Here is a 122,861-nt window from a genome sequence, read left to right as displayed (position 1 = left end):
TTAGGGGGAGGAGTCCAAGGTGTCTCAGGGAGAGGTCACTACTCCTAGACTAGAGGTTACTGCTGCCTACTCAGGGATTGACCAGTTTTTCCTGCTCAGGGATTGGTTGGTTTCGTGTCAGCTAGAGGTGGCACTGATTTCAGGGCCAAACTGTGTTTCTTTCTCTGGTCCTTTTTATCTTTTAGGCTCTAATTTTAGGGCCAGGGTGAATTCCTTTAGCAGGTTCTGGTTTTAGGGACAAAGTGTGTTCCTTTGGCTCTGGTTTTGGGGTCAGGGTGTTTTGTTTTCATCTAGCTCGGGGTTCAGGGATAAAGTGTTTTTTTTTCCGCTGTCTCAGGTCCCAGATCCGGGGTGTGTTTCTTTCCCTGGCTCTGGGTTCAGAGTCAGGGTGCTTGGGGATTGTGCTAAGGCTACAGATCTTCCGGGGGTCTGGGTCTCTCATTCACAGCTAAAGTCTGTCTTGTCTCCTGGTCCACAGCCTCCTTCCAGCCCTCATCCCCGGGGCATAACATAGTCCCAGGTATGGAAAAGATTCTGGTTTGGGACGAATGAGGGACGACAGCACGAACACTGTGGCTGTATCGCTCTCAAATAGGAAAGGTGGCCTAAGGCAGCCACGAGTTACCAAGCTATAGGAGGAAAAGGCTTGGGCAACAGGACGGCCATTTTGCAGAGAAATAAAAAGAGAGAAAGTAGCTGACTAAGGCCCAAGGATTTCCTGAGAATGATTCCCAAGCTGATCAGGTCAACACTTCCATTTTACCTGTGTGGAGAGGAAGCCCCAAAGGAAAAATGTGGCCGCCACCCCCGTCCTCCCTTTCCAACCCTTCAGTCCATTAACCTGGAGCACTGAGGCCTTAAGGTCAAATTATACAGACACGTCAGAAAAAGTAGAATTCTGTGTGTTTATTGGCCATAAACTCTCTACTTTCCCCCTCATGTTGAGTGGTCTAATCACACACCCTCCCCTAAGAGCTACAAGGATAGGAAACAAAGGCATGACAAGAGAGCGTAATTCACCAGGCAGTCGCCACAGTCTTCCCTACCGAGGTCAGCTCCTCTGGTGCCTAACAGAGGTCACACTTGCCTCTCATCAAGTCTTCCTCTGCTCCATCCTCGGCTGAGGCAAGTAAACTAGACACTAAGCGCTCGTGTTAGAGTGGGGAGGCTGGAACAGATTTTAGTCCAGCATCCAGCCTGTCACCATCAGGAGCAAGATGGACATCCAGGCTCCTGCAGGAAAGAAAGAAATGATTACGGGGGGCTAGAGAGATGGCTCAGAGGTTAAGAGCATTGCCTGCTCTTCCAAAGGTCCTGAGTTCAATTCCCAGCAACCACATGGTGGCTCACACCCATCTGTAATGACGTCTGGTGCCTTCAGAATATTGTATACATAATAAATAAATAAATAAATATTAAAAAAAAGAAATGATTACAAAATAGACTAAGGGGGGCTGGAGAGGTGGCACAGCAGTTAAGAGCACATAGCTCCTGCAGAGGTCCTCAGCTTGGTTCCCAGCACAGCAGTTAAGAGCACATAGCTCTGCAGAGGTCCTCAGCTTGGTTCCCAGCAGCCACATCAGACAGCTCACAGTAATCTGTAACTTCAGTCCCAGGGCAGTCGGTCACCTCTGACCTCCACGGATGCCAGCACTCACGTGCATATCACACAAGCATGTATACACAGAATTTAAAATAAAAATAAGTATTAAAAGTGGGATTTGAGGAGCTTTCAGAGTTTATGAGCCTTTTTAAATATTTCTTTTTATTCCAGTTATTTACTTATGTGTGCATGTTGTGGTGTACAGGTTGAGGTCAGAGGACATATTCTTGGGTTCCCTCTATCCATACATGGGTCCCAGGGATAGAATTCAGGCCATCAAGCTTAGCATCAAGTACCTGTACTCACAGAGCAGCCTCAGTTAGGAGTGTTATTAAATACACTGCTGTTTTTTCTTTTTCTTTGAGACACATGGTCCAGGCTGGCCTCAAAGTTGCTCTGTAGCCAAGAGTGGGCTTTAAACACCTAACTCTCCTGCTTGCACCTCCTAAGTGCCGGGATTCCAGGGTAAGCCACCACACCTGGCTTTATGTGGAGCAGGGTCTGCTATCTTGAACAGGCTGACTCAAAGCTTCTGGGCTCAGGCATGCTCCACGGTACCCAGGGCACTTGAAATCTTCAACCCTTACTCGGAATCATTTCTGGGTAGTTTCAGATTTTTTGAGACCGGATAAAGCAACAGCCTCACATTAATTCTGCCATATATTATTCCAGCTGAGAGAGGTTAATTGACTTCTTGGCCGCATAGCTCAGGAGAAGAAACAGCATGCAAAATGACCAGCAGCCTGAGCGTGTCACGTGAGAACTTACTTCACTAGAGCGGTCCTCTTGTACTAACCTGCTCTGCTCCTGCTGCTGGAGGCTCTGGGCTCTGCAACCACACGAGAAGAGAGGTTGGGTTCCAAGTGCCCCGGACATGGCCAGCACTCACCCACCATTCCACCGGGATTAGACAAAAAAGGCTGGCAGATTTTGGAAAACTGGGATTCAGAAGGATGAGATATCCTGGAATTCCCAAAAGCGTGGGATTTCCCAGTGAGGACAAAAGGACTCTTACAGACTAGAAAGGAGAGAGAGTACCGGGCCAGGAGTAATGACTAAAGAGAGCCTGGCGTGAAAGACAGCATGAGCAGAGTGGGTTGCTTGGCAGGAAAGGAGATAGAGTGTCTGAGTGTCTGAGTGGCTGGAGTGGTTAAGAGCACTGAATGCTCTCTCAGGGGATGCAGGTTCAATTCCCAGCACCCACAAAGTGACTCACAATTATCTGTGACTCCAATTCCAGAGGATCAAATGCCCTTTTCTGGCCTCGAGGGGACACCAGGCACACAGGTGGTCCACAGGCATACATGTAGACAAAACACTCATACACGTAAAATTTAAAAACATGTTTTAGAGAGACGCTGGAAATGAAGATGGCCCAGACCTGAGAGTGGCATGATGGGTTAGTGTTGCCAACCTGGCAGAATCTAGAGTCACCTGGAAGATGGGTCCCTTGGGCATGCCTGTGTGGAAGTATCTCGATTACATTAGTTGATGTGGGAAGAACCATCTTAATTGTAGTGAAGCCACCAGTTCTCTGGGCAGGGGACCCTGAACTGTTGAAAACGCAGAAAGTGAGTTTGAGCACTAGCGTGTGTTCCTGGCTCTCTGCTTCCTGGCTGCAGATGTGAGGCGAGAAAGCCAGCAATCCTGCTGCCATGATCCCCTGACACACTGCACGGGACCCTTGAACCATGAGCCACAGGAAACTTTAAGCTGCGTCCGTATGTGTGATTTCCCACAGTAACGGGCAGAGAAACTAAGATGAGCGCAAAGAGGCCAGGGTGGTTGCAAGGACTTGTCCAGAGAGAGGGAGAATGTGGGCTCAGAGAGGACTCTGGGTACAGGGCAAGCGTGTGAAGACATGAAGGTGAGGGGCGACTCAGTGGAAGCTCAGGGTCTCAGGACAACACATTAGGAAGGTCTTGGCAGAGGAGCTGGGGACGCCCTCCAAAGGTCCATCCATTGGAGAGGCCCAAATACGATCCACTTGCTACTGCCAGGTTCCAGACGGGTCCCAACTCGAGAGTCCCAGGGTGAATTTCTCCGCAGGGAATTCTTCCCACTACAAGACTGTAGGTGACAAGACAGTGTGGGGACGTTTTCCAGGACCTCAAAGACACGGGTTCCAGTACCCCACAACTCAAATAAGCTTTCCCATTTCCACCTACAAGATCTAGGGCTTCAAATGCTTTAAGTCTTCCCCAGCCCAGGCAGTCCCTGGAAAAGGAGGCCAGCACACAATCACATGACCACCCTGGGTCTAGTCCCGGCTGCATGGCTGGGCTTCAGGAACCCCACTCACCGGCTGGCATGGGCGGGACGCTTGCTTGTCACAGAGGGTCACTTGGGCGTGTAGGTAGAGCGTGTCGCTATTCAAGAATCGCGACAGAGTGAAGGCCAGTGTCACCTGTATGGAGGCTCCATTGTTCAAGTCCTGGAGCAGCCGGTCCCCGACTGGGCAGCTGTGGGGAGAAAGCCCTAGCGCTGATCTTTGGGACCAGGCTTGGGGTCCCAGGTGTCAACACGCAAAGTTTGATTTCGGCCACTTTAACGTGTTCTGTGTAATTGTGGGTGTTCCTGCTGAGAACTAACTTTACATAGATTAATTTCATTCCCACAACCATATTCTGAGGATGACCATACTTTTGACTGCTCCCATTTTTAAGTGTTTATTATCTTATGCCTGCCCATGTCTGTGCAGCAAGGAAGTACAGTACCCACGGAGGTAAGAAGAGGGTGCTGTTCCATAACCTGGAACTGGAGTTACAGATGGTTGTAATGCCATGTGGGTGCTGTGAACCCAACCCAGGTCCTCTGCAAGAGCAGCCAGTGCTTTTTAACTGCTGAGCCAGCTCTCCAGTCCCCTACCCTTCCCTTTCTTTTTTTAAAAAAGGAGGAAACTTAGGTTTGGAGATGTTAGGTAGGTCCTCAAATTTGGGCCAGGGTGTTCTAGCACGATGTTGGCCCCCGGTGGGAACCCCAGAACCTCAGGAATAGAGGAAAAGCTTATTACAGGCTAGAACAAATTCAAGAGTGTGTTTCGGGACCACACTGAGCATGTCCAGCCCTTGGTCACACTCAGCCCTCTGCTCTCATCTGTGCAGCGGAGGAAATAATCCTTCCTGGGATGCTCTGTGTGCTGATGAGCAATCCCTATGCTTCTACGAAAACTATTGTCAATATTATTGAAATTTGATATGGAAGTAAGACATTCTCTCTCTCTCTCTCTCTCTCTCTCTCTCTCTCTCTCTCTTTCTCTTCTCATTGTGAGTCAGGATATCAGGTATGCACAAGCTGTCCTGGCTCTATGTAGCTGAAGGCAGCTTTTACTTCTCAATCACCCTACATCTCCCTTCTTATCTCCCTTCTTATTGCTTAGGTTACAGGCATGCACCATCATACCCAGTTTTTATTTTATTTTATAATTATGTTTTTTAAAAAGGTCTTGCCATGCCAGGCAGTGATGGTGCACGCCTTTACTCCCAGCACCCAGGAGGCAGAGACAGGCAGATCTCTGTGAGTTTGAGGCCAGCCTAGTCTACAAGAGCTAATTTCAGGACAGGCTCCAAAGCTACAGAGAAACCATGTCTTGAAAATAAAACAAAATAGAACAAAGCAAAAAAATAGGGTCTTGCTGTCTTACTTGTCTAACCTGATATTCTAAGTAATTCCTCTGTCTCAGCCTCCCAAGTACTTGGATTTGGGGCATAAACCAGCACACCCGACTAAGAGGCTCAACTCTGACCCGACTGTGCTCAACACTGAACACCGTCACCTCCCATGCACCTGAACTGAGTCTTAGCTTCTCGTGTAAGATGCTAATCAAAATAGAACTATGTCACAGTGTGTGGTAAGATTTAAATTAATTGATAAGGGTGATGTGACTCAAACTACATCCAGCATGACATAAATATTATTTGTAAATAACTAAATTATTAGCTGTCATTAGCTATTCCATGTAGACTACTTCAATAACAACATAGCATATGGCACTCTGGCATGGTAATGCGATATTTCTAAATCTCATCATAGGTCCTCAATAACTGTCTGGGTGAACAAATAGAAGAAATGAATCTCACCTTTTGACTGTGAGATCTTGAGCAGGTTTTAATCTCCCTGGGCCTCAGTTTACTCATCTGTAAAATGCGGCTGAATGCATTCACTCAACCAGCATTTCCCAATCCCTTCCTTCCTCCCCCATTTTGTTTGCCAGAGATACTGAAAAGAATGGGGGGGAGGGTCTGTGCTCATGGGAACAAAGTACCTGCCTAAGTCACAGACCAAGAGCTGGAGCCTGATTGGTCCTTACCTCTCATTCACAAAATGATAGGTGGCCTTAGCCACTGTGTTGGAGAGATTGTCACTGGCAAAGACCTAATTAGCCACCAGCGCAAACCGGTCAGGATCACTGCTGGTGGATTTGAGGACCACGTAGAGGGGCATGCCCACGGGAGCTGCACGGTCCTGGAGTGGTTTGTGGAGTTGAAGGTCTGTGAAGACACTCAGGGTGATGACAGTCTCTCCAGTGCCAGGAATATGGATAATGCTGTATCCAAAGAGAAACAAGAGTGAGCCCTCAGAGGGAAGGGAGTGGGTAAAAGCGCCCTATTGTACAGCCCGAGGATCTGAGATCAAGCCCAGGCATAATGGCGTGCTTGTGAACTTACCACTAGAGAGACAGGCAGACCCACAGGGCTTGCTGGTCAACCAGGCTAGCCCTGCTTGATGAGTATGAGACCAATGGGAGATCCTGCCTTAAAGAATAAGGGAGGGAACTCTGCAAGGCAGCTTCCATGAGGTCACCATCTGCGGTGGGATGTTTGGGGGTCTCCAATAAATATAAAAGGAAGAAGCCGGGCGGTGGTGGCGCACGCCTTTAATCCCAGCACTCGGGAGGCAGAGGCAGGCGGATCTCTGTGAGTTCGAGACCAGCCTGGTCTACAAGAGCTAGTTCCAGGACAGGCTCCAAAACCACAGAGAAACCCTGTCTCAAAAAACCAAAAAACAAACAATTATATATATATTTATATTTATATATATATATATAAAGAAGAAAAGATGGCCAGGGAGGAGCAAACCTGGTCACCTTCCTCATGGACCACATAAACTATGAAGTGTCACATCATAGGTCCCCAGACCTTGGCAGGTATCTAACTTCATGGTAATTTATGTAAACAATCCATAACGCATCTCTTCCCAGAAGCATCCTGTTTCTCGGTCCATGTAAGAGATGCTTACATATGGTGGGTGAGTGTGGGGGCCGATTTCTCGAGAGTGTTGAGGCTTTGGCTAGATTCAAGGTAGCAGTGAGAACCTGGGGGTGGCCTAGCTGCAGAGACAGCTGGTGGGACGCAACTCACGGAATGGAGGCCTCCTGGTAGGAGACGAGCTTGCTGACGTTCACCACCAGGGGGTACGTACAGCTGAGGTGGAGCACTCTGGAGCCAGAGCCAAGGCGAGCCTGTTCAAGGTGCACATTCACAGAGTGCAGGGCATGGCTGACGTTGGTCTAGAAAAGACAGGTAGGTGAGCAGACACTACCCACAAGTCCCTGGGGTCAACACCTCCTATCCTCTCTGGCAACAAGGTGTTTATTTCAATAAAAGCTGTAGCCGAAGTTCTTTGAGCCTGGTTCTCTGGCTTGAACACAGCTCTCCTTTATTGGCCCCATTTTATAAAAGAGTAAAAGAAGGCTCAGAAAGGTTAAAAGATGTCCCCAGCAAGTGACAGCTTAAATCCAACAGCACTCTGACTCCAGGAACCATCACTTTATCCCCCGAGCCATGGTTCTAAGTTTCTTCTCTTGAGATGGGGTCTCATGTAGACCAGGCTGGTCTTTGTGACTATGTAGCTGAGGAAGGTCTTGAACTCCTGACATGTCTGGTTCCACCTCCCAAGTACCAGGATTAACAGTTTATGTCACAATGCCCAATGTCTATGGTGCTGGGAATTGAACTCAGAGTTGCCAATGGAGGTTCTTACTCCATGGTCCTAAAATGTTAATATTTATTTTATTTTACTTTATTTTGAGACAGGGCATTATGTAGCCCAAACTAGTGTCCAACTATGTACCCAAGGATGGTCTTGAACCCTCCCCTGCCTCTGCTTCCCAAGTGCTGAGCCTATCTGCACACACCACCGCATCTGGGCTGTTTTTATTTTTGGTGTGATAGTGTGGTGGTTGTTTTAAGAGAGCATTTTCAAGGCTTATTTTATTTTGAAAATCATGCACATGTGCGTACCCCTCTACCTGAATGAGTTTCACAGTGCAGGTTCCTGAAGAGGACAGAAGAGGGCGCCAGAACCTCTGGATCTGGATTTTAAATGATTGTGAGCTGCTGGCGCTGGTGCTGGGAGAACTCATGTCCTCTGCAATGTGAACTCTTTTTTTTTTTTTCTGAGACAGGGTTTCTCTGTGGTTTTGGAGCCTGTCCTGGAACTAGCTCTTGTAGACCAGGCTGGTCTCGAACTCACAGAGATCCGCCTGCCTCTGCCTCCCAAGTGCTGGGATTAAAGGCGTGCGCTACCACCGCCCGGCTGCAATGTGAAGTCTTAACTGCCCAGGAAGAATATCTTGCTCTGTAGCCCAGGCTATCCTGACACTTGCAATCCTCCTACCTTAGTTTTCTTAGTTCTGGGCTTATTGGTGCCAATTTGCATTTTTGGAATCTCTTGGGAAAAAAATAGGATCCCTGAGCTGTTAAGAATTCTAAATCTGGCCGGGCGGTGGTGGCGCACGCCTTTAATCCCAGCACTCGGGAGGCAGAGGCAGGCGGATCTCTGTGAGTTCGAGACCAGCCTGGTCTACAAGAGCTAGTTCCAGGACAGGCTCCAAAACCACAGAGAAACCCTGTCTCGAAAAACCAAAAAAAAAAAAAAAAAAAAAAAAAAAAAAAGAATTCTAAATCTGGGAGGCAAAGGCAGGCAGATCTCTGTGAGTTCGAGACCAGCTTGGTCTACCGAGCTAGTTCCAGGACAGGCTCCAAAGCCACAGAGAAACCCTGTCTCGGAAAACCAAAAAAAAAAAAAAAAAAAAAAAAAAAAAGAATTCTAAGTCTGGATGGCTGGTGGTGGCACACACCTTTAATCCCTGCACTTTGGAGGCAGAGGCAGGGGATCTCTGTGAGTTCGAGGTTAGCCTGGTCTACACAGCTAGTTTCAGGACAGCTCCACAATGAAACCCTGTCTCAAAAACAAAACAAAACAAAGCAAAAAACAAACAAGAGAGAGAGAGAGAGAATTCTAAGTTGGAGTTAGGTGTAATGATATCTATCTTAAACCCCATCATTGGGGAGGCAGAGGCCAACCTAGTCTACATAGAAAGTTCCAGGATATCCATGACCACATAGAGAGACTCTGTTTCTAAAACAAAACAAACAAAAAGAAAAAACTAAATCTGGGCCAGGTGTGGTGGTGCACACCTTTAGTGCTTACTGGGAGGTAGAGGAGGTGGAACTCTGTGAGTTCTAGGCCAGCCTGGTCTATATAGTGAGTTCTGTGCCAGCCAGGGCTACATAGTGAGAGTGTATCTCTAAATAAATAAATTAAAAATTAGTTAATTAAATTAAAAAAAGAATTCCAGGTTCTAGGGCTGGGGATGTATCTCAGTTTTAGAGTGTTTGTCTAGCACACATTAAGTCTCTCCAGCACTGAAAAGAAAAAAGAAAGAAAGAAAAAAGAAGGAAAGAAGAAGAAGAAAAAAAAGATGAGTTCTGATCAAGAGATGGGGCTTTAGGGGCACTGCTGTTGTTTGGCGGCATTCTATTATTTATGTGAATTACGTTGTCCTTATAAAACTAGTCTCTGAATGCTGGTGCAGGCATGTAATCCCAGGATTCAGGGGGCTGAGGCAGGAGAATTACCTCAAGTTCCAACTGTAATTTGGGAAAATCCCTTAGATTTTCTGAGCTATGGATTCCTCATCTATAATGAGAACTTCTCAAGATTAGAACCATTAAAAATAAATTGATAGACATGGCATTTGGACAGAAATCAGTAAAAAACTGCTTGTGCTTGCTCTTTTAAAGTGTTTCATGGCTGAGAGTTTGGGAACCAAGACCCCAATTCAGCAAATACAGCACAGGTAAAGGCATTCCCATTCTGGAGACAGATTGGCCATTTTCTTCAACAAGACTGATCTGATGGCTAAGATTTGAGACCACCCAAGACAAGAGTTACCCAACCTCTCCTGTCTCAGCTCAGTCTCCAGAGCTTTCCCCACCCCGTGCCTTCCCAACACCGCCCACAAGCTTCCTGGCCCCGCCCCCACAGTTTTCCCAGCTCTGCCCCAGGACTTTCCCCTTTCCCTAGAGTTGAGGGTCAGCTTACAGAGATGTGGAGTCCACAAGTTCCTTCCTTCTTCTCCAACTGAAAGACCTGGACCCGGCGACCCTGGTCTGTTGTATTGGTACTGGAACACCCCGAGAAGACATCTTTCTTCAGGACCCAGTGCTGATGCTTCAAGAAGCAGCTCCTCAGAGCCACCTCAATGACCTCTGGTTTGCAGCGCAGGGTCCCTATCTCCCTGGATAGTTCTGCACAGGAACAAGAGCCAGGGGCAGGGTCTCTTGAGGATCCTGGGATGATACCATGAGAAGGAATAATTTTCCTCAGGTGGGTGAAGAAGACGGGGGATATTTGCCCACTCTCCACTCCCTTAAATACAGCCAGCAAAATGGTTCAGTAGGTAAAGGCTTGCCATGGAGACCCGAGTTCAATTCCCAGGGCCCACAGAAAGGTGAAAGGAAAGGAGTGACTTCACAAAGCTGTCCTCTGACCTCTTCACCATAGCAAGTGTACCCCCAATACACACACACACACACACACAATGCACACATAATAATTGTTAAAATTGTAAACATGTCTGGGTGTGGAAGTGCATGCCTTTCATCCCAGCACTCAGGAGACAGAGGCAGGTGGATTTCTGTGAGTTTGAGGCCAGCCTGGTCTAAAGAGTGAGTCCAGGACAGCCAGGGCTACACAGAAAAACCCTGTCTCAACCCCCTGCCCCCCAACACACACACACATACAGATCTCACACATGTCTTGTAGGATCCTGATCCTGGCCCTCACAGGTCCTTAAGATCTCTTTTCCGAGAATTAGTGCCTGGGTCACAAAGCGTCTGCGGGAGCTGGGAAGGAGCTTTGCTGGCATCATTTGATCTCCAGTGCCACATGACAGGGCTTGATGGCGGCTGCCTGTAATCCCAGAATTTAGGAGGCAGAGGCAGGAAGATCAGGAGCTGAAGCTCGTCTTGTCTTCAGTGGTCAGGGCAACTCTGGACTAAGAGACCTTGACTAAACAACAAAGCTTGCGGGGGGGGGGGGGGGGGGGGGGGGGGGGAGGCTCCCATCTTGGAGCCAGGTAGCCTGAGGGTTGGGCAGTGGACACAGGAATAGAAGAAGCCCGGAGGCAGAGCCAGAAAGGTAAAAAGAAAAGGAGGAGGTGGCTCCGTGTTCCTGCAACACTCTTCAATTTTCAACCCCCAGGGAACCAAGGAAGCCTGGTCTGGGCCTCAGTGAAAGAGACTGACGTTAGCGAAGGCAGCTGGTGTCTCTAACTTGTCTGGCAAGATTGGGGTTTCAAGGGGTTAATTTGTTTATTCCCCAATTTTTCTCTCATTCCAAGCTGGACGCTAGAACCTGGTGTGTGTGTGTGTGTGTGTGTGTGTGTACCAAAGCTGGGCGTGTCATATATACCTGTAATCCCTATCAGTACCTGGACAGCAGTTCAGGCCCTGGGGGCTGCAGGCTGGGGGTGGGGCAAGGTAGATGGTCTCATCTGCTCAGCCAACTCTGAATGGACTCATATTCCATGCTCATGTCTTACCAGCTTCTTTGGACAGGGTTCTGCTGAGCCTTCTCGGAGTTCCCTGACTGCACTCGTCCTGGCCAGTTATCTGGTTCATTCATACGTGTTATTCATGTTATTTACATATTTACATCCATGCACATAAATTAAAATCAGTGAGAAAGAGGAGGAGGAAGAGAAGCAGCAGCAATAGACTTCCTGGAAGGATTATTCAGACTTGCCCAAGTGGGAATAGTAGCTCTTGTTGCACATACAGCCTCTGGTGCTGTCTAGATACTCATCCAAAGCAGAGGCACCACCCCCTGGACCACTACTTTGGCTTGAGCTGGGGGGTGCTGGACTGGTCCCAATTATAGTGGAGGATTTGGTTGTCTCTGAGCCGTTATGGACGAGACCTGTGGGATGTTCAGGTGACTGGGCTGTACCAGTGCCTATGCTTGAGTCTGTCTGTGCTGGCTGGGAAGGCGTCTGTGTCACAGAGCTGTGTGGGTCTGGTGGTTTGCTTGTTGTGGGGGTTGTCACTGGGGTTGGGGGTACAGCTGCAGTGTCTTTTTCCTGAGTCTCAGCTGTGGCTGTGCTGAGAACAGTTGTCCTCAGGGAGGCTGTGGTGGGTGTTGAAATAGGAAGCGGCGGGGCTGCGTTCCCAGCACCCCGGCCGCCTGGCTAGCTTATGCTCCGAAATAATTACACGGAAACGGTATTCTTTTAAACACTGCTTAGCCCATTTCTATCTAGCCTCTTCTAGGCTAACTCTCGCACCTGGACTAGCCCATTTCTAATATTCTATGTAGCACAGCTAGGTGCGCTTACCGGGAAGATTCTAGCCTACGTCCACAAATAAATAAAGGGCACAAAGATGGAAAATAGACAGAGAATTTTGATACTGTATGCTATTATGCTCTCTTTGAATTGTTTAAATGCTGAGGAAGGAGCAACAGATGCCAAAAGATATTTGTTTATAAATGCTGCTGAACTAATCCAACATAGATATTTTGAAAATGCCTTGAATTTGAAATTTGGATCTAAGGACATGATGCTTTGGAAAGGAGTTTCTTATTTTGTTTTCACAGAGGATGAGACCCTGTTCATTTCTTCTATTCCGATTTGGTATGATGGACCACGCCCTCCTGAAGGGTTGGTGTGAACACCTTCAGAAAATTGCTTCGCTCAACTGCCAACTGAGATGAAACTAGCACACAGGTTATATCATGAAAGACCTAATTAACAACGCCCCCATTCAGCAGGAAGCAGTTTGGAGAGAAAAAACTGCGCCCATATTCCCAAATATGGTTTATAAACGTTCTTTAACATTTAAAGGGGGATATGATATAGATATGAATAATTTGCATTAGTATAGATTTTGCTTTATTGATAGAAATTTAAGGTCAATTTTGTTATATGTATATGCATATTTCTGCTATTGATTAAGATATTGTGATTGTGTAGTTCATTTAAAAATGTAATGTATAATTAGAAATATAGATTGTTAATAGATAATCATAATAGTCAAGTTTGTAGTCATGTTAGTTAAGATTTTCTAGATGTACATAGATATATTTTAGTTAGGCATTCTTCATATTTTTCAAAGATTATAGAATATGGCATTTTAAATGTTTTAATAACTTAGGACTTTTCATGACAATGAGACACTCTGCTCCTGGCAGCACCAATCTACTTCAAGAAGAAGATGGGCATCAAAGAGGATCCTTATGGAGTTTGATAGCCATTTGGGCAAGAAACTGTTCTTGCCTGGACTATTGCATAAACTGGACACAGAGAACCCACAGAGAGAGGACTACTGAACTTGCCTAAAGGTGAGATGATCTTTCGGGGTTCCTGATTCATGAAAGAGTCTGTGAGACATTCTGCCGGACACAACAGATAGTGACTGAACTGACTTTGAAATGTCCTGCTTCATGGAAATGTCTCTGGATACCATGGGCCTGTAGGCCGAAGATGGATGCCCCAACGGTACGGAGGAACTTTGGGTGACTGTCCAGGCAGCGAGATGTCTCTGTCATTTCTAGAGTTTTAAAAGTTGCTTTTTTCTTGTTTGCTTGGGTAATATTGTATCTTTCTGGAGTCTTTGATGGAGTTAAGAATAGTTAGTTATAGTTATAATTTTCCTTAGTTATGATAAAGATTATTGTAATTTTTACTTGATAACTGTTTTGTTATATGTAATTTTGCTATGTTAAAGTTAAAGCCTTCCTTTCTTTTTGTTTAAACAGAAAAAGGGGAAGTGATGGAGGAAGGTCATTGGTTAAAAAAATAAAGAAACTGCTTGGCTGGCCCTCATAGGTTAGAACATGGGTGCTTACTCCCATGGGTGGAGTAAGCAGAACAGAATGCTGGGAGGAAGAGGAAGTGAACTCAGACTCAACAGCTCTCCTCTCAGGAGCAGACGCCTCAGAGAGACGCCATGCTCCTGGCTCCTGGGCAGACACATGCGATGAAGCTCCGACCCAGGATGGACGTAGGCTAGAATCTTCCCGGTAAGCGCACCTAGCTGTGCTACATAGAATATTAGAAATGGGCTAGTCCAGGTGCGAGAGTTAGCCTAGAAGAGGCTAGATAGAAATGGGCCAAGCAGTGTTTAAAAGAATACTGTTTCCGTGTAATTATTTCGGAGCATAAGCTAGCCATGTGGGCAGCCGGGGTGCTGGGGACGCAGCCCCGCTGCTCCTAATTACAACAGGTGGGTAAACAGGTGTTTGTAACTGCCATGGTTGTCGTGGGTAAAGGTTCGTGTGTGTCCCTGGCTTTGTCCAACATTGATGAGGGTGGTGTTAAAGATAACTTCTCAGGAGCAGTGGGTATTGAAGATGTCTTCATGGTCCTGTCTGTGTCCCCGGAGCTTGGAGACACTGATGATTCCGTTCCAGTGCCAGTGGACTTTGGTGATGACGGAGTTGTGTCTAGAGCCCTGCCAGCATCAGGGGTCATCTGTGCAGAATGGGAAGGCGTCTGTGTCACAAAGCTGCGCGGTGGGTCTGGTGGTTTGCTTGTTGTGGGGGGTGTCGCTGGGGTTGGGGGTACAGTTGCAGTGTCTTTTTCCTGAGTCTCAGCTGTGGCTGTGCTGAGAACAGTTGTCCCCAGGGCGACTGTTGTGGGTGAAGAGGTGTTTGTAACTGCCATGGTTGTCGTGGGTAAAGGTCCGTGTGTGTCCCTGGCTTTGTCCAGCGTTGATGAGGGTGGAGTTAAAGCTGACTTCTCAGGAGCAGTAGGTGTCCCAGTTCCGGATGTTGGGATGGCGTCCTCTGGTGTGCTTAATATTTTTAATGCCATTGAAGGTGTTGCCATGGTCCCGTCTGTGTCCCCGGAGCTTGGGGGCACTGATGATCCCGTTCCAGTGGACTTTGGTGGTGATGGAGTTGTGTCTAGAGCCCTGCCAGCATCAGAGGTCATCTGTGCTGGCTGGGAAGGCGTCTGTGTCACAAAGCTGCGCGGTGGGTCTGGTGGTTTGCTTGTTGTGGGGGTTGTCGCTGGGGTTGGGGGTACAGCTGCAGTGTCTTTTTCCTGAGTCTCAGCTGTGGCTGTGCTGAGAACAGTTGTCCCCAGGGCGACTGTTGTGGGTGAAGAGGTGTTTGTAACTGCCATGGTTGTTGTGGGTAAAGGTTCGTGTGTGTCCCTGGCTTTGTCCAGTGTTGATGACAGTGGAATTTGATTCAGTTGTGGGGTCTCAGCTGAAATGGCCAAGCTGAATAAAACTGTGGTTTTGGATGTCACTATCGATTCCTTTACTGCAGAGGTCATTGTGGAATCTGACAGTGACATGCTCTTAGTGACTGTCATGGCAGGGGTGTGTACCGTTGATGTCATCTGTTCTGTGGGCCCTGCTGTGCCTCTGCTCTGGGGTGACGCTGGAAGAGTAGGTGATGTCATCTGATCTTGTGACTTAGATGTCGGTGTCTCAGTCACTGACGAGCTGTTGGGTTCTTCTGTGGAGTCGTGGCCTTTCGTACTGTGAGGCAGACTTGAACTTGTAGATGGATAGGGCAGACTTCTGTTACTCACCGAGCTCTCTGTGGAGGGTGAGTCTGAGGCAAGCACCCAGACTGAATCACCACCTACAGAAATGACAACAGCAGCAAAAATAAAGACACCAACCACCATGCCTTCCTTTCCCCCCAGTGCTCTGCCTCCAAGTCTCCTACTGAGGACATCTAGTGAAAACAACAGCTACGTTAGTCCATGTAACGAGCTCGCACACGCACTTTCTCTTCGGGTCACAGATGCTTCAGGAGCTCCCAGTTACCATTCAGACTTGGTTAAGTTCAAGAACCACACCACACACAACCAGTCCTGAAAATGGCACAGAAATGGCACCAAGAAACCCCAGTCACAAAGATATGAATCTACATGAGCTTTGCCAAGGAGCACAAGAAGAAAAGGCCTGAAGAAGATGCAAGGCAGACGGGCAAAGGCCATGGGCACACGTGCAGAGGCCAGCAAGGCCCCAGTGAAGCCCAAGGTGGTGAAGGCCAAGGGCCCCAGCCGCAAACTCAGCCATCTGGCTTTCATTGCTCACCCCAAGCTTGGAAGTCAGATTAGAAGCTACATGGCCAAGGGGCGTCGACTCCAAAAACCAAAGCCCAAGGTTCAAACCAAGGCAGAGGCCTCAGCTCCAGCTCAAGCTCCCAAAGGTGCCCAGGTCCCTGTGAAGGTCCCAAAATAAAGGTTTCTGTTTGCCAATGTGAAGACAGACGGACTGGCGTGACACACCTATGCACTATTCACAGATGGTCAGGAACCTCCACTGTTTTTACAAACAAACTTGAGGCAAGATCTGTTAAAAAAAAAAAGGAAAAGAAAGAGAGAGAGAGAGGGAAGGAGGGAGGGAGGGAGGGAGGGAAGGAGGGAGGAAAGAAGGAAAAAAAGAGAAAATGAAAAGCTCACACTGTTATGTGCCGGCGCTCCCCTGATGGGTTTCAGATGCTGGCTGAGGAGCTTACTGTGGCCACTTTCCTAACTGCCTTTGAAATACTCACCCTCCAACCCAGGCACAAGTGTAGCTCTCGCTCATCAAAGGAGCTTTTTATGCAGCAGATGGACACCGTTACCAGAAAGTCACAACCGGGCCAGAAAGTCACAACCGGGCAAAATGCAGAGAACTGACCTTGGAGTGCCCAGCCCCAGTGGCTGCACCTGAAACACACCCCTTTACCCAAGGCCAGAGAGGAGGGTGCAGAAAGATTGGAAAGTGTCTACTCGAGACAAGGTCTTCAAAACAACAAAAGGACACAAAGTGAAATAAGGAGGAAGGGTCTGGGAGGAGGGAGGGAGGGGAGGTGACATGGGCTATAAAAGTCTCAAAGAATAAAGCTCTTAATTTTTTAAACTGCTGCATGCCAGAGAGAGGAGAGTTTGTAACTGCGTGCAAGTCTCATTCAGTTAACAGCTACTCCAGGGTGGGTGAGAATCCGGTTAGCAAATGTGGAAACCGGTTCTGCTTTAGTTTTGCAGTGCGGAAATCAAACTCAAGGCCTTGTGTACATTAGGCAAGTGTTCTTTTTTATTGGTTGAGACAGGATCTCACTAAGAACCTAAACTGGCCTGGGGTCTGTGGCCACCTTCCTGCCTCTGCCTCCTAAGTTCTGGGGTTGTAAGGTACTTGGCACCGTGACCAGCTTTTTGGGTTGTTGCTTTTGTTGTTGTTGTTTTGGTTTGGTTTTGGTTTTTTGAGACAGGGTTTCTCTGTGGCTTTGGAGCCTGTCCTGGAACTAGCTCTTTTAGACCAGGCTGGCCTCAACTCACAGAAATCTGCCTGCCTCTGCCTCCCGAGTGCTGGGATTAAAGACCTGTGCCAGCATTGCCCAGCTGGGTCGTTGTTCTTTTCACTTGAACTTACCTCCAACTTTCCCCACATAACCAAGAGTGACTTTGTATTTTTTGTTCCTCAACTTCCACCTTCCAAGTGCTGGGATCACCGCGTGTGCCAATCATGCCTCTTGTTTTCTTTTCTTTTTTTTTTTAAATTAGTGTGTGCATATGTGTATGTGCCCCTGCGCAATTTCTTCCTCTGAAAATCGTCTGTCAGTTACTCTAGGCCTTAGTTGGTTGCTTCAAAATTGCAAATGAGACTTTGGGTGACTGCTCAGGCAGACAGTTGTCTCTGTCATCTACTGCACATTTCGGAAGCTCCTTGATTGCACTTCCTGCCTACTCAAGTAATATATTATCTTCCTTCTCGGGTCTTCAGTGGGGTTGAAGATTCGATAGTCATAGCTACTGTCCTCTTATGATCTATCCAAGCCATTTCCAATACAAGATTTAGACTCCTGAGGATAGAATGTTTAATAATAAAACAGTAGGATATGTTCCTTGCTTAATATTGTTTATGCTGGTTGTAATTCTAACTTTATACTTGATATCTGTTCCTAGTATACATAGTTTTGTATTGGGTTTGGAACTCTATTATTTAAACAAAAGGGGGAGGTGCTGTGGGAGCTCCTTCAACCAATAGCCTTTAAGATACCAGCCCACTTGGACGTGATCTCTTATACTATAAATGCAGCTGTATAGCATGGATTTGCTCTCTTTCTTCAGGTTCTTGTTTCTATCTGCTAGATTCGGTTCCTGTTCCCTGTTCGTGTGGAGGACTGTGATCTAGGACTGTAATCTGTGAGTCTACCCCTAAATAAATAACCCCTTATTATACGTAATTCTGAACTAGTGTGGGATTATTTCCTCTCTACCATATGTACATGGTTTCTTGGGTTTGAACTCAGGTTATCAGGCTAGGCAGCAAGTGATTTTATCCACCAAACCACTGAACCAACCATTCCTACTTTGTATCTAGTTACTTATTTATGTATTATTTGAGACGGGGTATTTCTATGTATCACAAGTTGGCTTCAAACTATGTAGACCAGGCTGAGCTTCAAACTCATAGATATTCGCCTGCCTCTGCCTCCTGAGTGATGGGATTAAAGGCATGTGCCACCATATCCAACATTTTATGTGTACACATGTTTTCCTGTATGTATGTGCACCGTGCATGTGCAGTGTTCTTAGAGACGAGAAAGGGGCATTGGAACCCCTGGAACTGAAGCTACAGACACTTGTGAGTCCCCATATGGGTGCGTGCTGGGAACCAAATCCAGGTCCTCTCCGAGAGCACCAGTGCTCTTGTGGCTGAGCGGTCTCTTCAGTCCTCTATGTTGTTTTCATGCTGGATTTATTCCTTATTTAATATGTTTGTGTGTTTTGCCTGCATGTATATGTGTGCCTGGTGCCGTTGGTGGTCAGACGAGGGTGTCAGCTCCCCTGAGACCCGCACACACGCTGAACCCACAGGCGGCTGTGGATGCTGGGAACTGAACCCAGGACCTCTGGAAGAGCAGTCTCCACGCTCTTAACCACTGAGCCATCTCTTCTCCAGCCCTGCTGTGGTTTTTGGTTTTGTTTTGTTTTTATTTGTTTTTGTTCATTTGCCTCATGTGTATAGATGTTCCACTTGCTTGTATGTCTGTGCACCGTGCGTATGTCTGGTGCCCATGGAAGCCAGAAGAGGGTGTTGGATCACCTGAATTAAAGTTACAGATGATTGTGGGCCACCTAGAGGATGCTGGGAATCAAATCCAGGTCCTTTACAAGAGTAGCAGCCAGTGCTCTAAACTGCCGAGCCATCTCTTTAGCCCCTACTTTTTTATTAATTTTTCATTTATTTTACATACCAACCACAGTTTCACCTCCCTCTTCTATTTTTTTTAAAGATTTATTTATTTTATTAAAGATTTATTTATTATGTATACAGTGTTCTGCCTGCATGTATGCCTGCATGCCAGAAGGGGGCACCAGATCTCATTATATATGGATGTGAGTCACCACTCAGGACCTCTAGAAGAACAGCTAGTGCTCTTAACCTCTGAGTCATCTCTCCAGCCCTATGGGCTTGTATTAAACAAAGTAGAATAAATAAATCTTTATTTAAAAAAAAAGACAAGGCCTTAAAAAGCCTACTTTGTATACAGGGCTAGCCTTGAACTCACTGTGAGCCCAGGGTGGCTTTAAATTCCCTATGGTCTCTGTCACTGAATTCCTTCTTTTACTTTGTTGAGACAGGCTCTTACGTATCTGAGGCTGGCCAGACTACATGGCAGAGGCTGACCTTGATCCTCCCGCATCTACCTCCTGAGTGCCCACCGAGACTGGCTTTCCGTGTTTGATTTCTTGATAACTTGTTTGAACTTAGTTGAACTAGAGGCTCAGTGGTTAAGAGCACCGATCCCCAAAACACCCACATTCAGTTATGAGCATCCACATGGTGGTCCACAACCATCTGTAAGTCTAGTCCCAGGTGGGCTAACACCCTCTTCTGAATGCCAAGGGCACCAGGCACACACGTGTTGTGTTGGACATACATATATGCAAGCAAAAACACTCATACACATTAAATAAATAAATAGATAAATCTAAAACTAAAGCAACATGGGGGCTGGAGAGACCGTTTAGCCGGTAGGAGCACTGTCTGCTCTTCTCGAAGACTTGGATTTGGTTCCCAGCGCTCACAAAAGTGTTACGCAGAATAATGCAAGCAGGCTGGGGACACAGCTCAATGGGAGAAAGTTTGTTTTGGTAACCTTGAGGCCTTGGCTTCAATCCTTAGTAACATATACACCAGTGGTTCTCAACCTTCCTGAAGCTGCAGCTCTTTAAACCCAGTTCCTCACGTTGTGGTGACCCCCCCCAACCCTAAAATTATTTTTGTTGCTACTTTATAACTGTAATTTTGCTACTGCTATGAATCATAATGTAAATATCTGTGTTTTCTGATGGTTTTAGGTGACCCCTGTGAAGGTTATTTGACCCCCCCCAAGGGGTCGTGACCCACAGGTTGAGAACTACTGACACACACAAAAGCCAGATGTGGTAGCAGATACCTATATTCTAGCACCTGGGAAGCAGGGGAGGTGTGCCTTGAAGCAAGTTTGGGGCCAGCCAGGGCTACATAGCAAGACCCTGTATCAAAACACAAAGAACAAACAAAACCCCCAACAAACTAAGCTGGGCATATGGGATAAACTTTCAATCTCAGCATGGGGAGGCAGAGGCAGGCGTATATCTGTGAGTTCCAGGCTAGCCTAATCTACAAAGTAACCCTTTCTCAAACAAATAAAGCAAAAACAAAGTAAACCACCCCCAACAATTTTACTTCTTAAATTTTTTTTTTCAACGCAGCCATGGGTAAGATGGTTTATTAAGTAAGAGTGATGCCTGAGTTTAATCCCTGTATCCCAGTAGAAGAGAACTCACTCCTGAGGTTTGTCATCTGACTTCCTTCACCATGGTGCACTCCACCCCAACACACACACACACACACACACACACACACACACACACACACACACACACGGTGGGGAATGATAATAGTGGTAGTCATAACAATATATTTTTAAAAATCATATCACTTGACTTCTGTAACTGAACCATGATGATGCACTCTCAGCCTGTTCTCTCTCTCTCTCTCTCTCTCTCTCTCTCTCTCTCTCTCACACACACACACACACACACACACACACTAAAATAAACATGTTTTAAAGCACTGGTGGTTATGGATGCTCAGCATCTTTCCCTCTCATTTGTCCAGAGTGTGGAAATGATACGCTGTTTTTTCACTGAGGTGACGCCTGCTATTTCTAGAAAACAGATCGTGGAAACTAAGGCTGAAACAGGGAAGGCATCCCTCCAAGGTCACACCCCAAGGAAGTGGTGATGCTGCATTTGAAACCAGACCATCAGACCCCTCACTCTGCTTTCTCAACTGCGCTATGAAGCCCTACAAAAACATCACCCAATTTCCAAGGCTCAGCTGGCCACTCTCCCTTGAGAGGAAAGGCCTCACACACATGCTGAACTAGATCCCCAGGGCACCTTGCTCTTTCCCCTGGGCAATGGGCAGAAACGGGCCATCACCTGATGCCCTGCTCTAGATTCCTAGCAATTACCCGAGGGCTGATTCAGGTGCTAGCCCTCCTTCCCGTCAGTACTCTGAAGAGGCACTGGCCTGCCCCCCCTCCGGACCCACCTCTACTCTGACATCTTCCTTGTGTACAGAGCTGAGGGGTCCACACAGGGCAGCAGCTGCCTGGGATGCTTACAAAGAGTAGGGAGGCTTGGAGTGGGGACTGATTCTATGATATATTTCTTTCTCTTTCTTTTTATTTCTTAACAAAACTTTATTCAAAATTACAACTAAAGTGTACCCACATAAATTTTGCAGGGTATATTTCACTGGGAATGAAATTTAAATATTCTTTTTGTGAGACAGTCTCCATCATTTGAACATAACTGTAAATCTATATAATGTGAGTCCTATAAACATACCAAGGAACTTTTAATATTTTTTAATTTTATTTTTTAAGAAAACAAACTATCTTTTTTTTTATTTTATATGCAATCTCAGTTCCCACTCCTTCCCCTCCTTCCTTTCCCTCCACCTCCCTCACTCCCTCATCCACTCCTCAGAGAGGGTAAGGCACATTGCTTTGGGGAAGGTCCAAGGTCCTCCCCACTATATCTAGCCTGAGCAAGGTATCCATCCAAAGAGAATAAGTTCCAAAAAGCCAGTACAAGCACGAGGAATAAATTCTGGTGCCACTGCCAGTGGCCCTGCAGTCTGCCCCAGCCATACAACTGTCATCCACATTCAGAGGGACTAGTCTGGTCCTATGCTGGTTCCTCCCCTGTCCGGCCAGAGTTGGTGAGCTCCCATTAGCTCAGGTAAGCTGTTTCGGTGGGTGTCCCCATCATGGTCTTGTATTTCTTGTGTGACCTTGTGGCTGGCATTCCACCCCTTGCTCTGGTCTCCATGGCTCACTCAGCATAGTGAGATTCCTGGGCTCAGAATTAGAGGAGCCACAACAGCCCAGGCTAACAGGGCAGGTGGCTTGTTAGAGGGACTTAGGTTTGTATCTGCAAGGAGAGCTATCTCCATTGGCTTCGAATGCATGCTTTTTTTTTTTTTTCCTTTTGGATTTTTTTAGACAGGGTATTCTATGCTCACCTTGACACCTGGATCCTCCACTTCCGCGGGGCTGGGATCACGGACGTGAACTAGCACACCTGATCTGACTTTATGCTTTTTCTAAGCAGACACCCTGTTGCTCTGTCCCTATGCAGGAGTCCATCTTTGCCCACTGACGTGCCACACCGAGCTAGCATTCTGCAACCAGCACATCGCCGTGCTGTCGTCCGGTCGGCTGGCTTACTTCTGTACCACCACACTAACACCACATCATCCGTCACTTTAAAGGATGGGGCAGTATTTGGTGGGCAGGTGGGAGGGCTGGAGACACAGCTCACAGAGAAAAGCACTTGCTGCTCTTCCACAGGACCCAAGTTCTGTCCCCAAATGCCTGTGTCACATGGCTGACGATGCCCTATAACTCTGGCTTCGGGGGGCTTTGACACCTTAGTAATAGTTTGGTTTTTTTTTTTTTTTTTTTTTTTTTTTGAGACAGGGTTTCTCTGTGGCTTTGGAGCCTGTCCTGGATCTCGCTCTGTAGACCAGGCTGGTCTCGAACTCACAGAGATCCGCCTGCCTCTGCCTCCCGAGTGCTGGGATTAAAGGCGTGCGCCACCATCGCCCGGCCTTAGTAATAGTTTGGACTTTCAGTGGACTGAGGGCCTGGGATTTGGGACCCTGGTACCTTCCCCTACTCTTCTCTGTTTTCTGTAAGGCCATCAGTCTGATGCCTGACCCTCCCATCTCCCCAGGGCTGGGATTACAAGCATGTACCACCACACTTGACCTGACTTTATGCTTTTCCCAAGGGGGGTCAACCAATTGCTCTTCAGGCTTCTTCATACACACGCACACACACGCGCACACATGACACACACAGTATCGCAGATATTGTTGACCTCTGTTCTTTTATGCTATTTGTTGTTTTTTACTTTTTTAATTCTTTGAGACTGGAGCCTAGGCTGACTTTGAATTTCTGATCCTCCTTCCTCTGCTCCCCAAGTGCTGGGATTCCAGGTATGTGCTAACACAATCAGCTTCCCTCTGTCCTTTCTTACACACTAGAGTCAACTGATTTTAGACTATAAGCCCCTATTGGGATTTTAGTTGGGTATAGGCCAAAATTTCAAATTTGGTGAAAATCTTCATGGTGACTGAGATTCCTTGCCTTTAGCGATGGAGTATCTTAGACTCTGGAGTCAGACCTGTGTGATTGGGAGGATGTGGAAATAGATAGGTGACTGGAAGCCCCAGTTTCTATGGCGGCAAAGCAGGGATGCTAACAGTGCCTACTTCACTGTGACCCTGTGAGTCTTAAGGCCAGGGGAGCCATCACGCAGTGCTCGGCACAGGCACAGTGGACCCCGCTCTTGGAGTCATCGCTCTCCCACCCGCTGCTGTCACCATACCTACTGATGTGTGTTTCTTCATTGCTTTATCATAGAGGCTCCTGTCCCTGGTCAAAGTTGTGGACCTGAGGAGCTGCTGGTGCACAGAGTGTGGCCTGTATCTTCCCTCATGCTGATCTAGGAACTCAGAACCCAGAATACCTTCCTTTCTCAAACTGTGAGGCAGCAGACGGCTGGTCTTCGTAGAGAAAGGCAGAGCAGCTAGGCTGGAACACCTGAGCCCTCAGCCTGCAGGAACAGCCTCAGCTATTAACCTGCCACAGTGAAAACCCAGCTATTAGCCTGCCCAGATGGGAAGGACAGACAGAAAGACAGAGGAGAAGACAGACGGGATGGAGCAGGCCGACAGACAAAGATAGCGCTCTGCAAGAGATGCAAGGGAGAGGCCAGAGGCGCAGAGGTCATTCTGTTTTTAAAACTCCCTGGCGCCTCTACCCCACACCCTTTAGACAGCTGAAGAGGTTAGTTAGGGAGTGGCTGAGCTTCCCTTGGCGACCAGAGAGGTATTACCTGCCTTTTTAGCACTTTCTTCCCGTCTCTGGCCAGTCAGAAAAGAAGCTACAAGTGGAGGATGGAAAGGAGGTTGGGTATTTACTGGGCAGGTTGAAGGCTCTGTCCCTACTTAGGAGCAGCAGAAGCAGCAGAAACCAGTGGCTGCCCATGTCCATGCTGATGGATGGTCCTGGGGGTGTTAGGGAGGAGCTCTGGCCCAAACAAGGGGACAGACTGCAAGACAGAGTGGTATTGCTGCCACCAGTGCCACCTCTCTGCCTGTTGTCCAGACTGCCCGTGGGCCTCAGGGGGCTTTTTAGTTAGAACCTATGCTGATGCAGTCAGGGGCGGGGTGAGGCAGTGTTTCCCATCAGCTGCAATCAGTGAGCCTCTAGGGACTGCAGTGCCAACTAGTGAATATCCCAAGGCCCTAGGCGTCAGCCTTTCCTGAATAGCAGGGCAGAACTCTGGGCCACATAGCGTCCCCATCAGCACCAGCAGAGTGTCTGAGGGTCAGGGATATTGATCTTCCACTGTCTGGGTTTCCAACTGACACTTGAGAATCCAGATCGTCTGCCTATGCTGATTCAGCTTTCTTTGGGGTAGTCTCAATGAGAATGGCCCCCATAGGTTCATGCGTTCGAATGCTTGGTCCCTAGTCAATGGAACCATTTGGGAAGGATTAGGAGGTGTGGCCTTGTTGGAGGAGGTGTATTAGTGGGGGTGGCTTTGAGATTTCAAAAGCCTTGCTAGGCAGTGGTGGCACATGCCTTTAATTCCAGCACTCGGTAGGCAAAGGCAGGTGGATCTTTGAGTTCAAGGCTAGCCTGGTCGATAGAGTGAGTTTCAGGACGGCCAAGGCTACACAGAGAAGCCCTGTCTTGGAAAAACAAAACAAACAAACAAACAAAGAAACAGAAAAAGAGATTTCAAAAGCCTCCACCATCCCCAGTATACTCTCAGCTACTCCTCCAGCCTCCTCGCTAAATTGGAAGCCCTTAAGGGGTTCATCAGACTAACCCCAAGACTAGTTCTCACTGCGAAGCCCAGGCTAGCCCCTGAGTCTCCTGAGTCCTCCTATCCCAGTCTCTCAGGTGCTGGGATTGAGGGCTTCATCACCACATTCAGCACTAACGAGTGTTTGGTTTGCTTTGTTTGCTTTGTTTTGTTTGAAACTAGATCTCCAGTAGCTCAGGCTGGTCTTCTACTGGCTGAGTAGCTGAGGATGACCTTGAATTCTTAGTCCTCCTGCCTCAACTTCCCAAGTGCTGGGAATGGAATAAGGTGTGAGCGACCGCACCCCATGCAAACAGGCTTTTAGGAAGCACAATCTTTCATATCTAGGAAACCAAAGGGAAGGATGCAAAACAGGTTGAGAACAGCCAGTCAGAATAATTGATTATAACATGAAATTTTATTTTTGGTGCATACAGCCTTACTGGCCTGGTTCTTTTCAATGCTTGGGTCTGCTCAGGCCTCATCCAGCTCCATATGGAGCAGATGTCAGGGATAGTCATCTTTAGGTCACCGCCTGGCTACCCCTTTCTGCGCTCATCCCTGCTGTGGGGTGCTCATTCCTGCTGTGGGGCTTCCATTCTCGCCCAGAATCCTTTGTCCTGACTCCTCCAGACCTCAGGCTCACAGGCATAAGCCCTGCAGATGCTGCCACCGTCCCAGCCCCATAGCCTCTGCCACCCAGGTGGAAGGGAGAGCGATGGGCTCCAGTCAGGGATACAGGAAGATACAGCAGCTGATCCCGTGTGTGTGCAGGCCGCTTGGCTCCCATGCTGCCTTCTCACAGGCTGAACTTGTGTTTGCTAAGCACATTTGAGCTAGACTCATGAACCTGCAAACCAAAAGGTCTTCTTGTCATTTCACTTACCTGGACGGGACAGACTGCCCCTTCCTCCTCCTGCCTCAACAGCTAGCTGCCCCTGCTGGGTAACTCTGGCATGCCTAGAACCCACTCTGAACTGAGGAGCCCAGGCATTCCCAAGACTCCATTCCCATGAGATAAGAGGCGCTCATATGCACCCTAGATGGGTTGATAGGGGTCCTTTTTCCAATGTGGGACTACGGGCCTGTTTCCAAGAAAGCCGCTCTAAGAAATAGATAGGTCTGTAGGTGCTGGGGAAGGGGAAGAGGGAGGGAGATGGCTCCTGATGGGAGGAAGCAGGGCCTCTCTGACTCGACTTGACCAATGGGTGCCAGTGAGATGAGGGGGGACTTTAGAGGGTCAACAGGAAAAGGAAGGAAATCTTGACTGTGGTGCCTGTCGGGGTGTTGCGGGTGGAGGCGGGGGAGGGGAGGAGTTGATTAGGTAGGGAAGGGAATGCGCACCTTTTCCCTGCTGACCAGAGCAGAGATCAAGTCTTGCTGGGTAGCCACCTCACGCATGTCTAGGGAGGACTCGCTGTGGAGGGACAGGGTTTTGGAGGCGTGCCTCTGCAACAACTCCTGTTCCTGCTCCTGGTTGTAACGGATGGAGCCCACCTCCTCCACGATCCTGGGGTAGAAGAGACTTTGTGTTCCTCCCCGAAGCCCTTCCGTTTCTTCCCTGATGCGCACCCTCTTTCGTCTTCCCTCCTCCCTCACTGCTTCTGCCGCATCCCTAAGGGAAACCCAGGCCATGCAGGGACCTCCTGGGAGAAAAGGCACGACCCGAAAGGTCAGGACACCAGCTCCTGAGCAGGGAAGCTTGAACTTTGGGCAAGTTACTTAGAAAATGGGCCTGAGGGCTGGAGAGATGGCTCAGCGGTTAAGAGCATTGCCTGCTCTTCCAAAGGTCCTGAGTTCAATTCCCAGCAACCACATGGTGGCTCACAACCATCTGGAATGAGATCTGGTGCCCTCTTCTGACCTTCAGGCATATACACAGACAGAACATTGTATACATAATAAATAAATATTAATAAAAGAAAAAAGAAAATGGGCCTGTCTGAGGCTAGGCCCAGCTGACTCCCCAGTACCCTCCCTACGTGTTGAGCTCCTCCCGGATCTCTTTGTACTCCATCAGGTTCTCCTGTATGGCTTCAAGCACCAGGCAGAAATTATCGCAGGTCTTTTCCGTGAGGTTGCACAGGGGACCCCCAACCATCGGCTCCTGGGGGTGACCAGAAGCCTCCTTGCGGGCCTCTGTACAATGCACCAAAGGCAGGTCGTCAGCAAAGTCTTCTTCATCTGTACCTGTCTGAGGACAGTGATGGAGACGGTAGGCAGCTCAGGGCCACGTGACTTCAAGGAGGCTGAGTCATGCCCCTTTAACCCTTTTGGTATTATAACATTTTACCTTATTTTATCTGTGCCTCCAGCAAGCCAGGCTAGCTACTCTACACTGGGTCCGGTCCTCAGCTCCAGTTAATCTTAGCTTCCCTTCCTGGATGTGATGACTCAGTTTCAAGTGGGACATAAGCCCCTCTCAGATCCCTTTGGAAATTCTTGCCCCAACAAACCTTTAAAGCCCTCCCTACTCTGGGTGATGATGATCCTGGCTCTCTGACCTTTCCAAAGTGCTCCGCTCCATTCTGCACCTTTTAAAAGCAAGTTCTACCAAGTGAACACTGAGGAGCTAACATTTATTAAGTTCATTTTTTTTTCTTTTCCTTCCTTCCCTCTTCCTCCTCTCCCTTCTCCCTCAGTCCCCCACCCTCATTTTGCTTTTTCCCCCCCTTCGGTTTTTCGAGAAAGGGTTTCTCTGTGTAGCCCTGGCTGTACTATAGAACTAGCTCTGTAAACCAGGCTGGCTCAAACTCACAAAGATCCACCTGCCTCTGCCTCTGCCTCTGCCTCCTGAGTGCTGGGATTAAAGGTGTGGGCTACCACCGCCCAGCTTTGTTTTGCTTTTCAAGATGGGGTTTCTCTGTAGCGTGGCTTGAACTCGCTCTGAAGACCAAGCTGACTTCAGGGGTTAAAGGCATGCACCGCCACACCTAGCCAATATGTGAATGTTTTGCCTGCATGTATGTCAGTAAGGGCACCATGTACATCCTGCATGTATGTCAGTAAGGGCACCATGTACATCCTGCATGTATGTCAGTAAGGGCACCATGTACATCCTGCATGTATGTCAGTAAGGGCACCGTGTACATCCAATGCCTGTGAAGACCAGAGGGTGGCTATGGCCATGAATGCCCTGGAACTGGATGGAGTCACAAACAGTTGTGAGTGGCCATGTGGATGTTGGGACTTGACCCCAAGACCTCTGCAGGAGCAATCAGTGCTCTTAACCACTGAGCCCGATCTCCAGTTCATTTCTTGAGCTCTTACTTGCAAGCACTCATCAGATCCTATATCTCATGAGGGTCCTGGCGAGCGAGTGCTATTATCATTCCTATCATAGGGAAGAACTTCTGAATCCCATTGGGTGAATGCCCTCATGCCACCCCATCGCTCAACTCTGAATTACCATGGCACATCTAGGAACCCATATCCAGTCCCCAGGAGCTTCAGCCACTGAGTGGACATCACAGAGGTGGAGGTCTGGCCTCCAGGTTTTGGATCTGGCTTTCTCCGTGCACTCGAGTGTGCAAACACACACGTACACAAGTCACTCATGCATACATTCTCCTCCCTCCTGTCCTCCCCATCCCATGCACCTCGCTAAAAGTTATCTGACGCTGTTGCCCCTCCTCTCCTATCTTCATCATCTGTTCCAGATTTGTGGTCACGACAACCACAAACAAGTTGAGGCCAATGAAAGCGCCAATGGTGATGAAGATGGCAAAGTAGATGGCACCTCCGACTTCCATGGCAATCTCCTTCTCGTCCGTCCTGCGGGTGGCAGTCAGGAGCTCGGTCATTTCCCTAGCCCTTTAAGCCTCAGTTTTCTCATCTCTAAGACAAGGGACTATTTCCCACTCCTGCTGGCTGCAGAAGCAGCTCTTTGACTGAGGCCTGCTAGGCAGCAGAGCCAACACTCAAACCAGCCCTACCAGGAGATTGGTGTGTCAGCATTATAAAGCACAGGCTATGCTTACATATGCTATAAACAGAAGAGCGCTATAGAAGCTTCTAGACTGACCCTCACGGCACTCTATGAGGTAGTCAATATTGCCCTGGAGTCTCTAATTATGAATTCGTAAACTGAAGATTGGAATCCCAGCACTCAGGAAGTAAAAATAGGAGATCAGGAGTTCAGAGCTAGCCTGGGCTACCTGAGTTCCTGTCTCAAAAACAAACAAACAAAAAAAAACCCAAAAAACAAAACTAGGAGTGAAACTTAGTTGGTAGTGTTTGCCCCGGGTGCACAAGGCCCCAGTACAGCATAAACCAGGGGGTGGTGTATGACTGTGATCATTTGGGAAGACATTCAAGGCTATCCTGGGCTATACTAGACTCCACTTCAAAACAAAAGTAAATCAACCCCTCCAACTTATTTTTGTGTGTGTGTGTGTTTGTTTTTGTTTTGCTTTTAGAGACAGGGTTTCTCTGTGTTGCTTTGGAGCCTGTCCTGGAACTAGCTCTTGTAGACCAGGCTGGTCTTGAACTCACAGAGATCCACCTGCCTCTGCCTCCTGAGTGCTGGGATTAAAGGCCTGTGCCACCACCGCCCAGCTCCTCCAACTTTTAAAAGCTAGAGTTTGGAGCTATAGCTCTGTAGGAGAAGGCTTGCTTAGCAGGCTTAAGATCCAGAACTACAAGATACAAATAAATAAACAAGCCAGTCTTGGTGGCTCAGTCAGCTCAGCACTTAGCCAACTAAGGCAGGAAGATCACTTCAAGCTTGAGCCCCACAGTGGAATAGTTTGTCTAATGTCACAGGGCTGGTGCAGGGGAAAGGACTCATAAGCCCAGTGCCACTTCACGGTGCAGTCCACGTAGGTCAGGCTGGCCTCAGGGATTAGACTGCCTCTGTCTCCTCAGTGTTGAGATTAAAGACATCTTCCACCAAGCAACCAACCATGCTCTGGGCCCTAACACCCCCACCTTTTGCTGGTTTTAGTTTGGCTTGGTTTTAGTTTTTGTGTTTTGGGATTTGTTGTTTTTTTTTTAGTTTTTGTGTTTTTTTGAGACCAGGTCTTACCATGTAAGTCTGGTTGGTCTGAAATTGGCTATATAGACCGGGCTGACTGAGTTCTCACAGAGATCCTCCTGCCTCTGCCTCCTGAATGCTGGGATTAAAAATGTATGCCAACATATCAGCTTTTTTTTTTTTTTGATTAGTTCTCAAATTAGCTCAGGCTGGCCTCAAACTGTGCGGTATAGGTGAATGTCACCAATCTTGGTTTGTGTGGTTTGGGGGATTGAACCCAGGCTAGGTAAACACTCTACCGACTAAGCTCCACTCCCAGGTGCCTTTCCTCCCACCCTTCCCCTTTTTTCTTCTTTGAGACAGGGTCTTATCACAGCCCAGGTTGGCTGTACTGAACTTGAACTCCTGATTCTTCTACCTCGGCTTCCTGAACGCTAGGCTCTCCACTCCCTATGACTGAAGAAACCCTTGACCTACTTGGCTTTTACTTCACAAAGGGGAGTGGAATGGAATGAAATCGGACTTGAACTTGACAGATAAGAAGCGAAGAACAGAACACAATAGTGGCCTTTGGGAGCAGGTCTGAGAATGAGCGGATTGAACCCCAACTTCCCAGGCCTCTAGGTGGTTGGTTGTGCTCTAGTGTGAGCTGGGGGCCACCGAGTAACCACAGGCACAACCACAGACCTGCTCCCTGGCCCAAGGCCGAGCCACACAGCTATGCCTTGTGCTCCCTGAACAGGGTCAGGCGACCCTGTGACTGTGTGAAGCTTCTGTGGAAATAAGGTTCAAGTATCGTGATTTTCTTGGGTAGTCACTTCCTGTGAGGCCAGTTTCCTCCAAGACCCAGGGACCCCTCTCACAGTTTCCCTCACCTGCCCTAGCCAGAAGGGGAGGAAACCCCAGAACCCCACCTGTACTCACTGGAAGTCACTGTAGATGTCCAGCCAGCCATCCTGGGTGATGCAGATAAAGAGGGTGTACAGTGCAACCCCCATGTTCTGGAAGTGCTTGGGCACGAACGAACCGAAGAGTGTGACTCCAAACACAGAGAATACCTGCCAAAGAGACCACAACCCACCTAACTCACCCAGTGACCTTGGAGCTTGACAAGATGCGCAAAGGAATGCCAATAAATGCTCCCAGGGATCCACAAGGACTCCAACCCAAGCCCCTTGCTCTTCGAGGCATCCATCCCCACCCACTGCCCTGCAGGTTCTGTTCGGGGAAGGAGATAGGCTGGGGCCTGGGAGACACTGACCAGCATGAAGAAGAGGATGAGGGCCACAACGTTGGCCAAGTCTGGCACCGACTGCAGGATGACCCTGATGATCTTGGCTAGGGGCTCCACTGCCATGCACACATGTAGCAGCCGAAGTGCCCTGTGGTAGAGCCTCTCAGGGGTGCCCCTTGACCCTTCCCAGACCCCTTCTCCTCCTTGTTACCTCCCTTCCACCAACTTCCCAAAGAGGCAGAGCTGAGCCCCAGATGGTAGTGACTGCCTTACTCACTCCTGTGGTCAGGATAGATACCCCTCTTACCTTCAGGGCTCCCAACTCACCTGAGAGTGTAGGTGACGGCAATTATATCAAGTTGTTTTATGAAGAATCCCATGAACAATATAAAGACAATTATGAAGTTGAGGATATTCCAGCCATCCTGCAAGGGGGAGCAGCCCAAAAGGGTCTGTCAAGCCCAGCCCATGGGAGCACCCTGTCTGCTTGCCACAATGGGAGACTCGATGTTCCTCTGAGAACAAAGCTAGCCAGCTGCCATCTCCTGGCTGTCACCCCCAACATGCTGTAAACACATAACCACAGTCCTATACCTATGAAAACAGTCCTTCTCAGAGACGCACAGTGAAGACGCCCCCATACATCCAAAGGTAGCCCTTTAGCCAATGACTTGATCTGTCTAGTTAGGTGACTTGAGAACTCCTGGATGTTCCTGCCTCAGTGTAAAGTGTGACAAACACTATAATTAATAACATTAAAGTAGCTAGGCCTGGTGGTACATGTCTTTGGTCGCAGCACTCTGGAGGCAGACTTAATGAGAGCTTTGTGAGTTTGGGCTAGCCTGGTCTACAGAGGGAGTTCCAGGCCAGCTAGAGTTACACAGTGATACCCTGTCTCAAAACTAAGTCATAAATATATAAATACAAAAGAAGTGAAAAACAACTAACAGACCGAGCAACAAGAGACCAGTAGCATAAGCTACAGCCCATTCATGATGCACAAATATAGAAAGATTACCAGGATCCCGTAAGTACCAGCTAAGAGCCAAGCATTGTTTATAGTAGGCTACAGTCAGAAAAGGGAGTGCTAAAAATACATGCCTCTGTGCCTAGGATTACAAAGCAGCAGCTGAGAGGATAAACGGGGGCTAGAGGATTACTACAGAGGTGAGTGAAGGCAAGAGGGCGAGGGATCGCACTGGATCCGATCCAGGACTCCACGTGGTTTTCTAAAGCATTCTGTTCAACGTGTGACTGAGGTAAACGTTCAAAAGGAAAGCTCTGTTTTTATGGAAGATGCTCTTCACCTTGGGAGGCAATCAAATCAATTCAAGTCTTACTCACCTCACTGAGTCTATGCCACAGACCACACACACGGGGAGTTACAAGGCTGCCTCTCTGGGGAGTCAAGGCCTGTCATCCCAGTCACTCAGGAGATGGAGGTGGTGCAGATGGGGGTGTCACAAGTTCTGGGGATACAGCTTTTGTCATACTGGGTTCATAGACTCTTTTGAGGGAGGTGGATAGAGAACACTCTTTAACTCTGCCAGAGAGAATTTCTAGAACCTAGGAAGGAGACACAGAGCAGCAAAAGCCCAGCCTGGGAGAGACCTCCTGAAGAGAGTCAGTGTGTGATTTGAAAGCAAGGGAAGAGGGAGGATCAGAGGGGAAATGTGAATATTACATAAAACTCAAACTGCAGGGTCCACACGTGAAGGGTTTTGTCTGTCTTCAGGAGATGGTGTTCCACGATCTAGGCCAGGTATCCTTCTACCTCAGCCTCCAGATTGTGCCTGGGCAAGTGGAATCTTACTGGACTAGAGCTGATCACTGAGAGGCTGAGACAGGAGGATCACTAGAGGTCAGGAGTTTGGGGTCAGCCTGGGCAACTTAGTAAGACCCACAAACAACAAACACTTCATCAACACACAGGGGATGGGGAGCTGTGCTGGAATGCTGCCACTCCCACCCATCTGTGTGCTGGCTGTGCTTCTTGCTACCTGAGGTGAGTACTACAGAGCCTATAAAACTTAAAATACAAGCTGGGGGGTGGTGGCAGTGCATGCCTTTAATTCCAGCACTTGGGGCGGGGGGGGGGGGGGGCAGAGGCAATCGGATCTCTGTGAGTTCAAGGCCAGCCTGCCCTACAGAACTAATTTCCAGGACAGCCAGGGCTACACAGAGAAACCCTGTCTGGAAAAACCAAGCCAACCAACCAAACAAGTTCTTCCCCCCAACACACACACCAAATAAAACATAACAAATTACTACATTACATTAAAAGATAATGGAGTTCTGATCCAGAACCATGTGAATTAAGATAGATACTCTCAGTTCCTTGACTCCATTTCCCCAAAGACAGAAACCAGGGTTCGTGTGAGTAGAGAGAGCTGGGGAGGCAAGAGCAGGGGTTCAAACACATAGAAGGGGCACTTCCTGGACAACATATGTTCCGCCTAATCACAGATCTCTCTGAAATCTCCCCCACAAGGCCCCTTGCACTGATACACTCTCTCTCCATACAAACCCTTTATTTTTCAGAACAAAGACTTGATGTGCCTGCAGACCCCAAGGAGGGATGAGGTGAGGGTATATTGACAGGAATTCCAGGGACCTTACCTTCCAGAAAACCCAGAAGCCATTGACCCAGCCCAGAAGAACCTCACACATAAGGATGGTCAGCACGATGTCATCTATGATTGAGAACAGCTCATAGTGTTTCTGCCAGGAAAGAGAAAGAGAGGGACAGAGGAATCAGTGAGCAGAATCTGCGCCATGCTGGAGAGAGGGTGTGGGGGCTGAGGAGAGGGTGTGGGGGCTGAGGAGAGGGTGTGGGGGCTGAGGAGAGGGTGTGGGGGGCTGGAGAGAGGGTGTGGGGGCTGAGGAGAGGGTGGGGGGGGCTGGAGAGAGGGTGTGGGGGCTGAGGAGAGGGTGTGGGGGCTGAGGAGAGGGTGTGGGGGCTGGAGAGAGGGTGTGGGGGCTGAGGAGAGGGTGTGGGGGCTGAGGAGAGAGGGTGGGGGCTGAGGAGAGGGTGTGGGGGCTGGAGAGAGGGTGTGGGGGCTGAGGAGAGGGTGTGGGGGCTGAGGAGAGGGTGTGGGGGCTGAGGAGAGGGTGTGGGGGCTGGAGAGAGGGTGCAGGGGGCTGGAGAGAGGGTGGGGGGGGCTGGAGAGAGGGTGTGGGGGCTGAGGAGAGGGTGTGTGGGCTGAGGAGAGGGTGTGGGGGCTGAGGAGAGAGGGTGGGGGCTGAGGAGAGGGTGTGGGGGCTGGAGAGAGGGTGCAGGAGGCTGGAGAGAGGGTGCAGGAGGCTGGAGAGAGGGTGCAGGGGGCTGGAGAGAGGGTGCAGGGGACTGAGGAGAGGGTGCAGAGGGCTGAGGAGAGGGTGGGGGGGCTGGAGAGAGGGTGTGGGGGCTGAGGAGAGGGTGTGGGGGACTAGAGAGAGGGTGTGGGGGACTAGAGAGAGGGTGTGGGGAGTACCCCTGTTACTCTTTTTTTTTTTTTTTTTTTTTTTTTTTAAGATTTATTTATTTATTATGTATACAACATTCTGCCTCCATGCATGCCCACATGCCAGAAGAGGGCGCCAGATCTCATTACAGATGGTTGTGAGCCACCATGTGGTTGCTGGGAATTGAACTCTCGACCTCTGGAAGAGCAGTCAGTGCTCTTAACCACTGAGCCATCTCTCCAGCCCACCCCTGTTACTCTTACACCTTAGCATCTCTATGGGTTTCTTTAGGAACTACTTTCTGCACATATACCAGGCAGTGCTAAGTGCAGTCACGTGCTGGGTCATGTGACTGTTCTGTCATTTTCTGTCGCATCTCCCAGATGGGGAGTTAGGAGCCCAGAAGCACACAGAGGGCCTTCACCCCAGCCTCTAGAGTAGGCTATTTGGGAAAGGGGGTGGAGGAAGGGCTAAACAGACTCTGGAACTGAAGAAAACAAAAAAACAAAACAACAACAACAACAAAAACATAAAAATTCACCCCCCCCCCAGGAGTTTCAGGACCCCAAACCCTAGAGAACTTCTCTGCTAGCCTGGTCCCAACCACCCCTGTGGATGCAGCATTCCAAGTTCTCTGGGTCAGGTCAGAGGCGTCCTCCCTCTGTAGATCCAGGACATGCACCCTGGGTGCACGGGTTGGCAGATTGGTAATTACGCTCTGTCCGAGACCAAGTTCACTCTTCCTCAACCTCAATCTTGCTCTCTCAGCTTCCTTATAGCTGTGACCCCCCTTTCAGTCCATGGAGTCCACCCCGGGAAACCATTTATCTTGCCTCTTTCTCTTTCTGTATCCCAGTAGCCAAAAGATTCCCTGTTCTGTATGTGGGCCTTCTGCTGTCCACACTCACTACGGCCGGCGAGCTGCACCTACAGCCTTCTAGGCTCTGATCTTCAGTCACAAACTCCACTCTAGGGTCTCAGGCTTTGCTTATTTTTCTTGTTCTACTATATTCTTTGAGGCAACCTCATGTAGCCCAGGCTGGCTCTAAACTATGTAGCCAAGGGTGATGTTGAATTTCTGATTTACCAACTGAACTACACTCTCAGCCCCAGTTCCAGCATTTTTGACTGAGACCCATAATAAGATCTTGTTTTAACACTTTACAAAATGGTCCTCGGGGACTGGCAAGGTGGCTCAGTGGGTAGAGGTGCTCGTCATCAAGCCTGGCCACCTTAGTTGGGTCCCACAGTGGAAGGAGAGAGTTGGTTCCTGGAAGTCATCCTTCGACCTTCACATTCTTGCAATGGTACATGTACACATGCATACAAACACACACATGCATGCACGCGAGCACACACACACACACACATATACACGTGCAAAATGAAAGAAAAAACTATAATGCTGCTCCCTCTGTTTTCTACCCCCCCCCTTCTTTCCTTTTGTCTCCCCAGCTCAAGTTCACTATCAGAATGCTGGGCCGTTTGCATTTATAACCAAACAATGGCTGGTGCATGGATCTCCAGGGTCCTCACTGTGCTAGCTACAAGGCTCTTCTCACCTACATCAGACTGTGGCATCCAGCTTTTATTCGGGTTCTGGAAATCCATACTCAGATAACCAAGCTCAGGTCCCCTGGAAGAGCAACAAGTGCTCTTAGCCACTGAGACATTTCTCTAGCCCAAAAAGTCTTTCTTGACTTGCAGATCCCATGAAGGTCCATGGAGACTGTCTTTTTTATGATTTTACTTATTTGAACGTAATCGCACTGTGCAGTCTGCTTAGCCGGGAACCTGCTACACGGACAAAGCTGGCTGCTAACTCACAGAGATCGGGCTGCCTCTGCCTCCTGAACATTAGGGTGAAAGGTTTGCTGCACTAGGCCTGTTTGGGGACCCGAGTCCCGAAGAACATCCAATCCAACCATCAGGAGTCAAGGGCCTGGAAAGGAAGCACCTTGTCCCAGGTCAGAGCCAGTAGGGGTAGAGATCAGGCCAGCAGCCCACCTGACCGAGGTAAGAGTTGGTACGGATAGCAATGGTCACAGCGTTGGTCACTAGCAGCATGGCCAGCAGCAGCTGGAAGGCGGGATGTCGAAGCAAGTGCTTGACAAACAAGGTAGTGATGAACTCCTGTATGTCCAAGGCATCCTGGGAGGGAACAGAGACCTTGCTTCAGGCAGGCGTCACCACAGGTGACCTTTGCCTGGATGATTTACTCCCTGTTCCCTGGGAATGGGGGTCCACCTGGGGGTCTGCCTTAGAAGGTGCTATTGTTGCCAGGAAAGAAGTCATAACAAATATCATCAAAAGAGAGTTGCTGTTGGGGACCTTTGGGGGTCCTGGATTATCTGCTGGTGAGTGGCTATCACAACAGAGGGGTCCCTGTAAGGAGTCATTTCAGCAGGCATTAGCTCCTAACGAAGGTCCTCAGGACATTTAAAGGGCAGAGGACCGCAGAAGGGAACTATGGGGGTCACTTAAGTCTCAGCCCAGCCTGTCCCTACCTTCCTCCTGCCCTTACCTTCTTGTCCATGATGTCCCTGCGGCTGATGAGTACTTGCTCCTCATGACGGCCCATGAGTGTATAGGTGTTGTTTTTCTACAGGGGACAGAAGCAGGCCTTTAGTGTGGTCACTGCCCCTGCCCAACCCAGAGCCTCTCCACCGTAGTGTCCAAGTATTTTACCCTGCTGGTTTCGGGCCGCTGCAGCCACGATTTTTGATTTTCAGACATCTTTGCTCTGTCCCCTTCTCTCCAGTGAAGATTTGCTGCAGGCAGGCTCTCTCCGTTGAAGTGAGGTCACAAAGGCAGCTGTTACCTTATACCCTTCTGTGTTCCAGCAAGACATTCCAACCGGATTAAAAAAAAAAAGCCACTGGCTTCAGGATAGGGTCAGAGGTTAGAGGCTGGGCAGGGGAGTAGGTCGCACTCCCGTGTCATTTGAATACAGTGAACAGAGGTCCCCTTTCTGGATCCAGGGACTAGAGGTGGGGCTGAGTGAAGAAGAGATGCCCAGGACTCTTTGCCTTCAGCCACCTGCCCCACAGCTGCCCACCCGGTCCTTCAAGAAAGGTAAGTTTACTTATCTATGAAGAAGAGTGTCCCTCCCTGGGGCTAGAACAGGGGAGCAGGTCTGACCTCCCAGGACTAAGGTGAGATGAGCAAAGGGACGAATGACCACAGAGCCCAGCACCCTGTCACAGGAGCCTTGAGTGGACACTCAGGGTAATGAGCTACACAGGGAGCTTGTCACCCACCCTGTGACGGAAAGTGTTCACTCAAGCGGGACAGCTCTTCACCCCTGTGTGTGGGGTGGGGGGGGTGAGCAGGACAGCTCTTCACCCCTGTGTGTGTGGGGGGGGGAGCGAGCGGGACAGCTCTTCACCCCTGTGTGTGTGTGGAGGGAGGTATGTGCAGATTCCCAATTCACAGCAAAGACACAGGGTTCATGGTGGAGAAATCAACTTTATTTGGTAGAAAAGCATCTCTCATGTGAAATAAATGCCCACCCAGATGTGGCCTGGGAAACCCTTCCGGAGGACCCGGGAGGCAGGTATATCCCAGATCTGAGGATGGGTTAGGGAATCTCTACAGCACAGAGAGGAAGGCCATGTTCCCTCCACTCCAGGGGACACATGAGCAGAAACTGTGGAAGCCCAGGGTAGGGGGATTGGTCTGGGAGTAATGCCAAGGACCAGCACTACTTCCAGCCTCACACAGACCCCTTGGGCATGCTGTCTTAGACATGTCAGAGGCTGGGGATGACTAGCCCTCAGGGTCATCAGTCAGGAGCCAGGCCCTAGCCAGGGTCAGAGGTCAGGAGGTTGGAGGCTGTTCTCCGAGGTCAAAGGAAAAAGCTGAGAGGACTCCTCGGGGTCAGAGGCAGCAGGCAAGGGCTGTGGGGACTGACCTCTGGAGTCAGAGGTTGGGGCTGAGGAACTGTTCTGGGCCCGTATCCCTCCCCAGGTGCTCAGGCCCTCTGAGTACAGCTCCTGATTCCGTTCCTTCCACTGACGGAACTTTGCTCCCGTGAGCTCAGGGTCATCCAGCACTTCCTCCAGGGCCCGCAGTTCCTGCAGCTTTGCCTGAAGTGAGAATAGATGGCAAAATTCACCTCAGGAGGGACAGAACCCAGAACTAACTTCATGTCCTGTGCTCAGCACCAGGGTACCCCAGCCCAAGAGCCTGGGTTAGTATCTAGTCTCTATACGGAACCTTCTAGAACTTGGTTCAGGAAACCCTTAAGCCTCAAATGGAGTATGAAGCCCAGAACTGGACCCCAGAATCAGAAAGCCAGGGCTTCGAGCCTTCAGTCTACCGTCTGGAGCTCACAGTGGAGCTGGGAACCAGACACCAGGGCCAGAAACCCAGAGCTTCATCCTTGCCCATGCCCAGTGCTCCCAGCTCACCTTGAGGGTGCTCTGTAGTGCCCGCACGCGATGCGCTCGCTCATTGAGATGAGGGTCACGGTTGCGCCGCATGAAAGAGCTCCGCCACTGCTCATGAGTCAGGGGCTGTGGCTGCCCCAGGAGGGACACACCCCCCTGCCTCAGTCCCTGAACCATTCCTTCCAGCACCCTGTCACTGCTGTCTGTGGGAGCGGGATGCAGGATGAGAACACGTGAACATATTCGGGACATCTACGCAGCCCAGTGCCCTTCTCCCCGCGCAGCACCTGCTGAAGAGCCAATGGATGTCCTCGGACTCTGCGACGGTGAAACCGTGGGTGATGGGTCACTCCAAGCTGGAGCCAGGCTAGGCTGCGTCAGGGCAAAGGAGAGCAAGGATGAGCCGGAGCCCCCCACATCCTGCTGCCCAGAGCCCCCCCACACACACATCCTGCTGCCCAGCCCCTATGTCCTCGTGTGAAGCGACACTACTCACCGAAGCGGAGCGGGACCCAGCCTCCTCGTCCGGGTCTTCGGCTTCTGTCTCGCTGTAGCAATCTACAGTGGGGAGTCGGAGAACCACATGGTGGCTTTAGGGAGGCCAGGGAGTGGGCCAGGGGATTCGAACTCCAGCACCCAGCCTGGGAAAGGCAGGAACTCAGTGATGTCTGGGCCCCTTCTCCCACGCTGTGATGCTCACCTTCTTCCCTGGCAGAGGCTGCCTGGCCTGGAGTCTGGTACTTGGAAATGCAGGTAATGAGATGACGTACCCACCTGTAGAGGAAGGAGCATGCGGGTTGTGGAGTTCCCATTCACTGCAGCCCACTTACCTCTGAGCTTTTCACCCTTTACCTACAGTTTTTAACATTTTTCCCGAACTTTTTTGAACGGTACTGGAGTCTGAGTGTAAGGAAGCAGGATACGCTCTATACTGGACTCTATCCTCTGTTCTCTTCCAGGTTCTTTTTTCTTTCTTTCTTCCTTTTTTTTTTTGTTGTTGTTGTTTTTTGAGACAGGGTTTCTCTGTGTAGCTTTGGACCCTGTCCTGGAACTCGCTCTTTAGACTAGGCTAGCCTCGAACTCACAGAGATCCACCTGCCTCTGCCTCTGCCTCCTGAGTGCTGGGATTAAAGGCGTGTGCCACCACCGCCTGGCAGTGTCTTATTATATTGCTCTGGTTGACCTGAAACTCACTATGTAGCCCAGGCTGGTCTCACACTTGCAATCTTCCTGCCTTAGCTTCCTAAGTGCTAGAATTAAAGGGGTGAACCACCATGTCCCAGATCCACAGATCTGACCCTCATAGAGCAACTTAGGTTGAAATTCTCCTTTGCCCATTCTGCAGATGACGAAACTGAGGCTTTCTGAGAGCTGCAGTTTGAGTCCAGTCTCCTGAGCCCAGCTTTTGAGCATGTGGAGGCTGGGGACCTCATGGGAATAGGGAAGGGGAAGTAATACTCACATGCTCAGATCAGACAGGGTCTCAGCAGCAAAGACGAAGGGCTTGTACACGTCATGGGTCAGCAGGAACACACTGCCGGCAAGCAAAAGCAAGTCACAGCCTCCTCTGGGCATGCCCATTCAGAACCCAGCGAGAGTTGGATCAGGAATCCCAGCCACCTGCCACATGTCCACCCTACCCCACCCTTCCTCTCCCTTTTTCTCCCCATCCCATCGCATCTCAAGACTTAACTATTTTTTCTTCTGGTCCTGTCCACTCTCCAGACTGTAGTTGGAGACGTTGATAAGCCCTTCAGCCTTTTCATCCTGGGGGTCACAACAAGAAGGTCAGCACTGAGTCCCAGGTCAGCGTGGGGCCTCAGGTCACCATGGAGCCACTGAGCCCTCAAGCTCCCTAGTTACCTGTCTGGGTTTCTAGAGCTCAGGGCAGGAGGTGTGGCCAAGGGGCACCTCTGAGCAGGGAAAGGAGAGCAAAGGTACTAGAAAGATAGCCAAAGGGGAGGAACTTGCTCAGACAGATCCTCTCCCAGGAGCTGCTTTGTGTCCTAAGTCTCTTCCCTTCCTGGTTTTCCTTCCCCCGTTCCCCTGACAAACATTCAAACACAGCTTTCCAAAGAAGCTTCTGGACTCCCTGGACTAGATCAGACACCTCTCTGGGCTCCCACACGTTGCCTGGAAGTCTCTTCATCCTAGCAGATGGCCCATTGTCCTTTTCCCCCATGAGCCTCTAAGTTACAAGACTGGCAGGGACTATCCAAATCTCCTCTGTACCCCCAAGGCTCTAACTCAGAGCTGGGTCCAGTAGGCAGGCACCTGGATGTCTACTGAGTGAATAAGTGATTAAGCGGCCCATCACTAAGTTGGATAGAATATCAGAAGAAAAGGGAGGTAAGGAGAATAAAAATGATTTTCCCTACACTTTAAAAAAATGGCTTACATTTATCTATTGTGTGTGCGTGTGTGTGCGTGCGTGTGCGTGTACGCGTGTGTGTGTGCGTGTGCGTGTGTGTGTGCGCGTGTGTGTGTGCGCGTGTGTGTGTGCGCGTGTGTGTACGTGTGTGTGTGTGCGCGCGTGTGTGTGCGTGTGCATGTGTGTGTGCGTGTGTGCATGCATGTGTGCGCACCCACCCTTGCCCCGAGACACATGGAGATCAGAGGACAACTTGCCAGACTATGTGAGTTATGGGTATTACACTCAGGCCATCAGGTTTGGTGACAAGCAATCTCACTGGCTCTTTTCTTCTGAGACATGAGTCTCACTCTGTTGTTTGGGCTGGCCTGAAATTTGCTATGTAGCCAAGACTGATGCGTGTCTGTGCACACATGTGTGCCTGGTGCCCACAGAAGTCAGAAGGGGCACTGAATCTCCCAGAACTGGGATAAGAGACAGCTGTGAATAATCCCAGCACTCGGGAGGCAGAGGCAGAGGCAGGTGGATCTCTGTGAGTTCGAGGGCAGCCTGGTCTACAAGAGCTAGTTCCAGGACAGGAACCAAAAGCTACGGAGAAACCCTGTCTCGAAAAATCAAAAAAAAAAAAAAAAAAAAAAAAAGAGACAGCTGTGAGTTACCACGTGCGGGCTGGGAACTACACACCAGTCCTCTGCAAGAGTAGCCAGTGCTTCGACTGCCGAGCCAGCTTTCCAGTTCCCCTACAACCTTCTCTTACACACGGATGAACTCATATCTCTACCAAGCCACCCCACTTTACAAATGGAAATACTAAGGCCTAGGGCTAGGTATGGTGCTTCCCTGCGTCAAACAGATAAGAATTTATCGTGGTACCTATGCAAGTGTTCATGGGGTCTCACCTGGGGTTGGCGGTACCAGTAGAGGTTGTGTCCTTTGAGTACAAACCAGCAGCGGCGCCAGCGTGGGCCCATAAAGCCACCGGGTACCTTGCGTAGAAGAAGCCATCCGTCACAGTCCGGCAGGCCCAGCTCCCGGCAGGATACCCGCCGGCGGCTCAACCTTGTGGCCATACCTGCCCGACAGAGCAGAGCATGCTGAGGGCCCAGCAAGCATCCCTCACTCAGTCTACTTGCCCCCATGGGAATCCCCAGTAGAACTGTCTGAACTCATTCTGCACTCACAATGTCACAAATGGCCTCAGGTGGAGTGACTAGAGAGGCTGGACATACAGCGTAGTGGAAGAGTGCTCTGGGAAGCTCTGGGACACGCACATGCACGCACACACGTACACAAACACATGCACACCCACACACCACCTGAGATAAAGCTGACGATCAGAGGGTACTTTCTCAGTCTCAGAGCTAGCAAGAGGCCTAGGCGAGAAGCAGGGGTCCATGGTTCCAGAAAAGACTGTTGTGTCGGAAGCATGTGTGTGCATTGAGGGGCCCCGCCCAGCCCTGTAAAGATTTCTAAGACCCCGCCCAGTCAGGGGCGCTCATACCTTTTGATTTCTTCCGACCAAGGGTGGAACTCTGCAAAGACCACAAAGAGCTTAGAAAAGGTTCTAGAGCCAGAGCCCATGGCCCTCCTTGCTGAGTCCTTGAGTTTACCTGGTCAGAGTGTCCAGATGTCTCCGGAGACTCTGCTGTTATTTCTGAAACAGTGCCTGGGGCTGGAGGGGGCGTGGGCAGGGACTCAGTGTCAAGGGAGGCAGAGTCTATCAGGCAGGGAAGAGAGAGAAGGGAAATCCATGAGCTCAGGGCCCAGGCCTGTGGTTGGGAAAGTCAGCATGGAGATGCCTTTTCCAGGGCGTGTGCCACCTGCTGGCTCTGGGAAACTACCTGTCCAGGCAGCGCTCGTTCCAGGACTTCCATCTGCAGACAGGTTGAAGGCAAAGAGACCTTCGGACGGAACCCTGCGGAAAACAAGAGGACAGGAGATGAGCCTATGGTCCCTGCTTCAAGAATACCCAGAAGTCAGGCCCGACTACTCACTCCTTTAATCATAGCATTTGGGGGGCAGAGGCAGGTGGATCTCTGTGACTTTGAGACCAGCCTGATCTACAAAGTAAGTTCCAGGACGGCCAGAGCTACACAGAGACACCCTGTCTCAAAAACCAAAACAAGGGCCAGAGAGATGGCTCAGAGGTTAAGGACACTGACTGCTCTTTTAGAGACCCTGGGTTCAATTCCCAGCACCCCCATGGCAGCTCATAACTGTCTGAACTCCAGTTCCAGGGGATCTGATACCTTCACACCAACTCACACAAAATAAAGTTTTTTTTTTAAAGAAGTAGTACACATTAAGCTTTTTTTTTAAAAAAAAAAAAAAACACCCCCCCCCAAAAAAAAAACACCAGACACACCCAGTAGACAGAGGTTGTTACCTGGGAGATAGTGGGGTCAGAGGCAGGGACTGGCTTGGCAGGTGAGGGGAGTCCAGGGGCGTCTGGGAACAATCAAAAACAAAGTGACAGAGCTGCCCACGGGAGTGAGAAAGCAGGCAGGAGGGGTGGGGGGCAGGTACCTGAGAAGGGGTCTCGGGCACTGGGATCTTCTTCAGCACCAGGCTGACCCTTCCTGGCTCCCTCAGCAGCTCCATCACGTTCTTGTGGGACCAGCCCACCTGGGGGACAGGGACACTGAGTGAGGTTCTAAACTGCCCAGCAACTCTTCCTTGAGGGAGCCACCAGGAGCCTCTTTAACTGAGGAAAGGCCAGGGGTCACCCTGAGACCTTCCTGTGTTGGCGCATGTCAAGCAAGGCAGCTCCCACAACCCTGGTCTTCACAAGGGGCAAACCCCTCAGGCGATGTTCCTGTTGCCCCCCACGAGCCTCCTCAGCACTCATCCGCACCACCTTGCCCCCTCCCTCACTCACCACCACCTGCTCATTGATCTGGACAATCTCATCTCCTGGCAGGATCTGGGAGCTGGCGGGAGCCTAGAGTGAGGAGAAATGGGGCCAGAGAATGGGGCTTTCCTGGACCTGAAGTTGGCATGGCTTGCAGCTGAGAATTCAGGGTAGGCACGGGTGGTGAAAGTGGTGGGGCTCTTACCTGGGCACCTACTTGGGACACGAAGTGTAGGCAGTTGCTGGTGGTATGGATTTCTAGATCCTGTAGAGATAGGAACTAAGTCAAGAAAACCAGGGTTGAGCAGAGCCAATGGGCAGGACCTCACCCTGGGCACCAGGACTCTAAGGTAGACAGAATGGGTACAGAGCCTCAAGATGGGATTGTAACTGCTGTGTAACTTTGGGCTCGTTGGCGACACACACACACAGACACACACAAACCCAGAAGGCCACAGGAAAGCTGTGTCTCTGATTTCTGAGGTAACAGAGTCTCAGAACTTTTCCTGAAGGGAGAATGGGGGATGACATGGGGTTGGGGGGCAGGGGGAGCAACTCTGGTTTCCTTTGTTTTTTTAATAATTTATTTTTATTTGATGTGCATTGGTGTTCACGTATGTCTGTGTGAGAATGTCACATCTTAGCTGCTCTGTAGGTGCTGGGAATTGAACCCGGGTCCTCCGGAAGAGCAGTCAGTGCTCCTAACCGCTTAGCTATGGCTCCAGCCCTAATATTTATTTAACTTTATTTTATATGCATTTGGTATGAAGGTGTCAGATCCCCTGGAACTGGAGTTACAGACAGTTGTGAGCTGCCAAGTAGGTGCTGGGAATTGAATCTGGGTCCTCTGGAAGAGCGGCCGGTGCTCTGAACAGTTGAGCCATCTCTCCAGCCCTAACTCTGGTTTTCTTAACTGGTCAAGTTTAAAGTGTAAGCGTTCCCTCCCATCTCTATTAATCTGCTCCAGAACCTTGTCAGGGCTGGGATGTCACCCAGGCCACGCTAAATAGCCCCTCTGGCTTGGGAAAGGTGCCCAGCAAAGGTGAGACTCCAGGTAGGTCCTCTGGGCCCTCAATTAAACACCTGTACACAACAGACTTAGCAATACAAGATGCTGGGACTCCCGGACCATACTTCAGGGCTCAGTCAAGGCTGTGGGTGGCTGCAGGAGAAGGTGAGAGTCAACTCACTGAAGGGTCATCCAGCTGCACCTGCTCCAGCACAGCCCTCTGCTCCAGCAGCTCCTCTGGGCTGCAGCTCAGGATGTTGTGGCAGATCCCGGCCACGTGACTGCACTGGGGGAGGAGGGCAGGTTGTCTGGCTGAGTCCGAGTCCATATCCTAGGCCTCCCCACCCAGCCCTGAGACTTACAATCCTTAGGATGCTGCTTTCCTTCTCAGCCTCTGGGCAGTCCTGAAAACAGAGAGTACAGGAGCCCCCTTTTAGATAGCAATGGGGGCCATTTTCTCCTGAGGACATGGGGAGAGGCTGAGAAGGGCCTTTGATGTTCCTCACTTGCTTTCTCTAACTGGTCTCCTTGGCAGAACTAGAATGGTCTCAGTGTTTAACGCCAAGGTTTCCTTTCTCCAACGTGACACTTGACTCAATTACTACCCACGTCCTCTCCTGCCACCCTTCCCAAATGTCACCTGAACTTCTGCCAGAGACATCCCACGACCCACCCCATTGCCTATTACCCCATTCCCAGAGGCAGGCCTTTTCCTGTGCTTGCTCTCCCCACCCCCAGCTCTCACACCTAATCTTGGTCTGATTCACAGGTTATAAAAAGCTCTGGGACCTGGAGTGGCCCCTGTCCTCCTACCTCCTGCAAGACCTGGCCCAGCTCCCGGCACAACACACCAATGTCTTGGCAAGCAGAGAAGTCATTTAACTGCGAGAAGAGGTACCTGACAGGAAAGACAATTAAGACACTGTGTTGGAAATAATTCCTCACCTGAGAAGTGGAGACAACTCCTACCTCAGTGCGCTGGGCTCAGCACAGGACTTTTTTGTCCCGTGTGTGCCAGGCCCTGTTGTTGGCACCAGGGAGACGGCCATCAAACAGACAGTTCTATTATTAATGACTTAACTTCAACTGTTCTGAGTATTACAAATGTAAGGGTGACACAGGCGTCCCTGAGGAGGTGATACTTGAGGTAGGACATGTAGGACAGACAACTGCCCGCAGAGGGGAAGCTCTCTATCCCAAGAGCTGTTGAGGGACCAGGGAGATTGTTTATCCCTAAGGTGCTTGCCTACAGTGGTGAGGGTCTGAGTACCTGAGTTCAATACCCGGGACTCACACGGAGGAAGTCGAAAACTAACTCTTACAAGGGATGCTCTGACCTTTGCATACACTCCTGTGCAACCCCCCAAACACCCCATACACACAAATGTCAAACATGCAAACAAAAACTCAACTGCTGATAAAACCATTGGGACGACAAGCTCCAGGGTGGGGCGGGAAGCAAGGTGGCCCAGTGTCCCTGCACACTCTTGGGCTTGCTCTGACAGCTGATCCAGAGATAAGTACTGTTTTTCAGTCCCAGGCCCCAGGATGAGAAGGGTCAGAAGTCAGCCCATCCCTAATACCTGTTGAGCCAGGAGAGGAGGGCCTGGGCTTCCCGCACCAGCTCCACAGCAGCTGTGAGGACATCAGAGGGAGTCTCAGGGTAGTTTCCCAACCGGCCTTGGACCAAGCTCTGGAAGGCCTGGGTCCTTTCTAGCAGCCCCTGAGCCAGGCTCTGCAGGTTCTCTGTAGGTAGCTTGGAGCCCTGCATCAAAAACGAGCATCTTACTGCCCCCTCAACAGCCAGCCCACGTGGGCAAACCCCTAGACTGGTGGATGCTACAACCTTACTCACCAGGGCCCGGAGTTGTTCCACCCCATCTAGAATGAGCTCCTGGTGGCCCAAAGGCCACACAGTCAGAGCCTCAAGGCTTTGGGGACAAAGCTGCAGCAGGTACTTTCCAGGCAGCTGCCAGTCCTCGAAGGGATAGTCCTGCAGAGCATCATCAAGGCCTGGAGCAAGGGGTCAGCGTGGAGAAACAAGTGTCATTACCACTCTGAGGTTCCATTACATCAGAGCTCTTCCCCTCCTACCTGTGGCTAATGACAACCCTGAGACCCGGGCTGGCTTCTGTCCCATCTCGCAGTTGATGCTACTGAGTTGACAATGGTCTACAGCAGCCACTCTAGCAAGTGTGTCCAACCTGCTGGCATTGCCATCTACCAAATTCATGCTCAAACACCTTGCAATCCAGTTACCAAAAAATAAAACAAACAAAAGAGGAGAGCGTGATGCTCCAGTGGTTGAGAACTAAACACGCTGCTCTTGCTGAGGACCTGAGCTTGTTTCCCAGGACCCCCATCCCCCGGAGGCAGGGAGAGCTGAGTGAGAGCTAACACTTAAGAGAGTCCTGTGCAGCCGGGTGGTGGTGGCGCAGGCCCTTTAATCCCAGCACTGGGGAGGCAGAGGCAGGAAGAGGCAGGTGGATCTCTGTGAGTTTGAGACCAGCCTGGTCTACAGAGTGAGTTCCAGAACAGGCTCCAAAGCTACAGAGAAACCCTATCTCCAAAAAGCAACAAAACAAAACAAAAACAGGAGAGATGACTCAGTGGTTAAGAGCACTTCCTGTTCTTGCAAAGGGCCCTGGCTCAGTTTCCAGCACCCACATGGTGGTAGCCCATAACCATTTGTAAGCGCACACATACATGCAGGCAAAATATTCATATACATTAAGGAAATAAAAATTTATTTATTGGGGCTGGAGAGATGGCTCAGAGGTTAAGAGCACTGACTGCTCTTCCTATAGGACCTGAGTTCAATTCCCAGCAAGCACATGGTGGCTCACAACCATCTGTAATGAGATCTGGTGCCCTTTTCTGGAATGCAGGCAGAACAGTGCATACAAAATAAATAAATAAATCTATCTTTAAAAAAAACCTGCCTGCATAAAAAAAAAAACAAAAAAATTTTATTTATTATTTTCAACATATATAGGAAAGTTGAATGGCAGCTGCAGGCACTGTGCTGGTCTGGGCTGTCAAAGTCTCTCCAGTTACTCTGGCATGCAGTTGAAGAGGAAGTAAAAATTTAAAAATAAAGCCGGCCGGTGGTGGTCCACGCCTTTAATCCCAGCACTTGGGAGGCAGAGGCAGGTGGATCTCTGTGAGTTCGAGACCAGCCTGGTCTACAAGAGCTAGTTCCAGGACAGGCTCCAAAGCTACAGAGAAACCTTGTCTCGGGGGAAAAAAATTAAAAATAAATAAAATGGGAACAATGAAAGCACCTGCCTTCTAACCCTGTGTTTTAGACGACTGATGGGTGCCATCACACTATTGCCAGGCTGTCCACTGAGACCTGACTTTGTGTGAGGCGGTGTTTCAAGAACTTTACCCTGAGTCAAGTGTGGTGGTGCGTGCCTTTAATCCCAGCACTTGGAATGCAGAGACAGACAAGGGGATCGCTGAATTCGAGGCCAGTGTGGCCTACAGAGTGAGTTCCAGGACAGCCAGTGCTGTTACACAGAGAAACAAACCCTGCTTCAAAAATTAATAAATAAAAAAGAACTTCACCCATATTTGTAGCACAAATTCTAACTGGTATTACTAATGAAAACCCAGAGTCAGATATTACAAGCAAAATATCACTACACGTATCGGCACATTGATCTTCACGTTTCTAGAAGGCGGAAACTATGCATCATCCCTGATACACAATGGGAGACCTGATGGAAGGAGAGACAGTGGCTTGCTCACGCCTCCCACCTCACCAGGCTAGACTGTCCCTGGGGAATGTGTGTCGCCATCTGGTGTTTCTCGGTCGTCCTGTGACAGTAAGAGTCCTGACTGGCAGCTCACTCAGCCAGGGTTATTTGGACAACTTCCTCCCCATGTTAAAGGTCTCCCAGGAGACACCAACACTGAGTGACACATGCCAGTCACACCAGCATGGTCACATCTTGTCTAGTTTCATGGTAGAGAAACTGAGACCTGTGCTCACACACCTGCTGAGTGGCGGCGCTGGCCTGGGCCCCAGCCTGGGAGCGTGACTGCAGCTCGGCTGGGCTGCTCACAGCAGCTCGGCTGGGCTGCTCACAGCTGCCCCTGTGAAAGCAATGAGCAGCCTCCCCACTCCCTGCTGCGGTCACAGAAGGCCCCCAGTTCTGAGTCTGCCTGTGTTTGTGTCTCTTGATCGCCTAGGGAGTGATCTTCCCTCTGCCGGCAACCCCAGGGTGGGGCTGTGTTCATCCCCCCCCCTTCGGAATAGCTGGGGTTTCTGCTTCTCTCACTGCCAGCCTCAGGTTGAGGAGAGAAGCGACACCAGGGCCGGCCCTGTTCCAAGACTGAACAAATCACTTCCTGGCCCTGTACCTGTTTGCACTTCCGAAAAATGGGCTTAATAAAAAGCTGGCAGGGCCCTGGGGCACAGGGAAGATGACGGAGATAAAGGGGGCGTGGGCCACCAGGGCCACCCTGTTTTGCCTATTACTGCACCTGCCCGTCGCCACCCTGGCAGGCGCTTGAACATACAAAGCCATATAAAGATGTGGAAAGACCCTTTCCTGCGTCTTAGGGCCTCTGGTGTGGCCTGGCCTATGTCTACCAGCACGGTGCCTGTTCAGGGGAGCCTGGTACACTGGTACATGGCAGACCGTCTATAAATACCTGTTGACTAACAGACTCGGCAGGTTCTTTCCCCTTCTCCCCCTCCCTACTTTCTGTTCAAAGGACACCACACTATTCCCTTCAAGCCCACCCCTGCCCCCAGCTCACCAACCTCTCAGCCAAGCTGCCACCTTCCCAGGGGTCCAGGCGTCCACGGGCTCCATGCTGAGCTCCGCCCGCGGCGTCCAGCCCCTGCAGGAATTTCCGCTCCAAGACGGAGTCCGGAGTCTGCCGGGCTGGGCCAGGGCGGGGCCGCCGCATACCTGGACCCACGTGGCCACCCAGGTGAGGCGCTGGACTGCCATTGGCCCCGTCTGTCTTCCTCCTGCCCTGCCCCTTTGGCATCCTAGGACTTTGGCAGCTACGCCAGCGGGCTCCGGGGTTGACGCCACGGGGGTGTGACTCGGGCAGTCCGGAACTGACAGGAGATTCATCTCGAAACTAGCCTCACCAGGAGGATCCCTGTGAGTTTGACGTTAGCCGGGTCTACACAGCCCGAATTCCAGGCTAGCCAGGGCTGCGTAGGGAGACTTTGTCTAAAACAACAAAACAAACAAAAACTGGCCCCATCTCCCAGCCCGGGATTCTGACCTCTCAGCACCTAAAGCAAAACAACAACAAGAGAACCTGGTGAGTGGTTGGTGCAGAACCGAAGCTCATGGGTGGCCTCATCCCCGACTCGGCGGTCCCCGGATACCTCTTGTTATTGCTATCCGGAGTTGTTGCGCTGACAGCTGACCCGGTGCTCAGTTTCAGGGCACTGTCCTTGCTTCATGCGACATTTGTGAATATCGGAGGAAATGGCTTTACATGTTTGGAGACCTGGTCACGGTGACTCCGGTTAGTAACCTCCGGGCTCTGGCCTGGACTACTGAGAGAGCCCTTCCAAAAACAAAAATGAAACAGCAGAAATGAAAACTAAGTAAATAACAGTCTTCAGAGAGGGCCTCTGCCCCCTCTTCTTGTGACCCCTTGACAGTCTGTTGAGAACTAGAAACCCTTTCTCAGTGTAAAACTTTACATTAATTTAGTTATTATTTATTTTAGGGCACAAACAGCCTTTATTGGTAACAGATGAAGAGGAAACACGCCAGCCGTTCACCTGGAGAGACATTTGCAGTCACGGGAGCTGCCTCCTGCCTCCTGAAGGCACACTTACTGTTACCACAACTGTTGAGAAGCTGTTCATTCTTGCCGTGTTGCTCAGACTGCTCTCAAATTCATGAATGGATGGTTTAAGTGATTCTCGTGCTCTGGCTTCAAAAAAAAAAAAAAAAAAGCAGGGACCACAGTTTGTATCACAGAGCCAGCTAGAATAATGCTCTCAAAAACAGCACATCTTGGGCTGGAGAGATGATTCAGCAGTTAAGAGGAGGGGCTCCTGCAGAGAACCCCAGTTCAATTCCCAGCACCCACATGGTGACTGACAGCCATCTGTAACTCTAGTTCCTGGGATCTGATGCCCTCTTCTGGCCTCCTCAAAAGCTGCATGCATACATGTATATGTAGACAAAACACCCAGACACACAAAACCTTTTTTAAAAAGGTGATGGTAGTACTTGTCTTTAATCGCAGCACTGGGGAAGCAGAGGCAGGTGGATCTCTGTGAGTTTGAGGCCAGCCTGGTCTACAGAGGTAGTTCCAGGACAGCTAGGGCTCTTACACAGAGAAACTCTGTCTCAAAAAACAAAACAAAACAACAAAAACAAACAAGCAAACAAAAGAGCACAAAACACTTTTTAGGATAACACCTTTAATCCCAGTACTTGGGAGGCAAAGGCAGGTGGACTCTGAGTCTGAGGCCAGCCTGGTCAATACTGTGAGTTCCAAGACAGCCAGGGCTATGTAGAGATACCAGTTCAGGCACCCCAATAAAAATTGTAATGTTTATATAATATTTTAAAGAATGCTGGGCAGATTTGGTGAAATACCTGTCTCTAAAGGCAAAAAAGGGCTGGAGAGGTGGCTCAGTGTGAAGAGCGTTGTCTGCTCTTCCAGAGGACCTGGGCTCAGTTTCTAGCACCCAGATGGCAGCTCACAACTGCCTGTGACTCTAGTTCCAGGGATCCTAATAAGATAAAACAGTGGATTATTGAATCTACTTTTAGAAAGCAACTACTAGTTTTAAATGTTTTATATTTGATTGGACTTTTATATATTGTATACAAATTTGAGATTATTACTATTAGGTTTTTTTGTTTGTTTGTTTGTTTGTTTTTTGTTAATTTTCGAGACAAGGTAACTCTGTAGCTTGGAGCCTATCCTGAAAATCCCTCTGTAGACCAGGCTGACATCAAACTCACAGAGATCCCCTGCCTCTGCTTCCCAAGTGCTGGGATTAAAGGTGTACGCCACCACCACCCGGTGTGAGATTAATTTTGTTAAAACATACTGTACGTATGTTTCTAATCTTGTTCAGGGTATTCTACCTATACAGCTCATTTAACAATGTAATGCAAAGCAGGGCGGTCTACAAGAGCTAGTTCCAGGACAGGTTCCAAAACCACAGAGAAACCCTGTCTCGAAAAAAAAAAACCCAAGAAAAACAATGTAATGCAAATTTCTAGTCTTCGAAAGTTATTAATACCAACTGTAATGGATTAATTAAAAATGCTGCAGGATCCCAGTGGCTGCAGCAGCAGAAATACTGCAGGTCCCCGAGCAGTGGCAGTAGGGGGAGAGGCAGAAGGTGCCTCTTTGAGAGGGAGATGGAAAAGGAAGAGACTCAGGCTGCAAGTGGGAAGGAAGATCTGCCTGCCTCAGCAGAAGCGGGGAGGGAGTGGGCATGGCTTGTCTCTTAAAGAGACAGACAGATCATTACACCAACTGCTTAGGATAATAAGAAAATGCAGGTTAGTAATTAGTCACCTATTATAATCAAACTTGTAGTCACATTAGGTATGTTTTCAAGGTCAAACAGATGTTTTAGATAGACAGGTCATCTTCAAACACTTCAGAGATCTATAGAATATGGCATTTAAGATGTTTTAATAACATAGGCTCCTTTTTATGACAATGAGGCATGTCTGCTGCTGGCAGCACCAATCTACTTCAGAGAAGAGATGGGCAGCGAAGAAACTACATGGAGTTTACTTTTTTTTTTTTTTTTTGGTTTTTCGAGACAGTTTCTCTGTAGCTTTGGAGCTTGTCCTAGAACTAGCTCTTGTAGACCAGGCTGGCCTCAAACTCACAGAGATCCTCCTGCCTCTGCCTCCTGAGTGCTGGGATTAAAGGCGTGCGCCACCACCGCACAGCTGAGTTTACTTTTTTATGGCAAAAGTAAGCTCTTGGGCAAGAAAATGCCCCTGCCCTGACTGCTCACAGTGTGCTGTTCTAATTAGACAAGCAGGACACCAAAGAAAGAGACCGTCAAACACTGTCAAGACAAGGAGGGATAGCCCTTCAGAAAATCCTGTTTCACAGAAGAGTTTGTGGGATATGCTAGGCCTGTCGGTGTTGCAGAGGAACTTTGGGCGACTGTCCAGGCAGCCGGCTGTTGCTGTCATTTCTCACACTTTCTGGAAGTCACTTGTTCACAATTCCTGCTTACTCAGGTAATATTATTTCCTTCTTGGGTCTATGAGAGAGCTGAAGACTAGAAAGTTATAGTTTTCCTTGCTTACCTGATGTAGCAAGCAAATCACGATAGAGAGTAAATTAGGAGCAGGGTGGTGGCGCACACCTTTAATCCCAGCACTTGGGAGGCAGAGGCAGGAGGATCTCTGTGAGTTCGAAGCCAGCCTGATCTACAAGAGCTAGTTCCAGGACAGGCAACAAAGTGACACAGAGAAACCCTGTCTCAAAACACCAAAAAGAAAAAAAGTAAATTAGGTACAAGATTTTGGACTCAGATATGAAGTATTTTCTCTGAACTTGTCAAATGCAAATGGATTAGACATTGTTGTATTATATATATATTGTATACAGTCATTGTACTTATTGTATATCGTTTTTCTTATATTAGTTATAGCTTTTTTATTTTAGAAAAAAAGGGGAAATGTAGTATTATTTCATTTGTAGTTTAACAAATAAAGCTTGCCTAAAGATCAGAGGGCAAAACAGCTGCCCTGGTCAGCCTTACAGACCAGGCAGTAATGAGATACACCCTTAATCCCAGTAAGAGCCACACTAGTTTGCCCTAGTGCATGCCTTAAATTCCAGCACTAGAGAGGAATATAAATTGGGAGGAGACATCTCTCAGGCTCAGTCTCTTTCTGAGAATCCCTAGAGGCAGGATCGTGATTTCGGACCGAGTTAGAGGTAAGAGCCAATGGCTGACTGCTTTGCTTGTCTGGTCTTCGTGTTGAACCCCATTATCTGTCTCTGGGTTTTAATCATGCTACAGGATCCAGTGACCCCTTCCTGCCTGTGAGGTCACCGGGCATGCAAGTGGTACATAGACATACATTCAGGCAAATGCTCATACACATAAATTTTTAAAAATTTATGTTAAATTTTTATCTTAAAAAATTTATGTGTATGAGTGGTGGTGGTGACACCAGCATCGCACGCCTTTAATCCCAGCAGTGTAGAGGCAGAGGCAGGCAGATCTCTGAGTCTGAGCCATCCTGGTCTACATAGTGACTTCTAGGACAGCCAGGGTTACGCAGGGACTCTGTCTCAATAAATAGGAACATTAAGCAGGAGGGGTGGTCTGGCCTGCTTCTTACTTTTTGTGGTGCTGGGGACTGGACTCTGGGCCTTACATGCTGGGCATGCGCTCCAACACCACCATACCACTAGTCCTTCCTTTCAGACTGATCAGCAAACAACCAAAAATAGAGAATGCAGAAGCATGATGGAGAAGTCTGGGTCACCAGAGTGGGAACAGCTATGGAGTGGCCATTTGGTCATCTAAGTCTGCTGTGGAGACCCGAAGTGGCCAAAGGTCGGAGAGTTTGGGACTCCTTTTTTTTTTTTTTTTTTTGGTTTTTCAAGATAGGGTTTCTCTGTAGCTTTGGAGCCTGTCCTGGAACTAGCTCTTGTAGACCAGGCTGGTCTCGAACTCACAGAAATCTGCTTGCCTCTGCCTCCTGAGTGCTGGGATTAAAGGTATGTGCCACTACTGCCCCGCTGGAACTCATTTCTTGTTCCTTTAAGGTTATTGTACTTTCCCTTAAAGGTTCCACCTAGTTGTAAATCAGAGTTCTGGTGTGGCTAGTTGCCAGACCTCCTGGAATAGGGAAGTGGTTGGCTCCTACCTAAAACAAAAGTCTAAGGATCCAACCAAGTTCCAGTTCCCTTTATGAAAATAACGTGGGATTCTACCCAGGGAGTGGTTTGCCTACAGAGTGTTTGGTCTAGAGCGTGAGTCTAGGGAATGGGTGATGAATGTAGCCCGTGACTTTCAATCTGTATGTTAATGCAGTCTTTTGTCTTACTCCTACCTTTTGGGGTCAGGAATATATTAACCAGTTGGAAATTAAACGTTGGCGAATTTTCAGTACTCACTGAAATTCCCTCCCGATATTATCCTATATGTTTCTGCGTTTTATTATTTTCATTTGCGTCTTCATATTCTTTACTGTATGTCTAAATCCCCACGCCTCCACTCTGGAGAAAGGTATTTTTGTTGAGGATGCCCCCAACAGTGCTGGACACAGAAGACTACCTAAGCAATGGTGGTTATGTGACAGGCCTGAGACAAAGCATGCCATCAGTGTAGTCAAGAGTGGGCTAAGGACCACCATAGTTTGAAATAGTTGTACGCTGTTTCTCTGCTTTTCAGTCTTAGGAATCCCAGAAGGCCTGAAATTCCCTATATAGAGGATGATCTTAACCTAATGATCCTTCTACTGGGTCCTGGGGTTACAGACATAGATGCTACATTTGGTTTATGGGGTGCTGGGGATGGAAGTGCAGGGCTTCACACATTGACAGGTCTGAACTCTGAGTTTCATCTGTCTTCTCTGTAGTATTTGTCTCTTTGTTTTTGAGACAGTCTCTCTTTGTAAACCTGGCTGTTCTGGAACTATGTAGACCAGGCTGGTCTCCAATTCACAGGGATCTTCCTACCTCTGCCTCCAAGTGCTGGAATTACAGACTTGTACCACCATGCCCAGCTAGTTTCTATCACTTCTTTTTTGTGATGCTGAGGATCAATTCCAGAGCCTGCAAGTGACAGGCACTCAGTCACTGTGCCACATACTTAGCCCTCTGATTCTTTGGGCAGATAATCTTGGTTTGTTAGTTTTTGGAGACAGGGTTTCTCTGTAGCTTTGGAGCCTGTCCTGGAACTCACTATGTAGACCAGGCTGACCTTAAATTTACAGAGCTCTGCCTGCCTCTGCCTCCAGAGTGCTGGCATTAAAGACATGTGCCACCACCGCCTGGCCCATCTTTATACAGATTCTACACAGTATTTGAAAAAAAAAATCATCCTTTTTGACATTTTCCTTTTCTATTTTCAGCAGTTGGTACTTTTTTTTTTTTTTAAGATTTATGGGGGCTAGAGAGATGGCTCAGTGGTTAAGAGCACTGGCTGATCTTCCAGAGGTCCTGAGTTCAATTCCCAGCAACCACATGGTGGCTCACAACCATCTGTAATGAGATCTGGCTCCCTCCTCTGGCATGTGGGCATACATGGAGACAGAATGTTGTATACATAATAAATAAATCTAAAAAAGATTTATGTATACTGTTCTATCTGTATATATGCCTGCAGGCCAGAAGGGGGCACCAGATCTCATTACAGATGGTTGTGAGCCACCATGTGACTGCTGGGGATTGAATTTAGGATCACAGGAAGAGCAGTCAGTGCTCTTAGAGCCTGAGCCCTCTCTCCAGCCCCCTTTCTGTCATTTTCACAGAGAACAAAAAGCTGGGTGTGGTGGTGGACACCTTTAATCCGAGCACTTGACAGACAGAAGCAGATGGATCAGAGTTCAAAGGTAGCCAGGTCTACCTTGTGAGTTCCGGGATCGCCAGGGTTACGTAGAGACCCTGCCTCAAAAAAGAAAAAGAGTGAGAGAGATAATGAAATACACAGAAGTTGCTTACAACAATGACACATAGACTATATTTTAATCAGTTAATCTTTTAATACGTTATGCAGGCTGTCAGAAAAGCTCTGTGGATAAAGGCATTTGCCGCCGAGCCTGATGAGATGAACTGGACTCCCAGGGCCCACATGTGGAAAGGAGAGAGCCCCTTAAGTTGTCCTTTGACCTCCATGTCTACACGTGTATACGAACACACACACAAATAGACCCAATTAAAATTTTAACACATTATGGACAATTTTTGTTTTTCGAGACAGGGTTTCTCTGTGTAACAGCCCTAGCTGTCCTGGAACTAGCTCTTGTAGACCAGGCTGGCCTCGAACTCAGAGATCCGCCTGCTTCTGCCTCCCGAGTGCTGGGATTACAGGCCTGCGCCACCACCACCCGACCACTATGGACAATTTTATCTGCATAAGCAGATCTCTTTCAAAGCCCACACAAGAGAAGTGCTTGTGGAAACTCCATCTTGTGGGGAAGGTGAAGTGACCCCTCCCTCCTAGGTGGCTGAATTTACAGAACCCAGATGGAAAAGCGGCTAACACGTCATTCTTCTGCTGAATGCTGACTGGTAGCATCGACTTCTCCAAGGTAGGGGTACGGTCCAGACCAGGGCTGAGGAAGCCTGCCCAGAACCTGGTTACCTGGATTTCTGGGCACTGGCAGCCAAGGCTTTGCCTTCATGCCTGGCCTGGCCTCTGGCGAATGGGGGAGGAGCTGCTACTCAGGCCTGATGCTGATCTCTCCTGACAGCTGCTCCTAAGGCTGGCAAGGCAGGGGGGAAGGGACCAGATTTAAAGATCCAGCTGCCCCGCCCCCTGCCAGACCCGGGGGAGCCAGCGGTGGTGAGCATCCTGAGCGCATAGTGCCCAGGCAAAACAGGCCAGGGACCCCGATGCCCCGATTTCCACCTCTTGGGATACCCCGCGCAGCATTTCATCATTTCTGCTCCCACTCCAGAGGCTGACAGGGAGACCAGTGCCCCCCACTATGAGATTTCAACGCCTGACCCCTGGCTACTTCCGGGTGCTACAGGTAAGAACCTCTAAATACTAGCTCTGCACCACCAACCTCTTTCTCCTGGTCTCATGGCGGGGCTGATACCCCCAATGGCCAGACTGTCACGTTCCCTGCTGCCTGACTAGCCAGGACCCAGATGGGCAGTGAGGCGAGAGGGATTGGGGTGGAATCTCCCTGGGGCAGAAATGGCGTCCGTATCTTCTCCACCCAGCAACACCATTTTATCCCCTTCCTTCCTAGAAGTGTCAGTTGGCACTTCACGTTCACCCTCTGCAGATGCAGGTGGCTGGGGAGCTGAAGGCGGAGCCCCGGAGTCCGCTGGTTGGGATTGTGGCTACGATGTTGGCTGTCCTAGGGTTAGGCGGCTCCTGCTATGCCGTGTGGAAGATGGTGAAGCAGCGGCAACCATCACAGGCCCCGTGATGAAGCAGGCGGCCTCTCACCCAGGCTTGGAGGTAGGTGACCGAGGGGAGAGGGCTGCAAGCTCAGAAAACCACGTTTTTCCCCTTTGGGATCAGTCTCCACCATCGCCAGAAACACAGAAAAAAACTTATCCTATTCCCCAGTTTTACACTGCACCTGGACTCCAGCCCCAATTCAAAGAAGGCAGGCGGGGGTACCTTCCAAAGCTGGACCGGGTAGGGAATAGACATCTTGGCTCAGAAACCCTTGAGGGCTGGAATCTGGAGGACTGGAAGGGAAGTTAGAATCGGAGGTACACCCTCTTGTCCGGGTCCTTTATTTTGGGTAGAACATCTAGAAGAGATCATCTCCCCCAAACCCTCAGTCTAGCCGCTGAACCACTCACTGTCCATGGAGTTTCTCTGCCCTGCATCCAAAGGCCCCTCAGGTGGATGTGTCCATCTCAGGGATCTCAGTGGACACTTCTGTGGGCACGCCCAGGCGCTGGGGGGGCACATAGGAGCCCATGCCCGCTGCCCTCTCAGCCTCTTCCTGACTGTAGGGTTCGATGCTCAGCTGCTTCAGCCTGGGAGAAAGAAGAGTTTGGAGCTGATCGGGTGCAAGACCTACCTGCATGGCACCGTCCAACAACCCTCTCCTGATCGACTTCGTACCTCTTCTTGTGGTCTTTGGATCGGAAATGGGTCTTCAGGTTGGCAGAATCGATGAAGTACCTCCTGCAGGAATGTAGGGTGGGGGTATAAGAGTAAAGAGGTGAGGCTTTTCAAGTATGCCTACCTCCCTGGCCCCAGCTCTTTCCCGGACAGATTCCGAGCGCGAAGAGACCCAAGGGTCCCAAGACTGGAGACCCCGCCCAGCTCGCTGCCCGGACTTCCCCGCTCTGGGTTGGTATCTCAGACCCTGCTCGGCCCCGGCCTGGACTCACGCGCAGGCCAGACAGCGATGCAGGCCGCCCCCTGGCAGATCCGGGTCGGGCTCGGCGTCCAACTCCAGCTTGGCCCGCGGGAGGCCCTGCGGCCGCAGCTCGCGGTGAATCTCATCCAGGTCCGGCCGCCGCTTCTTGGCCTTCATCTGGCGGGCTAAGGAATGTGCTCGGTGCGCGCCGGTCCGGCGGGAGCGACCCATGATCAGTGACACGAAGGCCGAGGAGCAGGGTAGTACGGAAAGATAACACACGTGCTGCCGCTTCCGGGCCGCCCAATGACGTCACGAGAGGTCCGCCCAGGGACGGAGCAGGACTGCCCGGACCGCCTGTGATGACGTCAGGACGGACTGGTGACTTGAGCGCCCCCATGTGGTCGTGGATGATAGTGACTAGGCTCTTGCGGGGCAGAGGCGGGCCTGGGGTTAGTGGATCCTACTATTCTGCCAGAGCCATCATCACTTCCCGGTTTCCACATTTTGGATAGCATATTTTCAACATCTCTAGAAAACACTGATGTTTGTGCCATGAATAAAGTATTTCGTGAATGAGAATAAGTTTGTAATCATGGATGGAGCACCCGGTGATAGTCCTAGGCTCTAACAAAGGGCCCCTTCTCACCTCTCCCCCTCCCCCGTTATTTTCTTGAGTCTGTGTCACTTCTGTCTTCCACTCCCATACAGATATATGGGATAAAGGGTGGAATTGTTTCCCAGAGAATCTAGCCCTTGGGGTTCTGACAGCTTCTGGTTTTGCTCTGTTGGTTGGGTTTTCAGTACTGTGGATAAAATCCAGGGCCTCATAGATGCTAGGCAGGCGGTCTAAAAGGTGGGCTACATCCCCAGTCCAAGAGGAAATGTCTGTAGAAAAACCTCCGTCTTTGCTTTCTTTCTCTACCAGGCTCCCAGGAGAGGGCTGGTAGGGAAATGGGGAAAAACCAAGAAGTGTGTGCTTAGAGAAGGGAGAGGACCAGGGAGCCTGGCCTGGTGCCACTCAGGTTGGTCAGAGCCAACTCCACAGTCTGGGGACAGAGGATCTCAGCAATAATTCAGGGTTCCTGCTCTTTGGAACCAGTTGCCAGGAAACAGGGAGACAGGCACGTGTATCCCTGGGGAGAACAGGTTTCTAGGCCAGACAGAGCAGTGAAATGGAAGCCCAGAGTGCAGACTGGAGGCCTGGGGCCTGCCCACTCCAGCGGGGCCATGAGGAAGGCACACATGGCTAGTATGTCCACAGTCATAGGATGCAAGCATATGGGTCCTGAACTCAAGAGTTTGCGTGTAAAACTTTTCCTAAAGAACTACCCCTTTTTTAATATTTATTTATTATGTATACAATATTCTGTCTGTATGCCTGCAGGCCAGAAGAGGGCACCAGACCCCATTACAGATGGTTGTGAGCCACCATGTGGTTGCTGGGAATTGAACTCAGGACCTTTGGAAGAGCAGGCAATGCTCTTAACCTCTGAGCCATCTCTCCAGCCCCCTTCCTGCAGCTATTTTAAGAGAAGAACAACCACCACCAGTATTCCTAAGCGCAGGAAAATGGACTCTCCGAAGGGCTGTCTTCATTAACTTTGGCCAATATGGGTCAAGGCAAGGGGCTGAGGCGGCTTCCGCCCGTCCCAACCTCAGAATCATTGGGATCGGGTTTACCTGCTTGGCACTGTGCCACCCGGGGAGAATGGTGCATCTTTCATGAAGTCATCGGATCCCTGGGACAGACTCTTGGTTCCTCCAAGTTTCTGGAGCCAGACCCACTGGTGCCCACTGAGCTACCACCTTCTGTGCCTGGGTCGGCCCCTCTCCACTGCAGCCATGAACCAAGCCTTCTGGAAAGCTTACAAGTCCAAAGTGCTGCAGACTCTGGGTGGAGAATCTGAAGAGGACCTGGCAGAGGAGGTGGGTACCGGCCATGGTTTCTAGAACAGAGAGACAGCAAAGTAGGGAAGTATTAAACTAGGAAGGAAGATAGATTCATTTCTGTAAAGACTATAGGCACATTCCAGGATTACACACAGCACAGGGAAATGACAGAGACAGTCAAGAACAGAAGAAAGGGGGAGCTGGGGCCAGGAGAGGAGTCGTGGGTTCCAAGGTGCTCATGAACTGCCACAGGATAAAGATTGTTCTGACGACACTTGGCAGGAGCCACAACAGTGCATTAAGCTCAGCACAGCTTTCTGGTGGACGAGGCTGAGCAGAAGCGAGACGGCTTGCCCGGAGAGGTAATGCGCTCCTGCTTGCGGGAGGAGGGAGTAATAGCTCTTACACTCTGAGGGCCACAGAAGCGGCATTCCACCAAAGCCATGCTTAGACAACACTTAGTTCTGAGGGGGAGGGCAAAAAGGATCTAGAAACTAGAAGTTTAGATCCAGAAGCTGTGATAAGTAGCAGTCACGGCAAAGAGATGTGGCTGGGGCAGGACCTAGCCCCGTGGTTGGGAGGTAGATAGGCATATGCCTAGGCAGGCTGATGCCCGAGGCTGGGTTGCTATGGATGTGTCTGTGGAGACTCTAGTACATGTGTGAACTGGATTAGTGACTTCTCGTGGATACGCATTTTGAGCAGGACTCTGTACCGGTATGCATTCGTGTGGGCATTTGCAGGTGTTCCACTTGATTGGTAGAGGAACTGAGTGCTCTGCATAGGCTAGGTCTAGCTAGCTGCCTGCAGGAGGATAAGAGACAGGATGGATTGTTTAACCACGCGAGAGTCCTCGTGTGGGTGCCTGACAGCGCACACATCTGGACATAGAGGGAAAGGTGTAGCCATAAAGAGGCATGCTCATGTACAGGTGTATGTCTGTAGTCATGAGCATCGTGTGTCCTTGTCCGAGTTCGTGAGTGTGTTTGGGTATGTGTGGGAGTGGCCAGGTGTATGTGTTCAAGGGTGTCTGCAGAGATTTACCATGCAGGCCCATGTATGTGAGCAGAGGCAGCATTACGTAATATACCTGTGAGCATTGCCGTGTGCCCTAGTGGAGATGCAAAGGAGGGTATACTTTGTGTGTCTATTGTACTTAGACCACAGAGTGTGTGTGTGCTGACTGGCAATGAGGTTTCTCTCATGCTGGATGTGGGGGGTCTTGTGTCCCAGAGGGAGAACCCAGCATTAGTGGAGTCGGACATGGCAGAAGCCCCGGAGGAGGCCCTCAACCCCATGTCACAGCTGGCCCGAAGGGTAAGCTCTCCAGTCTTCCACCCAACCGTGGGGGGCTTGAGAGGCTATGGTGAAGCCCCGGGGGGTTTGGTGGGGCATTCACTCTTGATTCTCAGTTCTTCCCTCCCAGGTTCAGGGGGTTGGGGTGAAAGGTTGGCTGACAATGTCATCGCTGTTTAACAAAGAAGACGAGGACAAACTGCTGCCACCAGAGCCCTGTGCTGATCAGTACGTGTGTGGCTTTAGGGGGTGGGCTGGAAGGGTCCTAAGATCTCTTTTCTGCCATGTTCATCACCCCACAGGCTCCATCCGCTTATCAGGATACAACAGGGTTAGATGGGTTAGATCTCTTAGGACTGAGGTAACGGGAACTCCTCGTGGGTGTTTCCTCCCTCTTTTTCAGGACAGGCCAAGAGGAGGCCTTTTTTGGTGCTGCAACAAAGGGTGGTATAGGTGGTAAACCCTCTCCCTTCAAAGGAACATAGGTTCCTTCCCCTGATTTGCTTGGTGTACGTGGAGGCCTGAGGATCCCAGAGGACCCCAAGGCACACTAGTTTAGAAAGCACTGCTTTAGAAAGGTCTTAGATGTTGAGATCAGACCTAGGGTTTCCTCTCCAGGGCAGTCACTGCCTTTCCCTCAGCCCTAAGCACAGCCCTCACCCCCACCCCATCTATTACTCTTGCCTCAGGGACCCCCCCCCCACCTCCTCTGCCTTCTCGCCCAGTCCCCGGAGGACTTTTCCAGAGGCAGGGCTTCTTCTTCAAGCATGATCATCCCTCCTTGAAGCCCTCCCGCACTTCAGTCCCACCTTCTCTTCCCAAAGCATCTGTGCCCGGATTTCCTCCACTTTCTCCCGTGTGCCAAATTCCTCTTTCCCTAATCCTAAACCTAACCACTTTGCTCATTTGGTTCTCCCCGCCTTTCCATCCCCAGGTGGGGTCCCTCGTATGGGGCCCAAACAAGCCCACCCTACTCTCTCCCCTGTCCCTTCCCCTCTTAGAGACCCTCCCTGGCTTTCCGGACCTGGCTTGTCCCTGTTAGTCTATTTTTCTCTGCACCAGAGTTCCTTCTCCAGAATCCTGACTGCTCCACCCAACTCGGGGATCCCAGTTCCCCTCTCCAGACCACCTCTCCTCACCACCTCTCCAGACCTTGTCCCACTTCACCTTTTCCCCCCAGAGCCTTCGAATCCTCCCTTTGATTACATGCCCTGATCTTGCCCCGACTTTCCTGATCGCACTTGTCCCTTCTCCTGCTCACTGTCTTCTTCCGAGACCCCGGGCCAGCCCGCTGACCCCCGTCTCTCCTGCAGCCCGCTGGCAGCACCCCCCTCCTCGCAGGCGTCCGCAGTAGAAACAGAGTCTCGCGGGCCGGGATTCTGGGACACCTTTGCCAGCAGATGGCAGCAGCAGCAGCAGCAGGCGGCGTCCATGCTGCGCGGTGTGGAAACCACCGCGGAGCGGGATGCGAATTCCCAGGACAATCCTGCGGAGGAGGCCACGGAATGCCCCGAAACGCGGGAGGTGGATCCCGCCGCAGGCTTCAAGTGGGGTTTCCTCACCCACAAACTGGCAGAGATGAGGGTGAAGGCCGCGCCCAAGGGCGACTAGCCGGCGCCCGTCCTTCCCTACCTCCCATAAAAACACTCCTGAATCGACAACCAATGTGACTGTGTAATTTTTTCCCCCGACAACAGGAAAGGCTACTTTTAGGTGGACGTTCTCAGGCGGGGTCTAGCTAAAGGGTTCTTCGCCTTCTTTCCCGACAGAAATGCCGAGACAATCCAGGTGACAGTAAGGGTGGCATTAGATTTAAGGCACACACAACTTTCCAGAAAGCCCCAAAGGGTTTGCTCCACTGCTCTGTCCAGCTTCGTTTCATTCAGCAAACCCTGCAGGTGGCCCAATAGCGCACATAGGTTTCAAAATGTATGAAAATAACTGGAGTGACGAGGTAGCTCTCTACCAGTGGGTCCCAGACAAAGGTTTGTCGAGGAACAAAATGGGGCTTCTGGTGAGGGGATGAGGCAGACTCGGAATTTAGGAAAGTTTCCTGGAGGAGGCTGTGATCTTCGAAGAATGCAGAGTTAAGGAAACCTAAGGCAGAGGTCTTGAACAAAGGCTTCAACTAGAATCTGTGAAGAAAACCTGAGACTTTGTGTGTTCTGGAGGGGAAAAAGGAACTCTGCTGGGAGTATAGTTTAGTTGTTAGAGGGCTTGTCTAGCTACGTGAAGCCCTGGGCTTGGTACCCAATTATCACATGAACCTCAGTGGTAGCTAGCAGGGTGAGGCTGGTCTGGAACACACACACACACACACACACACACACACACACACACACGAGAGAGAGAGAGAGAGAGAGAGAGAGAGAGAGAGAGAGAGAGAGAATATGCAGGAGGTTACAGATGCCAAAATCCTGACCCAAAGGTGCCCCAGTTTTAATGATTTCCATTTCGAACCCTCCAAATGTCAGCTTTTCTGACCTTGGGACCATGGGGAAGAGGAGGGAGCGCGAAGCTCCAGGAATCTTGGGTAACTTAAGCAAGCTACAGTTTTTATTCCAGGCACATTTGCACGGGCATTACAACTACTCCAGAACACTACCAACTACCTCCTTTAATAACCCAGAACTGCGGAGTGTTTGGACAAGGTCACACTCAGCCTGGAACCCACACTCAAAACCACCCACTCAGCCACGCCAACCAGTTCTTCCCTTTCCCCCACCTCTGCCCGCTAAACTAAACTCTGCTCCTTTTACTAAAGATTATTTTAGCTTTATTCAGTAGTTCGCTCATCTCCCACTCCACTCCATCGCTGCTCACATTCAGCCTCCAGAGAGGCTACGTGACCACCCCATCCCTTTCCGCAGTCTGCGTCTGGCCCTTGTGGTCCCGCCTGCTCAGGGTGCAGATGGGGAAACTGAAATCTAGGGAAAGGGTTTATTCACGGACGAGGCGAGCTCTCCGGGAGCCGTCCCCTGTGCCGTGATGCTCACACCTCGGACTCGCGCGGTGGAGCGCGCGCTCGCTGGCAGCCATACAACCACTGGATGACCCGCGCGTTGCGTTCCACCACTGACACCGAGGGGCGCCCGTCCCGTGCGGACCCCGCCGCCTCCGACCCCCCACCACAACCTCCAGCACAGTCCGGGTTGCCCGCGTCCCCGTCGCTGGATGTCCAATCGCTGGTGTCCCCGGAGCCGGGCGGCGGCGACCTTGCGACCTGCGGGCTGTGCTCGGCGCCCCAGCTCTGCGGGGAGAAGCGCTCTGCGCCCAGCACCTCCACTAGCGCGCGCTCCAGACCGCAGTAGTTGAAGAAGCGCTCCTTCTCCGACAGAGGCAGCGAGCACGTGGGACACAGCGCTCTCTTCCCTGTCGCCTCCGGACCATCCGGGGATCCAGCCCAGCCTGCGGGAGCCGCAGGTCTCTCAGTAGGTCCCGGGCTGCTCGGGACAGCATCCCGGGGGGTGCCCAGGAAGAGGCGTCGTACTAGCCCCTGGCCCTTGGCGTTCTCCTTGTTCACCGAAGCCTTACAGTCCCGCTTCTGGCGGTAGAAGATGAGGGAGTCAGGCCTTGGCTGTCGCCTGCCGCTACCCCGACGGGCAGGCCCAGGCGTCCTGGGCGATGCAGAGGTCCCCAACTCATTGCAAGGGTGTGGTGTCAGCGGTCCTGGCCCCCCTCGCAGGGCTGGCTCCTGACGACGTACTATCACCTGCTGCGTCTTGACGTACTTGGCTTTGTCGGCCTCCAGTCTCTCTACGGCGCTGGGGGTTCTTCCTCTCGATGGTGTGGAGGGAGAGGCCAGCAGCATCTTAGCGGAGTTGGCAGGTCAGTGCTCCATACACCCGGGGATGCACAATTAGCTGAGGAGCAGAGAACAATTCTCTGGAGTTCCTGGGGCCTGCAGGGAGAGAGGCACGGTCTGGAAGAGGGCAGGCTGTCCCTGCCCTTCTCCTGCAGGCATTCCTGGGTAGAGGATCTCAGTCACCCCTCCCCCATCAAGCGGTGTCTTGCCCAGGGAGCAGACGCTAGACCCACCCTTCCCCAATCCTTAAGAGTCATTGGCTAATTCTTTTGGGGGGGGGGCATTTATACCCCTTTGAGAAGGCTCCAACCTGGCCACTGGATCACGCGCAAGGGACAAGCAAGCAGGACACTTGGAAAGGAAAATCAGGCGGGTCCTAGCTCAGTTCCCGAAATTGGCTTTAACCGGAAAAAATACCTCTTCCCAACAGAGCAACTTCAAGCCCAATACAAGGAGGTTCCGCAGCCACAGGCTGGCTGCAGCCGACCCACCCTTCCCGCCCCAAGCACCGAGGTCAGGGACATAACCATAGGGTAGGAGTCCCTAGGAACTGCTGCCAGCTTCCTCGCCCAGGTCCAGCAGGGTTATTCAGGAAGGAGAGGGAGGTGGTCCCCAGACCGTACTAGTCTGCTACTGCCAGCCACTGTATGCCCCATGCCAAGGGGAGTCCAGAAAAATCTAACCATAGACACCATCTCGTCCAACCCCTGCACTTTGATTTCAGAAGCCAGGACAATGGCCAGGAGAGGAAGGGGTTTGTAGGGGTCCTTTTGAGAGCTAGGGTGCCCCCTGGGACCCAGATTTCTTGCCTTATTGGGTAGCTCTAGCTGGACCCTGGGTTGTCTGTCAGATTGTCCCTCCAGCTGCTGTAAAGCCCAGCAGGAACCCCTAGTCTCACAAAGCAGTTCACCCCACTGATTCAGCCTAATAACTTGCAAGCTCAGAGATCTGCCCTCTGGGTCCCTGCCCCCTTCCCATCCAGAGACCTCCGACCCTTCTCCACCTCCCCTGTGCTCCAGGAAGAGGGCAAGAGGGACAGTAAATCAACAGCCGACAGTTTCCTTGTCAGCTAACAGAATGGGCCACCCACATGGCCCAACACACCCTCCCCTGTCCTTCACTTCCCTGTTCCCATACAGCTGAAAGAGACTTATTGGTTCTGGGGACTGAAGGGACCTCGGACCTGGAGGCAAAAAGGAAGAGACTGGGCAAGGATGTGTGAAGAAGGTGGTAGAGCACGGACCCTGGTCCCTCCACCCTGGCCTATCCCTGTTACACTTCCAGTCTGTGGCAAGTCTGCCCAGAGTCTGAGTGACTGAGACCCAGGCAGCAGTGACAGCCTGTGCCCTGCTCTCTTTACTCAGGGACTATAACGGGGTCAGATTCCAAGGTCCCACAAGGGCACTGAGCTGCTCTGACCTCATGGATGGCCTCTGTCCCCTCCTTCTCTCTTTAGCCTTGAGCAAGGAGGCTATAAAAAGTCCCTAAACACAAGGACCAAAATAGTCCACTGTCCCCTGCCTCGTCCCTGGTTTCTAGGCTGGCTTTGATGTTTGACCACAGACGGCCCATGCCAGACTGGCAGCCAGTCTTGTCCCTCTGTTCCTTTGCCTACCCTCTTCCAGCCCTTGAGGTAGAAATTGCAACCCTGTCCATTAAGAGGCTTCAACATTTGTGCTTCTGGGTTCAGTAGCTGGGCACTAGCCTCCTTGCTATCAGCCCACAAGTACCCTCCTGTCCTCATGCCCTCTGGGCCTGCATCCTCACCTGCCTTCCGCTCCAGATGCACTCACCTCTGGGTGGAGACGCTGAGTTGCAGGGATCCTTCTGTATCCCCAGACTGAAGAAGGCCAGGGGACAGCAGGGACTAGGGAGTAACTTTGGTGGCAGCCAAGCCTTACTCTCCACAGGAAAAGCGAAAAGCCTCCACCCCCTAGGTTAACCCTTCCGGAGCCAGAGCTCAGACTCAATTAACTCTTTCCTGGCCAGTCTTGGTGCTGGCAGGACCTGTGAGCCATGTCCAGCAACTTTACAGATAACTAGATAAGTTCCATCAGGTTCCATGGCTGCCACGGAGGCACTGTAAACTTGGGCTGAGGTACCGTGGCTCCAAACAAGACCTTCTGCTCCGCAGGCTCCCTCTGAAGTCTTGATGCTCTGATGTAGAATGGAGGGCAGAATAGGGTGCTATGCCATTTGCTTTTTCCCCTCTGGCAGGTAGAGGCCTGTTTTAATCCTGGTACTGGAGTGTGGCAAGCCTGCTCTTCCTAGAGGTGAGCCCGGGGCATCTGCTTCCTAAAGGTGGGTGCAGTGGTGCTGCAGGTGTGTGGAGAGCCTGTCTCAGCAAGATTCAGCATGAAGATTGAGCAAGAACTCCGTGGTCCAGCCCTGATGATGGTGAAGGGCGCTAACTGGGAAGGGTGTGAAGAAAGCCGCCTTCCAGATCTAAGTCTCCATCTTTTGGCCTCCCACCTGGGGATCCCTAGTGGTCCAGCAGAGACACTATTCATCTCAAGGGGAAGCCCTAGCCATAAAGGAGTCACACCCTTCTCAGTAGGCAAACTTCTTAGCACTAGAGTTCAAAGGCCAAGGCTTGGCTCTGTCTTTGCTTCTCTCCCAGTTGTGCCCACCCCCTACCAGCCCAACCACTTAGCATAAACCCCCTCCCTCCCTGCTAACACTTTAATGTTGGCAAGGCACATTTCCTTCTCGGTTCTTGATCACCCTGAGCCCCCTCCCATGGAACCTAGATGGGGCTCAGCAGGAATAGCAATGCCACTTCATGGGGGAGGAAATGAGTAAAGTCAGAAGGACACATGCAGACCCCCCAAATCCTCTCTTTCCACTGTCCCCACTGTCTCTCTGGCAAGATCGAGGGTCCTTCTGAGAACCCAAGGCTCATCATCTGTCAAGAAGATGCCATTACAATACCTAGGCCTGCGATGGGGTGGGAAGACTCTGGGACACACATACCTTGGTGGTAAAGGGAGCTAGCTAGGAAGAGAGGGATGGAAGAGGCTCCTCTGGCTTCCTACCGGGGAGCCTGCCAGAAGAAGCCTGGAAAAGCCCTTACCACGGGAGTCCTACACTCTCAACAGGCGAACGCTTCATCACCCAGAGTTCAAAGGTCAGTTCACAGACCTGGTCCCCCCACCCCACCTCTGGCCCCTGACCTCCTGTGGGACCCTGGATTCCTGTCCACTGTTATGAAGGAGGGGAAGGAGTTATTTATTTTGTCCATAACAACAGAATTATGTTATCGCATTTGACAAAAGGCTTTCCATCCCGCTGTTGCAACTCATCTCGAGGACAGATCTTTGGGACTAGGTTTCGTCACTTTTCCCACGGAGAGCTCAAGAAACCGAGGCTCAAGTTAGTGAAATGACTGACCCAAATTCACACCATGAGGAGTAATAGATGTTTGCTTTGTTTTGCAACTGGGTTTCAAGTAGCCCAGGCTAACCTCGAACTTCTGAACCTCCTATCCCCTATACTCCTAGAATGCTGGAATCACAGGCATGAGCATCCAGGCCTGATTTTGTGCAGTGCAATACTGGGGGTGGAACCCAGGCGCTGTGTATGCTAAACAAGCCCTCCGCTGACCGAGCTACACTTTCACCCCAACAGATGACTTTTATTGAGAAAATTATATGTGCTAAGGGCCGCTCTTGCTACTTTACACCCTGAATCATAGATTTGATCCAGTGAAATGGTCCCTTCTAGTTTTGTTGATGCAGGTGGGGTACAGGCCAGTGCTCTGTGGCCTGGGCGTGAAAGGGTTAAGAACGGGGGAGGCGGGTGGGGGCCCAGCTGGGATGCTGTCAATGGCAGGAAACCTGGCCTGCCAGGGAGAGGATGGGGCTAGTGTCTCACTGAGGCCACCCCCATCCCTTTGCTCTTAAAGGAGCATCCGGGTTAGGTGGAGGGGCTGGCGGGGGTCCCGTCACAGCTGTGTTCTGGGGATCAAGGACAGATGCTAGACTACAGTAAGAAGGGGAACCCAGGGGATACACGGGGGTCATCCTGATTGGATATCTTGTTTCCCATACTTCTGAGAGAAGCCTGGCTCTCCTTTGGTACTCAGAGAGCAGAGACTGGGGGGGCCTTAGTCATTAGGGAATGCCATAGCTATGTTCTTGGGGGGTCTTCAGTTAGGGGAGGTGGGGGTCTGAGAGTCTTGCTCTCAGGGGTTCCCAGTCAGAAGTCCCAGTGCCCCATGCCAGTGGACAAGGCCCAGGGACAGACCCAGGAGCACAGCCTGAGCAGGAGCACACAGGAGAGGGTAAGTGGGGTGGACCCTAGGTGAGGGATCCAGAAAGAGCTAGAAAAAAAAGAGGAAGGATGGGAGGTCATATATTTTCCTGTCCTCAGAGGATGGGGGCCCACAGCTCTCTGTCCAGCTGCCCTCAATTCTCAGGGCACTCAGCAGGGACAGAGCCTCTCTCTGGTCATGGGTCCCCAGGGAGATCTTTAAAGTGGCTCCTGCCGGCCCACTAGCCAAGACCTGGGGAGGGGGAGGCCAAGTCTGAGGGCTGTTTCCTTCCTCCAGCCGACCTCAGACCTCATTCCCGGAACACCTGAGCTGGGAATGGGCCTGAGTCAGAAGCGGCTCCTTTGAGGAGAGGGTTGCCGGGCAGATTGGGAATAATTCTGGTCAGTGTCGGGAATAGTGAGACAGGGTCCCAGAAGCCTTCAGACCTGGCTTCGGACCTCAAGCCTGCATTGTCACCAATGAGATTTCTAGGTCTGCTTCTCCCCAGCCAGCCACAGGCCTCAGGCCATGGCTATCCACGCGCACATTAGCCCTCTCTTGATTCCAATCCTGACTCTCCACTCTATCTACATGGCCTCCGAAGAAAACCTAAGCTCTCTGGGTAGCCCTTCTTGTCAAATGGAGACGACAACCCGGGAATGGTGGTTGGATCTGACCTCTCCTTGGGCTTTCTACCAGCCGCCCTCAGACTCTGACCTGTGGCCTAAGTCTTTTCTCCCTGTCCCCCGCCCGCCCAGTCTCATCCTCAGCTGCTGGCCACAGATCACTGGGAACACTTTCCCTGTGCTGTGAGGTCAGCAGATGGAGGTCACATACTCTTAAGAGACTCATCAGGAGGGTGGCAGCAGAGGTGGGGCAAGGGGACCACAGAAAGAGATTGACCAGCTCTACCACAAGGAGAAATGAACAAAGCAGACGACAGGGGGTGGAGCAGGGGCGATTTGTTCTGCCTGGATGGGGTGGGGAGCTTCAAAGAGGGGATTTGAGCAGAGCCTGGAGGGGATCATTGTTTGGGCTGGGGGTGAAAGAGCCCTGAGAACCTCAGGTCAGAGGACAGCAGGAGCTGGGGTCTCAGAGAGGGCAAGAGGCTTAGAGAGAAGTGGAGTATCCAGAATGCAGTGCTGAGTGGGGGCTGGTTTTCACCCAGGCAGGGATGCTGACCTGGAAGGAGGCCCCTGATGCGCTGGTGGCCTCCCCCAGTTCCTGAGAGCAGGGCCCAAACTCCTCTCTAATTTGTGGCTTTCCATTTGGGGAAAGAATCTTAGCCACAACAATAGCCTGGCCCTGGCGGCTGCCCCTCAAAGGGTGTGGCTCCAAGCAGAGCCTGGCCCCCAGCACCACGGGACATGACCCACAGCAGGGGTAGCATGGAGGGAGCTGCCAGGGAACATTTGTTCTTCTGAGAGCCTACACAGCTAGGGAGCAGTGTATGTAAGAAAGATCAGATAAGATATGTGCTGTCTTAGTGCTGGTCACCTAGTCAGAGCAGCAAAACCAGCTACAGCCGACGCATGTGTCTGGTGCTGGGTACTGTGCAGAGTGCTTTTCTTTTTTGTTAAATATTTATTTATTATATATACAGTATTCTGCCTGCATATATCCCTATAGGCCAGAAGAGGGCATCTTATCTCATTATAGATGGTTATGAGACACCATGTGGTTGCTGGGATTGAACTCAGGTCCTCTGAAAGAGTAGACAGTGTTCTTAACCTCTGAGCCATCTCCACAGCCCCGCAAAGTACTTTTCTTTATGGTCAGTGCCTCCCTTACTTTCTACGTAAAGTAGGAATTACTGTTATGAATCTAACCTTCTTTGTGTCTGTTCCTCATCCTGTCTCTGTACCCTGTACCCCCATCCCTCTGCCCACCCTCCCCATGTCCAACTGTCTCTGTCTGTTGGTGTCGTGCCCCCCATATACCCTGTCCCCTGTCCTTGTCCCTCCCCATATTAGTTGTAATGCCTCATTGCTACAACAAAGTATCTTACAGAATCGACTTAAGGAAAAAAGGTTTGTTTTGCCCGCATGGCAGGAAAGGCCTGGTAGCAAGTAGGAAGTGGCTGATCACACTGCAACTGCAGGCAGGAAGCAGAGAGAGCAGAAAGCGGCTGCTCAGGGCCCCCTTTCTCCTCTTTATCCAGTCCACGACCCCAACCTGTGAAATGATGCTACCCACAGTTAAAGAGAGTCTTCCAGCCTCATTAACTTAGTAGGACAACCCCTCATTGGCGCGCACCAGGGGCTGGTCTCCTAGGTGACTCTGGATCCTGTCAAGTTGACAGTATTAACAACAGTTTGTTGTTTGTTTATATATCTATGTGTGTCTGCGGCACTGCCTGCCTTTAGGACTCTCAGGGAGAGGACGGAGTTCTCTTTCTATGTGTCTTTATCACTTCGCCAGCCAGATGCTTCCTCTCTACTGAGTGGTACTTAGATGCAGCAGTGTTTTTAAAAGACATTGAGTGACAGGGGACTATGAAGCTGCATTTGTTTCTGGAGCTGTTCAGGCCACAATGTTGATGGTGGTTTTTTCTTTAGCTTTGAAACAGGGTCTCACTAGGTCATCTGGCTGGCCTGGAACTTGCCATGTAGACTAGGCTGACCTCAAACACAAAGATCCTCCTGCTTCTGCCTCTCAAGTGCCAAGATTAAAGGAGTTTGGCACTGTGCCTGACCTATTTTGAGGCAGGGTCTGAAGTATCCCAGATCGGCCTTGAACACTCTACACAGCCAATGATGACTTTGAACTTCTGATTCTACCTCCTGAGTGCTGGGATTACAGATCTGTGCTACCATTCCCAGTTTTATGGAATGCTGGAGATCAAAACAAGGACCTCCTGCTGGAAGTCCTCTGTACCCCGGTATCGGGTCTCTCCCAATCAGGTCAGGTCAAGTCAAATTAATAAATCCAGGTTTAATCTGAGCAAAGCATTCCTGAGTGGTCCCAGCGCTGGCTCTCCTGAAACTCACTATATAGACCAGGCTGACCTTGAACTCACAGAGATCCGCCTGCCTCTGCCTCCCAAATGCTGGGATTAAAGGCCTGCGCCACCACCGCCGCCACCACCATTCAGCTAGAGAGCAGAGTCTTGACACCCCATTTTATCAGGCATCTCTGACTCTGGTTATAAGTAGAATTAAGGCCGCTGGTATACAGAAAGGGTGAAGAGGATCGTGTGTGAGTCCCGGGTGCTTCCTGGAGCCCTGCGCTGATAATTACAGACTCTGGCACCAGAAGATGCTCAGCTCTCTGAAAACAATGAGGGTCTGCATTGTGCTACCCTTGGAGCCACTGAGGCTTGAAGAATGGGTGAGAGGAGAGATGAGAGGGACTGTCACACTAAACGAAGGAGGAGGGACAGGGATGGTTGCTGTGGAGATTACTGTGCTGTGGGCTGTGGCGGTTCGCCCACAATCCTCCTTTTGATCCCCTCCAGGAAGAGCCACAGGGACCCAAAGAGCTTCTCTCTCGGTGCAGAGGGCAGTGTGTGAGCAGCACCAGGTCTCAAGGCAGGACTTGGTGCCCACAGTCAGTGCTTTTATCAGTGTCACCTTCTGAGTCCGCCTCAGCTGCTGCTAAGGTCCCTTGCGGCCCAGAACAGCCTGTATTAGATGACAGAAGACAGTGGAGTACAAAGGTCAAGTCACTTGACCATCTCGTCCTGCCCTCAAAGAGACCGGGGTTGTGGCTCATTGGTAAAGCACTCGTTCAGGATGGGCGAGGCACTGGATTCAGTCTCTAGCATCCAAACAAACAAGCAAACAGAAAAGAGCTGGAGATGAATCTCTTGCTGTCAACAAGCTAGATGCAAACCATGCTGTTCCCCTTTGGGGGTTTACAGCAGCCAGAGAGGCTGGCCCTGTTGTCCCTATCGCTCATCAGGAGACAGCAAAACCCCTCCCCCAGCTCTTGATTAACCATACCTGATCAATTGCCACAGTGATGATATTGCTTCCAAAGTCATCCCACCATACCTTGCAAAATGCACAGGCACATTCTTGTACTGGAGTGGGACAGACACTTTAGAGAGTGGTTTGTGCCTGTCCACCAGGGGGCAGGCTGCATCAGGTACGAAGCTTTTCTGAGCCCTCCTCAAAGTCCCTGTACTTTTGGGCCCGCCCACATGGCTGCACCGGCCATGCCTTCATTAGTTCCCCTCCCGTGAGGTTAGGAAATGACTTTACAGATGTTATTCTCATCTGGTCAGCTAAACAATTCAGAAAAATCATTTATTATTATAGCCACTCCTCAGAGGATTGTGTGGTGGACTGAAGTCACACAGTGAAGCTGTTGCTGCTGCTGGCACTGGTGACATTAAGCTCCTGTGCTGTTGGTGACAAGACTTTTCCTGGGGAGATGCAGCATACATGCTGACTCATCCAGACGGGGATCCCAAGACAGACCAAAGTACAGACACCACCAGAGTCCAGCCTGGTAAGCTAGTGTTTTATAGGGGTCACTTGCAGGAATATGGGTGAGGGGTTACAGGAGCAGAAATGACTCAAAGACAAGCTGTCACTAAAGCGGACCCCAGCACGGGCGGCAGCTCATAAAAGTTAGGGATCTGGGACACACTGCACAGCCTCCAGGCAGCTCAACAGGCTGGAGGGTGTCCTTTTCAGGGGGCTGGGTTGGTCTAAGTTTTTTCTAGGCAGCTTGGCTGGTTTCTGCTTCTTCCAGGCTGCTGGTCGGGTCTCCTTGGCTCGTCTGCAAGTGACTCTCAACAGCTTGCCTTGTTTACTCTGGGAGAGAGGGACCTAGTGAATCTGGTCAGTTTCAGGGACTTCCGGAAGCTGTTTTGAGTTGTTTAAGGAGCTTTCTGGTAGGATGGAATGTTTTAGTCCCTGAAAAAACTGCCTGGTGTATTGCCAAGGTTGATACTGAGGTGTTGGGACCAATTGAGTCCTGGCCTTCAGCTGCTCTTCCCTGCTAGAGCCTTCTAATTGAAGTTACTAAAAGCTGTACTTTGCCTAGAGGATCAGAGGATGGGATTTTCACCTGTTGGCCATTGACTGCAGCGTATTTAAGCCTCCATTGTGCTATTAAAGAGGGGCTTTTGTACCAGTGATTGGAGGTCCATGTGTCCGTCTGTCTCTGCATGTGTTTCCTCAATCTCCAGCCCCTTGCCCAAAGTTTGCGAACTGGATTCTAGTGCATAGAGCGCAGACGGGGGCCCGCAGTGTGCGGCACTGAGGGACCATGATCAGGCAGAGTAGCACACCCCTAAATTCCAGCACTTGACAGAAGAGGCATAAGGATGGTGAGATTGTGGTCAGTCTGGATTCTACAGCAAGACACTGGGGTGGCAAGGAGACTTTTTTAATTCCATGGTAATCGGGACAGTGAATTACTGAATTTACTTGGGATAAAAAGAATACTGAAATATAATAGGGGTTATTAATTGTTCAGTTCAATGCGTCTATATTCTTTGTTTGTTTGTTTGTTTTTTGTTTTTTTTTTTTTTTGGGACAGGATTTGTGTAGTCCTAGCTGTCCTGAAACTAACGCTATAAACCAGGCTGGCTTTGAACTCACAGAGATCCACTTTCCTCTGTTCCCTGATTAAAGGTGTGTGCCACCACTGCTCAACAAAGCTTTGGGTTTTTTGTTTGCTTGGTTTTGCTTGTTTGTTTTTGTTTTGCTTTGCTTTCTAAGACAGGGTTTCTCTGTGCAACAACCCTGGCAATCCGGGAATTCACTCTGTAGACCAGGCTGGTCTCAAACTCACAGAGATCCGCCTGCTTCTACCTCCTGAATGCTGAGGTTAAAGGTGTGCGCCTCCACTGCCTGGCAAGCATTTCTTTAAGTAAAATAAACTTTTGACAGTAAGTCACAAAGTGCCTTGCACACAGTAGGACTTACTGTTTCTAGACCATTTTCCTTTTGCTATTTTTTGTACAACAGCACTGGGCTTTACTTGTCGCAGGGTGGAGACAAAGGCTTTGCTTGAGTCTGGTAGCAGGGACAGGTGTTTCACTGCAAGAGAATTAAGATCAGTCAGGCTTCTGACAGGATCAGATGTGCTTGCATAGAGTGTGAAGACCGAATGCTCCCATGGGCCAGAACTGGACCTGGTGGACCTGGCCAGTAAGTATCTTTGTATCTCAATGGAAGATGCTTTCTTCATCCAACCTCACTCCAAAGAGACAAGAGATCTTTCTCCAAGTGTCATGGATAATTCCGGAGAAGAGTAGAGACATCTACAGTCTAAAATGTAAATTTTTTTTCTTTTTCCTTTTTGTTGTTTTTTTAAGACAGGGTTTCTCTGTGGTTTTGGAGTCTGTCCTGGAACTAGCTCTTGTAGACCAGGCTCGCCTCGAACTCACAGAGATCGCCTGCCTCTGCCTCCTGAGTGCTGGGATTAAAGGCGTGCGCCACCACCATCCGGCTTTAAAATGTGATTTATGGAGGCTAGAGAGATGGCTCAGTGGTTAAGAGCACTCACTGCTCTTCTAGAGGTTCAATTCCCAGCACCCACATGGAAGCTCATAACTGTCTGTAACTTCAGTTCCAGGGGACCCAAAGCCCTCATACAGATATTCATGCAGGCAAAAAAAAACCAACATACATGAAATAAAAGTAAAATTTTAAAATTTTAAAAATATGATTTATGCTGTCTCTAATCCTTGCTGTTTGAGAAGGCTTATTCTTTCTCCCTCCATTCCTCTCTCCCTCCTTCCTTTTCCTTCTCTTCCTCCTTCTAGACAGTCTTACTAATAGGTGTGTGCCATCATGCTCAGCTGAGTTTTCCCAAACCTTGCTATCTTAGAACAAATTTACAACAATCCACACACGAATCTGTCATTTTGTTTTCTGTTTCCCATTCTGAGGCTTGAATCCAGGGCCCAGGACTGGGCAAGAGCTTTATCATTGATCCCCAATTCTTATTTCTCCACCCTCCTTCCTGTCTTCCTGTCTTCCTTCCTTCCTTCCTCCCTCCCTCCCTTCCTTCCTTCCTTCCTTCCCTCCTTCCTTTTCTTTCTTGAGTCAGAGTCTTTTAGAGACCAGGCTGGCCGTGAACTTGTTATGTAGCCAAGCCAACCTTAAACTCCTGCCTCCCAGTGTTGGAATTACAGGTGTGTACCACCACACCACACCCAGTTTGCACCCAGCTTGCTCACCCTTTTCTTGTTCTCTGCTGAGGATTGAACCCTAGGCACTTGAGCATGCAAGGTGTGGTGGTCTGAAAGGAAACGGCCCCAACAGACCCATAGGGAGTAGCACTATTAGGAGGTGTGGCCTTGTTGGACGAAATATGTCACTAGGGGTGGCTTTGAGGTTTCAGAAGCTCATGCCAGGCCCGGTGTCTCACTGTCTTCCTGCTGCATTCAGATTTGGATGTAGAACTAACTCTCAACTACGTCTCTAGCACCATGTCTGCCTGTGTGCCTCCATACTTCCCGCCGTGACAATAACGGACTAAATCGCTGAAGTCTAAGCAAGCCCCGATTAAATGTTTCCCTTTATAAGAGTCTCTGTGAGCAGGGCAGTGGTAGCACACGCTTTTAATTCCAGCGCTTGGAAGGCAGAAGCAGAGGCAGGTGGATCTCTGAGTTTGAGGCCAGCCTGGTCTACAGAGCTAGTTCCAGGACAGCTAGGGCTACACGGAGAAACCCTGTCTCTGAGATCCTTATGGGCATTCACCGTCGCACCTGTTTTATTCAGTGTTGGGGCTCAAACCCAAGTCTTTTTTTTTTTTTTTAAAGATTTATTTATTATGTACACAGTGTTCAGACTCCATGTATGCCTGCAGGCCAGAAGAGGGCACCAGATCTCATTACAGATGGTTGTGAGCCACCATGTGGATGCTGGGAATTGAACTCAGGACCTCCTGAAGAGCAGCCAGTGCTCTTAAACTCTGAGCTATCTCTCCAGCCCCTCAAACCCAAGTCTTAATGTATGCTAGCAAGAACTCTGCCAACTGAGCCACAGCCCCAGGCTCTCCCGTTTTTCTTTTCAGTTATGACTGTGTCTTCCTTGGCTGAGGGCAGGGCCTATGTGGCCTTCCTTTGTAACTACCAGAAATAATTTTCCATGAATGGGCAGAACCTCTGAGTTTCGCAGCAGGAGTTATACCCAGTTCTTGGACAATGATTAATTATTACAGAGACCCTTTGAACTCTTTGGATCCCATGTAGTTAAAGGAAATCCTTAGGCCAGGAAGTTTCTCTGCTAAGGCCTGGGCCTGGCTGAGATGAAGCCCAGATAAACATCTGATTTAGCTCCAGAGGCGTTCTCCCCCCAGCTCACATCGTCAGTTACTTAGGAGTCGTCAAGAGTGGCCCCGTCAACAATCGATGAGATGCTGGCCGCAGGCAGGGCTCTCTCAGCTTCAGGAAACCTGGTCCCTGAACCAGGAAAAGCAGAGCCAGGCTGGTTATTCCTGAGCCGGATAGAGGAGGCCCAGCACCTTGGCTAACTCCAAGAACTGTGTGCTGTTAGGTGAACCTGAGGAGAAGGATCACCTCCCAGGAGACAGCTATGAGGGGAACTGACCCATGGGAGCCTTACAATTCCTCAGGAAGTCTCTCTTGGTAAGCTTCCTGTCCCTGGCCCCCAAAGCACTTGTGACAGATTCCTGCACTCTTTCAAGGATGGGTCATGAATCTTTGGAACTGCCAGCTGAGTCTGATGGCGCTTGCCTATATTCCCAGCATTCCGGAGGATCAAGAGTTCAAGGCCAGCCTGACCTACAAACACAGGCTTCTAAACTTTTGTTTGTAATTGTGGGGGATCTGCCGACTCCTTGGAAACCAGCTTGAGAAGCCCTAGAGAGCAGTGAGGGGTTGTGGGTAAAAGGAGAGGCAAATATAATCGACATACATTATGTCCATGTATAAAAAAAATACGTCATGATGAAAAACAAGAAAATGCTGAGCAGGTAAAGGTGCTGGCCACCAAGGGTGAGGACCTGAGTTTGAGCCCCTGGACCCACATGGCGGAAGAAAAGAACCAACTCCCAACTCCTGCAAGGTGGCTTCTGACTTCTATGTGTGCGTTCTCATACCCATACCCACACATAGTCACACAAACTAAATTATAAAAATACATTTTTTTTAATGCTTGAAAGGCCTGCCCTAGAATCAAATGCCCAGAGGGCAAGTTTCAACAGCTCCAAATGCCCCACCTGCAGCATGCCATAAAAGGGGTCCGAAAGTGGAGATGGGCGCCAGGTGGGCACTGCAGGGTCTTTTTAGCTGTTTGATAGAAGTAAGTGAATTCTCAAGATGCTTTTTGTTAAGTTGGGAGCATAGCCCCCAGCTCCCAGGCCTGAGAGTTGTATTGGTCTGGACTCCAAATCCCAGCATGCCATTTCTGACCCCTCCCTGGGGGGGGGGTCAGGACCACTCCCACAGAGTATTTAAGTGAACTCCCAAAAGAGGATCACGTGGTCTCTTTTCCTTCCTCCTGGTGGTAGCATTCTCACCTCCTGGTTCCCCCTCGGGGGCCACCCGAGAGTGCAGGAATCCCATTAAACCTAGATATTTTTTAATTTGGCTTGTTGTGATTTGGTTTGATTGGGATTTTTGTGTTGGCAGAGAACTCCAGACCAATACAACTCTCAGGCCCGGGGGCTGGGGACTATGCTCTAACTTAACACTTTATTTTTTGTTTTTATTTATTTATTTATTTTGACTTTAAAAAAATATTTATTTATTTATTTATTTATTTATTTATTATGTATACAATATTTTGTCTGTGTGTATGTCTGCAGGCCAGAAGAGGGCACCAGACCTCATTACAGATGGTTGTGAGCCACCATGTGGTTGCTGGGAATTGAACTCAGGACCTTTGGAAGAGCAGGCAATGCTCTTAACCGCTGAGCCATCTCTCCAGCCCCCGACTTTTTTTTTTTTTTTTTTGAAACAGGGTTTCTTTGTATAGTCCTGGCTATCCTGGAACTCACTCTGTTCAGGCTGGTCTCGAACCTAGAGATCTGCCTGCCTCTGCCTCCCAAGTGCTGGAATTAAAAGTGCCACTGCCTGGCATGGAACGAGGAAAACTTAATTGAGAAAACGCTTCCATAATATTGGTCTGTAGGCTAATTTGTGGAGTATTGTCTTGACTAATGACTGATTGGGGGGGTGGATTCACTGTGGGTAGTGTCTGTCACCTCTGGGCTAGGGGTCCTGGATTGTTTATGAAAGCAGGTTGAGTTATCCTTGGTGGCACAGACCTTTAATCCCAGCTCTCAAGATGCAGAGGCAGAGGCAGAGGCAGGTGGGTATTTGTGAGTTTGAGGCCAGCCTGGTCTACATGGGGAGCTCCAGGACCCATGCTGAGAGTGAGGCTACATAGGAACCCCAACCCTGTCTCACACAAAACAAAAGAGTGAGGTAGCTGGAGACATAGCAGGGCCTTCACCGGGTTCTCCTGAAGTTGGGGGACAATCACAGCTACATATGAAGTCTGGCTGGTGAGTCCTTTCCCCGTCATTCCCTCCGGACTTTACAGTGGTGGATTTTTGTTGTTGTTTGAGACAGAGTCACACTATGCAGCTGACCGGAACTCTGCTCTCATAGAAATCTAGAATACCTGACCACTGAAGAACTCAACGCGCAGGTGCTGGTGCAGGCGTGATCTCAGCGCCTTAGAAGAACAGTGAAATGTAAGCACCATTTTCGCTTTGCAGCTACGAAAAGCCACGTACCCACTGACACACGTTACTTATGTGGCTGTTTGCAAAAGTCAGTCTTTCCTACCGGATCTTTCAGCTGCTAGACCACGACAGCTTCTGTAATACCAAATTGCTTAACTTCAGCTCAAAACAGGCTAAGCTTGAAATACCAGGCTGAACAGGAAAAGAGTGAAGTCCACAGCCCAGGATTGTTTTTTTTTTTTTTTAAACAATTCACCTTTAACCAATGAAAACTCTGCCTACCTTTAAAAGCCGCGCTTTGCTTCCTAGAGGTGTGGCCTCTCTATCTACCCACAAACCAGTATTGCAGGGCTCTTTAGAGGCTGTCTATGATTGGCTGATCAAGACAGCAACATTTGAATTTAAAGGAAGGCCAGGATGTGGTGAGTTCCTTCTGTAGTGGAGATAAAGCTTTGCTTTGATAGGAAAGTCAGCTGGAGGCGGGAGATAGGGGTCAACACGGCCCCGGCCGGTGAGACCACCAGACCACCGGCTCCTGCTGCTTCTATTCACTAGGAAATCAGCCCCTACTTCCAGTAAGATACCTTTGTAAACAGTGAAGGGTTACTGAAGTGCTGATAGCTACAATTTATAGTTTGAAATTGAATTTTAAGAAGGTAATCTTTAAGAGAAGCAAAGTCCCTCTGCGGAGGCCTAGCTGCAGTAGGAGGCAGTCTAGGGCGGCCAGTGGCTCCATGTTTCCTGTCCCTCAGCTGTCCACTGGCCACCAGGGAGGCTGTATGCGCAGGCAACCATACATTTTACAAAGGTAAAGAAAAAAAAAAGGCAGACAATGATTGATTTTCCCCCAAGGTTTTACTATGTAGTCCTGGCCTACAATTCAATATGTAGACTACTTACCTTGAAACTCTCTGCCAACTGCCTGCCTCTGCCTTCTGAGGGCCACCACTCCCAGCTAAATCTATGTCTTCTTTAGAAGTGTTTGCCTCATGTTAAGAATTGAAATTGCAGCCACTTAGTATATTTAATAGAAACTCTCTCATCTGGATTGAATACTCAGCCAAATGAATTAGGATAAATGGGGGGGGGGGGGATCTCTGGGGCCAAAGAGTTGGTTCAGTACTTAAAAACCCTTGATACACAGAGGACCTTGCCTTCAATCCTAGCACCTACCTGGAGGTTCACACACGCCTGAAACTCTAGTTCCAGGGATCCACGCCCTGTGGTCTCCTTGGGTACTGCATGCACACAGTGCACAGACATATGAAGACAAAGCATTCATACCTGGAAAATACCAATCTTAAAAAAGAACCTTAAACAATACACATTTCTCTCCTATATAAAGCATATGGCTTCAGAGAACTTGAAATGCCAAAGTCCTGCCATCCAAACACCTGCCTCAGTACTGGCTTTCGTGAGACAGCCAGACACTTTCCCACACTGTACATCACGTCACACGCACGTCTAGCGCATTGCACAACTCCCAGTCACCGAAGTAGCAAGGAGAGCGCCCAAGGTATTTTGTTGAAATTCACTTTATTAAAAAAAAAAACAAAAAACTCATGAACAATAAATTACAATACTTTCCCCTTTATAAATTCTTCATAAAATATATTTGACAATTTTAAAAGAAAAATTTTAAAGTTGCTTTCATTTCTGATGTGCCTATGACATCGTTTATTGACTACTTTGTCATGCTGGTGAATTATTTTGTAGCTGCTACAATAGTTTGATTGGTAACATTTTACAATTAAAAACAAAGAAAAAAACAAGAACAAAAATCCAGACCTGCAGAAAGAACTATTCTGTGCTATTTATCTGACACTTAACACTTACATCATTGAAATGACAAAGCATCCCTTAGCACCAAGAATCTACAGCCCCCATGTTCTAAGTGACAACTAGTGCAAAGTAACATCTAGGACCTAACTGTACAACCCTACAGTGACGGGACACAGCTGCCTATGAGCGTTATCGGAAATATTTGGTCTTTTTCAATTAAGACAAATTTCATAAAACACTAGAAACCATGGCAACAGACTATGAGGAATAACTGTTTATTGAGTACCTATCATGGGCAAGGCACTGTGCACAATATCTGGATTGCATTTGTCTTTTAGCAAATACCCAAATTTTCCAATTATCACTCCCCATCTTGATTTCTTACCCGTGACTGGAGAAAGTGCATGGCTAAATGTCATTTTTTAAAAAAAGGTTTATTTTTATTTTTTTAATCATGTATATGTGTGTGTGTGTGTGTGTGTGTGTCTATGGAAGCAAGAGGATACTGGGTTCCCTGGAGCTGGAGTTAGGTGGTTGTGAGCTACCCAACATGGGTGCTGGGAACTGAACTCTGTTCTGTGCAAGAGCAAGTTCTCTAAACTGCTGAGTCCAGCCCCCCCCCCCCAAATGCAAATCTTAAATTGTTGTCAAATCAACTAAACTTTAGTGCTGAGCACACAGTAGGTACTTAATAAATACCTCTGACTGAAAAGAACAAAGAAAGACAAAGAAATTACTATCCTTTTGTTGATTATCATAAGCTATTTTAGAATACAAGGACTTGAGAAAATTCTGGAAGAAATTTCCCGATCACCCCACACTCTTACCTCTAATGAAAGAAAGAATTATATTTCACAAATAAAAATCTTTCAAAATAAATTATAACTGGGGCTAGACATGTAGCTCAGTGGCAAAGCCTTTGTGTAGCACATGCAAGGCACTGGTGGGATCCCAGTGCCAACCAAAACAAAAGACAAAGCAAATTACACATTATTTCAAGGAGACAGGCTCAGAAGCTATGTGCTTAGGATGTATGGGCTTCTAGTGCACAGGTACTTGTAGAACAAATGAACTGTTGGCTACGTCACATATCGATCTGACGCAGCGCCAAGTCATTGAGAATACATTATAATGAGACTTTCTAATTTCCTGGAACTTGATCCCCTCGTCAGATCTGTGTCAACTTGATGACCTAGAGGGTCAATTACCATGAATGTCTAGTATGCTTCTATTCCAGAAAGAATTATTTTAGTTAAGTCTGCAAGTGATATTAGGTGTGACTTTTTTTTTTCATTTGATGGGATTTTAATAAAGCCTTTCTATTCATGTTTCTAAACCTCCAGCTTTACATGTTTTATTTTTTTTTTTGCGTTTTATCTTTTATTACCCTCTGAACACATGAGTTAACTTACTGCCTTTAGGGTGCTAGGGATTGAACACAGGGCCGCTCACTGAGCTAGACCCAGCCCCAAGGTGAAGGGTGGAGTTTCAAGCATTGAGGAGACACGGTCAACACGCTGCTATTTTGACTTTTGCATTTTAGTGCTTTATAAGGATCCATGGGGGTCAGTGTCCCACACTTCCCTACCTGCCCAGGGCCCAGGGCTCCACCCCAGGAGGGGTGGGTGAGGGTTTAGTGCATCAGAAAGCTTCATTTGGAGATACAATGGTAGACTCTAATAGCATATTCTGGTTTAGGAAAGACTCCCTTTCCCGCATCAGCATGGACAATCTAGGGACAAACATGCAGCTAGAGTCTCACTTCAGGAGTTAGGAGGCTCTTGCTTTCTGACTGACAACACCAGGTGACGATATGATACCCACAACTTTTCTGCTCGAAAAGCAGTTGATGGCACAAAATTTTATCTATTTGCCAAACTCTGTGTGTATCATCTCTCACTTTGGAAAAAAGCAACCAATATTTATGACAGTGATTACCAGTCCCATTACTGTATCACAGTGCCAAAGTGACAGGGACTCCAGTGATCCAACAGGAAGCCACATCAGGGCCAGCAACTCGAGGGTGAGCACATTTGGTTTCTTCAACTTTATGCTGAGACTTAGAAAAAGTCATAAAACTCAAAATTAATACATCAAGTATTACAGTCGTGTAAAGCAATGTTTCAGAGCAGAAGAATACCATCCTCAGGTCACGGCAGATGTGCAAGCACACACATGTCCCAGTGCAGTGGTTTAAACAAACGCTCAGTTACCTGAAGGTCTGGCTGAGCCATCGGCATCCTTGCCGACCTCCTACCAAGTGACTGAGACTAATTCCACTCGAAGAGCTACAGGGCCCGGAGAGCTCAGACTTACTCCAGCAGCTTGGCTTAGCTCCAATTACGTTTACTCAGCCATTTTAGACCCTCCAAAATGATGCCTCTCAAGAGATGTATATTGGGAAAACAAAACAAAACAACAGACAAACAAAAAATAAAAGTGTCTTTCCAGGAGCGGAAGGGGCAGGTAGAAGATGAGGGGTGGTTCTGTGTGAGTTTTCATCACCAATTTCACCAGCAAATCTCAAAAACCCAAACCTCTATCAAATAATTTAAACAGAAGTGGCATTTTCTTCATGTGGAATGCAAAATGCACACATTCACATACTTACATATACATAAATATATACATATATGTTTCCTTTACAAAGCTTCAAAGGTTGCATGACCAGCATGCAAACCTCTTCTTCCATGGAAATGCCTAATACTGACAAGGAATGTCTAAAATACTTAAAGACATATTTCCAGAAAATTGGACTCTCTTCTCTGCTTGGCTTTTAGGAGAATTTTTTCTGCCAAACTTTTACCAATGATCATTAAAAAAAATTTTTTATACCCCATTGGTAATACACATTCAAAACATACAATAAAATGGCCTGCATGGAGTAAGAAAAATGAGAGAAAAAAAATGACCCCACAATGAACCTAAACCCTCAGAGAGTGGAGTCTAACTTTCGTCTTCTTTCCGACCATGTAATGTTGAATCACTGTTGAGTCAGAAGCAGCACACCATCTAAGACACTTGCAGGCGGGAGGTCACGTTTCCCAGCTGCTGTCTTTAAAAGCAATCTGGACTAATCTGAGCTCTAGTTCAAAAGCGTCTGGACGGTCCTGAGGGTTTGCGGCCAGCATCTCCTTAATCAATTGCTTCATTCGCCCATTCATCGACTTTTTCTTCACCGGGATGAGGAGCTCCATTTTGGGGTTTTCCAGAAGTGCCTCCCCCACAGGCACAATTTCGGTCCCCTGCTTTACATAGCTCCCCAAGAGCTCCTTCTTGGTCTCTGTGTCTATGAAGGTGATCCTCTCCAGCATGGCCCAGATGATAATTCCCAGAGCAAAGATGTCAGCTTTTGCTGTGTAGTGTCCTTCCCATACTTCAGGAGCCATGTAGAAATCCGTCCCACACGCCGTGGAAAGGAAACACTTGTTTACGCTGACAGGTTCTTCAGGGTTCTGTCCAGAAGCCGAGCAAACTTTACTCAGACCAAAATCGGCCACTTTCAGTGTGGGTTCCAAGTCACTGGTGTCCAACCTGCTTTGAGAAATGAGGATGTTATCAGGCTTCAGGTCTCGGTGGATGATCTGGTTTTTGTGCAAGAAAGCCAAAGCACTGCTGAGCTGAAGCATAAAGCTGGTGTTCGTCTTTCGGTTGGGCTTCCTGGACAACAGATACTCGTTCATGTCTCCTCCGTCACAAAAATCCATCACAAACCACAAGTAATAGGCGCTTCTGGGATCAAAGGCAATTTCTCCTTTTAATGAAGTCTCTACAAGCTGCGCAGAGGGAGGAGAGAAGAAGGTACACATTTTGATTATAGAAAAGTTAAAGGGAGCTGGAAATAAGGTTCAGCACTTATGAGCTTACTGCCTTCAGAGGACTGGAGTTCAGGTCCTCAGCACCGTGTCAGTGGCTCACAACCACCTGCAACGAGAGCTCTGGGGAATCCAGTACTTTTTCTGGCCTCTAAGGGCATCTGCACTGACATATATATATATATATATATATATATATATATATATATATATATATATATATATATATATATATATATTCATCCTTGTCACAAACATAATTAAAAATTAATAAATCTATTTTTTATTTTTTCGAAACAGGGTTTCACTGTGTAGCCCTGGTTGACCTGAAACTTGCTTTGTAGACCAGGCTGACCTCTAATTCTGAGATCTGCCTGCTTCTGACTCCCTACTGCTGGGACTAAAGGCATGTGCCACCAACCTGGCTACACATCGTAAGTACACATAGGCTGGGCAGTGGCAGCACTCAGGAGGCAGAGGCATGCAGATCTCTGTGAGTTTGAGTGAGGACAGCCTGGTCTAAAGAGCGAGTTCTAGGACAGCCAGAGCTCACAGAGAAACCTTGTCTCAAAACCCATGCCCCCCCCCCCCCAAAAAAAAAGGAGCAGTGCTGGAGAGATGGCTCAGCAGTTAAAAGCACTGGCTGTTTTTTTCAGGGGACTCAGGTTCAGTTCCAGCACCCACATGGCAGCTCACAGCTGTTCCAGTTTCAGGGAATCCAACACCCTCATACAGACATGCAGGCAGGCAAACACCAGTACACATAAATAAAAAATTACCAACACAAGCTACTCTGGAGGCAGAGGCAGATGGATCTCTGTGAGTTAGAGGCCAGCCTGGTCTATAGAGTCTTCCAGGACTACACAGAAAAGCCTGTCTTGAAAAAAAAAAAAACAATTAAAGTTAGGACAGTTTGCAGTTTTATTGTTTCTGCAATGCTGGCAATTGAACCCAGGATCTTGTACATGCCAGGTAAGGTTGACTTTATTCTTTTTGTTTGTTTGTTTTTCAAGACAGAGTTTTGCTGGGTAGCCATGGATGTCCTGAAACTCACTCTGTAGACCAGGCTGGACTTGAAATCACAGAGATTCGCCTGTCTCTGCCTTCTGAGTACTGGATTAATGTTACCACCATCCAGCTAAGGCAAAGGTCTCTTAAACAGAAAGTAGGGGTCACACACACAAAACAAATTGCCAACAGTCAAAGGTTTAATAAATTTTCAGTTACCAAAAATTAATTCAAAACCGAATTGCAAAGTTGTCCGCTCTTATAGAAACATTACAGTTTTATTGGGGAAAACAAGGACTTCTGATATTTTTCTATTGTCATTAATCATCAAGCAAGTACTAAGGTGATCTATCAGTGGATTGTGTTGTGGTATAATGCTTAATTTGGGTACTATTTTCTTGTTGTTTTTTTTTTTTGTTTTTTGTTTTTTTCGAGACAGGGTTTCTCTGTGGTTTTGGAGCCTGTCCTGCAACTAGCTCTTGTAGACCAGGCTGGTCTCCAACTCACAGAGATCCGCCTGCCTCTGCCTCCCAAGTGCTGGGATTAAAGGCGTGCGCCACCACCGCCCAGCTGGGTACTATTTTCTTTCCTTTTTTTTCCCCCTCTGTTTTGAAACAGGGTCTCAAATAGTTCAAGCAGGCCTCAATAAATTCACCGTATAGCCAAGGCTGGCCTTGAACTTCTGCTCTTCCTGCTTCCATCTTCAGTGCTGAAATTATAGGTGTGCATCATTACACCTTGCTCAGGAGACCACAAGTCTAAGGCCTGCCTGAGTTATACCTGAGTTATACAGTGAGACTGTCTGGGGGAGGGGGTTAATTTTAAAAATTGCTGTTTTAAGGTGGGTATGGTGACACACACCTGTAACCTTAGCACTATAGAAGCTAAGGCAAGAGGATCACTAAATGCTGTTAGTACAGAATTTTGAACAATTTATGATTTGCCTTAAAACATATACCTACCATTTTGTACTAAACTATTTATATGAAACACTGTTGTTTTCACCACTGGTGTTCATAAAATAAAAACACTGACTGTGGAAAATGCTGGAGATGATCTATGTTCTACAGCAATGAACATTCACCCAATAATTTTTAAAATGGCTCTATTGTGTATGTGTGCACTCTTGAGTACGGGCCCCACCCCTGCCCCACACGAGCCAGAGGTTAACACTGGAGGCTGATTCTCTCCTGCCACCTTGTGGGACCTGAGGATGAAACTCAGGTGTCAGGCCTGCAGCAAAGTGTCTGCCCACTGCACATCATGCCAGGCCAGGATTTAACTCTTTATGCAGAAACAAACAAGCACATTCTCTTCATTCGTGTATAAGCCTGCTTCCTACTTTATACTTTAATAAAAGGTAACCAAAGAATTGCTTTAAAATGGAATAATTTATGATTTTTCCCAGTACATGTTTATTGCACACCCATATACCCAGGGTCACGCACATGTTTCTCTGGGGAGGCCACAAGTGGAAAGGTTTGGAAGCTCTGCTCTGCACTGAGATGAGTCCAGCACCAGCCTCCAACTGTAACTAGAAACCTCTGGAATATTTCATTTCATTAGTGCTTTTATGCATGCATTTTTTAAAAAAAAATTTCAGCACTTCAAAATACCACCTTTGTCCCTACTAAATACATACTAAACGTCTGAGCCGAGAAGTAGCATTTTAATAGCCCATTTTGGAAAGTGCCCAACTGGCCTACATTTTCTACACTGGCCAATATAACTAAATTCTATCACTTCCCAGCTCGTTGCTTCATAAAAAAAACCTAAAATATAGAGCAATATTGCTTTTAAATTATTTGTTATACGGTATTTTTTAGACTGGTGTGCTAAAAGGGGGAAGATTCAGAGCTGAGCTGTTGAAGAGTGAGAAACTGGTAAATTTATATTTAAATTAATTACTACCACTACTTCCTCTGGCTATTCTGGCAAAAGCAAAGGTGCCCCTCCGTTCTGCCTCCCATGCAGACGGCAGCAATGGCAATGGCCTACAGGAGCCTTCTGCATGGTGTACCAGGGCAGAGAATGAGACAGGTGTACTGCTTCTAACTGACTTCAGCTTTCTGTCTCTCCCTAACATCTGAACTTAATAAACAGCCTTGTGTAACACAGAATCCCAGTGCTCAATAGTGGTTTAGAGGGCAGGTGTGGTGGTGCATAGAATTCTGGTCAGCAAGAAGGGACATGTGTGGTTCTCGCCCACCTATCTAAATAATTATTGTTAAACTCTGTAAATTTTAAATAGTTTGTAATTCTTTTTTTTTTTTTCTAGACAGGGTTTCTCTGTGTAGCCCTGGCTATCCTGAAACTGGCTCTGTAGAACAGGCTAGAATCAAACTTCCAAATATCCACCTGCCTCTGCCTTCTGAGTGTTGGGATTAAAGGCGTGCACTGCTGCCTAGCTTAATTTTTCTTTTTTAACTCCCTAGATAGGGTCCCACTCTGTACCTCAGGCTGACCTTGAACTCTATATGTAGCCCAGGCTGGCCTTGAACTCATAATAATCCTTTCTCAGTCTCACATGTTAACACATATATGCACATATTATGTGCAGCACACCCAGTCAATTCATAATTCTTCAGCCCTAAGATATATAGATTCCCTATTGTATGTTCCTACATCATCTGTGTCACTAGTCTGAAACATACAGACTGAAGGCTGCAAAGTCCTGAGGCATGAAATTGAGTGCTTCTAAGTGTCTGTTTTACATTTTCTCTTGGATAAGGATTTTTAGCTATCAGGAATTAATTTAATGATTTCAGCTGAGAACAAGGAAGAATATATCTAGAAAAACATAAAGGAAATGAAAATTTATACAGATAATAAAGATCATGCATAGGAACTCTCTGGTTATGTTATAGATCTGTGTATTGACTATATTGCATTGTGCTGTTTTGATACAAAATTCTATTGATAAATATATGGTCAACTACGCTGGGTGAGGTAGGACATGTCTTTTAATCCAGCACTCATAGGCAGAAACAGGTGGATCTCTGTAAGTGTGAGGTCAGCCTGGTTTACATAGTGAGTTCCAGACTAACCAGGGCTACAGAGACTGTCTCAAATGAGTAAATGAAGAAAAATCTGGCTAACTTATAAATGCATAGAAAAGACTATTTTATTTCAACACAGGTACCTATTTCTGAGTTCTTCTGTGCCAAATCTTGTCTCAGCACTACCTCTGTCTTTGACTACCCAGGGAAGGCAGACGTGATTAGTGATTACCATAACACATGAACAAATAGCTACTAGGAAATTTCAAGTCATTCTGATAGCAATACAGGTCTGTAAGGCTTTAAAGAGCAAAAGAGATTTACTTAAAAAAGTAATTTAAATACAAAAATCACTTAGTCAAATCGGATACTTCATATCTTAAGACCTCAAAGTACTAAACGATACATAATTGTTACAGTTGCTGGATCTGGACTCAGTATTAAACAATATCTAATTCTTGCTACAGTTGCTAGTTCTGAATTTACACTAAATCAAATGTATTAACATCTTCATTTTTCCATCCACAGGGATTGTGTACCTAATCTCTAAAATTCAATGCAGAGTTGACAAGGGTTAGGAGGGAATGTAGTTTATGTACTATGCCCCAAACCCTAGGCTCAATCTCTAGCACTGACAAAAAAAAAAAAAAAAAAAAAGATTTCCAATCTTTTTTGAGACAAGGTTTCTCTGCGTAATATGACAGTCTTGACACTCACCCCATAGATATGCCTGCCTCTGCCTCCTGAGTGCTGGGATTAAAGGTATGTGCCACCACTGCCTTGCTCCAATATATACATATTTTTTTAATCATGGCAACGTAAGTACTTTTAGAGAGTTAATAATGAAGACAGTTTTTAAACTTTTCTAAATTATTTATTTTGTGTAGGTGTGGGTGTTAAGAGAACAGCTCTCAGGAGTCCACGCCTTCTTTCTACCATGTGGGACCTGGACATTAAACTCAGGTTACCAGGTTTGGCAACAAGGTCCTTTACCCTCTGAGCCTTTTTCACAACATCAAACAGAGCTTTTGTTATTGTTGTTAACTCTCTTTGTTTTAACTGCTAAATTACATTTATTTATTCTATGTGTGTATTTCAAGTATGTGCATATATGTAGTGCTTACATGCATGTAGGACATTGTGCAAGCATGGAGGTCAGAGGATTTTTGTCCTGGAACTCATGATTCAGTCCAGGCATGTCTCAAACTCGATATACAGGTGAGTCTGGTCTTAAACTCCTGAGTCTCCTGCCTCCACCTCCCAAGCCCTAGGATTATAGGCAAATACCAATATACTCTTGTAAGGCTTATGTTTAAACCTGTGCCTTCTAAAAAAGAGAAGTTCAATTACCGATGGGTAATTGATTACTATTACTGATTGTGGTGTTTTTCCTTGTCTTCTGTGTTTATTTTCAGAAGAATTGGTTTCCAGGAACTGAACTGTGATGCTAGTCTCAAAAACCCTCTAATTCCCACTCGTCCTATTCCTACACAGACTGGCAAGTACCAGGCATAACGGGTGGCTTATGTTAATTTTAGGTACGTGCAGCACAAGCTTAAAGCAAATATCTCCTCTATCTTCTGAAGACCTCTGTCTGCACCTAGCCATAAAACACCTGCGTTAAGGGAGAAGTTCCTCTGACACTCTTCACTTCCTCTTGCTGACCAATCTTACGTTCATTTCCTATCCAGTGACACATACCTGTAAATAAAGGGAAGAATTAGAGCCGTGGGACATCTTTTGCACCATCCCATCTTTTTGCAGAATGCACTCTTCCAAGTGAATCACATTTGGGTGCTGGCTCTTGATACTGCTTAGTGCCCAGAACTCTCGCAGGGCTAGTTCAACATTTTCAGGTGCGTGGCATCGAATTTTCTTCACTGCTACTCTTGCAGAGGTCTTTCTGATGACTGCTTCATAAACAACACCGTAACTACCTCGGCCTACCTCCCGTATTAGATCGTACTTTGGCTGGCTACTCACCATCTTCAAGGTCGAGGTTTCTGGAAAAATCAACAAAGTACTCTGTTGAAATCAAGTATACCTATTGGCTTGTATTTAACTGTTTCAGCGCCTGTGGGAACTGAAGGGTATCTAGCTACACCTTGGACAAATCTACCAATAATAATAAAGGTAACAGATAGCACTTACCATGTATCAGGAACTATTTCAAGTATTTTAAAATAGTTCTTAGAGCTTTTGTTGTCTTTGAGTCAGGGTCTTGCCAAGTTCCCTGGTCTGGAGCTTGACAGGTAGGCCAGGCTGGCTTCAGAGGCCATGGTTACAGAACCATCATTACTGACTTTTTAAAAGTTTAATCTAGGTGTGTGAGTGCAGGCATGCTCATGCCATGACACACCTGTTCAAAGACTGCCTTGGCTCTCCTGTCATCGCTGGAGCACACGGCAGGTTAGATGCCCGTGAACTTCTGGAGACTGTTCTGGTTCTGCCTCCCATGTCACCATATGACATCTGGCTTTACATTGGTTCTGCAGACCCAAACTCTGCTCCTCAGACTTGTTTGGCAAATGCTTTATCCACTGAACTCTATCTCCAGGCTCCACCCACCCACCCCTTTTTTGGACAAGGTCTCACTGTGTAACCCTGGCTGGCCTCCAGCTCACAGAGATAAGCCTGTCTCTGCTTCCCCAGTGCTGGAATTAAAGACTTGTACCACCATGCCTTGCTTTCAGTCCTTTTTTAAAAGACAGGATCTTGCTAGTATGTAGCTCAAGATGGCTTTCACCTTTAAAAGCTGATATTCTGTGTGCATGGATGTGTCTTTCTGGAACTCAGAGGACAGTATGTGGCAGTCCTCTCCTTCTACCGTGCGGGTCCTAGGAATTGAGCATGAGCTGTAAAGCTTGGCAGAAAATAACTTTACGCACTGAACCATCTCAACAGTCCTGGCTGCCGCTCTCTCGGGAACAATGGAATTACAGGTGTGTGACACCACACCTGGCTAAATTCATGAATCCTTAACCATAATCTGTGTAGGAAGGGGTGGGTGTTGTTAACAGTCATTTTTAGAAGTGAGGAGAGAAAAACACAGAGAGGGCAAGTAAACAACCAGTCGTCATGCGGCTTGTTGGTTCCGACATCCGTGACTTAAACCACTAAGCTACACTGCTCTCTACAGGAACTGCTGGCACAGTTAAAACAAATCCAAAGCGGGGCAGTAGTGGCGCGCGCCTTTAATCTGAGCACTCAGAAGGCAGAGGCAGGCGGATCTTTGAGTTCAAAGCCAGTCTGGTCTATAGTATGAGTTCCAGGACAGGCAGGGCTACACAGAAAACCGTGCCTCAAAAAACAATAAATAAATAAATAAACAAACAAACCCCCAAATTCAACATTTTAGTTTACTGATCCTCAAAAAAAAAAAAATAAAGAAAGCAATGTATGTACATCTTCTTAAGGTTGACACATTTATGAAAAGTAATAAAAACACTGAAATAATATGCCAGGCGGTGGTGGCGCACGCCTTTAATCCCAGCACTCAGGAGGCAGAGGCAGGCGGAGCTCTGTGAGTTCGAGGCCAGCCTGGACTACAGAGTTCCAGGACTTGCTCCAAATCTATAGGTAAAAAAACAAAACAAACAAAAACACTGAAATACAAAACCCCCTCACAGTTAGAAATACAAATACCCAACTCCTGTTTATGGACTGAAAGTGTACAACATCGCTTTTGTTTTGTTTGAACTCACTACGTAGCAGATGATCCTGAACTACTGATCCTCCTGCCTCCACCTTCCAAGTCCTGGCGTTACAGGCATGTGCCAGTATGCTTGGCTATTTACTTATTTATTATTTTACAAATAAACACAAGTTTTGTAGAAGAACCGATCCATAAAATATAAGTGGCTTAGAATAGATCAACCTTTTTTTTATTACTATTATTATGCTTTAAGATAGCTACTTAATTCTAGGTAATTGTTGCCAAAGGGGAGGAGAGCATCTTAGACCTCAAAGGGAAGTCTGACCAAAGTTCTTTGGAGTTCCAACTTAATAAATCACTTAGAGGCAAGCTGGAGCACAGGCCCTACAGAGCCCCTCTGTGAATGGAGAGCCTGCAGCGTACTTCCTCACGCCTCAAATGCTCACTTGCCGACTGTCAGCGCGGGCAGGAAGAGTAACCTGAAATTGTACTTGCGATGCACAATCAGAGCAACAAAAAGTGACTGGCCTTGGAAGCCGACACTCCGGGAGCAGCTACTTTAAGCTCATAGGCCAGATTTAAAAGAAAATGACAGCTTCTGGGGGTTGCCTTGAGCGCTACTTCCTTTAATTGCCCGCTTAGCCTTCCAGCTCTCACTGTCTTTCCTAATGTCAGATTTCCTGGCCCTGGCGGACCTTCTGCCCCGCTCTGGCGCCGATAGCCAGGTACTACGCGCTTGCGAGCGACTCTTTTCTCTGCAGCAGTCCCTTCTCTCCCTCCAGTCATCGTCCCCCGAGAGAGGAGCACATTATTCGAGAAGGTGTCTGTCAACTCCCGGGGCTCCTGGCGGGAGAGACTCCCCGGTGAAGCATCCTTCGGTGGCATCTCCCGGGCCCTCGAGCCTGCCCTGCTCCCCGGGAGCTGGGCACCGGCCGGCCTGGGCATGCACCTGCCGGTGCCGGGGAAGGGACGAGCGAGGCCAGAGGTGCTGCCGCCGGGGAGCCTCAGGCCGCGCTCGCTGCCCCGGCCGCGAGATCACTCCCGGCGACAGTCCCCGGAAACCCCGAGGGACCCTCCCGTGGCTCCGCAGCCGCTTCAACTCCCGGAGGCTGCAGACTAGGAGCCGGGGACCCGGGAGTGGCCCGGGCGGGAACGGAGGCCGCAGTCCCGGCCGCTGGCCGGGGCAGCGCCGGGCCTTCCCGGGGATGACTCCGCTGCGAGGTCTGTGACAGGCCTGCCGGGGACAGAGACACATGCAGGGAGGTCGGTTCTGACCGCAGGGCATCCGTGCCACCACGGAGGGCCAGATTTACCTCAGGGCAGCCGCCGCCGCTTCTCCCTCTCATGAGCTCTGCAGGCCGCCATTATCGGGCAGCTCGCGCCTCGGCTGCCGCGGCCTCCAGTCAGAAGCCGGCGCGCGCCCCCGTGGTGCGCGGACACACCCCCTCACGCCGGGCCCCGCCCCCTCCGGCTTTCCGTAGTGCGCGTGTGCCGCCCAGAGCCGCCGAGCGCCGCCGGCTGGGTGAGCGCGGTGTGCAGCGCTCGGGCGCCGCTGCTCTCCGGCGCTGCAACCGAGCCGAGCGTCGCCGGCGGTGTGCACGCTGCAGGGCCGACCACTGGTGCCCTGGCCCGCAGGGGTGGCGGCCGGGGGCGGTCGCCCTCTGCCGCAGCGGGCGCAAGTCCCGGGACTTCGGGGAAGCTGCTGACAGTGCCCCGGGCCGCCCTCCCTGTCCCCTGCCGACCTACCGGACGGCGGGCTGCAGTGCGCGGTTCGCTGCGACCGGACGCCCGGCGCATCTTCCTCGCGGATGGCGGGTCTGGGCAGCGGGCCCGTGCGGCTGGTGCTGGGAGGCTGCACCTTCTGTCTGAGTCACCCAGCCGTGTTGGCGGGCGGCACCGTGACCCAGGCGGCGACGCGGGATTGAGTGCGATCATCGGGGAGGACGCCGTCCCCTGCCCCACCGGGGCGGTGGTATCTCCCTTTAAAGAAGCCGGAACCTCATTGTTCCCCCGGCGGTGAGGATCGCGGTCGCCCTGTCGGGTGAGGGAGGTAGGGCGCGGCTGACCCGGCTGGGCTGCGGCACCTCAGCTAAGAAATGGGTTAAGCAAGATGTGAAAATTAGCCAGTAAGAGGCTAGATGTAATGGGCCAAGCAGTGTTTAAAAGAATACAGTTTCCGTGTAATTATTTTGGGTAAAGCTAGCCGTGCGGGGAGCTGGGCGGGAACGCAGCCCACCGCTCCTCCTACACTAGGGGTGTCGGGTTGGAGGGTGAAACGACAAAGCCAAGTCGCTTCTGGCCGAAGCCATTCAAATCCCCACAACTGTCAATCCCCGCAGCAGTCGGCCCGAGCTCTACCGTCAGGCTGACAGTCACTCGGAGACCAGGACCAATTGGCCAGCCCGTTAGTTACACAGATTCTGTAAGCATCCACCAGAAACGCCCATTCTTTTCTTTATTATTCTGCATCTACCGTTTGCTAATATGGTTGATCCTGTGCTCATTGACGTGTATAAGGCACGATGTCACTGAGCTCCAGGTTCGTTTTCCTTAGTCTTCTGTTTAGGGGACTAATATTTGGGAGCTTGGGAACTTTTTATATAATCTGAACCAAACTCCACAAGTAAGAAAGGCTTTACTATTGGTCCTGCTTTCACAGAAGAGAAAGCCGACTTCTGTTATATTTGACCAAATTGTGTCTAGAAAATCTGCTTCGGCGCCTCTCCTATAAAGTTCCAGTCCTCTGTTTAGAGTTTGTCCCGAGTGCCCTCCTGGTACTGGTGTTCACCGGTTTGCTGGGAATGCTGACGCCAGTCCAGACTTGTTTCCTACCCAGGAAAAGAGCGGGGCACCGGAATGCTGTGTAGAGAGCTGCTACCTATGTTACAGAAGGACGGAATAGGAAGCGATCTCTCCGTCAGAGTAGTTTTCTGTTCATTGCAGTTATTAAATGTCACAGGAACTTCGGGACATACCCACCCGTTCTGGCTGTTTCATTATTATTGTGATTAAAAAGAAAAATAAAACAACAAAAACCCACTCACCAAAGGTACTTTAGGGGAGGAAAGGGTTGTCTGACTTAAACTTCCAGGGTTAGGGTCACAAATTCATCATTGAGGGCAGTCAGGGCAGGACCTGGGGAAGGCTGCTTACCGGCTTGCTCCCAGGTCCACGGTTCATTTCTTTCTCAAACAGCCTGGACCAGCCCGCCTAGAAGTAGCACTGCCCACATTGGGGTGAGCCCTCCTTTGCCAGTTAGCAATCAAGAAAACCCCCATAGACATGCCCACAGGTCAGCCTGATGGAGGCACTCCCCCAACTCAGACGTCCTCAGAGGGCTGAGCTGGAGCTAGGCAGGAGAGCAGCGTTTTTGTTTTTTTCTTTTTTTATTGGTTTTATTGAACTATACATTTTTCTCTGCTCCCCTCCGAGAGCAGCGCTTTATACCTCGCCATCTTCTGTGTCAATGATAAAACAACTGCTTGTATTTAAACTTTAAAAAGGCCTATCAGTCCAATACAGGAAGAGTTGTCCACATTTAGGCAGGGTCTCACTTCGTAGCCCTGGCTGGTATTGAATTTTACTCAGTCGACCCAGCTGGCCTTGAACTGACAGATCTACCTGCTGCTTCCTGAGTGCTGGGATTAAAGGTGGGCACCACCACACCTGGTCAGCCTTTAAAAAAAAAATGTGTTTGTGTGATGTATACATGGAAATCAGAGGACAACTTTGTGTACGCCATCTCTCCCTCCTCCTTCGATGGATTCCAGGGATTGAACTCTGGTCACCAGGCATGTCAGGTGCCTTTGATTTCTGAGCTATTGCACCAGCCCAACCTGGAACTCTTGATCCTCTTGTCTCTTGTGTCCCCACACTCCTGAGGGTGGGGATGTTAGAGGAACGCACCGTCACACCTGACCTAATTGCTTATGTTTAAAAGATAAACAATGGGGTTGGTATGGTGGCGTGTGCCTTTAACTCCAGCTCTTGGGAAGCAGAAGCAGGTGGATCTTGGTGAGTTAAAGGCCAGCCAGGGCTACAGAGAACAAAAGGTAAACACTGGAAGAGTAAACAGCTTCTGAAAGCGGCTGTGTTGGTGGGAGAGGGAGAGACATGGACGAGACCCGTACACCGTTGTGCATAGGTAAGATGCTGAAAGCCTATAAGTGTTTTACATATTTGTAAAAGGAGAGTGCCCCCAATAAAAATGTAATAAATTACTTTTAAATTAAGAATTTTTTTTGTACTTCCCTAGTGAGAACTGTTTAGGGAGAATAAAACTGCTCAGAAATGCCATTGTAGGCCCAGTGGGATGGCTGCACCGTAGAGGTGCTTGCTAACAAGCATGACACCCTGAATTCTGTCCTTGGAACCCCTGCAAGTGTTCCACTGACCTCTGGATATACACCACAGCACATGTGAGCCCACATAGACGTACGTGCACAATAAATAATGTAAGTTGAAATTGAAGCCATATTCATATTGCTAGTTTGAAAGTGATTCTTAGGCAGTGGCTTTAGTAACCGAGGCCTTCTAGAGTAGGTAAGAGTCAACCGTATAAGAGAAGTTTAGGGTAAAGTTAAATCTGAGTTAGATAGCATTTTAAAATACGTATTTTTCTCTTTAAATACTTGCAGGCTGGAGGGATGACTGCAGTTAAGAGCACCGGCTGCTCTTCCAGAGGACCCAGGGTCAATTCCCAGCATCCACATGGCAGCTCACCACTGGCTGTACCTCCAGTTCCAGGGGGTCTGAACCCTCATCAATGCACAAAAAATTAATTTTAAAAAATACCTTTGGGGCTGGAGAGATGGCTCAGAGGTTAAGAGCATTGCCTGCTCTTCCAAAGGTCCTGAGTTCAATTCCCAGCAACCACATGGTGGCTCACAACCATCTGTAATGAGGTCTGGTGCCCTCTTCTGGCCTGCAGGCATACACACAGACAGAATATTGTATACATAATAAATAAATATTTCCAAAAAAAGAAAAAAGAAAAAAAAAGAAAGAAATATTAAAAAAAACATTCTAAGGCAAGCCATGGCGATATATCCCAGTACTTTGGAGGCAGAGGCAGGCAGGTATATCTGTAAGTTCAGGGTCAGCCAGGGCTATACAGTGAAACCTGTCTCAAAACAACAAAGTGGGGTAGGGTTGGGGGGAGATGGTTCAGTGTTTAAGAGCACTTGCATGGTGGTTCACAACCATTGTAACTCCAGTTCCGAGGGATCCGGTACCTTCTAACCTCTGAAAGCACCAGTTATGCATGTGGTATACATATGCATGTGGGTAAAACACTCATGCACATAAATCTAAAAATACAAAGAGCTGGAGAGACAGCTCAGCAGTTAAGAGGGTTACTGGCACGGACTGCTCTTCATAAGGACCCATGTTCGATCCCAGCACCTGTTAATCCCATAGACTAGAGGAGAAAAGCCACTGACCCAAATTACAGCTGAATTAGAGCCAGATTTATTCATGTACACATCAGAGCCGAATAGGCAGCTGTCTCTCCCTAAGGCTGTTTCATGAGACCAGCCCTAAGCCAATTTCTCAACTGCTTTTGTAGGGTAAAACCATAGGGTAGGTGACTTTGTCAGCAAGTGTGGTTACAGAGTGAGACCACATAGTTAAGGAAATCTTCCTGGAATATTTGTTACTGAACATTGTATGGTTACTGGGGCTGGTGGCAGCTCACTCTGAGAAACAGAAATTTAAGTTTTCAAATATCTGTAACTACAGTTTTAGGGAATCAGATGTTCTCTTCTGTCTGTGTGTCTTTGTGTGTTTAAATCTCTAGACCCTTGCCCGGCTTGCGAATGGTCCTGTAGTGCAGGCTCCGCAATACAGGAGTAGTACCGTAGTACATGTAGTAGTACGGACAGCACACCCAGCACTGGAGAAAGAGCTCAAAGTGTAGACTGTAAGTTGGCAGTCCATGAAGGAAATCATTGCCCTTAGGAGACTGAGTCAAGGGTATCGTGAGTTCAAGGCCAGCCTAAGGTGCATACTCTTCCTCAAACAATGACAAGAACAACAGAAAAGAAACATGTAGCACGCGTAATAAAAACCCAGAGACGGACATCGGGGATCAACCTGAAGATCAGAGAAGCAAAGCAGCCAGCCACTAGAGAGCACTTACCTCTAAGAAATTCTCAGACTGAAAAGAGAACTAGTTCCTGTCTCATCCCGGCTTAGATTCCTCTCCAGTGCTAGGGTTAAAGGCGTGCACCACTACTACCCGGCTTTTGTGGCAAATTAGTGTGGTTACTGGGATTAAAGGTGTGTGCCACTACTGCCTGGTCTGTACAGCTGGCCAGTGTGGCTGTTTTACTCTCTGATCGTAAGGCAAGCTTTATTTATTAAAGTACAGAAAAAAAAACCTTCAATCAACGCTCTTTTGGTAAGTGCCTGTCTTAGGATTTCTGCTGCTGTGATGAGACACCACGATCAAAAGCTCCTTGGACAGGAAAGGGTTTATTCGACTTATACTTCCATATCACTCTCGTCATAGGACAGAAACTCAGAATAGGAACATGAAAGCAGGAGCTGATGCAGAGGCTGTTTAGGGGTGCTGCTTACTGCCTTGTTTTACACGGTTTTTACATGGTTTGCTCAGCTCTTAGAACCCAAGACCAGGGATGGCACCACCCACAACGGGCTGGACCCTCCCCCATCAATCACTAAAAACATGCCCTACATTTTGGTTTTTTGAGACAGGGTTTTTCTGTATAGCTTTGGAAACTGTCTTGGAATTTGCTCCATAGATCAGGCTGGCCTCGAACTCAGAGATCCACCCTTACCTCTGCCTCCCTAGTGCTGGGATTAAAGGCATGTGACAAAACCACCCATCTATTTTAGGATATTTTAACAGAGTATGTAAAAACCTACTTGTTGAGGGACATTATTTTTTTTTTTATTTTTTTGGTTTTTCGAGACAGGGTTTCTCTGTGGCTATGGAGCCTGTCCTGGAACTAGCTCTGTAGACCAGGCTGGTCTCGAACTCACAGAGATCCGCCTGCCTCTGCCTTCCGAGTGCTGGGATTAAAGGCGTGCGCCACCTTCGCCCGGCCCCGAGGGGCATTATTTTAAGGTGTGTTAATTTGTTTAAGTTGTGGAACATTTAATGATGTGAAGATGTGTGACTTCTGTTTATGCTGCATTTGTTTAACTCTGTGAAGCTGGGATTCTTTGCCTGTCTAAAACACCTGATGGTCTAATAAAGGGCTGAACAGCCAGTAGCGAGGCAGGAGAAAAGATAAGCAGGGCTGGCAGGCAGAGGATAAATATGAGGAGAGCAGGAAGAAGGAGCAAGTTAGAACAAGGTGGTCCCCAGCCACCAAGAACAAGCAAAACTAAGGTCAGGCATTCATAAGTAAGAATAAGACTCCGTGTGATTTATTTGGGAGATGGGTGGCTGTCCCCTAAAAGAGTCAAAGAGTGTAAAACAACCAACTACACCTATTAATTTATTATATATATAATATAATAATATAAAAGTCTGGCTAATAGTCATAATTATATTTAAGGAAAATACATCTGTTACTGCTAGCATAAAGAACTAAACATTGTTGGGGTTGGAGAGATGGCTCAGTGGTTAAGAGCACTGGCTGCTCTTCCAGAGAACTTTGGTTCAATTCCCAGCATCCACATGGCAGCACACAACTGTCCCTAATTCCAGTTCCAGGAGATCTGACACTCATGGCAAAACAAATGCACAGAAAATAAATTAAAAACTAAAAGAGAAAGAAACATTGTGAGGGTGGTGACGCATACCTTTAATCCCAGCACTCAGGAGGCAGAGGCATGGGGATTGCTTGAGTTTAAGGCCAGCCTGGTCTACATAGTGAATTCCAGGCTATCCAGGGCTACATAGTGAGACCTTGTCTCAAAAAGAAGAAGGGAAGAGGGAGAGGAGGAGAAGCAGAAAAAATTTTTTTCTTGTTTTTTTAAATGTTTTGTATCTCAGATAACTAAATAGTAGATTTTTAAATGTTACTTTCTATAGAATTCCAACCAATAAATGGATAAGAAATAATAAGAGCTTTTCAAACCCTAAAGAAATGATGAGCTCAGACAATGATAATAATAATGATTAAAAACAGCAGTGTGAGCCAGGCGGTGGTGCATGCCTTTAATCCCAGCACTCAGAAGGCAGAGGGAAGTGGATCTTTGTGAGTTCGAAGCCAGCCTGGTCTCCAGAGTGAGTTCCAGGACACCCAGGCTATACAGAGAAACCCTGTCTCTAGATAATAAATAAAACCCAAAACAAAACCCAGCAGTGTGAACAGTGGTTGGGGACATTAATGTCTAAGCAACAACCTGAGCTGATGGACCAAACATAATTACCAATGGGTGACAGACACAGTATCTCTGGGAAATGCTTTACGTCTAAGAACGGAAGGAACCTGAGCCTTAATTCAGAGGATGTCTGATTGTTAGTTCAGTAGACAGAGCACAGTTGTGACTCAGAGTACGGACTGTCCTACAGGACAAGCTCCCAAGTCTTCCAGGGCATCCACAACTGAAAACAGAAGGAAAGGGGAGCCTGGACTTGGGAGGGTGAGGCAGGAGGAGGAGCAGAGCTCAAGATCAGTTTGAGATGACATTGAGACATGACCTCAACAAGGTTTACTGTTTTATTGTGTTTGAGGTTTTTAATTTTATTCTTTTTAGGTAGGGTTTCACTTAGTTCAGGGTGACTTTGAGTTTGATTTGAACTCCATGCTCGCCTGGAACTTGACTTCCTCTACAATAGTAGGGTTCTAGGCACGGACACCACACCCGGCTTTTGGGTGCTGGGACGTAACCTCAGACCTCGTGGATGTTATGCAAACCCTCTGCCAGCTGAGCTGTATCCCCAGCCCTGTACTTTTTTGTATGCTTGAAAATTTCTGAAATAAAACGAATCATGCTCAAAAAAAATGAAATGCGGGGTTGGACAAATGAGAATTTGGATGGGATGATCCTGCCCCCTGGTGGTGGATTCTGTGAGTGCAGCTGTCAGGTGTAGTGGCTCTTGTCCCTGTCGCTCTGACTCTGACATCCTAGGGCTGAAAGTTGTGCCAGTTGCTGTGTGTCTGGGCTGTCGATGTAACTGGAGTCAAGTATCGGGAGCCCCATCAAGCAGATCATCCTAACATGCCATTTTACTCCAAACAAAACAAACAGACACATAGGTAAAATTCCTGTAGTCCCAAGTTACTTCTGCAAACCTGGCTTTATTTTCAAGTTTTTGTACAAGAGGTCAAGAGTCTGGAAGTACCTGACCCTGAGCTTGATTACAGGTAATGGTGTGTGCGTGACTTCTGTGCGGGGCTTTAGGCTCACACACATGCTTGCTCACGTTACATTGATAATCTTCAGAATTTCACTAACAACCCTGTGGTGTATGTATTTTTACCCATTTTTCAGATGGAGAAACTGAGGCATACAGAGGCGAAAGACATGCCCAGAGTCACACAAAATTGACTGAATGATAAATCTGACTTGTGAGATGAGATGATCCACATCCATGATCCCAGCAGCTGGGGGTTGTGGGTGGATGATCCGCATCCATGATCCCAGCAGCTGGGGGTTGTGGGTGGATGATCCACATCCATGATCCCAGCAGCTGGGAGTGGGTTGTCAGGGTGTTTCGTGGAGTGTGGGTCAGTTGAAGAAAGAAGGCACCCCAAGTTGAGACTTGAAGGCCTCTGTGGCAGCAGGAAGGCACAGCCTCTCTGATGGACTGAACCCCAAACAGCGTACAAAGGCATGTTTATTGCTTGTTACACAGAATCGTTTTTTGGAGAAAGTTATTTCCTCATACTAAGGCCCTAATCTAATCTGTACGTCTCTCTAAAGGAGAGCAACGTGTGACCTCGTGGCGTTAGTCCTTTACTGTGTGCCGTGTGCAGCACACAGTCATCCAAGAGCCTCAGGTGGGCCAGAGTGTCATGTGACCAAAGTCATGTGAAGACTGCAACGCCCTGTCAGTAAAACAATCCTACAAATCATGGAAAGCAATCACGGTTTTCCACAAAGATTCTTCAGAGTCAAAGTATTTCTAGAAAACTGCTACTCATTCTATTTTTTTTTTTTTTTTTTGATTTTTCGAGACAGGGTTTCTCTGTAGCTTTTGGTTCCTGTCCTGGAACTAGCTCTTGTAGACCAGGCTGGCCTCGAACTCACAGAGATCCACCTGCCTCTGCCTCCCGAGTGCTGGGATTAAAGGCGTGCGCCACCGCCGCCCGGCTTGCTACTCATTCTAATGTCTAGCCCAGATACAGCGCTCTGCTAAATTCTTAACAACGTTGGTGGCAGGAGTTCAAGACCACCCGCTGCTACTTGAGGAGTTCCAAGTCAGCCCAGATGCCAGCAAAGTGGCAGAGTTGGAGGGTGGCCCAGCAGCCGGGAGCTTCCAAGGTTTACTGTGAATCCCCCGTGGAAGAGAATGCTAGCCGTCTAAACCTGAGGCCTTTGTCAGTGTGAGGCTGGGGCAGATGGTCTGTTTGTCTTCTCTTCCTGCTTCAAACAGTGAAGCACCTCAAAGTGGGACAGCCAGGAGCAGAGACCAGGGCCCACAGCCTAAATAGAAACTGCCTGCTCCCAGCAGAGCTGCGCTGTCCCTGGGCAGGGACAGATGCTCAGGTCACCGGACTCTCCATTCTTGAAACCCGGATGGTGGCCTCTCTCTCAGGCTGGCTCCTTCCCTACCCCCTAGGGCTGTCGGGAGGCCCAGGCCAACTGGCCGGTCCTCCAGTGATTCCATCCATAGGAGGCTTCTTGGAAGTCCATGTTCTCTTGCCCCGCCCCATTTCAGTCTCTGGGTTTCCTAAAGTTCAAGGAACTGGGCCAGGGGGTCTACTGCTCGGCTAGGTTCTCTGGTGAGCAGGGTTCAATTTCTTTGGCTCTCACCATTCAAAGGATCTGTCTCAACCTCCTCGAGGGCGAGGAGGAGCCGAGCACATCGATGGAGAGGGAAAAGGACTCAGAGATGCCACAGATGAGACCCCGAGGGTCAGTTCCCCCACTTGCTTGCTTTGGGATCCAAAGCAAGTGCATGCACCTCCCAGGAGCGTCGGTTTCTCCCAATTTAAAAAAAATAGAGACACTGGAAGTATCTGTAGGGGCAGCCACGGGACTGCACATGACAAGGCAGGCACTCAAACCAGGATTGCTATGGCAACGTAACTAAACTATCTCTCTTCACAGAGCAGGGGTGGGGAGAGCCAGCTTGGAGCCACTGCTGTGACCGGGCGGCCAGAGGATGCCTTTCTTATCGGTGCAGCCTCTGTTCTGGGCTATTAATACTCCACACGAGTGCCCCGCAGCCCGCAGCCCGAGAGCTAGCCGCTAGTTCTAGCAGCGAGGTGCAGAGGTGGGAGGGTGAGGCTGGGGAACAGGTGGCCTGGGTGGGAGAGATCCTGCTCAATCTCAGCGGGCAGTCCTTGGGCCCCGCTGCCAGACACCCTCCACCTGCAGACTGGGGTCTAGACAAGTGTGAAATTCCTGAATGAAGTCAGACCTGGGGCAGGCATCTCCCTAGGCCCTTAAGGGCATCACTCTGTCCTTCCAGGGATCCGGCTGCCCAATAAAGCAGGGCCCTGATGGGTGCCAGGAGCAAGCCCACGCTTGGAACTGTGGGCTGTCAAAGTGAGAAGGCATGCAGACAACGCCAGCCTGCTGCCCGGCTACACGGGGCGCCCTCTAGACTTTGCCTGGCCTCAGGAAAAGGCTCCTTCAGCTGCTGTCTCATCAGAACCGGTTCCTGGAGAGCACTAACGATTTGAACCTTTCTATGGACTGACTGTAAATCTTCGTTAGCCTGGCACGGTGGCGCACACCTGTGCTCCCAACACTGGGGGCTGAGACTCGAGAATCCTGGGCCAGACTGCAATGCCTAGTGAGACTCTGTCTCAAGAAAAACCTGAATAGGGGCTGGAATGTAGCTCTTTTGGCCGCGTTGCTTGCCTACAGTACAGGAAGCCCTGGGTTTCACTCCCAGCCCTGCATAAAACTGGTCCCATAGTCCACACCCTTTATTTCCACACTTTTGAGGCAGAGGCAGGAGGATCAGTCGCCTGAGTTACATGAGGCTTGAGTTTGGCTGTTGAAAACACTAAGGAGACCACCCGTACAAAGTGCAGTCTACAGTGTGTCTTCTGAGCCGTGGCCCTGCTAGCCCAAGCCCTCTTTCCACACAGAACTGGCAGTAGAACCCAAGGAACAAAGATCTTACAGAAATCCCCTCTTCAACCACCCATACTAGGCATTACACCAAACAAAGCTTCTTTGTTCTCTTATATTGATTATAGGAGTCAATAGTGGGCTGGAGAACTGGATCAATGGTGAAGGCACCCACACCACGACTGACAGTCTGGGTTTGATCCTTGGGACCCATGTGGTGGAAAAAGAAAACCAGTTGTTATAATTTAAAAAACAAGGCAAAGCCAGGCAGTGGTGATGCACACCTTTAATCCCAGCACTAGGGAGGCAGAGGCAGACGGATCTCTGTGAGTTTGAGGTCAGCCTGATCTACAGAGTGAGTTCCAGGACAGGGTCCAAAGCTACATAGAAAAAAACCTGTCTCGAAAAATCAAAAAATAAAAATGAAAAACAATGCCGCAAGAGAAGTCATACCATGTAACAAGGCTCACATGGAAGGTTTATTGGAAGAGGAGCGAGAAGGGGCAGAAAAGTGGGCAAAGAGTGGGCAGAGACTGGTCCCTGGGGACAAGAGTGGCGGAAGAAAGGGGGAGGCAGAGGGAAAGGAGAACAGGGAGCGGAGCGAATGTGCACAGGCTGTGCTGAGGACTATCCTGTCAGGACCCGAAGGGCAGGCCAGTACAGACGCCTAAATACTAACGCCAATTCCCTCAGAATTTCCACCGACCTTCAAACGCCTGCCATGATGAGTGTGCACAAAATAAATACAAAGAAGTAAAAATATATAACTATAATAACAAAATAAAAACAGAATAAATATGTTGTAATAAAATTTTAATTGATAGTATTTATTTTTTATTTATTTTTAATAGCATTTACTTGGATTAGAAAAGAACAGAAAACCCCACGAGTGTGGAACCTCGCGTCAGCACCTCTGCACATACACACTACAGTTTCTGGGGTTTATTTGCACAGCAGAGGAAACCAAACCCGGAAGTAGTCAGCGGCTGCCCGAGGTTCCTCCCAGAAGACTCCATTCTCATCACTGCCCTGGCTTTGGGATTCAGGGGACCTTCATCTCCGCTCCTTTTGGCACCTGCCAGGGCTGAGGCTGGGAGCCAGCAGAGGAATCATGCCTTCACATGGCTGGCAGTCCATGCTGCCTAACGCCAGGAACATTTGAGAGGGTCCCTGCACCTGCTCACCATGTGGTCCTTGGGTTCCAGATGCTGAGCTGCTTCTGCCGTTTCTTTCCCATCCCTCAGTCTTATAGATAGCTGTTCTGTTTTGTAGGCAGGGTCTCATGTAGCCCAGGTTGGCCCCTAACTTGCTATGTAGTTGAGGATAACCCTTCACTCTGGATTTTTCTGCCTTTACTTCCCAAGTGCTGGGATTACAGACATGCTCTGCCATGCCCAGTTTCTTCTTGCGTGTTTTACGAGCAATACTTTTATGGACAAAGTCCAGGGTGTCTTCCAGTACCTGTCCATGACACACGCTGGGTAACTAACAGACTGTGCCAAAATCATCCTTCTTCTTACTAGGTGGTGAGCTTCTTGGTGTCAAAGGACAGTTCCAGGGGCTGGGACAAAGTACTGGTGGCTGGTGAGGACCCTCCTGCTGTGTCACCCTGTGGTGGGAGGGGGCAGTATTTATTGCTTAACTTTTAGCTATTGGTAGTGAGGACCAAACCCAGGGCTTTGCACATGCTTAGGCAAGCAATAAGCATGTCCTTAGCCAAGCCAGGATCTCTTACAGGCTGGCTTCAAACTCAGAGACCTGCCTGCCTCTGCCTCCCCAGTGCGGGATTAAAGGCGTGTCGGTGTGGGTGCCTGGAGCCTATGGACATCAGAAGAGGATGTTGGATCCCCTGGAATTAGACTTACAGATGATTGTGAACCATTGTGTGGGTGCTGGGAATTGAATTCGGGTCCTCTGGAAGGATGACCAGTGCTTTTTTTTTTTTTTTTTTTTGGTTTTTTCGAGACAAGGTTTCTCTGTGGTTTTGGAGCCTGTCCTGGAACTAGCTCTTGTAGACCAGGCTGGCCTCGAACTCACAGAGATCCGCCTGCCTCTGCCTCCCGAGTGCTGGGATTACAGGCGTGCGCCACCACCGCCCGGCTGACCAGTGCTTTTAAACATGGAGCTGACTCACACACTGAGACAATGGGGATGTTCTATCGGGAACTCACCAAGGCCAGCTGGCCTGGGTCTGAAAAAGCCTGGGATAAAACCGGACTCGCTGAACATAGCAGACAATGAAGACTTCTGAGAACTCAAGAACAATGGCAATGGGTTTTTGATCCTACTGCACTTACTGGCTTTGTGGGAGCCTAGGCAGTTTGGATGCTCACCTTACTAGACCTGGATGGAGGTGGGTGGTCCTTGGACTTCCCACAGGGCAGGGAACCCTGATTGCTCTTTGGGCTGATGAGGGAGTGAGACTTGATTGGGGGAAAGGGAGGGAAATGGGAGGCGGCGGCGGGGAAGAGACAGAAATCTTTAATAAATAAATAAATTTAAAAAAATAATAATTAAGAAAAACATGGAGCTGCCTCTCCAGCTGATGGAGGAAGGTCATTGGTTAAATAAAAAACTGCTTGGCTCTCATTGGTTAGAGATAGGTGGGAGGAGTAAACAGAACAGAACGCTGGGAGGAAGAGGAAGTGAGCTCAGACTCCACAGCTCTCCTCTCGGGAAGAGACGCCTCAGAGAGACGCCATGCTCCTGGCTCCTGGGCAGACACACGCTATGAAGCTCCGACCCAGGATGGACATAGGCTAGAATCTTCCTGGTAAGCGCACCTAGGGGCGCAACACAGATGATTAGAAATGGGCTAAATTAATTTGTGAGAATTAGCCTAGAAGAGGCTAGATAGAAATGGGCCAAGCAGTGATTAAATGAATACAGTTTGTGTGTTGTTATTTCGGGCATAAGCTAGCCAGGCAGCCGGGGTGCTAGGGACGCAGCCCCGCCGCCCATATTACTACATCCAGCCATATTCATGGTCTGGTTGTTGTACTTTAGAAGCTCTTTATATGTGTTAGCTAAGTTCTTTATCAGTTATGTCTTTTGTAAATATTTCTCCCAGCATTCTCATTATATTTATTATTATTATTATTATAGATATTTTTTCACTTTTAAAAAAATATTTACTTATTTATTATGTATTCAGTGTTCTGCCTACATGTATCCATGGAGGCCAGAAGAGGGCATCAAATCTCAGTACAGATGGTTGTGAGCCACCATGTGGTTGCTGGGAATTGAACTCACAAACAAAATATAAACCACATTTCATAATGATAAGCAAATCATTTTATTAGTTTTATGCAAGACTTAATGGGGAGATGGCTCAGTGGCTAAGAGCTCTGGCTCCTGTTCCAGAGGACCCAGGTTCCATTCCCAGCACCTATATACTCAAAGCCATCTGTAACTCCAGTTCCAGAGAATCTGATTCCTTCTTCTGGGCTCTGCACACACCAGGCATGCTCACAGTTCACAGACATACAAGGAGGCAAAACACTCATAACGCTCACACACACAATAGAATAAAAACATAAAGCTGGAGTCTACAATATGGCTCAGAGGATGATGTGACAATCATGAAACCTGATAACTTCAATTAGATCCCTGAATCCCCCACCGTGGAAGGAAAGAACCAATTTGGAAGGTTGTTTCATGATTCCACATGCTCACAGTGGTACACACGCACCTCCTCACACACACACACACTAAAAGTGCAGAAACAAGCTGGGTACGTGAGTTACACCTCTAATCACCTACTGAGGCTAGCCTGGGCTATGGTGTGAGACCTCGTTTTGAGGGAGGAGGGAGTCAAAAATTTAAAGAAATAATATTACATTAGCAGATATTATTTTTAATTTATATCGTTCTCTCTCTCAATTTCTTTTTTAAAAAAACAAAACCCATTGGCCCCAGTTTGTGTTGGCTCCCTACTCCTGGCCATGGGCAGCCTTCCCTGGAGCATGGTCAATATGCCAGGTGTCACTTGGCTGAAGGAAACTGACTTTTCCTCTCTCAGCTCCCGCAGCTCTCAGATGCCGGTAATTCTTCGCGGCTCCTCATTCGCAGTGGGACTCCACGGCCACCCCTTCCTCCACATTGGGTTCAGTCTGGCTTGACGTGGAGGCCCTGGGCATGTCCTCACAGTCTGTGCCTTTGTTCGTGTATCAGGCCTGCTGTGTCCAGAAACAGCTTCCTTCCAGCCACCCACCTCCTCAGGCTCTTCCATAGATCCCTAGCCCTGACGGGAGGGCTGTGGTATGGACATCCCATGTGGAGTCACTCCTGCAGCGACCAGCTGTGGGTGTCTGCGTGAATTGTCGTCTACTACGAGAGCTTTTCTGGTGAGCGTCGACTATGTTCTGCTCTGTGGGTGCAGCGGTCAGTCATCAGGAATCATTTTATTGCTATGACATTTTAGCAGAATAATAATGGTGGGTTTTCTCCTGGGAACCATGAGCTATCATGTTTCAGGGTCCAGGAGTAAGGAGTTATAAACACAGCATGTCTTCCCAGTGAGGATTCACTCTGCCCACAGAGACCAAAGAAAAGCTCTCTACTCTAAAGTGTGGCCGACCGGGGCCCATGCCCAAGAGTTGGCCCTGAACAGAAGATGTCACTGGCTTATATACACATTAGGCTGATGGATTTCACTAAGGCCATTATCCTGGCTTCAGGTCACACTTTGAACAATTTAAACAGAGACTAGAGACTGTAAGTCTGACACCCGGGCAGATGGAAGATTTACACAGCAAGGACATTAGCAGAATTATTTCTTAGGTATGACGCCAGTGTTGTTATTTTTGAATGGTTGTTACCCAGGGTCATCTTGCCCACCTGGTAGAATTACGCTTTTTCTCAAGAAGAAAAGTGGGGGCTTTATGACTTTATACCAGGCCAGGGTTTGGCATTGGTCGTGACACTGCCGTGTCCCCTTGAGCTGCCTTAGAGTCACGACGGCTGGGTCGTCCTGATGAACAAACACTTACACCCTAACACTGTCAATTTTGTCTATCTCTAACAGGCTTGACTAGCAGACTACTTGTCTTTGGGGTGACTTGGGGGCAGCTCTCTCTTAGCTAAATTCTGCTTTCTGTGGCTTAATGTCTCCTCAGCAAATCTATTAGTAAACCCTTTATAACATCAATTCTATTGCGTTGAGTTTCTTCTATATCAAGGATAGAGGAACATGTTTAAATGGAGTTGTTAGGAAGGCATCCTGGGAAAGGTGCATCTCAACGGAAAAGGACTAGACCATTTATTTATAAAAAGCAACCTCATAGTTTTCCATGCATTTATTTTACTGTGGCTGGTGCGGGAGGGCCTGTGGATCCAGCATAGGCATGTGTGGAGGCAGCTGTGGCAGCCAGTCCTCCCAGCCTATGTATGAGTTTGCGGCCAGAAATCAGGTCGTCAGCTTTGGCCGTAAGTGCTTCTGCCTACGGAGTCATCCTGGCAACCTGTTTATTTGTTTTGAGACAGTGTCTTACTCTGTAGCCCAGGCTGATCCCAGCACACCATGATCCCCCTGCCTCAGCCTCCCAAGTACTGAGATTACAGGTATGAGCCACCACGGTTAACAAGGAGCAGACTTTGTTTTGTTTTTCAATACCGGGTTTTTCTGTGTAGTCCTGGCTGTCCTGGAATGTTCTGGAGACCAAGCTGGCCTCGAATTCAGAGACATCTGCCTGCCTGTGCTTTCTGAATGTTATGATTAAAGGCCTGTGCCACCACCCCCAAGTTAGCAGACTTTTTTTGTTTTGTTTTTGTTGTTGTTGTGTTTTTGAGACAGGGCTCTCTAGCACTGGCTGTCCTGAACTCACTCTCTAGACCAGGCTGACCTCGAACTCACAGAGATGCAGCCTGCCTCTTCCTCCCGAGTGCTGGGAGATGAAAGATGTGTTGTACCATAGCCTGGCACGTGCTGACGTTTTTAGGAAGAGAACACAGCAACATGGGATGCTTCCCAGCACAGCACTTAGTCTGGGAGAAGCTGGTCTTGAGGGGCTGGAAGGTCAGAGTCACACCACAGTCTTGAACAAAGGCTCCCCCGCCCCAGCCTCACGGCCCTTCTGGGTTTAGCTGTACTTTTTCCTCTGCTTGCTGATGGACCACTGAGACTGGTCACCTCAAAGACACTTGTCCCTTCTAAGCAACCTCCCAGCCGACTCCCCTTCATTACCCCAAGGCTGTCGCAGAGCTCCTGGCCCCACCCCCATTCCTTCTCCCTCCTCTCCAGTTTAGGCCTTTTCCCAGGCTTCTGAGAGCTTGTGGGGTCTGTAACAGGACTTTGGAAACTCGAGCCCGGGTCCATAGCTTGGCTCTGGCATTCAGCTGCTGTCACAGGGCCATGTGGAGGAGACGTTTGCTGGTGGCTGGAGCTGGCGCAGGGCGGCTGTTTGATAAGTGCAGCGCCGCGCCCTTTCCTGCCAGTCTTGGGGGGATTGACTTACTTTCTTCTCGGCTGTTTCTGCCTGGGAGGCAGAGGGGTGTTTTAGATTTGGGGTGCCCACTGGCTCCCCTAACGACTGTTTGAGGGATCCAGATGTCTCTTCTAGCCCCGTGTGGAAGAACCTGGAACGGTAACGAGCTGAGCCGAGCTCTGGCTGAGTCTTGTTCTTCTGCAATCCTCAAGAGCGTCCATCTTCAGCCAGGTGGTGGTGGCGCACGCCTTTAACCCCAGCATTTGGGAGGCAGAGGCACGGGGATCTCTGAGTTCAAGGCCAGCCTGATCTACAGAGCACGTTCCAGGACAGCTAGGGCTGCTACACAGAGAAACCCTGTCTCTAACCTGCGCCCCCCCCCCCCCCAAATGTAATGGAGATTGGAGTCATTTTTTCCTGCCACTGTACCCGGGTACTGTCACCAGGCCACTTGGCTTCCCAGCTTCCCAGGGTGTGAGCAGGCCCCATTTCCTGCAGAAGCAGAACAGAGGTTTGCCTGGACAACTTCTTAGAGTCCCATAGTGAACTGGTCACAAAATTAGAAGGGTGTGACCCCTGCACCCCAACCTCTACAGAGAAAATTCGAAATCTGAAACTTGAAGGTGGTCTGGCCCCCAAAAACTCAGACCAGAGGCTGATCCCAGCCCCACCCCCAGCAGTGAGGTTTTAAATACGAACAGCTGAATCACCGTGTATTTATAGATGCGCCTCCTTCGCCAGGGTGTACCAGGTTCATCTGGGGCGCGGGCAGAGGGTGACAACCTGTTTATCATCCAAGGTGCCCAAGCAAGCTGTTGAGACAACCTCTGAGAACCAGGTCTGGATGCCGGCCCAGGCTCAGACCTGACCTGACCCTCACAATGTCCAGACCCAGGCAACTCTTCCTACTCCAATTGCCTCACCTCTCCTGGGACACCCCAGACTACCCGAGGCAATCACACACACCAGGGAGCTCAGACTTGGATTAAAGCAGAAGAGAGATGCTGCTTCTTCCAGGAAGACAGCCTGGGTTAATCTGGAAGGCTGCAAGCCTTTGTTGGTCTCACTGCCGTGGGTTAAACCAGCCATAATATTTACTGGGACCTTCTACATATCAAATGCTAAGAGTTTTAACATTGCCTTTTTGTCTGTTTAGGCATTTTTAAAATATTTATTTATTTATTTATTTATTTATTTATTTATTTATTATGTATACAATATTCAGGTGCCTACAGTCAGGAAGAGGGCACCAGACCCCATTACAGATGGTTGTGAGCCACTATGTGGTTGCTGGGAACCGAACTCAGGACCTTTGGAAGAGCAGGCAATGCTCTTAACCTCTGAGCCATTTCTCCAGCCCCTAGGCATTTTTTTTAAAAGACAGTCTCAACCGGGCAGTGGTGGCACACTCCTTGGGAGGCAGAGGCAGGCGGAACTCTGTGAGTTCAAGGCCAGTATGGTCTACAGAGCTAGTTCCAGAACAGCTAAGGCTGATATTTCTGTTACACAGAGAAACCACCCTGTCTTGAAAAAAAGAAAGAAGGAAGGAAGGAAGGGAACGAAAAGGAAGGAAGGGAAGGAAGGAAGGAGGAAGAAAGAAGGAAGGAAAGAAAGAGGACAGTCTCTATTGTCCTGTTAGACAGGAACTCATCATGTATACCAGGCTGGCCTCAAATTCACAGAGGTCTGCCAGCCTCTGCAACCCCATCAACCCTGAGCTGGGATTAAAGAGTTCCGCCATTCCTGTCTGTGAATTATTCTTGGGATTGTAGGTAGGCTGACCTCAAATCTACACCACTCCTGCCTCAGCCTCTCAAGGGCTGGGATTATAGGCCGGCTCCCTGGTACCCGACTAAGATCACACTTTCGGACGGTGCTAGAATTCACACCCAGCACTTGAGTGTGCTGGGTAGATGGGCTAGCTCTCGACACATTGTTTCACTTGCTTTTCCTTTCCTTCCCTTTTTCAGACCAGGCTGGCCTCGAACTCACAGAAATCCTCCTGCCTCTGCCTCCCAAGTGCTGGGATTAAAGACGTGCGCCACCCACTGCCTGGCTCACACTTTGCTTTTTTCAAGACAGGGTTTCTCTGTGTATCCCTGGCTGTCCTGGAACTCACCATGTAGATCAGGCTGGTCTTGAACACCTGACTATGCCTCCCAAGTGCTGGGATTAAAGATGTGTACCACCACTGCCCAGCACTTGTTAACAGTGTGCGTGTGTAGGGTATGCTGGCATGTATGCCGTCACATGCCCGTGAAGATCAAAGAATAACTTGCAGGAGTCAGTTATCTTCCTGTCATGAGGGCTCTGGGGGTGGAACTCAGGCCTTCTGGTTGTCGGCAAGCATTTTTCTCAGCAGTCTTTCTATTCTTTCCAGGCTGGCTTTGAACTTGTGACCTCTTGCATCAGCCTCTGGGGGTGCTGGGATTACAGACCTGTAACCATCCAGTTTGTCTTTCCTTGTCTTATGAAATCTTTACAAATCTCCAAATTGCATGTTAATTTAATATAATATTTATAGGTGAAGAAATCAAAACTCAAAGGGATTAAGTAATTAAGTAATGGAATGTCTGTAATCCCAGCACTTCAGAGGTGGGAGCAGTTTAAAGTCATCCTTCGCTAAGTAGCAAGTTCGATGCCAACCTGGACAACATGATACCCTGTGTCAAAAACAAACAGTATAACCACATACCTAGTAAGTAGGAGGGCTAGGCTCAAAATGGGTCTTCCTGGACCAGGAATCCCAGCTGTGGGTAAGATTGGGAGAATTATCAATTACATACACAATTACACAAAACACACACACACACACACACACACCCCTCATACTCAGTTTCCTTATCTCTACCTACCTCCCATAGAAGTAAGGACTCGAGAAACCTGTACAATTTCCGTCAGGTTTCACTGACTATGGCCCTTCAACGAATGGCTCCTTCTAAACCGCAGGAACAGCCAGTCGGCCAGGCCACCCCTGGCTCCAATTTCACACCAGGAACCAAAGGCTCAGGCTATTCCACTGCCCCACTTTTCCTCTCCTAAGTAGCCAGGATTTATGCTCCCATACCTCAGAGCAGAGTTAAGGAAATTGGGAGTGCCCAGGGGCTAGCCCTGGTTCGACTTTTAGGATGTATTCCAGCTCCCTGCCAGGCTGATAAAAGCTGGAGTCGGAGGCATTAGAACCCTAGAGCGACCCCTGGGGCCTGGAGACAGTTCTGACCCCGCAGTGGATGCTGCCTGGGCCTCAGCAACTCTGATCTCTGCTGCTTTTGTTCCTCCAGCCGACACAGCCCTAACTCTGGTTCAGCTAGGTTCCAGACCAAGGCCTGACTGTGCATGGACGACCCATGCGACAAAGCCACGCTGTGATGACGCAGGGTGGGGAGGAGTAATTAGTGGCCCTGAGTAAAGGCTGCGCTCTGTTCCACCCTGGAACCAAGGATGACCCTAGTCCTGATGCTTCGATCTTGTATTCCTGGAGTCCCAGGCGCCCAGACTTTCTGGCCACTCTGACTCTAAACATCCCTTAGTCCAGTGACCAGGGCCCAGTGCCTACCAAAGTGAGATCCAGTCAAACGCATGGAGTTCAGGTTTCTTGCTGGGGTTCCTTAAAGGGTAAAGGGACCTGGCTCAGCTCTTGGATTATGATCCATAGGAAGAGTGACTTTTGAACAGTTTAGGGTTTTATCTTTGTCTCTCTCTCTCTCTCTCTCTCTCTCTCTCTCTCTCTCTCTCTCTCTCTCTCTGTGTGTGTGTGTGTGTGTGTATGGCCTGTGATAATATGAACATGCGTGTCCCATGTAGAGGTCAGAGGCCAACTTTCAGGAGTCATGCCTGGGGACTGAACTCAAGTAGTCAAATGTGTTTTTGTCACCCTCCTCCTCCTCCTCCTCCTCCTCCTCCTCCTCCTCCTCTTCCTCCTCCTCCTCCTCCTCCTCCTCCTCCTCTTCCTCCTCCTCCTCCTCCTCCTCCTCCTCCTCCTCCTCCTCCTCTTCCTCCTCCTCCTCCTCCTCCTCCTCCTCCTCCTCCTCCTCCTCGCCAGACTCTTGCTGTGTAGCCTGGGCTGCTCTGAAGTTCACTGTGGAAACCAGGAAAGCTTGCCGCAATCCTCTTGCCTCTGTCTCTCCAAGCTGGTGTCACGAGCATGAACCACCACGTGGGTTTGCGGATTTCCTTCTAGCGTTTTTGCTGTTGTTTTGTTCTGAATTTTTAATGCCTGACTGGCGCTTCTTATCCATATGCTTATTTACACATCCTCGTATATTTGAGTTTTTTTTACATCGTTTATTTACTATGTGCATTTGTGCACTAACCCCCAGGAGGTGGAGGCCAGATGGCAGAGTTTATGAGCTGGCTTTCTCCTTCCGCCGTTGGGTCCCAGGGATGGAACTCCAGTTGCCAGACCCTCACCTGCTGAGTCATCTCTCTGGATCCATTATTTTTGTACTAGTCTAGTAATAGATTAGATTTAGATTACATATAACCAGCACGTATTGTTTCATTTATAGTACGGCCATCTTTCCATATTAATATTCAGGATGGAAAGCTAGGCCCTGGGGAGATGGCTCAAGGATGAACTGTTCTTCCAGAGGACTGGGGTTCAGTTCCCTGCACCCACGTGGCAGCTCACCTGTCTGTGACTCCTGTTCCAGGGGACCGGAAGCCCCCTTCTCACCTCCACAGGCACCTGGATGACATGGTGTGTAGACAAACATGCAGGCAAAACACCCATACATATAAAATAAATTTCAGAAACGTAGGAAAAATGGCATGCTTTTTCTTTTCTCTCTCTCTCTTGTTTTAACCTCTCTTGCTCTCTCTCTCTCTCTCTCTCTCTCTCTCTCTCTCTCTTCTTTCCTCCCTTCCTCCATTCCTGGTGTGAGTTTCAAGACAAAGTTTCACTATGTAGCCCAGGCTAGCCTCTAACTTGAGGAAATCCTCTTGCCTCAGTCTCCCAAGCGTTGACATGACACGCATGAGCCAGTACACCTCATTTCTGTGCAGTTTTTTAAATTTATTTATTTTTATTTCATATGTATTGGCGTTTTGCTTGTATACATATCTGTGTGAGCGTGTTGGATCCCTAGGAACTGGAGTTACAGACAATTGTGAGCTGCTGTGTGGATGCTGGAAGTTGAACCCAGGTCCTCTGGAAAAGCAGCCAGTGCTCTTAACTGATGAGCCATCTCTCCAGCCCCTATGTAATTTCTTGTTTTTTAAAGTGGAAGAATTCTTGTGTAGATTTACATACTGATTTGTGTTTCTGTGAGGACAGTGGGGATAATTTTTAGGGTGTATTTTTGATTTGTTTACATTTGGTTTTGAAACAGGATTTTATTGTATAGCCCACGCTATACCATATGTTTGTTAGTTTCAAGTAAAAATTTCTTCCCCCCCCCCCCCGCCAAGACAGGATTTCTCTGTGTAGCCCTCGCTGTCCTGGAACCCCCTCTGAAGACCAGGCTGGCCTTGAACTCAGACAGCCACATGCCTCTGCCTCTGAGCGCTAGGATTAAAGGCGTGTGCCACCGCCACCCGGCTTCACTGGGACTTTTATAAGGAGCAGGGTAGACATTTCCTGGCTGTCCCCTAGTTACTCCTTCCCTGGGGAAATTCTCCAAACGCCAGGGCCCTGTGCATGCTAGACTGTGTGTTGTTGGCTGAGCTGTGTCCCCAACTCCAGCCATTCTGGCTTGGAAGGTTTAGGTTCGTTTGTTTTAAGTGTTACAGAAAGACTCCAGGTTGGACCCTTTGGCTCGGCACGGCTGACACTGGTCTGGGTAACGGGCGCAGCATTCCTTTGTTCCGATCCGCACGGTCCCCTCTGTGGCCACACGGTTTACACGCACGTTTATGTATTTCTCCCACTGCTGGTAATCTGGCTTGCTTCCAAGGTTTTTCATTTGTTTGTTTTGGTTTTGCTCTTTTTTTTCTTTAAGGTTTTTAAGGTCTAATTAAAAAAAAAAAATCTTACAAGCCAAGTGTGTGTTCCCAGCTCAAGTCTGCGATCCCAGCATTCTGGGAGGCTAAAGCAGGAAGATTGCTTCAAGTTTGGGGCTAGCCTACGCTATATATTCAAACACTTGCTCAAAAAAAAAAAATCCTTGTATGTACAAAGCTAAGACATCTCTTACCCATTGATGGTTTCACAAAGCTCCATTCCTTGGAGCACAATTGCTGAGTCACATGTGTGTCTATATTGATCTTTTCATTTTATGTGTATGGGTATTTTGTCTACCTGTATGTCTGTGCACCATGTGCGTGTAGTGCCCAAGGAGACCAGGGAGGATGTTGGATCCCCTGGGCCTGGAGCTTCAGGAGGCTGTGAGCTGCCATGCTGGATGCTGGGAGTCACACTCAGTTCCTCTGTCAGAGCAGCCAGTGCTCCTAATCACTGGGTCACCTCTCCAGCACCTTGTGTGAGTAGTTTACATTGAGAGGTTCATCAAATTGCGGTCCCCAAGGTCTTAAGAGGAGTCAATCACTAATATCTTTGCCAGTTTTATGGAAGAAAATTCGGTTTTATTAGGCCTTTGGTGTGAAGTTGGTAAGTCGGTGCAGATAGGCCTGCCGCCTCTCTCTTTGTCAGGAACTCAGTGTGCCGGTGCCGCCCTCCCCCCCCCCCCCCCCCCCGCCCGTGAACCGCCTCTGTGTGCCCTTTGCTCCCCCTTACCTATGAACTCCCAGCCCTGCTGACACTTGGCCAGGACACGTGTCTCTGGTGTTCTTCCCCCTCGGCCAGCTACTTGTCTTTTAGTCTTGTTTATGGAGCAACTGCAGGTTTAAATATAGTCTGTTTCCCCCCCTGCTTGTTGTTTGGGATTTGGAGAGTCCTGGAAGCTGTGCGTGGCAAGCCCCAGGGTCAAGCTGGTGAGGGTGGAATGCAGCAACAGCTTGACCCCCAAGACTGGCTCTCCGAGGCACAAGCAAAGAAAGGGACGGTAGAAGCAGCCCAGAGTCACTGGTAGCAGTGTGTCTGGGATACTTCCTTCAGTTCTTTCTGGGTCTTTCTGGGGAGTGTAGGGTGGCTGCCAGTGAGGACAATCTCTCCTTCAGACCTGGGCCCAGACAGGAAGTGGGGCAGAAGAGAAAGGAGGGGCCGGTAAGATGGCTCAGAGGTAAAGGGACTTACCACCATACCTGATGGCTGAGTTGTTTGGTCCTGGGACACACATGGTAGAAGTCATTCTCTGACTAATACTAAAGAATGTGTGAGCCGGGCGGTGGTGGGCACGCCTTTAATCCCAGCACTTGGGCAGCAGAGGCAGGCGGATCTCTGTGAGTTCGAGACCAGCCTGGTCTACAGCCTGGTTACAGGACAGGCTCCAGAGCTACTGGGGTGTGTGTGTGTGTGTGTGTGTGTGTGTGTGTGTGTGTGTGTGTGTGTGAACTATCTCTATCACACACACACAATTAAAATGCAATTATCTACTTGGGCTGCAATAGCAACTGCTTTACAGATTAGCAAAATTTAACACTAGAAATAGATTTCTCATCGTTCTGGAGCCTGGGAAGAATCAAGAAAGGAACTAGCAAGGTAGGCCAGGAGGCATGCTGCATCTCGCTTCGTTCCTGTGTGCACGGAGGGAGGAACACTACCTTCCCTTGTGGTCCCAGCCCCCTCCCCCAGGGCCGTTTTTTATTATTCAATTTTTTAAAGTCAGGGTCTTACTCGTTCCTTCTGGCCTTGAACCTCGTGTATAAAGGAGGCCTGGTCTCTACGCATAATCATCCTCGGATGTGGCTGTGAATTTGGGGCAGTACAAGTTCCCAGCCCCTTGTGATGCCCCAGGCTGTTTTCTGGACTTGTTACCCAGTGTGCAAGCGTGTTGACACAGTTTCCTTATCTGTGTAATGGGGATGGAGCTGGAATGGACCTCATGAACTAATAAATCGGTATCTATAAAATCCTCAGGGCAGGTTGTAACCAGCTTCCAAGAAAGCCTTCAGCAGCTCTTAACCCCCTCACAGAGCACCAGGCTTGGACTGTGAGCCCAGTAGAAGTCACACGCAATGAGAGAGGGCCAGACTAGAGAAATGGCTCACTGCTCGCCACTGAATCTGACCTGGGTTCAATTCATGGGACCCATATGGTGGAAGGAAAGAACTGACCCCTGTACATGGTCCTCTGGCTTCCACGTACACGCATAAACATGCAATAACTACAAATTAACTTAAAAACTGAGTGGCCTAGCCGGGCGGTGGTGGCGCACGCCTTTAATCCCAGCACTTGGGAGGCAGAGGCAGGCGGATCTTTGTGAGTTCGAGACCAGCCTGGTCTACAAGAGCTAGTTCCAGGACAGGCTCCAAAACCACAGAGAAACCCTGTCTCGAAAAACCAAGAAAAAACAAAAAACAAAAAACTGAGTGGCCTGAATGACTCCCAGGCCAGCTCACTAAAGACATTATCTTGCCTCTCTGAGTCACTTACTCTGAGCTAGGTTCCATGGTTTAGGAGTGTGTGCGTGTGTGTTTGTGAGTGTGTGTGCACACGCATGCACGTGCATTAAGGCAACAACTCATAAACACTGAGTGAGCTGACTCGAAAGTGGCTCCTGTAACTCCAATTAAGCCCCCAAAAAAAGAAAAGAAAGAAAAGAAAAAGTGAAGCCAGCAGGTGTGGCAGCTCGCACCTGCAATCAGAGCTCCAGAGGCTGTGGCAGGAAAATTGTGAAGTAGAAACCAGCCTGCATCATACAGTAAGTTCCAAATCAGTGTGGGGGGAGTTACACACTGAGACCAGATGCAGCTCGGGTCGCAGAGTGCGTGCCCTGGACACACGTGTGAAGCCCTGGACTTCATCCCCAGCCCTACTGGTAGCAGGTGGTAGCATACACCTGTGATCTTGGCACTCAGGAGTGGAGACAGGAGGATGGAGAATTATCCTCAGCTGTACAGCAAATGCAAGTCCAGCCTGGGATGAGTCTGTCTCAGTAAACACACAGACATACCTTCACACCATCGTGTCCTGAGTTCTGCTGAGCAGGTAGTAAGGACGCTCACAGGTCAGACAGGCTCCCTCCCACCTTCGTGCTGTAGAAGGTTAAAGGACAGCCACCCTGAAGTCTCTTGGCCCAGAGATCTCTGCTCTGCCTGACTGTCATTTCACAGGTTAGCAGCCTGACACAGAGGTGTCGAAGAGGTGACAGAACTAGGAAGTGGCAGGACCAACCCCTGCTGTGAAGGACCCTAAACTTGACCTCAACTGCATTGCTCCCAGGATCTCAGGATGTGACTCTGGTGTGTCTCACACTTCACAAAGCACTTTAAGGACCTTTCCAGGCCACTTCATATGCTTGGCCTGCATGGCCCCTAAGGTAGGCCCTTTCTTTCTTTCTTTCTTTCTTTCTTTCTTTCTTTCTTTTTCTTTCTTTCTTTCTTTCTTTCATTTCTCTTTCCTTCTTCCTTTCTTCCTTCCTTCTTTTCCTCCCTCCCTCCCTTCCTCCCTTCCTTTCTTCCTTTCCTTCTTTGGTTTTTCGAGATAGAGTTTTCTATGTAGTCCTGGTTGTCCTGGAACTTGCTATATAAACCAGACTAGCCGTGAACTCAAAGAGATCTGCCTGCCTCTGCCTCCCAAGTGCTGGGATTAAA

The 122,861-nt window shown here is 49.1% G+C and overlaps 7 protein-coding genes, 1 non-coding gene and 1 pseudogene across 11 annotated transcripts; 2 read left to right on the top strand and 7 right to left on the bottom strand.

Annotated features, from left to right (window-relative positions):
* Nucleotides 1-1,180: 1,180 nt before the first annotated feature.
* Nucleotides 1,181-15,209, bottom strand: LOC121447966 (uromodulin-like 1). Its single transcript, XM_041651363.1, is given in 9 exon segments — nucleotides 1,181-1,233; nucleotides 2,400-2,440; nucleotides 3,567-3,673; nucleotides 3,906-4,065; nucleotides 5,913-6,149; nucleotides 6,964-7,112; nucleotides 9,932-10,137; nucleotides 11,636-11,935; nucleotides 14,420-15,209. Coding segments are annotated over 9 exon segments (2,043 nt in total).
* A 319-nt stretch (nucleotides 15,210-15,528) lies between these two features.
* On the top strand, nucleotides 15,529-16,092 carry LOC121448675 (annotated as a pseudogene).
* A 9,987-nt stretch (nucleotides 16,093-26,079) lies between these two features.
* On the bottom strand, nucleotides 26,080-37,669 carry Catsper4 (cation channel sperm associated 4). Its single transcript, XM_041652840.1, has 11 exons — nucleotides 37,622-37,669; nucleotides 37,458-37,535; nucleotides 36,941-37,084; nucleotides 34,109-34,210; nucleotides 31,817-31,914; nucleotides 31,517-31,637; nucleotides 31,180-31,313; nucleotides 28,880-29,054; nucleotides 27,263-27,474; nucleotides 26,625-26,790; nucleotides 26,080-26,130 (listed from the first exon to the last, which is right to left on the bottom strand). The coding sequence occupies exons 1-11, from the start codon at nucleotides 37,667-37,669 to the stop codon at nucleotides 26,080-26,082; spliced, it is 1,329 nt and encodes a 442-aa protein (XP_041508774.1).
* Nucleotides 37,670-38,387: 718 nt separating this feature from the next.
* Cnksr1 (connector enhancer of kinase suppressor of Ras 1) lies at nucleotides 38,388-50,534 on the bottom strand. Of its 2 annotated transcripts, XM_041652033.1 has the most exons (22): nucleotides 50,330-50,534; nucleotides 47,411-47,568; nucleotides 47,139-47,320; nucleotides 46,369-46,453; nucleotides 45,918-45,959; nucleotides 45,737-45,841; nucleotides 44,752-44,811; nucleotides 44,574-44,636; nucleotides 44,222-44,320; nucleotides 44,082-44,143; nucleotides 43,537-43,610; nucleotides 43,306-43,412; nucleotides 43,197-43,227; nucleotides 43,012-43,068; nucleotides 42,595-42,767; nucleotides 41,018-41,091; nucleotides 40,787-40,858; nucleotides 40,025-40,098; nucleotides 39,821-39,882; nucleotides 39,612-39,696; nucleotides 39,346-39,527; nucleotides 38,388-39,021 (listed from the first exon to the last, which is right to left on the bottom strand). In XM_041652033.1, the coding sequence occupies exons 1-22, from the start codon at nucleotides 50,520-50,522 to the stop codon at nucleotides 38,746-38,748; spliced, it is 2,316 nt and encodes a 771-aa protein (XP_041507967.1). In that variant the 5' UTR covers nucleotides 50,523-50,534; the 3' UTR covers nucleotides 38,388-38,745. The 2 variants fall into 2 exon arrangements, with proteins under 2 accessions (XP_041507967.1, XP_041507968.1); XM_041652034.1 differs by lacking the exon at nucleotides 43,012-43,068 and having other exon boundaries at nucleotides 50,330-50,533.
* Nucleotides 48,543-48,655, bottom strand: LOC121448951. The gene has a single exon (XR_005974420.1). It is a non-coding gene; the product is annotated as a small nucleolar RNA SNORA44 (small nucleolar RNA).
* Nucleotides 50,535-58,944: 8,410 nt separating the features above from the next.
* On the bottom strand, nucleotides 58,945-59,878 carry Znf593 (zinc finger protein 593). Its single transcript, XM_041652112.1, has 3 exons — nucleotides 59,584-59,878; nucleotides 59,312-59,374; nucleotides 58,945-59,223 (listed from the first exon to the last, which is right to left on the bottom strand). The coding sequence occupies exons 1-3, from the start codon at nucleotides 59,781-59,783 to the stop codon at nucleotides 59,082-59,084; spliced, it is 405 nt and encodes a 134-aa protein (XP_041508046.1). The 5' UTR covers nucleotides 59,784-59,878; the 3' UTR covers nucleotides 58,945-59,081.
* Nucleotides 59,879-61,397: 1,519 nt separating this feature from the next.
* Nucleotides 61,398-64,352, top strand: CUNH1orf232 (chromosome unknown C1orf232 homolog). Its single transcript, XM_041651227.1, has 4 exons — nucleotides 61,398-61,481; nucleotides 62,679-62,762; nucleotides 62,872-62,969; nucleotides 64,055-64,352. Exons 1-4 carry the CDS (start codon nucleotides 61,398-61,400, stop codon nucleotides 64,350-64,352), a joined length of 564 nt encoding a protein of 187 aa, XP_041507161.1.
* Nucleotides 64,353-65,667: 1,315 nt separating this feature from the next.
* Fam110d (family with sequence similarity 110 member D) lies at nucleotides 65,668-68,431 on the bottom strand. Of its 2 annotated transcripts, none has more exons than XM_041652543.1 (2): nucleotides 68,340-68,431; nucleotides 65,668-66,642 (listed from the first exon to the last, which is right to left on the bottom strand). In XM_041652543.1, exon 2 carries the CDS (start codon nucleotides 66,550-66,552, stop codon nucleotides 65,734-65,736), a length of 819 nt encoding a protein of 272 aa, XP_041508477.1. In that variant the 5' UTR covers nucleotides 66,553-66,642; nucleotides 68,340-68,431; the 3' UTR covers nucleotides 65,668-65,733. The 2 variants fall into 2 exon arrangements, with proteins under 2 accessions (XP_041508477.1, XP_041508478.1); XM_041652544.1 differs by having other exon boundaries at nucleotides 68,314-68,401.
* Nucleotides 68,432-82,943: 14,512 nt separating this feature from the next.
* On the bottom strand, nucleotides 82,944-96,612 carry Pdik1l (PDLIM1 interacting kinase 1 like). 2 transcript variants are annotated; one of them, XM_041652851.1, is made up of 3 exons: nucleotides 95,991-96,080; nucleotides 92,724-93,025; nucleotides 82,944-86,976 (listed from the first exon to the last, which is right to left on the bottom strand). In XM_041652851.1, the coding sequence occupies exons 2-3, from the start codon at nucleotides 93,006-93,008 to the stop codon at nucleotides 86,236-86,238; spliced, it is 1,026 nt and encodes a 341-aa protein (XP_041508785.1). In that variant the 5' UTR covers nucleotides 93,009-93,025; nucleotides 95,991-96,080; the 3' UTR covers nucleotides 82,944-86,235. The 2 variants fall into 2 exon arrangements, with proteins under 2 accessions (XP_041508785.1, XP_041508786.1); XM_041652852.1 differs by lacking the exons at nucleotides 92,724-93,025; nucleotides 95,991-96,080 and adding an exon at nucleotides 96,424-96,612.
* Nucleotides 96,613-122,861: the final 26,249 nt, after the last annotated feature.

This window comes from Microtus oregoni, unplaced genomic scaffold (genome assembly GCF_018167655.1).
Source record: "Microtus oregoni isolate MIOR12 unplaced genomic scaffold, Mior012 000005F_ref0000423, whole genome shotgun sequence".
NCBI classification, from domain to species: Eukaryota; Metazoa; Chordata; class Mammalia; order Rodentia; family Cricetidae; genus Microtus; species Microtus oregoni.
The sequence above is the reverse complement of the archived record's forward strand: the minus strand, read 5'-3'. Positions and strand labels throughout refer to the sequence as shown.

Coding starts and splice junctions, on each gene's coding strand:
- Znf593 (XM_041652112.1), bottom strand. CDS start 59,783: ATGGGTCGCTCCCGCCGGACCGGCGCGCACCGAGCACATTCCTTAGCC. Junction 59,375..59,583: donor CATCGCTGTCTGGCCTGCGC/GTGAGTCCAGGC, acceptor ACATTCCTGCAG/GAGGTACTTCATCGATTCTG. Junction 59,224..59,311: donor TCCAAAGACCACAAGAAGAG/GTACGAAGTCGA, acceptor TCTTTCTCCCAG/GCTGAAGCAGCTGAGCATCG.
- Catsper4 (XM_041652840.1), bottom strand. CDS start 37,669: ATGTCTGAAAATCAAAAATCGTGGCTGCAGCGGCCCGAAACCAGCAGG. Junction 31,915..34,108: donor GCTTCTGGGTTTTCTGGAAG/GTAAGGTCCCTG, acceptor TCCCCCTTGCAG/GATGGCTGGAATATCCTCAA. Junction 31,314..31,516: donor TCATCCTCTTCTTCATGCTG/GTCAGTGTCTCC, acceptor TCTCTTTGGCAG/GTATTCTCTGTGTTTGGAGT.
- Pdik1l (XM_041652851.1), bottom strand. CDS start 93,008: ATGGTGAGTAGCCAGCCAAAGTACGATCTAATACGGGAGGTAGGCCGA. Junction 86,977..92,723: donor ATTCTTCCCTTTATTTACAG/GTATGTGTCACT, acceptor CCCTCTGCGCAG/CTTGTAGAGACTTCATTAAA.
- Fam110d (XM_041652543.1), bottom strand. CDS start 66,552: ATGCTGCTGGCCTCTCCCTCCACACCATCGAGAGGAAGAACCCCCAGC.
- Cnksr1 (XM_041652033.1), bottom strand. CDS start 50,522: ATGGCAGTCCAGCGCCTCACCTGGGTGGCCACGTGGGTCCAGGTATGC. Junction 47,569..50,329: donor GGTGGCAGCTTGGCTGAGAG/GTTGGTGAGCTG, acceptor CCCTTGCTCCAG/GCCTTGATGATGCTCTGCAG. Junction 44,637..44,751: donor TGTCCCAAGTAGGTGCCCAG/GTAAGAGCCCCA, acceptor TCCTCACTCTAG/GCTCCCGCCAGCTCCCAGAT.
- CUNH1orf232 (XM_041651227.1), top strand. CDS start 61,398: ATGAACCAAGCCTTCTGGAAAGCTTACAAGTCCAAAGTGCTGCAGACT. Junction 61,482..62,678: donor AAGAGGACCTGGCAGAGGAG/GTGGGTACCGGC, acceptor CTTGTGTCCCAG/AGGGAGAACCCAGCATTAGT. Junction 62,763..62,871: donor TGTCACAGCTGGCCCGAAGG/GTAAGCTCTCCA, acceptor CTTCCCTCCCAG/GTTCAGGGGGTTGGGGTGAA.